At 38.2% G+C, this 144,179-nt stretch overlaps 8 protein-coding genes and 1 pseudogene across 12 annotated transcripts; 3 read left to right on the top strand and 6 right to left on the bottom strand.

Annotated features, from left to right (window-relative positions):
• The first annotated feature begins 33,345 nt into the window (after positions 1–33,345).
• LOC122029764 lies at positions 33,346–41,051 on the top strand (annotated as a pseudogene).
• A 28,529-nt stretch (positions 41,052–69,580) lies between these two features.
• Positions 69,581–72,564, top strand: LOC122029508 (wall-associated receptor kinase 2-like). Its single transcript, XM_042588516.1, has 3 exons — positions 69,581–70,538; positions 70,659–70,817; positions 71,337–72,564. The coding sequence occupies exons 1-3, from the start codon at positions 69,623–69,625 to the stop codon at positions 72,476–72,478; spliced, it is 2,217 nt and encodes a 738-aa protein (XP_042444450.1). The 5' UTR covers positions 69,581–69,622; the 3' UTR covers positions 72,479–72,564.
• Positions 72,565–72,856: 292 nt separating this feature from the next.
• Positions 72,857–86,219, bottom strand: LOC122029507 (phototropin-2-like). 2 transcript variants are annotated; one of them, XM_042588514.1, is made up of 24 exons: positions 85,962–86,219; positions 84,457–85,109; positions 84,041–84,223; positions 83,607–83,698; positions 83,263–83,524; positions 82,877–83,087; positions 82,195–82,265; positions 81,505–81,611; positions 81,295–81,344; positions 81,109–81,213; positions 80,334–80,393; positions 79,452–79,541; positions 78,469–78,545; positions 77,779–77,863; positions 77,287–77,367; positions 76,997–77,100; positions 76,775–76,824; positions 75,946–76,052; positions 75,397–75,519; positions 74,505–74,556; positions 74,090–74,202; positions 73,722–73,862; positions 73,522–73,639; positions 72,857–73,122 (listed from the first exon to the last, which is right to left on the bottom strand). In XM_042588514.1, the coding sequence occupies exons 2-23, from the start codon at positions 85,005–85,007 to the stop codon at positions 73,523–73,525; spliced, it is 2,832 nt and encodes a 943-aa protein (XP_042444448.1). In that variant the 5' UTR covers positions 85,008–85,109; positions 85,962–86,219; the 3' UTR covers positions 72,857–73,122; position 73,522. The 2 variants fall into 2 exon arrangements, with proteins under 2 accessions (XP_042444448.1, XP_042444449.1); XM_042588515.1 differs by lacking the exon at positions 85,962–86,219 and adding an exon at positions 85,716–85,914.
• Positions 86,220–89,342: 3,123 nt separating this feature from the next.
• Positions 89,343–90,298, top strand: LOC122029649 (probable calcium-binding protein CML31). The gene has a single exon (XM_042588726.1). The coding sequence runs from the start codon at positions 89,636–89,638 to the stop codon at positions 90,197–90,199; it is 564 nt and encodes a 187-aa protein (XP_042444660.1). The 5' UTR covers positions 89,343–89,635; the 3' UTR covers positions 90,200–90,298.
• Positions 90,299–95,047: 4,749 nt separating this feature from the next.
• Positions 95,048–96,756, bottom strand: LOC122029964. The gene is made up of 3 exons (XM_042589109.1): positions 95,924–96,756; positions 95,630–95,839; positions 95,048–95,564 (listed from the first exon to the last, which is right to left on the bottom strand). Exons 1-3 carry the CDS (start codon positions 95,993–95,995, stop codon positions 95,340–95,342), a joined length of 507 nt encoding a protein of 168 aa, XP_042445043.1. The 5' UTR covers positions 95,996–96,756; the 3' UTR covers positions 95,048–95,339.
• Positions 96,757–102,833: 6,077 nt separating this feature from the next.
• On the bottom strand, positions 102,834–103,969 carry LOC122029453. The gene is made up of 4 exons (XM_042588441.1): positions 103,713–103,969; positions 103,413–103,628; positions 103,175–103,345; positions 102,834–103,070 (listed from the first exon to the last, which is right to left on the bottom strand). Exons 1-4 carry the CDS (start codon positions 103,782–103,784, stop codon positions 102,948–102,950), a joined length of 582 nt encoding a protein of 193 aa, XP_042444375.1. The 5' UTR covers positions 103,785–103,969; the 3' UTR covers positions 102,834–102,947.
• Positions 103,970–104,111: 142 nt separating this feature from the next.
• Positions 104,112–107,453, bottom strand: LOC122029454 (uncharacterized protein At4g22758-like). Its single transcript, XM_042588442.1, has 3 exons — positions 106,847–107,453; positions 106,576–106,774; positions 104,112–104,607 (listed from the first exon to the last, which is right to left on the bottom strand). The coding sequence occupies exons 1-3, from the start codon at positions 107,270–107,272 to the stop codon at positions 104,378–104,380; spliced, it is 855 nt and encodes a 284-aa protein (XP_042444376.1). The 5' UTR covers positions 107,273–107,453; the 3' UTR covers positions 104,112–104,377.
• Positions 107,454–112,503: 5,050 nt separating this feature from the next.
• LOC122029456 (uncharacterized J domain-containing protein C4H3.01-like) lies at positions 112,504–118,833 on the bottom strand (the record flags this gene model as incomplete). The annotated part of the gene is made up of 5 exons (XM_042588443.1): positions 112,504–113,401; positions 114,065–114,183; positions 114,356–114,462; positions 115,392–115,451; positions 118,516–118,833. Coding segments are annotated over 5 exons (687 nt in total), but the record flags the coding sequence as incomplete, so codon positions are not given.
• A 1,007-nt stretch (positions 118,834–119,840) lies between these two features.
• LOC122028767 (probable glucomannan 4-beta-mannosyltransferase 4) lies at positions 119,841–129,051 on the bottom strand. Of its 4 annotated transcripts, none has more exons than XM_042587642.1 (10): positions 128,852–129,045; positions 128,454–128,764; positions 128,245–128,343; positions 124,745–124,997; positions 122,600–122,710; positions 121,961–122,097; positions 121,242–121,355; positions 120,967–121,166; positions 120,563–120,757; positions 119,841–120,477 (listed from the first exon to the last, which is right to left on the bottom strand). In XM_042587642.1, exons 1-10 carry the CDS (start codon positions 128,940–128,942, stop codon positions 120,315–120,317), a joined length of 1,674 nt encoding a protein of 557 aa, XP_042443576.1. In that variant the 5' UTR covers positions 128,943–129,045; the 3' UTR covers positions 119,841–120,314. The 4 variants fall into 4 exon arrangements, with proteins under 4 accessions (XP_042443576.1, XP_042443577.1, XP_042443579.1 ...); XM_042587644.1 differs by lacking the exon at positions 119,841–120,477 and having other exon boundaries at positions 120,616–120,757; positions 120,967–121,039; positions 121,119–121,166; positions 128,852–129,051; XM_042587643.1 differs by lacking the exon at positions 128,852–129,045 and having other exon boundaries at positions 124,745–125,010; positions 128,454–128,596.
• Between the last annotated feature and the right edge of the window lie 15,128 nt (positions 129,052–144,179).

The raw sequence follows: 144,179 nt of genomic DNA, 5'->3' as shown, positions 1-144,179 counted from the left end.
AGAATCCCTGGCTAGACCCTCTGACGCTCAAGTCAGTCTCCTCTCAAGAAGTTGGAAGAAGAACAGTCAAGGAAATACTCTCGTGAAAGTAGGGTTAAGATGTAGATGTTTGCGTACCTTGCTAGTGGAGAGAATTCCTCTTTTTTATAACACCTCACATAACATCTGCGATCGTGAGGTAGTCCCCGGTCCGTTAGAGTTTGTTAGAAGATGGAAAAATATAACCTGGGCATCATGCAAATAATTCTTTGAGGAGTCTTTCATCTACCCCAAATGTACCTCTTTTATCGTTTGTAACATAAACCTTTTTTGATGTCATCATAGGAAAAAACCGTTATAAATAATTCATCAATGGGAAATAGAATAGCCTTCGAAGGAGGTTCCAAAGGAATATTCTCCGACAATTTTGCCAGGCTGTTAGAATGTTGTCGGCTGCTTGTCCGTTAGATATATCTCGATCAGTCATCAAGCCATTCACTTTATCAAAATGTATTCTGCATGCAGAACATATTTAGGACGGTCCTTAAGACGACCGCCTACTTAGAATATCTTTTGCTGCATGTATCTCAACCGATCCACCAGGCCATCCATATTACTTGCCCTTGTGTCCATCTATTCTGTCACACTGCAAAGATCTGTTCAAAAACTAATATAATGTCCAGTGTATGCCAAAGATGTTGGAGTGTATACTAAAAGTCTATCTTTTGTAAACATTTATTTTTGAAATAAAAGAATCACATTGGTCAATATCTGTAATTATTTGTTAAATATAATTGTTCAATTAATTTATAAAGTAGATAACATGGAGTGTGGTGTCACACTTAGGAGATCATGTTGTCGGTTCTCTATAAATTATAAACAGTTGCTCACGACTAAGATAGAAAGGAACAAACTATCAGAATAGTCATAATGTAAGTAAGTATTAGTTTATCTTGACTAATAAATTACACTGATACACTTTAAGTGTATTGAGTAGGACCATTTAGGTAAGTTCTTTTTGTGCTGACCTAGTAAAAGAACTAGACCTTAGTTATTATGGAAGTGTGTGCTCTTAATCCTAATATAATAACAAGCATATATATTTAATATTTATTTCTTTGACTTATCAAAGGGTGAGGTTTAGCTCGATAAATCAATATGCCCAATAAGTTGAGAAATGATATTACTTATAGTGTGTGTTGTTGATTATAGAAGGAATCTGTGTCCTAGTTATCTAGGTTGAGAATGTCCCCAAGAGGAGCTCATAAGGATTGTCATGTTAAACCCTGCAGGTGGACTTAGTCTGACATGACAATAAAGTTGAGTGGTACTACTCTTGGAGCTAGATATTAATTAAGTGAGTTGTCAGTAACTTACTTAATTAGTGGACATTCGTAATCTTAAACACAAGGAGACTAACACACTCATAAAAAGAAGGAGCCCATAATGTAATTTGGGATTGGTGCGGTAGTGCGATAATAACTCTCTAGTGGAATGAGTTATTATTGATGAACTTGAGTTGTGTGTTCGGGGCGAACACGGGATACTCAAGCTCATCGGAAGGCCAAAACCAATTTCTCCTCTAGGTCCCTGTCGTAGCATCATTATAGCCTCAAGTCCATCCAAATGTAAGGCTCTTCTTGGTGTCCAAGAAGTGAGCCGGTCCAATGCTTGGTGACCAAGCAAGGGCCAGCCACATCCTCTTTATAGGGGTCGACCCTATTGCTTGGTGACCAAGCTAGTAGGGGTCGGCCACAATATTCAAACAAGGAGAGTTGTTTTTGAATTTTTAAAATCTTCTCTTTGTAGAAAACTATAAGTTTTAAAAGAGATATTTTAGTTTTAAAAACTTTCCTTATTTGAATTTGGTCACATGTTTTAATAGAGAGTTTAAAAAGTTTTAAAACTTTCCTTTTTTAACCATCCTCATGGTTTAGGAAAAAAGGGAGAAAAGTTTTAAAATTAAAAATTTTCTATCATCATGTTAAAAAAAGAAATTTTGTAAGAGAAGTTTTAAATTTTAAAACATGGTTTTAATTTTTAGAACTTTCCTTTTTTAACTCCTACTTTAGGAAAGAGAGCTTGTAAAATTTTATAAGAGTTTTCTTGTAAAATTTTATAAAAATATATTTCCTTTTTCCCCTTGATGAGGTGGCCGACCACCTTGCTTGGTGCCCAAGCAAGTGGCCGACCATAATTAAAAATATAAAATCATCACAAAAATTAATTTTGGTGATTGATTCAATCAAGAGGAAAGAAAAAGGAAAAATTAAAAGGGAAAAGGAAAAACTCTTGGATGATTTTATTTTTTGTAAAAAGTTTTTCCTTATTTGCCTTGGGCAAGTAATATAAAAGAAGGGGTGAGGGGGCTTCATGAGACACAACTCTTATTCTTTGGCTTGGAGACTCTCTTGGTGGCCGACCCCTCTCTCCCTCTCTTCTCCCTTTGCTCTCTTTTCTATTGTGGTGGCGGTGGCCGAATATTACAAGGAGGAGAAGCTCTTTTGGGTGGTGTTCATCTTGGAGAATCGTCGCCCACACGACGTCCAAGGCGAGGCGAGGAATACGACAGAAGATCTCGAGGTTATTAGCTTACAAAGAGAAGGTATAACTAGTAATTTTCTTCCGCATCGTACTAGTTATTTTCTTAGTAAGAATTCTAAATACAAGAGGCAATTAGATCTAGTTTTTCGAATAAGTTTTTCGAGTTTGTGTTTATTCTTTTTCGAATTTGTGATTCGATTGTTCTTTTTGGTTAACCTAGAGTTATTTAAGGAAATTAAATATTAGCTTTCCTTAAAAGACTTTGACTAGGCGGTGGTGGTTGCTCCCATATCCAAGAAGGCCATGTGCCTCGCCATGCAGTCCTGGAAGCCAATTTTGGAAATTAATATTTAATGGAATTAATAACATAGGTGGATTTGAACCAATAGTGTTTGTTGGAACCCCAAGGTTGTTTTGGTGTGATCAACAAGTTAAGTTAGGTCCTGCGTTGTTTCTAACCTTGTGTCTAAGTGTGCAGGAGCTTAGGAGCACAGGTACTCGAGCGGAAGACGCAGTTAGCGAGAAGGACCGCACGCGGTGTGTCCGAGGGACGAGGTGCTGCGGAAGAGTACACCGGCGGACGAGAAGGAGGTGCGCGCGGTAGTTCCAAGGTACGAAAGCCGGAGCGGAAGATTGCTCGGGGAGCAAGAGACGCAGCTAGCGCGAAGGTCGGCACGGGGTGCGACCGAGGGACGAAGTCTGCGGATGAGTACGCTAGTGGACGAGAAGGGACACGCGGCAATTCCGAGGGACGAGAAGCCGGAGGGAAGCATGCTCGAGAAGACCGGAAGATGGGTTCGGGTGAGCCCTATTCCGGATGTCAGAGATCACCCAAGCAAGCGGAGCCGGAGCAGAATGACCCGGACCAGAGGCGAGCTGAACCGGAGAAGAGAGCACGGACCAAAAGTCAATTGGGTTGACTTTTGGCTCCGGGGCGCCCGGAACTGTCCGGGGCGCCCGGAGCTGTCCGGGGCGCCCGGAGCTGTCCGGGGCGCCCGGAACCCTTCCGGGCGCCCGGAAGTGACTTTTTCACAGGATCGAGCTTTGACTCGATCCAACCGTTGGGGGATAAATTTTATCCCCCCCAGGGCGCCCGGAACCCTTCCAGGCGCCCCGACCAAGGCTATAAATATAGCCTTGGTCCAGAAGCTTTTCATCAATTAACAATCACGATCATTCTATTTCCAAACACTTGTATGCTTTAGTTGTAGTTAAGCTTCTGTTTTCTGTGCCTAAACGCTGTAAGAGGCTTCTCCGCCTGAAGGAGTTTTTGAGCTTAATCTTCCTTGGATTAACAACCACATCGGTTGTAACCAAGTAAACATATGGTGCCTCGTCTTTTCTTTTATGCTCTTATTTATCTGCTTAATTCATTTTACAAGTGTTAGCTTAATTGTTCGAGGAAGGGTTGTTTGTTTTTAATTGACAGGTTATTTACCAACCCTTCTAGCCGACCCAACGGTCCTACAAGTGGTATCAGAGCCGAGTACGCCTCAGAAGGACTAACCGCCGTCTGAAGCAACAAAATGATGGCCGGAGCTAGCGAATATCCACCAGCATTCAAGGGGGAGTTTTCTTCATGGAAGAAACAAATAGAGGTATATCTTAATTCTGATGTTGGTATTTCTTTCATATTAAAATCTGGCTATGAAGCACCAAAGACAACGAATGGAGAAGAACTCGATCTACGCCTCTGGAACAAGAAGCAATGTGACGAGTTTGTGGCAAACGGGCGAGATGAATTCCATTTTCTAACCGTAATACGAAAAGAAGATCTCGACAGAGTCGGAGAGTACAAAAATGCAAAAGAACTTTGGGAAAAGTTCTTGAAGATCTACGAAGAACCAGCCAATGTCGAGGATGAATCCAACACCGATTCAACGCCAGAACAGTCCGAGAATGAGGAAACTGTCGAGATAGTCGATCTCCATCCCGAGGACACAGAAAGCTCATCCCAAGTGAGCATCAATGAAGGGGGAGAGATATTGGAAGAAAGCAACTCAACAGGGGGAGAATCAACGGCCGACGAGGTAAGTAAGGTATGGTCTCTACCTTCTGAACAACCGGTTAATTCAATAGAAAAATTGCCTGAAGATTTTTGCGATTTAAAAATTGAATTACCGAAAAAGTTTTTTGAATTAGAAAATCAATTGTCAAATTTGTCTTGCAAATTAGATATATTATCAAAAGAAATTTGCAAATTTAAAAATATTTTGACAAAAGAATTATGCAAATTTAAAGAATTTTTCGAATTACAAATTTCTCTCTCGAAAGAATTTTGCGATTTAGAAATTGAGTCACCAAAAAGGTGTTTCAGATTAAGAAATCTGTTAATAGATTCCTGTAAATTAGAATTTTTGTTGTTAAAAAATTCTTGCAAATTACAAAATATTCTTTCGAACGAATTTTGCACATTGCCGAAAGAATTTTTTATATTGTCGAAAAATTTTATTAAGTTAGAATCTATGTTATTTGAATATTTTTGTGAAGTTGAAATTCAAAAAATAATAGAAATTAACATGATACAAATTATTGCATGTTTAATATTTGTGGCTTTAAATTTGAAAAAGTGTAATTTGAGAAGTTATGAAAAATTGAAATGGAAATTTAAAACTTGCTGATATAAGTATCAATATAAAATAAATAAATAAATGCATAGAATTTTTTTTTTAATGCTATCAATTTTTTTAAAATTTTCTTGCATAAATTTTTGGGCTTAGAAAGATTTATTTCTGGTGAAAACTTAGAAATTTTTCGAAAGTCATTCTGACTTAGAAATTTTTTTTTTCTCTTTAACTTGGAAATATTTTTTCTCCGAAAAACATTGAAATAGATTTCTATAATTTTTCTAAGTGTCAAACCCTTAGATTATTTTTCTTGAAACCCCATTTTTATTGTTATCAAAGGGGGAGAAGGGAAAGTATAAGTCTAGGGGGAGGTAGAAAATTGAATATTAAAATTTGAAATTTTTTTGAAATTCAATCTTTTTCTATCATGTTGCATGTTATTGCAATAAATTGTTTTTATTCTATGTCTATTTGTAACCCTAGCTTAACTTGGGTTGATCACACCAAAAAGGGGGAGATTGTTGGAACCCCAAGGTTGTTTTGGTGTGATCAACAAGTTAAATTAGGTCCTGCGTTGTTTCTAACCTTGTGTCTAAGTGTGCAGGAGCTTAGGAGCACAGGTACTCGAGCGGAAGACGCAGCTAGCGAGAAGGATGGCAGGGGAAGGGAGCCGACGCCGGCGGATGAGAAGGAAGTGCGCGTGGTAGTTCCAAGGCAAGCGGAAGATTGCTCGGGAGCAAGAGACGCGAGAAGGTCGGCATGGGGTGCGACCGAGGGACAAAGTCTGCGGATGAGTACGCTGGTGGACGAGAAGGGACACGCGGCAATTACGAGAAGCCGGGAGGAAGCATGCTCGAGAAGACCGGAAGATGGGTTGGGTGAGCCTATTTCGGATGTCGAGATCACCCAAGCAAGCGGGCCGGAGCGGAAGACCCGGACGAGGCGAGCTGAACGGAGAAGAGAGCACGGACCAAAAGTCAACTGGGTTGACTTTTGGCTCGGGCGCCGGAACTGTCCGGGGCGCGCTATCCGGCGCCGGAGCTGTCCGGCGCCCGGAACCCTTCCGAGCGCCCGGAAGTGACTTTTTCACAGGATCGAGCTTTGACTCGATCCAACCGTTGGGGGATAAATTTTATCCCCCCCCCAGGGCGCCCGGAACCCTTCCAAGCGCCCCGACCAAGGCTATAAATATAGCCTTGGTCCAGAAGCTTTTCATCAATTAACAATCACGATCATTCTATTTCCAAACACTTGTATGCTTTAGTTGTAGTTAAGCTTCTATTTTCTGTGCCTAAACGCTATAAGAGGCTTCTCCGCCTGAAGGAGTTTTTGAGCTTAATCTTCCTTGGATTAACAACCACATCGGTTATAACCAAGTAAACATCTGGTGCATCGTCTTTTCTTTTACGCTCTTATTTATCTGCTTAATTCATTTTACAAGTGTTAGCTTAATCGTTCGAGGAAGGGTTGTTTGTTTTTAATTGACAGGTTATTTACCAACCCTTCTAGCCGGCCCAACGGTCCTACAGTGTTAAGTTCCGCTTGCGATTCAAATCTAAACCATTAAGAATAGATAAGTTAAATTTGGAAGCAATGATGTTAAGTTCCGTCTGCGATTCCTAATTTAACTTCTAAAGAATACAATAGGTTATTTAAGGAAGGGTTCGACACTTGTACAAAATTTTTGTACAGTGGAACCGGTACGTTTTCCTAGGATTAACCAACAAAAGATTCATTTAGAAAATCATGTGATAGATCATATTTAACATTAAGTAATTTATGTTCGGTCAACCTTTGTCCAGCCGACTGATTATGTAGGATCTCCTGATGATAAGGGTCCTTAATTCCGAATGGTATTCGTCTAGGTAGGCATGTACAGAGAGTCTCTTGTTCGACCGACCCTTGCCCGACCAGTCTTCTACTAAGAGCTTTATGAAGCCAAGTGCTTTTGGGCCTGGGCGGACTTTGTCCGGGCGGGCACATACAGAGAGTCTCATGCTCGACCGGCCCTTGCCCAGCCAGTCTTCTATTGAGAGCTTTATGAAGCCAAGTGCTTATGGGCATGGTCGGACTTTGTCCGAGCAGGCACATACAGAGAGTTTCATGTTTAACTGGCCCTTGCCCGACCAATCTTCTACTGAGAGCTTTATGAAGCCAAGTGCTTTTGGGTTCAGCCAAACTTTATCCGAGCGGGCACATACAAAGAGTCTTATGTTCGATTGGCCCTTGCTCAAACAGTCTTCTACTGAGACCTTTATGAAGCCAAGTACTTTTGGGCCCGATCGGACTTTGTCCGGGTGGGCACATACAGAGAGTCTCATGTTCGACTGGCCCTTGCCCGGCCAATCTTCTACTGAGAGCCTTATGAAGCCAAGTGCTTTTGGGTATGACTGAACTTTGTTCTAGCCAAACTCCTTTGAACCTGTTCAGCCATTTATCACTCAAGCGTATTATTTCTTTAGTTATTACTGTAATAATCTCATAGTCCTTGCCTCCGACCAGGATTATAACTGATTAACCTTACATGAATGTCCTACCTTAGGGTCGTGTGTACAGGACCTGAGATCCTTGCATTTGGACGGTTAACAAATCTAAGTGTGGAATGTTCCTTTATTCTAACTTTGACTAACACGTCATCTTCTAGGTCTATTTGATATAACTCGTATCATTTACCATTGGTTGTTCGATCAGTTGATACTAAATAAAAAGATCCTTTTCATCCAATTGGTGCATTATCATATCTTGCCAATTGCACTCACCTAGATATTACATTTTCTGTTAACATTTTAGTAAGATCTAACTTTTCTCCAATTTAAAGATATTAGAATATGTAAAATACATATTTTTGCTACCTTCGTGATACAACAAGCATGTGATTATTTTATTCAAAAAAATCATATTTATTTTTAGTATGCTATGAAGATACAGGTTATCTTTTAGATCCACATAAAACTAGTTCTCAAACAGGTTATGTGTTTACAAGGAAACCCTGCTATATCATGGAAGCCAACAAAATAAGCTTTAACAACGACATCATCAAATCACTCTGAAATCATTACAATGTAGGATCCAAGTTGAGAATGTATATGGTTGAGCCATGACGATGCATATTCAAGAATCATGTAGACTAACAATAATTAGAGGATATTGTTGGTTAATCCTAAGAAAATCGTACCGGTTCCACTGTACAAAATTTTTTTGTACAAGTGTCGAACCTTTCCTTAAATAACCTATTGTGTTCTTTAAAAGTTAAATTAGGAATCGCAGACGGAACTTAACATCATTGATTCCAAATTTAACTTATCTGTTCTTAATGGTTTAGATTTGAATCGCAAGCGGAACTTAACACTATTGATTCAAATCTACCTAAGTTATTAATTCCATAAATATTAATTTCTAATATTGGCTTCCAGGACTGCATGGCGAGGCACATGGCCTTCTTGGATATGGGAGCAACCACCATCGCCTAGGCAAAGCCTTTTAAGGAAAGCTAATATTTATTTCTTTAAATAACGCTAGGTTAACCAAAAAGAACAATCAAATCACAAATTCGAAAAAGAAGAAAACACAAACTTGAAAAAACTATTTCGAAAACTCTAGAATCATATGCCTCTTGTGTTTGGTATTTCCATAAATAACTATACAAAGAAAACTAGTATGATGCGGAAAATAATTACTAGTTATACCTTTCTTTGTAAGCAAAAATAACCTCTTGATCTTCTACCGTATTCCTCTTCTAACCTCGGACATTGTGTGGGCAACGATCTTCCGAGATGAGAACCAACAAGCACCTTCTTCTTCCTTCTAGGTTTCGGCCACCACAATTCTCCAAGAGAAGTAGAGGTCCGGCCACCACCACCAAGCTCCAAGGGATGCAAGAAACAAAACCTCCTTTCTCTCCTTCTTCTTCCTAGCTAGAACCAGCCACCATCAAGAGCTCCAAGAGGGGTTGCCGCCGGCCACAAGAAGAAGAGAAGAGGGAGAAGTTAGGGCCGGCCACCAAGGAGGAAAAGATAGGAGAAGAATAATAGAGTCATTCACCATGAAGGCACCTCTACCCCTTCTTTTATAATCCTTGGTCTTGGCAAATAAGGAAATTTAAATAAAAAACTTCCTTAATTCTTTTGCCATGAAAAGGAAAATTTATTTAATTAAAAATAATGTTCTCTTCTCAATATACATGGCCGGCCACTTATTTCCCCAAAACAAGGAGAGTTTTAATTAAAATAAAAATTAAAACTTCCTAATTTGTCTCTGGAAATTTATAAAAAATTTCTCCAATAATTTTTTCCTTCATGGTGGTTTGTAAAAAGAAAATTTTATAAATTAAAATCTTTCTTTTAAACATGTGGATAAAAAGAAAGTTATATCTAAAAATTAAAATCTCTTTTAATCTACAAATAAGGAAAGATATCAAATTTTTTCTTAATCTTTTGTAGAAACTTATAAAAGAGAATATTTAATTTTTAAACTCTCTTTTAAATCATGAACATGGTTAAAAAGGAAAGTTTTCTCAAAATTAAAATCTACCTTTCAATCTACAAATAAGGAAAGATTTCAAATCTTTTCTTAATCTTTTGTAGAAAGCTATAAAAGGAAAGATTTAAATTTTAAACTCTCTTTTAAAACCATGATATCCACATAAGAAATAATTTTAACAAAAAACCCTTTTTAATATGATGTGGTCGGCCACCTAAGCTTGGGCTCCAAACTATTGGCCGGCCACCTTAAGGCTCAACCTTTAGGCTTGGCCGGCCCTAAGCTTGAGCTTCAAGCTTGGCTTGGTCGTCCCCTATTGGTTGGGTAAGAAGGTGGGTATGTGGTTGATATAAATCTCTATATACAAGAGGCTACGATAGGACCGAGAGGAGGAATTGGTTTTGGTCTCCTGATGAAATTAAGCATCCCGTGTTCACCCCGAACACATAACTTAATTTCATCAATAATAATTCATTCCACTAAAGAACTATTATTGAACTACCGCACAAATCCCAAATTACATTTTGGGCTCCTTCTTATTATGAGTGTGTTAGTCTCCCTGTGTTTAAAATAATGCATGCCCACTAATTAAATGAGTTACTGACAACTCACTTATTTAATATCTTAGTCCAAGAGTAGTACCACTTAACCTTATCGTCATGTCGGACTAAGTCCACCTACAGGGTTTAACATGGCAAACCTTATGAGCTCCTCTTGGGGTCATTCTCAACCTAGATTACTAGGACACAGATCCCTTCTATAATCAACAACACACACTATAAGTGATATCATTTCCCAACTTATCGGGCTTATTGATTTATCGAACTAAATCTCACCCATTGATAAATTAAAGAAATAAATATCAAATATATGTGCTTGTTATTATATTAGAATTAAGAGCACACACTTCCATAATAACTAAGGTCTAGTTCTTTTATCAAGTCAGTATAAAAAGAACTTACCTAAAATAGTCCTACTCAATACACTTAGAGTGTACTAGTGTAATTTATTAGTCAAGATAAACTAATACCTAATTACACTACGACTATTCCAATGGTTTGTTCCTTTCCATCTTAGTCATGAGTAACTGTTTATAATTTATAAAGAACTGATAACACGATCTCCTGTGTGTGACACCACACACCGTGTTATCTACAATATAAATTATTTGAACGACTACATTTATAATAAATGTAGATATTTGACCAATGTGATTCTTATTTCTAGATAAATGTTTATACCAAAAGCTAGGATTTTAGTATACACTCTAACAATCTCCCACTTATACTAAAAGACTAAGCTGCCATATCTGCTGCCATACATCTGATTCCCAACCCTTCAACATGCCCATCAAAAGCTCTTACCTTAAGGGCCTTAGTGAAAAGATCTATAGGTCATCATCTGATGCAATCTAGGCGGCAACAACTTCTCCTCGTTTATATGATTTCTCATATTAGGTGGTACTTGTGCTCTATTGTGTTTACTTGCCTTATAGACTTATGGTTTCTTTGAGTTTGCTACTGCACCAAATTATTTTGGGCAAACCAGAAATCATATCTGATCCGGCAGTAAGGACGGGGGACCCCTTTTGAGGGGAGTCAATGACACGTAGAGGTCAAAAGTCAAAAGGGTCAGCATGAGGTTCGGCCGACCGGAGAAGGGTTGGGTCGACCGGCCGAACGGGTCCGGGCGGAATCAAAGACGACTCGATGGGGAGTCGAGTTTCCGACGCTCATGGTGAACAGGGTCGCCGGGCCGGCGGGCAGCCCGCTCGGTCGAGGCGTAAATCAATAATACTGTGAAGGAACACTCTCAATCGAGCACGCGACCGGGAGTCTTCTCGGTCGGACGGATACCTATGCCGGTCGGAAGTGATGTGCCTGCCGAGCGGATGGACGCTCGGCTCGGGGAAAAAAGGAGACAAGGGGACATTGGGGAACATCATCTGACAGCAGGCATATTCGACGACCAAGCCATACGCAGAATCGTACGACGGAATGTTCTGCTGTCCCATCAGAGAGGTGCTCAGACTGTAGCAGTATGGTGTCAGACATGCTCCTCTGGCAAGCCCATACTAAGGTATGGTACATGACACGTGTACGCCTCGGTAGGTGTGCACAAGTCTCCCCACAGCTCTATATAAGAGCCCTCAGACTTCGCCAGAGGTACGCGATCTCTCGTCTTTGAAGCCACTTCATCATTTTCCTCTTGCCTGACTTGAGCGTCGGAGGGTCGTCGCCGGGAACCCCTTCCCGGCCCGACTTCCTTGCAGGTTCGCCGGAGATCCATACGGCCGGTCAGAGATCCACATCATCATCTGGAAGAGCGCCACGTGCCCAGCGTCCATCGATTCAGCGTTCGGACAGGATCAAATTGGCGCTGTCTGTGGGAACGCACCTGCATCCGAGCGGAAGAGATGGACGAAGCTGGACAACAGCACACCGTGATGCTCTCCCAGGAGGAGTTCGACGCTCTGATCGAGGCAAGAGCAGCTAAGCTCGTGGAGCAACAGAAACAGAAGGCGCAAGCTGAGCGGCTGGAGCAACAGGCGACGTCAGCATCAGCAGGCCGAGCGGTAGCAGAGTTCCGACCGGAGAATATCTCAACATGGGGCCAAGATAAAGATCCGGTCGGCATTCAAGGGGAAGCACGACTTCTTTGCAGGTGAGAGGTGCGCCGATGTAAGTCATTTTATGTATGTCTCGGTCACCTGTGTCCTTGTAATGCAGGAAGCAAAGTGATAAAACGCATTTGGTATTATTCGCCGCTCGGCAGGACGTATATCATCCGTGTTGAAATTAGCCTTGAAGACCGTCGAGCTCCGACATTAAATATCGAGAGTCGGACCGGCGACTATAAACCCTCTGGGCGGAAGACCGTCGAGCTCCGACGTTAAATATCGAGAGTCGAACCGGCGACTATAAACCCTCCGGCCGGAAGACCGTCGAGCTCCGACGTTAAATATCGAGAGTTGTACCGGCGACTATAAACCCTCCGACCGGAAGACCGTCGAGCTCCGACGTTAAATATCGAGAGTCGTACCGGTGACTATAACCCTCCGGCCGGAAGACAGTTGAGCTCCGATGTTAAATATCGAGAGTCGGACCGGCGACTATAAACCCTCCGGTCGGAAGACTATCGAGCTCCGACGTTAAATATCGAGAGTCGTACCGGCGACTATAAACCCTCCGGCCGGAAGACCGTCGAGCTCTGACGTTAAATATCAAGAGTCGGACCGGCGACTATAAACCCTCCGGCCGGAAGACCGTCGAGCTCCGACGTTAAATATCGAGAGTCGGACTGGCGACTATAAACCCTCCAGCCGGAAGACCGTCGAGCTCCGACGTTAAATATCGAGAGTCGTATCGGCGACTATAAACCCTCCGGCCGGAAGACTGTCAAGCTCCGACGTTAAATATCGAGAGTCGTACCGGCGACTATAAACCCTCCGGCCGGAAGACCGTCGAGCTCCGATGTTAAATATCGAGAGTCGGACCGGCGACTATAAACCCTCTGGTCGGAAGACCGTCGAGCTTCGACGTTAAATATCGAGAGTCAGACCGGCAACTATAAACCCCCCGGCCGGAATGAAAGACGCTTGACTATAAGCGGCAAGGGAAAGTAGTGACAAGTCGTATGCCACCTACGCCCGCTCGGGAGGCCTAGTTGGCCGAGTTGTGTGTCATAGGCCCCGACCAATCACTCACAAGCATGCAAAGTAAAAACAAAGTTGTACAAAGATAAATTTTTCATTGAAATTTGAAAAATCAAGGCTGACTAGCCGAATTACAAAAAAAAAGAAAGTTTTGGCCGAACGACCGAATTACAAAATGCCTTCATTCCAGGAAATCATAAAGGTCCTTTGGGATGGTGTTGAGGAGCGTCGCATAGTCTTGGGCCAGGATGCTGGCGGAGTCAGGGAGCTGAGCCTTGGACTTCAGGTAGTCCGTTGTGGCGGTGATGGCCAGCTCAAAGGCATTATACATCCGCTCGCATACTTTTTCTGAAAATTCGGTCGAGCGGATGTGCTTCAGCCTCAGGGCTGCAACTCGGTCGGGTTCCGCCTCTTGATATTCCTTGAAGACAATTTGGGAAGCTTCGAGAGACTCCTGCAATGTCTTCAATTCATCTTTATGTTTAATCACCTCGGCCGAGCGGCTTGCCTTCTCGCCGTCCAGCTGCTCCATCAGCTCTTTGACTCGTTGCTCCAGGCCCCGGGTCTCGACGTTCTTCTTCTCCAGATCGGCGATAGCCGTTTTCTTCCGATCGGTGGCCAGGCTTATTTTGCGGTCCAGTGATTTGACCTGTCGTTCAAGTTCGGCCAGAGTATGGGCTTGGTCGACCGTCTTCTTTTGCTTAGCCGCCAACAGAGCTTGGGTCTTCTTGAGCTCTTTCTGCAGCTCGGCGTATGAAGGACCCTGAGAGGGCGCGCCGCCCGAATTCCTTAACCTCTTTAGCTCCTCGTCCACCATGGCTAGACGATTGGAGACAGCGATCTCCTCCACCCATCTCTGACATAAGCAAGATTGTTAATAGCCGATCAGAAAGAATGCGGAAAGGACTTGAGAAAACACACTTACCCCAGTGGCCTGCTGCATATGGCTATTGGCCAGATTGCTGAGTGGAATCATCACGACACGTGCCCGAGCGTCGGCCCACATCTCCGCTGGTGGCCCCTTCATGGTGATCATGTGCTCAGGCGCGGTTAGACGATCGGACTCAGGCATCAACTCTTTGGTGGGGAGATGCAAGGAGACCCTGATGGTACAGTGCCGACCGGGAGTCGTCTGAGCGGAAGCTAGGGAAGGATCGGAGGCCGGTGCAGAAAACTGGGACAAAATGGCCGAGCGTTGGACTTGGCGGGAAGAGGGCGGAAGAGCGCTGACAGGTATGGCCTTGAGGGGATCCGCGGACGCGTCCAGTCGGGATGGGGTCCGATCGGACGAGATCGCCTCAACCGCTGGGGCTTTGCCGCGAGAATCAACGATGGTCCGCTCGGACGGCTGGACCGTGGAAGTAGCTGATCGAAGTGGTGTCTCCGCTCGGCGCCTCTTTTGTCGAAGAGGGCGCTCTTCCTCCTGAGCGGAGCCTTCCTCCCGGACGGAAGGCCCTCGGCTGGAAGTTATGCCAACCGTCGGCTCCGGGAAAGAAGCCTGAGCGGCCGACTCCCCCGCATTCGTTTCGCTCTCTCCTTCATTAGAGCCGACCGGGGTGATGCCCAGTTGCTCCATCTCCTTGGCAGCTGTGGCCTCGAGCGCCGCCGCTTTCCTCTTTAAAATTCCGGCCATCACGAACTCCATGACAATGTCCGCTGCAAAGGAAAAAAGGAGAAAATCAGTTAGCAATCAAGGCGAATGCATAAGTAAAATTCTTACCGAAGCTGCTCGGGAGGGGAGTCCGGATCGGACTCAGGCCAAATATGTACATCACCCCTTCGGGTAAGAACTTGTTGATGTCGAACTTCAGACCGGCTAGCATGTTGGCAGCGTGAAGATAGTTCGGTCAGGTTTTGAACCTCTTTAGCTCAGGGGAGATTGGCGGTCCGACCTGCCACTGGGTACGGAAAAAGGCCCGTTCGAGAAGACGAAGATAGAAGTAGTACTCTTTCCAATGTTTATTGGAAGAGGGCAGTTTATTAAAGAAGACTAAACCGGCCCGAGCCTGGAACATGTAAGTACCCAGCTCGGACTGTTTAGGATAATAAAAATAGTAGAAGACCTCCGGTCGGAGGGGAATGTTGTGGATTTTGAACAAGACAACAACGTCGCATAGAAGGCGGAAAGTGTTAGGGACTAAGCTTCCGAGCGGAAGGCCGAAAAAATTACAAACTTCTACGATAAAGGGATTGATTGGAAACCGCAGACCGGCTATGAACTGGTCGCGGAAAACACAGAAAGCTCCGCGCGGCTGTTTGTGTGGCCGAGCGGAGGGTGAGGGTAAGATAAGTTCAAAATCAGAGGGGATGTCAAAATTGTCCATCAGAATATCGGCGTCGCGCCGATCGAAGCGAGACTCCATGGTGGTATACCACGGGCCGAGGGCTGGATCTTGAGGCTGAGAAGAACTAGCCATTGTCTGAACGGGCGAAACCACAAAAGGCGAGGAGAGGCAAATGATAGAAAGAAGAAGACGACAAACAACACAGCAACCAGAGAGCGAGGACTCGGCAAAAAACACGAGGATGACAGAGAAGGGGTAAGGACCTTACAAAGAAGCAGATGAAGATCGAAGGAAGAGTGTGAGAGGTCGCCGGAAGAAGCAGCAACAAGATCACCGGAGCAGGAACGACAAGGAAAGCTTCTGGGCACGCAAAAGCACAAATGCGGCAAGGAGGGGGAGAAGGCGAAGGCTTTATAGGGTTGAGCCCGAGCGGCCTCCACCGTCGGATGCAGGTCACGGGAACCAAAGCACGCATCGGGCCGTCCATTTCAAACCGCCTCGGTCTCGTCGCCCGTGACACCGCCGCCGTACGATGACGACAGCAGCGCCACGTGACATTCGGCCACTGGAGTGCATTTAATGAGCGCCTTCACGAGGCACAGAGCGCATGCCCAGCCTTAATGTCGAAGATTGGCGCAAATTTTGAAGAGATCCGAGGAATGTTGGCATTGACTAACGCCATAGCTACCCCTGTGGGGGTCGAGCGGAGGATAGTTTCACGGAGATGCCGCTCGGCGTAACTGGCGGTCGAGTCAGTCGGACTAATCGCCTCCTTCGACTAGACTTGAAGGGGAGGCAAGTGATCCGGCAGTAAGGATGGGGGACCCCCTTTGAGGGGAGTCAATGACACGTAGAGGTCAAAAGTCAAAAGGGTCAGCATGAGGTCTGGCCGACCGGAGAAGGGTTGGGTCGACCGGCCGAACGGGTCCGGGCGAAATCAAAGACGACTCGACGGGGAGTCGAGTTTCCGACGCTCATGGTGAACAGGGTTGCCGGGCCGAGCGGGCAGCCCGCTCGGCCGAGGCGTAAATCGATAATACTGTGAAGGAACACTCTCAGTCGAGCACGCGACCGGGAGTCTTCTTGGTCGGACGGATACCTATGCCGATCGAAAGTGATGTGCCAGCCGAGCGGCTGAACGCTCGTCTCGAGGAAAAAAGGAGACAAGGACAAGGGGACATTGGGGAACATCATCTTCTGACAGTAGGCATATTCGACGACCAGGCCATACGCAGAATCGTACGACGAAAGGTTCTGCTGTCCCATCAGAGAGGTGCTCAGACTGTGACAGTATGGTGTCAGGCATGCTCCTCTGGCAAGCTCATACTAAGGTATGGTACAGGACACGTGTACGCCTCGGTAAGTGTGCACAAGCCTCCCCACAACTCTATATAAGAGCCCACAAACTTCACCGGAAGTACGTGATCTCTCATCTTTGGAGCCACTTCATCATTTTCCTCTTGCCTGACTTGAGCGTTGGAGGGTCGTCGTCGGGAACCCCTTCCCGGCTCGACTTCCTTGCAGGTTCGCCGGAGATCCATACGGCCGGTCAGAGATCCACATCATCACCTGGAAGAGCGCCACGTGCCCAGCGTCCATCGACTCAGCGTTCGGACAGGATCAATATCTAAGTCTATCTTGAAGTATCTGAGCCATACATCTTCTATGGCTACCTCAGAGGCTGCTATATACTCAGCTTCTATGGTGGAGTCCGAAAAAGCACCTATTCTTATCACTCTTCCATAGTTATGACTTTATCTCCTAAAGTAAACACAAAACCCCGAGGTTGACTTACTATTGTCCTTTTCTGATTGGATGTTAAAATCCATGTAACCCACAAGGACCAAATTATCTGCCTTGTAAGCTAGCATATAATCTCTAGTGCCTCTAAGGTACTTCAATATATGCTTTACCGCAGACAAATGTCCTTGTCCAGAGTTACTTTGATATCTGCTAACCATGCCCACGGCAAAACAGATATCCAGTCTCGTACACAGCATTGCATACATTAGACTTCCTACTGTCGAAGCATAAGGAACTGCCTTCATGTCCTTTATTTTCTTTGATGTCTTATGAGACATCTCTTTAGATAAAGCTACTCCATGCCTAAAAGGTAAGAAACCTTTCTTGGAGTTCTGCATGCTAAAACGAGCTAAGATTATTTCAATATATGAAGCTTGGGATAAGTAAAATATATTCTTTTCTTGCGATCCCTTTGATCCCAAGAATATATGCATTCTCCTAAGTCCTTCATATCAGATTGTTTGGACAACCATACCCTTACTTCTGACAACACTTTGATATTGTTTCCAACTGCCAAAAATGTTATCTACGTATAGTACAAGAAATACCACTACATTTCCATCACATTTTTTGTATACACAAAACTCATTCGGTTATAAAATAAATCCATAGGTATGGATTACTTTATTAAACCGAATGTACTAAGACCTTGAAGTTTTACTTCAGTCTATAGACTGTTTGAGCTTACACACAAGATGCTCTTTGCTCTTTACAATGAACCCTTCTGGTTGCTTTATATGGATGTTTTCTTCAAGACTTCCATTAAGGAAAGCTGTCTTAACATCCACTTGCTAAATCTCATAGATAAAAGAATCTGGGTAGACTTAAGCATGACTACCGGTAAAAAAGTTTCCTTTTTCAACAAGGTTTGCTTTGAAAGTTTCTACCTTCCTGTCTATCCCACTTTTCCTATTGTAGACTTATTTTTACCCAATGGCTTTTACACCATTTGGTGATTTTATAAGCTCTCAGACTCTATTAGAATACATATATTCTAATTTTGTATTTATTGCTTTTTGCAAAGATGTTGTCTCTTTATCTTGGAGTGCTTCGTCATATGTCCGGGGATCAGGTTCATGCCCACCAGGGATCGAGTCCAAAGACTCTCCCAAAACATGAATATTTTAGGTTGCCTAACAACTCTCCCACTACGACGAGGCACTTTCTACAATTGTGTATCATTTGTGATACGTGTTGCAGTTTCTTGTGATATTTCATCTTGTACAGTTGGTACTAGGTTAGACGTGTCCTTTAATTTTCTTAAGAACAATTTTTACTCATGGGCTTGTGGTTTATAGTATAATCCTTTTCTGAAATCGAGCATTGGTGCCAACAATGACCTTCCGATTTTAAAACCTACAAACCTCTTTTTATTTTTCTAGGATAACTCACAAACAAGTGAACTCATGTCCAATTTTTCAATGTCTCTCACGTGCTAGACCACCCAAATCTGAATATGCTTCAGACTAGGCTTATGCCCATTCTGCAATTCTGTGGGAGTAGAGAGTTCTGACTTAGAAAGTACTATGTTCACTTCTGTTTTCAGTGTATATCCTTAAAACGAATTTGGTAATTTTCTAAATAACTCATCATCGATCTAATTATTCCATAAGAGCCTTATACCTTCTTTCTACTACACCATTCTGTTGGGATGTACCAAGTGCAGTTAGTTTGGATTGAATCCCTACTTCTGATAAGTGACTCCTAAATTCTCCCAAGAGGTATTTGCTACTACGATCTCACCGTAGTGTCTCGATATTTTTACTTTGACATTTCTCCGCATCAGCCTCATACTCTTTGAACTAATCAAAGCACTTAGACTTGCGGTGTATCAAGTAAATCTATCTGTGTCTCGAATAGTTGTCTATAAAATAGATGAAATATTTGAAACTACCTCTTGTCTGGATAGTCATAGGACCACACAAATTAGAATGAACCAATTCCATTATATCTTTGGCTCCATATCCCTTAGACTTAAAAGCTTCTCAGTTATTTTTCCTTCCAAGTAAGACTCTCAGGTTGGAAAGATTTCCACTACCAATGAACCCAAAAGTTCATCAGCTACCAATGAATTCTACTTAAGTTAAAATAACCTAGCCTTTGATGCCAAAGATATAATTGGTTCATTTCTGAAGGTTGCTTTCTCTTAAAAGTTAGAAGATGTGTTATTAATTTCCATTTATTGCATCGTGGGAGTTATTGGATTTATAAATTATTAACCAACGTACCAGAACAGATATCTTTCCTATTTTCTTGATAACAAGTTTGTTATCAAAATAGATAGAATATCTATTCTTCTATAGTTTAGAAACCGAAATCAAATTCTTTCTAAACTTGGTACGTAAAGATAATTTCTTAAAATCCATATTTTATCCCTATCAGAGGATAAGCATCTCCCACTGTAACAGCTACACTTTTGCAGTAGTGCCCATGTAGACAGTGACTTCCCCTTCATATAGTTATCGAGTTTCCTGGAACCTCAGCAATGAATTGCAGACATGATTAGTGACTCCCGTATCTACACACCAGGTACCGGTAGATAACATCACTAATCATGTATTAACTAATGAATGAAATACACCTATTTTATTCTTAGCTCTAAGAGGACAGTCTACCTTAAATGTCCAAGTCCTATTTCCAATCATTACAATTGGGACTACTAAGTCTATTCTATAGTATAATAACTAGGGGATTGACAAACATTTTAAATCCTAAGAATCACAAAAATATTTGGTCAAGACCAATACCTTAAAATCCCCATAAATTTTGTATGTCATGATAGTGTGGACGTATACAAAAACAAAAAGGAAATTTTATTCATTAATTTTATTATCTCATCATCCTAACTTTATGACCAATAAAATTAATAGTTGGTCTATCAAATATTTTGGTCAATAACTTTGAATTTGAAATAATATTGATTCCTCAAAACAATATCATTTAAATTCACCAATACCTCAAACACCGTGAATTTTGTATGTCACGATAGTGTGGACATATACAAATTCAAACATTTGTAAGAGGAGGGTTTTACCCATTAATTATCTTGTCAATAAGTCTTTATGACAAATAAAATTACCTCAAACACCGTAAATTTTGTATGCCACGATAGTGTGGATGTATACAAAACCAAACATTTGTAAGAGGAGTTTTTCCCATTAATTTTATTTTCTTGTCATCCTGACAAATAAAATTACCTCATACACCGTGAATTTTATATGCCACGATAGTGTGGACGTATGCAAAACCAAACATTTGTAAGAGGGGGTTTTAATTTTATTATCTTGTCAACTTATCTTTTTGATAAATTAATAGTTGGTTTTCCTTTGGTCACACAAATAATAGCAGTGACTCCGATGGGGAGGATACTATTAGACGTGCCTAAGTGTATACCATTACTTGACACTAAGTCCATTAATAAGATTATGCCCCTTCCGATGGGAAAGATCACACGCTCTTAATTAATTTCCTATAGTCATCCTAAATGGAAGTTTGATCTAGTGATCTACAAACAAACTCATCCGATATGGAGGAAGGCACTCAGAGCCAACGCGCAAGTTTGTTTGCATCACTTACAAACCAGTAATGGAGACCGTGGAATTTATTAAAATAAATCCCTCTCCCACTTAGTTATTTAAAGTGAGGAATTTTAAGTTATCCTAGCATACATCACATGCATACACACACATCACAGTAAATAAAGCAATAAATATGGAAATTATTTTCCAACTATTATGACATTTTCCTGTTACTGTCCTCCATGTGCTCCAACCCTAGCTGCTGCCATCTTTAGCCACCGCCATCGGATTGAGTTGTCGCATCCATCTTGCTTCTTATTCCGTTGCGCCTCTGGTGCTCTAAAAGTACAACGCCTCACAAGAATCCGATCCGCGACAAAAATAGAATTTTACATATATCGATTCTATATTCCATAAGGGAATGTACATGTATTCTAGATCTAAAATAAAATTTTAAAATCCTAAGGCTAATACAGCTCCTGCTGTATTAGTTACATACAATCATGCACACACAAAAAAATAATGCCCTTGACATGTTCAAGGGTCCAATTACACACAACATCTATAAGCCATAATAGTTGGAGCCTGCAACCACAAAGTTAGCACATCCTACTATTATCCTGCCTAAATTATGTATGATATGTGCATAACCTAATTTGAAAATCAAACACACAGAGGCAAACCCTAGCTCTAATACCAATTGTTGGTTAGTCCTAAGAAATTCGTACCGGTTCCACTGTACAAAAATTTTTTTTACAAGTGTCGAACCTTTCCTTAAATAACCTATTGTGTTCTTTAAAAGTTAAATTAGGAATCATAGACAGAACTTAACATCATTGATTCCAAATTTAACTTATCTATTCTTAATGATTTAGATTTGAATCGCAAGCGGAACTTAACACTATTGATTCAAATCTACCTAAGTTATTAATTCCATAAATATTAATTTTCAAAATTGGCTTCCAGGATTGCATGGCGAGGCACATGGCCTTCTTGGATATGAGAACAACCACCACCGCCTAGGCAAAGCCTTTTAAGGAAAGCTAATATTTATTTCCTTAAATAACTCTAGGTTAACCAAAAAGAACAATCGAATCACAAATTCGAAAAAGAAGAAAACACAAACTCGAAAAAACTATTTCGAAAACTCTAGAATCATATGCCTCTTGTGTTTGGTATTTCCATAAATAACTATACAAAGAAAACTAGTATGATGCGGAAAATAATTACTAGTTATACCTTTCTTTGTAAGCAAAAATAACCTCTTGATCTTCTACCGTATTCCTCTTCTAACCTCGGACATTGTGTGGGCAACGATCTTCCGAGATGAGAACCAACAAGCACCTTCTTCTTCCTTCTAGGTTTCGGCCACCACAATTCTCCAAGAGAAGTAGAGGTCCGGCCACCACCACCAAGCTCCAAGGGATGCAAGAAACAAAACCTCCTTTCTCTCCTTCTTCTTCCTAGCTAGAACCAGCCACCATCAAGAGCTCCAAGAGGGGTTGCCGCCGGCCACAAGAAGAAGAGAAGAGGGAGAAGTTAGGGCCGGCCACCAAGGAGGAAAAGATAGGAGAAGAATAATAGAGTCATTCACCATGAAGGCACCTCTACCCCTTCTTTTATAATCCTTGGTCTTGGCAAATAAGGAAATTTAAATAAAAAACTTCCTTAATTCTTTTGCCATGAAAAGGAAAATTTATTTAATTAAAAATAATGTTCTCTTCTCAATATACATGGCCGGCCACTTATTTCCCCAAAACAAGGAGAGTTTTAATTAAAATAAAAATTAAAACTTCCTAATTTGTCTCTGGAAATTTATAAAAAATTTCTCCAATAATTTTTTCCTTCATGGTGGTTTGTAAAAAGGAAATTTTATAAATTAAAATCTTTCTTTTAAACATGTGGATAAAAAGAAAGTTATATCTAAAAATTAAAATCTCTTTTAATCTACAAATAAGGAAAGATATCAAATCTTTTCTTAATCTTTTGTAGAAACTTATAAAAGAGAATATTTAATTTTTAAATTCTCTTTTAAATCATGAACATGGTTAAAAAGGAAAGTTTTCTCAAAATTAAAATCTACCTTTCAATCTACAAATAAGGAAAGATTTCAAATCTTTTCTTAATCTTTTGTAGAAAGCTATAAAGGGAAAGATTTAAATTTTAAACTCTCTTTTAAAACCATGATATCTACATAAGAAATAATTTTAACAAAAATCCCTTTTTAATATGATGTGGTCGGCCACCTAAGCTTGGACTCCAAGCTATTGGCCGAACACCTTAAGGCTCAACCTTTAGGCTTGGCCGACCCTAAGCTTGAGCTTCAAGCTTGGCTTGGTCGTCCCCTATTGGTTGGGTAAGAAGGTGGGTATGTGGTTGATATAAATCTCTATATACAAGAGGCTACGATAGGACCGAGAGGAGGAATTGGTTTTGGTCTCCTGATGAAATTAAGCATCCCGTGTTCACCCCGAACACATAACTTAATTTCATCAATAATAATTCATTCCACTAAAGAACTATTATTGAACTACCGCACAAATCCCAAATTACATTTTGGGCTCCTTCTTATTATGAGTGTGTTAGTCTCCCTGTGTTTAAAATAATGCATGCCCACTAATTAAATGAGTTACTGACAACTCACTTATTTAATATCTTAGTCCAAGAGTAGTACCACTTAACCTTATCGTCATGTCGGACTAAGTCCACCTACAGGGTTTAACATGGCAAACCTTATGAGCTCCTCTTGGGGTCATTCTCAACCTAGATTACTAGGACACAGATCCCTTCTATAATCAACAACACACACTATAAGTGATATCATTTCCCAACTTATCGGGCTTATTGATTTATCGAACTAAATCTCACCCATTGATAAATTAAAGAAATAAATATCAAATATATGTGCTTGTTATTATATTAGAATTAAGAGCACACACTTCCATAATAACTAAGGTCTAGTTCTTTTATCAAGTCAGTATAAAAAGAACTTATCTAAAATAGCCCTACTCAATACACTTAGAGTGTACTAGTGTAATTTATTAGTCAAGATAAACTAATACCTAATTACACTACGACTATTCCAATGGTTTGTTCCTTTTCATCTTAGTCATGAGCAACTGTTTATAATTTATAAAGAACTGATAACATGATCTTCTGTGTGTGACACCACACACCATGTTATCTACAATATAAATTAATTGATCAACTACATTTATCATAAATGTAGATATTTGACCAATGTGATTCTTATTTCTAGATAAATGTTTATACCAAAAGCTAGACTTTTAGTATACACTCTAACAATCTCCCACTTATACTAAAAGACTAAGCTGTCATATCTGCTGTCATACATCTGATTCCCAACCCTTCAACATGCCCATCAAAAGCTCTTACCTTAAGGGCCTTAGTGAAAAGATCTATAGGTCATCATCTGATGCAATCTAGGCGGCAACAACTTCTCCTCGTTTATATGATTTCTCATATTAGGTGGTACTTGTGCTCTATTGTGTTTACTTGCCTTATAGACTTATGGTTTCTTTGAGTTTGCTACTGCACCAAATTATTTTGGGCAAACCAGAAATCATATCTGATCCGGCAGTAAGGACGGGGGACCCCTTTTGAGGGGAGTCAATGACACGTAGAGGTCAAAAGTCAAAAGGGTCAGCATGAGGTTCGGCCGACCGGAGAAGGGTTGGGTCGACCGGCCGAACGGGTCCGGGCGGAATCAAAGACGACTCGATGGGGAGTCGAGTTTCCGACGCTCATGGTGAACAGGGTCGCCGGGCCGAGCGGGCAGCCCGCTCGGTCGAGGCGTAAATCAATAATACTGTGAAGGAACACTCTCAGTCGAGCACGCGACCGGGAGTCTTCTCGGTCAGACGGATACCTATGCCGGTCGGAAGTGATGTGCCAGCCGAGCGGTTGAACGCTCGGCTCGGGGAAAAAAGGAGACAAGGACAAGGGGACATTGGGGAACATCATCTTCTGACAGTAGGCATATTCGACGACCAGGCCATACGTAGAATCGTACGACGGAAGGTTCTGCTGTCCCATCAGAGAGGTGCTCAGACTGTGGCAGTATGGTGTCAGGCATGCTCCTCTGGCAAGCCCATACTAAGGTATGGTACAGGACACGTGTACGCCTCGGTAGGTGTGCACAAGCCTCCCCATAGCTCTATATAAGAGCCCACAAACTTCACCGGAGGTACGCGATCTCTCATCTTTGGAGCCATTTCATCATTTTCCTCTTGCCTGACTTGAGCGTCGGAGGGTCGTCGCCGGGAACCCCTTCCCGGCCTGACTTCCTTGCAGGTTCGCCGGAGATCCATACGGCCGGTCAGAGATCCACATCATCACCTGGAAGAGCGCCACGTGCCCAACGTCCATCGACTCAACGTTCGGACAGGATCAAATTGGCGTCGTCTGTGGGAACGCACCTGCATCCAAGCGGAAGAGATGGACGAAACTGGACGACCTCACACCGTGATGCTCTCCCAGGAGGAGCTCGACGCTCTAATCGAGGCAAGAGCAGCTAAGCTCGTGGAGAAACAGAAACAGAAGGCGCAAGCCGAGCGACTGGAGCAACAGGCGACGTCAGCATCAGCAGGCCGAGCGGTAGCAGAGTTCCGACCGGAGAATATCTCAACATGGGGCCAAGATAAAGATCCGGTCGGCATTCAAGGGGAAGCACGACTTCTTTGCAGGTGAGAGGTGCGCCGATGTAAGTCATTTTATGTATGTCTCGGTCACCTGTGTCCTTGTAATGCAGGAAGCAAAGTGATAAAACGCATTTGGTATTATTCGCCGAACGCCGCTCGGCAGGACGTATATCATCCGTGTTGAAATTAGCCTTGAAGACCGTCGAGCTCCGACATTAAATATCGAGAGTCGGACCGGCGACTATAAACCCTCTGGGCGGAAGACTGTCGAGCTCCGACGTTAAATATCGAGAGTCGAACCGGCGACTATAAACCCTCCGGCTGGAAGACCGTCGAGCTCCGACGTTAAATATCGAGAGTTGTACCGGCGACTATAAACCCTCCGACCGGAAGACCGTCGAGCTCCGACGTTAAATATCGAGAGTCGTACCGGTGACTATAACCCTCCGGCCGGAAGACAGTTGAGCTCCGACGTTAAATATCGAGAGTCGGACCGGCGACTATAAACCCTCCGGTCGGAAGACTATCGAGCTCCGACGTTAAATATCGAGAGTCGCGCCGGCGACTATAAACCCTCCGGCCGGAAGACCGTCGAGCTTTGACGTTAAATATCGAGAGTCGGACCGGCGACTATAAACCCTCCGGCCGGAAGACCGTCGAGCTCCGACGTTAAATATCGAGAGTCGGACTGGCGACTATAAACCCTCCAGCCGGAAGACCGTCGAGCTCCGACGTTAAATATCGAGAGTCGTATCGGCGACTATAAACCCTCCGGCCGGAAGACTGTCAAGCTCCGACGTTAAATATCGAGAGTCGTACCGGCCACAGAGAGTTTTAATTAAAACAAAAATTAAAACTTCCTAATTTGTCTCCGAAAATGTATAAAAAAATTCTCCAATAATTTTTCCCTTCATGGTGGTTTGTAAAAAGGAAATTTTATAAATTAAAATCTTTCTTTTAAACATGTGGATAAAAAGAAAGTTATCTCTAAAAATTAAAATCTCTTTTAATCTACAAATAAGGAAAGATATCAAAATCTTTTCTTAATCTTTTGTAGAAACTTATAAAAGAGAATATTTAATTTTTAAACTCTCTTTCAAATCATGAACATGGTTAAAAAGGAAAGTTTTCTCAAAATTAAAATCTACCTTTCAATCTACAAATAAGGAAAGATTTTAAATCTTTTCTTAATCTTTTGTAGAAAGCTATAAAGGGAAAGATTTAAATTTTAAACTCTCTTTTAAAACCATGATATCCACATAAGAAATAATTTTAACAAAAATCCCTTTTTAATATGATGTGGCCGGCCACCTAAGCTTGGACTCCAAGCTATTGGCCGACCACCTTAAGGCTCAACCTTTAGGCTTGGCCGACCCTATGCTTGAGCTTCAAGCTTGGCTTGGCTGACCCCTATTGGTTGGGTAAAAAGGTGGGTATGTGGTTGGTATAAATCTCTATATACAAGAGGCTACGATAGGGACCGAGAGGAGGAATTGGTTTTGGTCTCCCGATGAAATTAAGCATCCCGTGTTCGCTCCGAACACATAACTTAATTTCATCAATAATAATTCATTCCACTAAAGAACTATTATTGAACTACTGTACCAATCCCAAATTACATTTTGGGCTCCTTCTTATTATGAGTGTGTTAGTCTCCCTGTGTTTAAGATAATGAATGTCCACTAATTAAATGAATTACTGACAACTCACTTAATTAATATCTTAGTCCAAGAGTAGTACCACTCAACCTTATCGTCATGTCGGACTAAGTCCACCTACAGGGTTTAACATGACAATCCTTATGAGCTCCTCTTGGGGTCATTCTCAACCTAGATTACTAGAACACAGATCCCTTCTATAATCAACAACACACACTATAAGTGATATCATTTCCCAACTTATCGGACTTATTGATTTATCGAACTAAATCTCACCCATTGATAAATTAAAGAAATAAATATCAAATATATGTGCTTGTTATTATATTAAGATTAAGAGCACACACTTCCATAATAACTAAAGTCTAGTTCTTTTATCAAGTCAGTATAAAAAAAACTTACCTAAAATGGTCGTACTCAATACACTTAGAGTGTACTAGTGTAATTTATTAGTCAAGATAAACTAATACCTAATTACACTACGACTATTCCAATGGTTTGTTCCTTTTCATATTAGTCGTGAGCAACTGTTTATAATTTATAAAGAACTGATAACATGATCTTCTGTGTGTGACACCACACACCATGTTATCTACAATATAAATTAATTGATCAACTACATTTATCATAAATGTATATATTTGACCAATGTGATTCTTATTTCTAGATAAATGTTTATACCAAAAGTTAGGCTTTTAGTATACACTCTAACAGATATATTCAAGGGGATAGAACAAAGCATATTTCACCAAAATTCTTCTACACACATAAACTTCAGAAGAAAGGTGATATTGATCATGTCTAGAAAATTAATTCTTGCGATAATGTAGCTGATTTATTCACAAAAGTATTGTTGACGTCGCCATTTAAGAAATTGGTGCACAAGATAGGGATGCACAAATTAAAATATCTTCAGTGATTGAAATCAAGAAGAGTGCCTACTGTTGTACTCTTTTTCCTTCATTCAAGTTTTTTTTTCTTACTGGATTTTTCTGACAAGACTTTAATGAGGTAGTGTGATTTTCCATTAATCATCTAAAGAGAAGTGTTATAATAGATGATTGATTTGATTTGATTGTTGATTGATGAATCATTATATTCTTCCATTTTTATACAATTCCACCTATCTTATAAATAAGGGTATTTGATAGAAATAAAAGTAAGATAATTTTCTTTTCAATTCTCTATTCTTCTATTATTAATTGAATTATAACAAAAACATTATTCTATTTTGAAATACTTGAACATCACTCCATAAACTCCAAGGAGCTCATTTATAATATTTTGTTTGATTATGTTAGATAACAGAAGTGAATACAATATCTCAATGGTTAGTGAAGAACCTAAGCATTATCTCTACGCTCTCACATAAAACTACATTTGTCCAAATTGTGCTTTAAAAGTATCAGTTTGCAATTATTAAGAAAATCGAGAAGACAAAGAAAATTTAAAAGATATATTATTAGTTTTGTTGGAACTTATTCCACAGTCTATTGAAGATTGTTACCAAAGTTACAAGATAAATTTATTGAATTTCAAACACAAAATCAAAATTCAGTCTTATTTGTTGAGATAATTTGAGCATATAATCTCAAACGGTCGGCCTAATCTGATTAGATCGAACTCCAAGGTTGTTCGAGCTCAAGTGAGTCTTCGTTGGATGATTGTCGAATGCTTCTCAAGCCCGATTGGGATGCTAAGTGATGAGTCCAAGTCAGAAAGTCAAGTGATGCCTGAGCACCGAGTAGGTCCGAGTGGCTCAATCACCTGACCACTCCCGAGTAGATGTAGAGTCCAAGTCGGGATATCACCTGGTGACTGAGACCGAGTGAGACGAGCATTGAGTGCCCGAGTTGCCTAGTTGACAAGTAGGCTGACTATCGAGTATTGCCCAAGCCCAAGTGTGTCATTGTATTGAGTTGGGAAAGCGATGGTCAATTGGGAAAGCGATGCTGAGTCGGGAAAGGAAGCGTTGAGGCATGCATTTAGCACAATTCCCTTAAAACAGATTTGTCTCTTTGTTTGTGCTTTGAGGTCATGTTGGATGTCTATTTCCCAAGTACAACGGGATAACCACGTATATAATCAAGAACTGATTGTTCATGGTGAACCGAGTGTGTATCTGAACGTTATCATGAAGATTTTGCCTAGCGAAAATGCACGATGGAAAGGAAGTAGAAGAGGGAAACGAAGTGGATGGATCCTGCGTCTCTTTTTCTTATCCCTCTGCACCTCTTCCTGCTCAAGATTACCATCTCCTTATATAGGAGCTATGATTTTAGGCAACGTTAAATGGTTGATTCTTATGCACGAGTCACCTTTGATTCAATGCAATTCGAGTCCTAAATTTTTACCCCATGTGTAGGCGTTGTTGGTATCATCCTCAGGTCAAGGTTAACCAAGTTGATGAAGGTCCCACCAGTTGACTAAACTTTAATTGACTCGAGCTTGAGTTTTGATGTTTGATTAATATATGAGAGGAAAGTCCAAGTAGATCAAAGGTTAACCGGATACTTGTTGATTGAAAGTCCAACGAGAAGTTGGTAAGAGGAAAGTACAAGTGGGTCAAAGGTTGATCAGACACTTGGTGATTGAAAGTCTAACAGAAAGTTGATAAGAGAAAAGTCTAAGTGGGTCAAAGGTTGACCGGACACTTGGTAATCGAAAGTCCAACGAAAAGTTGTCAAGAGGAAAGTACAAGTGGGTCAAAAGTTGACCCGACACTTGGTGATCAGAAGTTCAACGGGAAGTTAGCAAGAGAAAAATTTAAGTGGGTCAAAAGTTGATCGGACACTTAGTGAGGAAGCTCTAACAGGTCAAAATTGATCGGATATTAGGTAATAGAAAGTTCTGGTAGGTTGAGGTCAACTAGATATATACTAGGCAGTGAGGAAGTCCTGATAAGTCGAGGTTGATCGGATATTGGGCAATGGGAAGTTTCAGTATGTCACGGATGACTGGATGTTGGGAAGAGGAAGTCATGGTAAGTTGAGGTCAACCAGATACCAGGCAAGATGCGAATTCAGCCTTTTTAAGGTTGAATTTAGGGTTACCAATTAATTGGTGAAAGGTGACAATCGATTGGTACACCCTAAATTCAGATTTAGGGTTTAGGGTTAGGTAATCGATTGGCCTAAGACAATTGATTATGACCTTATTTCGTGGGCACATAATGACCTAGAATCGATTGGTGCAATTGATTGGTTGCTGCAATCGATTAACAATGTTTTCTTAGTAAAAATAAGAATAGGAAATCGATTGAGGGAATCGATTGTCATCTAACAATCAATTGGTGTGGCTCACCAATCGATTGAACGGGTAAAAAAACTTCATTGGGTAATGTTAATCAATTAGTAGACGTATTTTAGCCCAAAAGTAACACTAAAAAAGGAGGTTTCGTGGAGATTTGAAGCTAGCAATTCTTGGGGATTTTGAAGCAAAATGTTGTTGCATTTTCGGACCAATTAAAGACATTTTCAAGTAACAAGAGATCAAGCAGCGCAAAGTTTTGATTGTAATGTCATTTTCAATTTCATTTGTCTTTGCATTCTTGTTGTTCTTGTATAATCAAATTTGTAAGAGGTTTCTCCGTCTCCAGAAAATTTCTAAGAAGGAGGGAGTTCATAATGAAAGTGATCGCTAGGAGTGGACTTTTATATTAGTTATCTTAAGGAGGCGAAGACAAAGTAAAACTAAGGTGTAATGCATGTGATGTCCAAGTTAACCCAATATTTTCATTGTGCATTCAACGACGAGTTGTAAAAATGAGAAACGATCAAAGCTTGCGCGTATCCCAACAATAGCACGTGAGAGAAAGCCTCTCATCATGCCTATGCTCAGATCCAATACAAATCAACAATCAAACCACTTACTCCTCGTACGCATGGGAACCCTTTCCATCCACCTTTTTTTTTCAATTCAAATTTCCAACAAGTTTACATGACTTAATTCATATTTAATGAATCTCTTGTATTAACTAAGTGTATGTAGAATTAGTTGATATATTATTAGCATATCTATTTAGTCAACTGATGCAAAAGGGTAAGACCAAAACCATAGCGTAGTACAGGTTTAGAAAAACTCAAATGTTCATGGGATCCTTCGAAAATTTGTTAGGTTGATTAGAAAATAACAACAAAAAAAAACATGGAGAACTCAAACCATGTGACTGCGAACAATCAGACTGAACAAAAATGAACAGGAAGAACACCACAAATCATCGTTGACTGAACCAAGTCAAGAAGCGAACTATATTGAGTTTTACTATCATGCATTTCAAAACCCTGTTACAGTTGATATTTCAATCGGCCTTATAAATTACATTTATTATACATATATAGAGCCCAGAAAAATTCGCTTTCGAAGTAGTTATAGTATATACGTTACAGTTGACCCGTCATTGATTGACTAGATCAAGTCTAAAATGTTTTTATATATTCATCCATATTTATTAACTAAAAGTTATATATATATATATATATATATATATATATGACCAAATTAAATTAATTTATTTTTACTTACAAAATATCTTCGGTCTCAAGAATATATAGCGGGTTCCTCTTCTTTCTTTTGGAAAAAAAAAATGTTTTTAAAATTATGATAATTAGAAGCATCCTTTTAATTTTTTCCCTATAATTTCATTCTTAATTTTAAAATTGGAGAAATGACTAAACTCAAGTCATGCAAAGTATATACCTTGTTGTTGCCTTTGTCAATAATTCAAGTGAAGAATGATCGACGTTGAATTGTCTAAAATGCTGTCATTGTCACTCACTTGGTACAATAGATGGAAGTTTCAAAAATTATATCTTGTTGATAATTCTTAACCTTTAGTTACAATTTGTTTTTCTTTCAAATGAATAATTGACAAATATTTTTATTAAATTTCACAATATCAAGATTTACATTAGATTACAATATAATTTTAAGTTCGTTTTAAGTTAACGGACTCTAATATTAGAAAAATTAATTTAATTTTTTATATTATATATTAAATTGATAAAAAGAGATATTGATCTTAGCCAAAAGGTTAAGAAAGGTATATTTTCTAACGTCGTCAATCCAAAGTATTTATAGAGTCGTCTCCTCTCATGGTATTGATACTCCTAAGATGTGAGAGACTAAAGAGAACCAAGATAGTGAATATATTTTTTTTTAATAAAAAAAATATTAATATAATTTTATTTTAAGTTTCATCAAAATTAATTAGTAAATGATACAAGTTCTTAATAAAATAGTAAGATAATCTCTAACCTATAAATTTCAAGTTTCTATTTTGTAAATATAACCAATAAATTTTCACGTTGAAAATATAGATATGAAAAAAGCAAAATGCATTAGATAGAAAAACATTTAAAGAGTGAAGTAAAGGTTTTAACAAAATATCAGAAAATTAAGCAAGAGAATTGCAAAGAAGCAAAGCACAAACTCAATATCAAGGATATTAGATAATGAAGAATAGATAAAAGATGAGAGGTAAAGAGTTCCAATGCGCACGCAGAGATGTACTTGAGCTTCTTTAACCATAAAGATGGACGATCTTGAATCTTTGTAGGTTAGCTTGTAAATTTTTTGACCGATTTAGGAACTGGATCAACACGACTATAGTCCATCCATACAAAAGCCAAACCGAAGGGGGCAAGACCTAAACCATAATATACAGGTTTAGAAAAAAAAACTCAAATTTCCATGGGCTCCTTAGAAAATTTGTCATGTTAATTACAGTTGATGGTATAATAGAGAAAACAACACCAATGGTAGAGATTGATTCTCCTCAGGGACCAAATATATCATTCTTAAAAATAATAAATGCTTAGAAAATAACAAAAGAAAAAAATGGAGAATTCAAACCATTTGGATAGCGAACCATCAGACTGAATAAATGTGAACAGGAAAAATACCACAAAACATGTTATACCAAGTCAAGAGGCAAAACAAATCGATTGGAAATAGTTGAATTATATTATCGTGCATTTCATTACCCTGTTACAGTTGATATTTCAATCGGTCGTATAAATATAAATATAAATATAAATTATATTTATATTAAATAAATAGAGGCAAGAAAATTCACCTTCGAAGCAAGTAGATACCGTCACATTTGACCCGTAATTATAAATGTTTTTATATATTCATCCATATTTATCAACCAAACAAACTCACTCGATTGTGGAGATCGAGGAGCTGCATGCTAATCCAGTTAGTTAATCGACAAAAGAAGATGGCATCCTGGCCTGCGCACTTGTTTCTGCTCCTCCTCTGCCTTGTACTGCTAGCAGCGACGGCAACCTCCCAAACAGCACCGCCACCGACGTCGGTGGGCTCCGCCGACGGGTGGGCTCGACCACCAGGGTGCCAGTCCAAGTGCGGCGACGTGATCATCCCCTACCCCTTCGGCATCGACCCCGGCTGCTTCCGTAAAGGCTTCGAGATCAACTGCACCGACGACACGCCCTACCTCGGTGTTAAAGTTAATGTGTTGACCATCAATATAAGGAAGTTGGATCATCACTCTTCCATCATGCATGCAATTGAATCAAAGAGTCATCTTGATAAGCTAAATGGTTACTTAGCATTTAAGTTTACTTACCCTCTAAGTTTAGCATTTAAGCTTACTTACCCTCTAGGTTTAGCATCTAAGTTTACTTACCCTCTAAGTTTCTTTCAAGTCTATATAATAGCTTTGTAATCAAAAGTTTAGTATATAGAAAACAAAATATCTCTTTCTCCTCAAGAGTTCTACCAAAATTCTTCAATAGTTGGTATCAGAGCCTCCAGGTTCTACCAATCCAAATCCATGGCTAGCTCGAGCTTAACAAACATCAATCATCTCATCCCAGAGTTTAATGGCGAAGACTATGATTTCTGGTACGTAAAGATGAAGACCATCTTTCGATCTCTTAACCAATGGGAGATTGTGGAGAATGGAGTGCAAGAGCCCGAGGAAACCACTGCTCTCAATGAAGTCGGTCTGAAGAAATTAGAGAAGTCTCGACAAGCCGACGCAAGTGCTCTCTCAATCCTTCAAAGAGCAGTCACTAAGGCTATATTTCCCAGAATCATGCGTGCCGACACTGCTAAAGAAGCATGGGAGATCTTGCAGAGCGAATTTCAAGGAGATGTGAAAGTGAGAGCGATTAAGCTCCAATCACTACTCAAGGAATTCGAAAATGCCAAGATGCAGGAGAAAGAAACGCTCATGGAATTCTCAACCAGAATCTTTGATTTGGTCAACATAATGAAATCTCATGGTGAAGATATTACAGATCAGAGACTGGTACGAAAGATTCTCATCTGTCTTCCTGAGAAATATGATCCCATTGTTGCCGTCATTGAAGAAACAAAGGACCTAACAACACTCACAGTTCAAGAAGTGATGGCGTCCCTAAAATCGTTCGAGCAAAGATTGTCCAGACATTCTGAAAAGCCAATAGAGGGTGCATTCCAATCAAAGCTCAAAATTGGTAACAACGAACGAGAGGGCCAATCACGAGGTGGATGGAAATTAAGAGGACGAGGTGGACGTAACTCAAAAGGAAGAGGAAAAGATAACTCATCGAATTGCAGCAACTGCAATAAGCCAAATCACTCCGAGAAGGACTGTTGGTTCAAAGGCCAATCGAGATGCAAAATATGCAATCGATTTGGTCACCTCGCCAAAGATTGCCGAAGTAGGAACTCTTATCAGGCAAATCAGGTTGGAGAAAATCAAACAGCTGAGGAGACACATGGAACATTCTATGTATGTCACACAGCCACCAACAAGGAGCAAGGAAAATGGTTGTTAGACAGCGGATGTAGCAACCATATGACGCCGATCTCAGAAATTTTCTCTGTGATCGACAATAGCATCAATGCTCCTGTTCAGTTTGGAAATGGAGAGCAAACAAAGTCAAAAGGACTTGGGAGAATCGCCATCGAGACGAAGGAAGGCCCGAGCTGCATCAACAATGTCTTGTGTGTGCCGAGCTTGAGTCAAAATTTACTCAGCCTTGGACAATTGGTGGAAAATGGGTACAAGCTCTGCTTCGATAACAATGAATGTGTTATATTTGACAGGAGAGATAAGTCAAAGGTGTTCACAAAGATCAAAATGGTCAATCGAAGCTTCGCTCTCAACATCAATTATGCCGATCTAAAAGCTCATCGAGCTTCTACCTCAGACTACCTGACATCAACCTTATGGCATCGACGACTTGGTCATCTTAATTTTCAAAGCCTCAAAGAATTATCTGGCAAGAGTATGGTGCAAGGACTTCCTCACATAGAAGGAAAGCAACATATATGCGAAGGATGCGCGTTTGGAAAGCAACATCGACTTCCTTTCCCAAAAGGAGTATCATGGAGAGCTAAAGAAAAGTTGGAACTTATCCACACCGACGTCTGCGGACCGATGGACACCCTTTCTCATGCTCAGAATAGGTATTTCATTCTTTTCATCGATGATCACACTCGCATGACTTGGGTCTATTTCATGAGACAAAAGTCCGAAGTATTTATGATATTCAAAAAGTTCAAGAGTCTCGTCGAAAAACAGAGTGGATGCTTCATCAAAACCCTACGAAGTGATAGGGGCAAGGAATACACTTCCAAGGAGTTCCACAAGTTTTGTGAAGATGAAGGAGTAGAAAGACAACTAACGGTTAGGTACACCCCTCAACAAAATGGTGTTACCGAGAGGAAAAATCAGACGATCGTTGAAATGGCAAAATCAATGATACACGAGAAAGGTTTACCCAAAACCTTCTGGGCTGAAGCAGTTTACACTGCCGTTTACCTATCCAATCGATGTCCAACCACGACCATACCAAACAAGACTCCGTTTGAAGCATGGAGTGGTAGAAAACCATCAGTGAACCATCTCAAGGTATTCGGAAGCATATGCTACTCTCAAATTCCAAAAGTGAAACGAAGTAAACTTGACGAATCTAGCGAAAGATGTATTTTTGTTGGCTATAGCACCATGAGCAAAGGCTATAGACTATTTAGCCTAAAAGAAAGTCAAGTTATCATCAGCCGAGATGTTCAAGTTGATGAAAATGCTTCATGGAATTGGGAAGAAAACAAAGTCGAGACGAAAGACGTTCTAATCATCACTGACAAAGAAGACCACGATGAGCCTATTTCATCAGTGACAAGCCCATCAGATCCAAACTCAGCTCAACTCAATGAAGAAAGCCACAACTCAGCTGATTCGACTTCATCAAACTCCTCATCCCCGAGCTCAACTCCAAAAAGGTATAGATCGATAGACGATATATATGCTACGTGCAATTATTGTTCAGTTGAGCCCGAAAATTTTGACGAAGCAATCAAAGAAGAATCGTGGAAAAAAGCAATGGAGGAGGAAGTCCGTGTGATTGAAAAAAATCAGACATGGGAGCTTGTTGATAAACCGACAGATAAAGAAGTCATAGGTGTTAAATGGATCTACAAAGTCAAGCACAACCCAGACGGATCTATTCAAAAACACAAAGCAAGACTAGTTGCCAAAGGTTATTCTCAACAGCCTGGAATTGACTACGGGGAGACGTTTGCCCCAGTAGCTCGGCTTGACACAATCCGAGCTATAATTGCATTCGCCGCAAGCAAAGGGTGGAAACTTTATCAGCTTGATGTCAAGTCAGCGTTTCTCAATGGTGAATTGAAGGAAGAAGTGTATGTAGATCAACCTCAGGGTTTCATCCTAAAAGGAAAAGAAGGAAAAGTCTACAAACTTAAGAAAGCGCTATATGGACTTAAACAATCTCCTCGCGCTTGGTACAGTGAGATCGACAATTATTTCAACCAAACAAAATTCGAGAAGAGCAAGAGTGAACCAACTTTGTATGTCAAGCAGCAAGGTAATGATGTTCTTATAGTCACTCTTTATGTTGATGATCTAATTTTCACTGGAAGCAACAAGAAGATGATCGAAGAGTTCAAAAATGACATGACTCAAAAGTATGAAATGAGCGATATGGGTCTACTTCGACATTTCTTGGGCATGGAGATCTACCAAGAAGAAGAGATAGTATTTATCTGCCAAAAGATATATGCAGAAAAGATTCTGAAGAAATTCAACATGCTGGGATGCAATCCTGTCTCTACACCACTCATTATGGGGGAGAAATTGAAAAAGGAAGATGGAGGAAAAGCAGCGGATGTCACTCATTACCGTAGCCTCATTGGTAATTTGTTATACCTCACAGCAACTAGACCTGATCTCATGTATGCTGCAAGTCTACTCTCAAGATTTATGCAGAGTCCGAGCCATTTTCATCTCGGTGCAGCAAAGCGCGTCTTACGATATGTTCAAGGGACAACCGACCTCGGTCTAAGCTTTCAAAAGAATCACGCACTTAACCTTGTCGGTTATTGTGACAGTGATCTTGGTGGATCCTTAGACGACATGAAAAGCACCTCGGGGTACTGTTTCTCTTTTGGTTCAGCAACATTCTCATGGTTGTCCAAGAAACAACAAAGTGTTGCACAATCGTCTGCGGAAGCCGAGTACATCTCAGCATCAGTAGCCATTTCACAAGCAATTTGGCTTCGAAGAATCTTAGGTGATCTCGGTCATCATCAGATTGAAGGAACCGTGCTATACTGCGACAACAAATCTGCAATCGCTATGGCTAAGAATCCAGTTCACCACAGCCGAACTCGACATATAGCACTCAAGCATCATTTCATTCGACAGGCAATTGAAGATAAAGAAATTCAACTTGAGTTCTGTCGATCTGAGGAGCAATTGTCTGACATCTTCACAAAAGCACTTCCGAGAGAAAGATTTGAACAGCTCCGAGCCAAACTTGGAATCCGACAACACATTAAGGGGGAATGTTAAAGTTAATGTGTTGACCATCAATATAAGGAAGTTGGATCATCACTCTTCCATCATGCATGCAATTGAATCAAAGAGTCACCTTGATAAGCTAAATGGTTACTTAGCATTTAAGTTTACTTACCCTCTAAGTTTAGCATTTAAGTTTACTTACCCTCTAAGTTTAGCATCTAAGTTTACTTACCCTCTAAGTTTCTTTCAAGTCTATATAATGACTTTGTAATCAAAAGTTTAGTATATAAAAAATAAAATATCTCTTTCTCCTCAAGAGTTCTACCAAAATTCTTCAATACTCGGCCTCAACCTCACTAGCAACATCGAAGTGTTGGATATCCAGCTCCTCCAGGGCACCGTCGTCGTCAACCACGAAATCGCCCGAGATTGCTACTACCTGAACGGAAGCCAGTCAGAAAGTAACGTGCCCTCGATAAATATTATCTCTCTCCCAAACTACAAGATTTCCCATAACTGGAACAGATTCGTGGCCATCGGCTGTAACACCCTCGGTTATATTTGGAGTCACAGGGAGAGCACTTTCTGGACCGGATGCTTGTCCTTGTGCACTAACGCCAGCATCGTACCCAATGACACATGCTCCGGCATCGGCTGCTGCACCGCGCCCATTCCCATGGATCTCCGCAACTTTTCGCTGTTCGTGACGAACGTCGATACATCTGACAATCGCTCCTTCTACAGCTTCGCCCCCTGCAGCTACGCCTTCCTGGCCGACGAGCGCAAGCTCAACTTTAACCTGTCTAGCTTCACCGAATACAGAACCAGGGAGCAGGCGCCACTGACGCTGGATTGGGCCATCATGGGCCAGACCTGTGAGGAAGCAAACGTCACTCACGACTTCGCGTGTGTCTCCCCCAACAGCAATTGCTCGAACTCTCCTAATGGCCCGGGCTACCTCTGTAGTTGTTCGCCAGGTTTCCAGGGCAACCCGTACCTCAATGATTCAAATGGATGCTCAGGTAAGTAAACTTAAGCTTACAAAATTCTCAAATTCTAACTTTTGTTTTGTTAATCAGCTTGATTGCATGCTTTAGTATTTTTCTCAATATCTGATCTCTTTGCAAAATCTGATCAGACATCAACGAGTGCTCAGCTGTTCCTTCCCAATGTGTCAAACGGTGTCATAATAGAGAGGGGAGCTATTCTTGCTCATGCCCATGGCACATGTATGGAGATGGCCAAAGAGATGGAAGCGGATGCAAGTCCATACTGAGAATACTGTATCTCAGTTTAGGTAATCGTTTGATGCTATACATCCACTCCGTAGTTTCTCCATTTCTAATCCTTTTATCAGACTTCTCGAGCTCTTGCTCCTGAAACAGAATTGGTTCGGTTAAAACATTCCCTTTCGTAAATGACAACCAAAAACATGGTAGTAGCAGCGATAATCTTGTCATTTCTCAACGCTTCCACTCATTCTCTGCGACATCATTAACAACATCGCAATAGCGAGATAACCAGAACAAGACGTGGGCACGAACAAAATCGGTGTGCCACTTCCTCGCACGGAGAAATCGTGTGGAGGGCCAGATTTAATCCTGAACATGCAGGATCCAGCATGCGTGTATGCCTTCAAATTTTTTTGATGCAGGGCTTTATACGCCAGTTATTAACTAACTATTTAAATCCTCAACAAGTGCAATCACAAGTTATTAAAATCATTTTTTGTTTGTCGTTTATACGAGAAAACGTCATTGATATTTGTTTTTGAGCATTGATATATGCAGGTGTTGGATTGAGTCTCTTTTTCCTTATTGTGATTGGGTCGTGGCTGTACTGGATTTACAAGAAGAGAAAGCTCGGAGAGCTGAAGCAGCACTTCTTTGAGAAGAACGGCGGTTCGTTGCGACAGGACATCAGACTCTTCTCCTCGGAGGAGCTTGAAGCCGCATCTGACAACTACAACCAGAGCCGAATCCTCGGCGAGGGCGGCACCGGAACAGTCTATCGCGGCGTTCTTCCTAATCAAAACGCGATCGCAATCAAAAAGGCCAAGATAAGTAACGACGAAGCCGAAGTCCAACAGTTCATAAATGAAGTCGAGGTTCTCTCCCGTATCAATCACCGGAATGTGGTGAAGCTCTTGGGGTGCTGCCTCGAGTCTCAAGTCCCCATGCTCGTTTACGAGTTCGTACCCAATGGTACGCTCGCCCACCACGTCCACGGTGAAGGCAAGAGAGGCTCTCTGTCCTTGGAAGCTCGTCTAAGGATCTCTTCGGAAGTAGCTGGATCCTTGTCCTACCTCCACTCTGCGGCTTCCACTCCCGTCATCCACAGAGATGTCAAGACCGCCAACATACTTCTCAGACTACAATTTAACTGCAAAAGTGTCCGATTTCGGAGCTTCCAGAATGGTTCCTCTGGATCAGAACGGATTGGTGTCGTTGGTTCGTGGCACCTTTGGTTACCTGGACCCGGAATATTTCCAAACAGGGGAGTTCACTGATAAAAGCGACGTCTATAGTTTCGGCGTTGTTTTGGTTGAGCTCTTGACAGGGAAGAAGCCTGTGGTTAAGATGCAAGCTGCCAAGAATTTAACCACACTTTTCATTGACTGCGTGAATTCTGATCGACTTGTTGAAATATTGGAGAAACGCGTGCTCGATGAAGGAACTCCTGAGTTGCTTGAAGCAGCTGCGGAGCTCGCAATGAGGTGTTTGATCTTGAACAGCAACGACCGACCGTTGATGAGAGAAGTGGCCACGGAGTTGGAGGCATTGACAAGGTGTAGTAGGACACATCCTTGGGGCAATGTCAATGTGGAAGAGGGAGACAGCTTGCTGGCTAAGGTTGGAAGCACTTCTCCGTCGGTTCTCCGTGATTATGTTAATTCTTCCATGGAACCCGTAGCGCCCCTCGAGATTGTCAGATGACGGAGAGAATGCTGCCGGCTCGTCTATCACATCCACACTTGATGTTAGTAATTGTAGGTTACTAAATTTGAATTTTGTTGTTCTTGAGTGTCAGTGACTTGCAGGTGGTGTTAGAAAATTTTAATAATGTAAGATTACATGTATTTATTTAATTATACATTATAATAGTTTATTTATTGCTAATCAAATAAATCTGAACAAACTATTAAACATTTTAAATTTATTTATTAATAATTCTGTACAAGTATGAGTATGATTTCAAACACAAAATTCAAAACAAAAATCAAGTATTAATAACTACCTGAAATTAAACATTAATTAATTTATGATATAAGAAGTAATGTACCATCTCCCATTTGACATGTCAAATACTAATTTTATAAAAATATTTTGATGCAGATTTCACTTATTTAAAAAGGCACGGATAAGATAATAATTATTCTACGGACTAACAAAAAAAACATGGAGAAAATAAAAAAAACAAAAGGAAACATGTCGTTATCTAAGTTTATATATATATACTAGTGATCACGCGATTATATAATATATTGACCCTTTATAATAAAATTATATTAATTAAAGTATTTTAACATTAAAATACTAAAGTAGACTTATTAGTAGAGTTATTAGGATAAAATATCTGACTTTTGAAAATCTAAATTATTTGGATCTTTGAAAATCCAAATATTACGGCTTCCCTATGGAAAAAATTAATTTAAAAAAAACTAAGAAAAGTATATTTTTTTAACATTTTATAGAAGCTTTTTGATCATAGTGTTGTCAATTCTAAGATGTGGGACTAAAGAAAATTATATTTTTTTATATAAAACAACCAGAGAAAATTAATGATGAGAAAATTTCATAATAATATGTCGCAGCTGAGTCTCGAAATCTAGATCACTGATTGTTTTACTTGTGGAATTACTAATAAACCTTGGAATTATTTTTAGTGTGAATAGAAAAAAGGATATTAACGTAAATTCATTTTAGGCTTCACCAAAATTAGTTAGTAAAGGGGGATATATATATATATTATTAATAGAGGATTAATCCTCTAATTATATGCCTATAAACCCTCTATGCTCTAATACCTAAAGAAAAAAGAAATGACTCAATTCATAGCCTATAAAAAAAATGTAAGAAATTCTTAAATAAAAGGAAAACTCAAAATTTTAAAATATAAATAGATAAAAAATTAATAAAAATATCTAAAATACTAAAATACATACTTTAAATATTAAAAAAATAAAAATTATAAAAAAATACTAAAAATATAGTTTAGAATAGTTTCATATAGTAGTCTTGGAAGAAGATCATCAGATACCAAATTAATAGTTATTTGTTGTGGGCAAATGCGTGCTTCTTTATATGTGATAAGAGTGTATGCAATCTTATTTTTATAGAGATTTTTTCTTTAAATGGAGTGTATAACTATGGGATACTGAGCTTCTGGACTGTCTATCATGAGCTCTTCCCGATTTATCCTGACGACAGGTGGAAAACTTTTGTAGGGTAGAACCGGTCGTCCAAATTCGATGTTATCTACTTCAATAGTTTTTTATATATAAGAGTAAATTCATTGCCTCCCACAAATATAGCTAAGTTAATAGTGGATGAAAGTTTATCATTTGAGGTTGAGCCTTGGAGCTAGCAGGATGTAAATTCCTACACTCCGTATAACTCATCCTCAATTAACTTATCTTTCCAATCACCAAAATTTATATCTTCCGTGCTAATCTTAGAATGGACTGGCGGAAGCTCTCGGTGGTCGCTTCGCCTTTTTTTTGCTACTGTAAGAGTAAGTCCATCCTCCATGAGAGCTGAGAAATATTCATAGAAAGCTCTCCTTTCAAAATCCATATTTTTGTCATTTTGCCATGCATCACGTATCAACATCATGACTGCTTCTGGCATGCTCCTAACAGAAGGAACCAAGAGCTCAAGAGCACCATCCAATCCCCCACAATCTGATGAGCTTTCGTCAACAATGAGTAGCAATTTTTTCGTCTCATCCTTTGATAAGTCCAACTCCTTGCACTTGAAGAGACCCTCTCGCGCTCTCATCCAATTAAGTACAGCTCGAATCATAATTAGGGAGAACCTCCTTTGTATATACATCTGTTGCTCAAATTCAGCATTTGATTTTAGACTTGGAGTAACAAAAACTTGCTCAATGGTTGACTCTGCAGTAAGGACATCCGGATCCGCAGATGCAAGTAGAATCTTGAAATGCTCTAGACCTCTAAATGAACTTTTGTTGTGACAATTTTCTAGAATAATCTATATGACTCTTAAGACCTGCAAAACAGAATGTTTGGAAAAGGGTTCTTCCTCCAAAATATTGTCAGACAAGAGGTCTACTCCACGAAGAAAGATAGATGTCTTGAAGTAGGTATCAAAATGCATAAAAAGTGGCCCCTAATGGTGGAAAGGGTCGGGTGGCTTGTTTGAGCCCGCATCATAATTGGAATTCTTACTTCATTGGTAATTGAAGAAGCTAAATATTGAGTAATAGTCTCATCTGAATGTTGAATAAATTGGGGTGCTAGATCGACATAAGGCGAGACGAAGGGGAATAGGGCTTCGTCGATAAAAGAACCAGGTTGGTGATTGTCGTTGGACAAAGTGGATTTTTGGTCTTTGATCAGCTCTTCGCCTAAGTCTATCTCCCCTTTGTCATAAACTAGATCATTAGTTGTTTCGATCTCGTCTCCAATTTGAGATCAAGATTCCTCTTCAATTATAATATTTTCTGCAACTTGCAGCAGGTCAATTTCATCAATTTCTTCTGGGTCAAATCCTTCCAAATAATTAAAGTCTCAGGATCATCATTATAAAACTTTTCGTCAACTTTTTCTTCCATATATCTTTGAATCCGTCAAGATCATCTTGCGCATCAAAGCTATCATTTTTATGGCAAAATCTAATCACTTCTTGAATGAAGTTTGAATGTAACCAAAAGGAAGAAATTGACTTTCATCATCTTCCTCCTCTTTTTCCTATCTGTGATCTTAGCCTTGCCTTATCGGTCTGTGAGCATTGCAAGTACTCCCACCATGATAATATTAGACCTTTGAGTTTGAAAGCAACTAATTTCATCTTCATCCGATCCGAAACTTATTTATAATTAAAGAACTGCTCCATTTTATTAATCTAATCAACAAAATTCTCTATTTTGTGACGTACCAGAAAATTCAAGTAGATCAACCCGTTATCTGAGGTCTCCATATCGATTTTCTCAATCATGTACCTCACAATCTTCAAAACTTGGTGTCATTTATCTCCCTTTATGTCAGTGGGGCCGATATTAGGAGGGTCGTTAAGGTAGCGGATCTATCTTTTTTTTTAAGACTTTGTACTGTTAGACATTAGGTTAAATATACGACTTACATCTATAAATCTTCAATCTTCAACCATTTTTCACGGTACTTAATTTTCTCAATCAGAACATGTTTGTTGTTGCGGCTACAACCATGCCCACGGTGATCTTCCATTAGATTTGATGCTCGACTTTCTCAAATAAAATCTATCAATTCTGATACCAATTGACATCGAACAAAATATCGATTATCTTGTATGCTAACAAGAAGAGAGAATGAAGGAGAATGCAAGAAGAGAAAATCACAAAAAAAAAAAAAAGAAAAAAGAAAAACCTATCGTTTAATAAGCTTTGTATAAAAAAAATAAACTTTATTAATAATAAATCATCAATCCTCAAATAATTAATTATATGCTTATAAAGACTTGATGCTCTAATATGAAATAATAATAATAAAAAAATTAATATATGAACTAATTCTTATACCGCAAAGAATGAAAAGAAATTTTAAAATAAAAAAATTATTAACATGCTTATAATTTTAAAATATCTAAAGGACTTAAAATATAAAACTATAAAAAAAAATAAGATTACTAAAAATATCTTAAATATCAAAAATAAATATCAAAAAATAATAATAAAAATCTATGATCATCTGCATGTTCGATTTCATTGGCACCAGTTTTTGATCTCAAACAATTTGCAGGGTCTCTGTTCAGTAATCCATGTATGAACTGCACAACTTTATTTTTTTTCAATATCCATTTAGTTATAAGCAGTAGATACGAGAGCAAAGGATAAGCTTCGTTCTTTAATCTCACATCTCAAATTGATTGGATACTTACATATGAAGAAATTTCCACTAAATTTTTAATAAATTAAATTAAATTAAATTGAACTCTTTCTTATATTTTAATATGATATTAGAGTAAGTCTTCCCATATGGAGTGAAAGGGAAAGAAGAAAATAAACACCATCCCTAGCTTCGTCTCATTCCTCAATCTCACATCTCCAATTGAATGAGCTCAAAATATACATAAATACTAAGACATTTTCGCTTAAAGCCTTGGCATTTTATGTTAGGTTCAATTAAAATCTCATATTAAAAAAATTTGATAAAGATTATGAGTTTAAAAAGATATAGAATATTTTCATTGGAAGATCTTTTCATAGGACGTATTGGAGAATGTACCCACACCTCAAGAAGCCTGTATGTTGTCCACCAGGGCTCTATATAAAAGGGGTTCTATCACTAACGAAATTACACATTATTCATTGTTTGCGCTAGTTCTATTATTACTCCACTTCTTCTATAGTTCCAGTAACTGACTTGAGCATCGGAGGGTCAACGCGAGACCCCTTCCTTGACTCGGCACTGACGTTATTTGTTTTGCAGAGCGGAGCGAGGTCTATAGCCGGTCAGCAAAGCCGCCAATTCCCCAGCATTTCACCTTCCTACTTTCAGACAGGATCATTTTGGCGTCGTTTGTGGGAACATAGCATGCATCCGAACGAGAAGATGGGGGATGCTGGACGATTCACCACGGTGACGCTGATGCAAGAGGAGCTTGACATGCTGATACAAACCCAAGTTGCAAAAATAGTGAAGCAGCAACAACAACATGCGCTAGCCAAGCGCCAAGCTCAGGAGCCCGTAGCATCAGCCGCATGTCAGCCGGCTGAACAGCGAGATCGAGCGCACCAAATATCCACTCAAGGAAAGAACAAGAAGCCGACTGGCACATACGGGGAGGCGCCCAATGTGTTGATCCCCTTGCATCGGGAGTTGTTCAGGACTCCATCGGAGGAACGCGGCCAAGCAGACAAACACCGGGGATCTTCATCGGACAATGCACCCGTTCGGGATGCAAGGAAAGGAAAGGCGCCAAGGGACAATGATTCGCCTGAGTGGATCAATCAACAATTTTCGTAAGAGATTCTGAACGATCCCTTGCCCCGGCACTACACTCCGCTGGCGATCGAAGAATACAACGAAACTACCGACCCGAATGACCATCTGGCTAAATTTGACAACACAGCCACACTTCACCAGTATACCGATGGGGTGAAGTGTCGAGTCTTCCTCACCACCCTCTTTGGATCAGCGTAACGTTAGTTCAAGAGACTGCCGATAGGCTCCATCCACAACTTCAAGGACTTCCGAGCGGCATTCCTACACCATTTCACTAGCAACCGTCGCCACCGGAAGACGAGAGTTAACTTGTTCTCACTGAAGCAAGAGCCCAGGGAAGCATTGAGGACCTACATTCAGCACTTCAATCAGGTGGCAATGGGCGTCCCAGCGATCTCCTTAGATGTATTGGTGAACGCCTTCACCCAGGGGCTCACCGAAGGGGAGTTCTTCCAATCGTTCATTCGGAAGCCGTCGAGTGACTTTGACCACTTGCAAAGGAAGGCCATAGAGTACATAAACGTCGAAGAAGCTCAAGCGGCCAGAAGATGGGAGGTGTCGGCCGAACCCACAGCACTGCCTAAACGGCGTCCGTCGAGTAGCCATCAGCCTTCCAAGGGGCCTCATCGGGGGGAGCGCAACCACACAATGAGCCCAAGACGTATGTGTTGGTGCAGGTAATTGCACTAACAGTCTAGTTTTGATGTATGACAAATGTTGGGTCCGTTGGGCCGGCTAGAAGGGAAGTTGAAAAGCCTTGCACAAAATAAAACAGAAAATACCCTTCTCAGACTTAAATGAACACTTGCATAAATAAAATTAGAATAAACAAAAAATAGAGGCTCAAGGAATTTACTTGGTTACAACCGAAGAGGTTGTTAATCCAAGGAAGTGAAGCACACTAAATACTCCTTCGGGCGGAGAAGCCTCTTACAGCAGTGAAAGCACAGAAGATGAAGCTAAACTAACAAAGGGACGCGGACAAGTATTGTAAATGAAATTGCTTGTTGATTGTTGTTGTTGAGCTTCTGGACCAAGGCTGCATTTATAGCCTTAGTCGGGGCGTCTGGAAGGGTTTCAGGCGCCTGAAAGGGGATAAAACTTTATCCCTTTCGTAATGGATCACGGTCAAATGCGATCTGGATAATATCGCATTCCGAGAACCCGGAAGGGTTCCGGGCGTCCGGACCCTTAAAGTCAACAATATTGACTTTTCTCGGTCCAGACCCTCTGCTCCGGTGCTGCTCTCCTCGATCCGGGTCTTCCGCTCTAGCTCTGCTTACTTGAGTGATTTCGACCATCCGGAATAGGGTTCTCCCGAACCCAACTTCCGGCCTTCTTGAGCAACCTTCCGCTCCGGCTTCTCGTACCTCGGAATCGTCGCATGCTTCCTTCTTGTCTGCCAGTGTACTCTTCCGCAACTTCGTCCCTTGGACGCACTAAACCCGTCGGCTCTATCCTGTGCCGACCTTCTCGCTAGCTGTGTCTTTTGCTCCCTGAGTAATCTTCCGCTCCAGCTTCTCATCCCTCGGAAACATCGCACGCTCCCTTCTCGTCCGCCGGTGTACTCTTCCACAACACCTCGTCCCGCATACGCACCGAGCCCGTCAGCTCTCTCCTGTGCCGTCCTTCTCGCTAGCCGCGTCTTCCGCTTGACTTCCTGTGCTCTTAAGCTCCTGCACACTTAGACACAGGGATCAAAAACTAACATAACCTAACTTAACTTGTTTGATCACATCAAAACAACCTTGGGATTCCAACAATCTCCCCCTTTTTTACGTGAGTAACCCAAGTTAAGGTAGGGTAAACAAATAAAGTTAAAGCAAAAATAAATTTTGCAATAAAGCACAAAAAATAGGAAATTTAATTTTTTAAACTGCCTCCCCCTAGACTTAATCTTTTTCTTCTCTCCCTTTAATCACGTAAAAAAATGGGGTACAATAAAAATCTAAGGGTAACTTTTATAAAACTATGAATTTCCAAAAAAAAAAGTTAAATAAAAAAGATTTCTAAGTAAACTTTGATTTTGGAAATATTGAAAATAATTTTGATAGTGCTAACAATGCAATTATTTTAGAAACATTTTATAAGTAAAAAAAATGAAATTTTTCCTAAGTTAAAGAAAATTTCAAGAATTAATTTTTTAAAAAAATTTTGATAAAAAATTTCTAAGTAAATTGTATTTTAAAAAAAAATAACTTAAAAGAAACTTTAAGTAAAAATGAATTTAAAACAATTTCTAAGTTAAAAAATTTTCTAAAGAAAGATTTTCTAAGAAGTTAAACAGATTTGCCAAAAAAAAATTAGAATTTTTCAAAATAATTGAATAACTATTCAAAGTATTATCTAATTTTAATTTCAATTTAATGCTTTATCAGTTAGTCAATTAAGCATTTTATTTCAATATTTAGCTCCCAGGCTATGACGAGGCACTAGGTTTTCTTGGTTATTGGAGCAACACTCACTTTCTAGATAAATTCTCATAAAGAAATTAAACGTTTAATGTACTTTCTGAAAGCTCTATGTCTAATTAAATTTTTAATTAAAACAGGACTTTGGAATCGAGTAAAGGTTCATTCCAACTGGGTTAATTAGGAATTTCTTAGGGACATATTTCTTTGAAATATTTCTAATTTATCCCTTATTATTGGATCGTGAATTCGATAGAGGGAGGGGGTGAAACATTTTTCATTTTGTTCAGATTTCAATTTTTTCGTTATATTCCAAACTGGTATTCCAAATTAATTCAATTAAATAAAATTAAAATTAATTAAATTAAATTAATTCAATTAAATAAAATTAAATTAAAATTAACACAATTAAATAAAAGTAAATTAACTTCAATTACTTTAAAACATTATTTTAAAAATTCTTTTAAAAATTTTAAAAAATTATTTAAAAAAAAAACTTTTAAAAAAATTAAAAATAATTTTAAAATTCTTTTAAAAAAACTTTAAAAGTTATTTCAAAAATTCCTTTAAAAAAAATATATTTCAAAACTTTAAAAATTCTTTTTAAAACTTTAAAAAATTATTTTAAAAATTCTTTTAAAAACTTTTAAAATCATTTAAAAAGTATTCTTTTAAAATTACTTGAATAATCATGTAAATAATAATAATAATAATAATAATTATTATTATTATTATTATTATTATTTTACTATTATTCTGACCTAAACAAAATTAGAATTAAAACATATACTAACCCTTAATTTCTACCTATTGTAGGAAACCAAGTGGATTTTGGACAGTGGTTGCTTCAAACATATGACTGGAAATCACACCAAATTCACTCAACTTACCTACAAAAGTTTAAGAACAGTTGTCTTTGGAAACAATGGCAAACTTAAGGTAATTAGTATAGGTAATATTGAACTTAAAATTGACTTCATTATTACAAATGTTTTACTTGTTGAAAATTTCAAGTATAATATCTTAAGTATCAGTCAATTGTGTGACACTAGGTATAAGGTTAGGTTCTTATTTTCAGAATGCTTAATCAAACACCTAGATAATCCTATGATAAGTCTAAAAGGGTTTAAAAAAGATAACATCTATACTATTAACTTAATCACTTCTTCAATTAAGTGTTATTTAACACAAAAAGAAGAAACTTGGTTATGACATTGAAGAATGTCACACACTAATTTCATAAATATAAGTAAATTAAATGGATTAGTTAGAGGTTTACCAAAATTATCTAACTTAGACTTAACAATATGTAATGCATGTCAACAAGGTAAACAAACAAAGTCTACTCACAAACTAACTAATCAAACTCAATACTAGAACTTCTACACTTAGACTTATTTGACTCTCACGGGGTCAAATCAATAAATGCAGTTTATATTACCTAGTAATAATAGACAACTATTCTAGGTTCTCTTGGATAAAATTCTTAAAAAATAAGGATAAAACTTTTGAAATTTTTACAAACTTTTGCCAACAAGTGGTATCAGAGCAAGTACCGCTCTGATTTGATGCAACCACCAACCGCCTTTCGTTTTTTTTCCCTCCAAAAATATTTTTGAAAAATTCATTTTTATTTTTTCACCGTTGGTTAATATTAATAAAATATTACATTTACCAAAATTTGAAATAATATTTTTTTATTAATATTTTATTAATATTTCAATTAATATTTTTTTAATTAGTGAAATATTATATTGTTTCTCAAACATTACTAATCCAAGACCAAGTCTTGGGATTTTTTTGTTTATTTCCTTACGTGCAAGACCAATGTCTCTTCTAGAAGGACGAAGCATCCACGAACCACCTCCATATGAGATGTACGAGAGACATGAATTCAATATGTGGAGGATGCAAATGGAAACCTTTATTCTTATGAACGACCTCGATGGTGGCATGACACTGAGAAGACCAACACAAAACTCAGAAGCAAACCAAAAGATAATAAAATTAGTTTCAGATTTATTACCTAACGAAGTTACTTGTAGGATATGGAAGGTCAAGGATGTCCACGAGTTTTGGACCTACCTGACCAAGCTTCACGAGGAGCCGTTGGAGTTAGACAATCAGGTCAAAATCGAATCCAGACTTGAGTCAGATCCAACGAAAAAGCCTAATAAATTAGGGGATGCGCTTAAGGTTAGTATAACTTACCAAAATACCCCTATGAGTAGTAGGTTAAATAATTGGCATGATGATTCAGATAAGTATGAAATTATCCCAAGTATGGTGCATGATAATCTATATCTATATGATTTAAATTTAATATCACAAAATAATCTAAATTCTGATCAAGTCAATCAAGACTCTTATCAGAAAATTTAAAATTAAGTCAAACATTTAGATATAAGTAAGTCAAACATTAAAATAAATTCGAATTTAAAAATTAAAAATGAGAACATGGATAAAACTAATAAATACCTTAATAAAGTATTTAATAATCAAGATAAAATTAGTCTAGAAAATGCTATCCAAAACCAAGATAATTTAATTAACAAAAAATTAAATTTTAAAGATAATACTTATCTAATAAATTACACTAATCATATCAACTTAAAAGGCGAAGAAAATACAAGATAAAATCAAAACTAAATTTAACAAATATATTAAACAAAGATAATCTAGAAAATTCAAAATTAACAATTAATAAAAGGTTAAAAGATAAACCTTTAAATAAATATAATTCAAACAATTTAATTAATTCAAACTTATAAATTAATAAAAACTTAAACTTTAAAAATAAGCTATTAAAGAAAGAAAATTCAATTAACTTAATAAAATTTAAAATGAATGAAAATTTAAACTTTAAATACATTCTTTCAAAGAAGGACAATTTAACTCATCTAATTAATTCAAAATTAAAAACTTAAATTTAAATTACAAATTAAATAAAAATATAAAAAGAACAGACATAAACCAAGAACTAAAAATAAAAAATAAAGACCAATAATTCAGGAGAGGCTCCAGAATAGCTGACACCTCCAAAACTAATCTACCCGATAGGGTAATTAGGACTAGTTAAAAAGGGACAACAATTTAACTTGACCTATGGTACTGGTGAAGTTTTGGATGATAGTACATTAGGGAAACTATGTCTATGCATGTCTAGGAAGATATGGCTTCGACCTGGTGCATTTGGCTTAGTGGAACTAACTGAAGCTACCATTTACGAATCTTAACCAGTTAGATTAAGATTTTGTATTAAGTTCAGTGGATAGGACTATTTGGAAAACCTCAAAGGCATGGTTACTCTAATGATGTCCAAATGACTCACCATAGTCCAGAAATTTATCCGAAAAATGTCTATTTGTTGAGTCCAAAGCTAAACCTGAATTTAACACAAAGTTAAACTAATCTCTAAAATTGAACCTAATTCATTTCACAAAATTATAGGATTCTCTAATTAAAAATATAAATCGGGTGAGATGACTAACGACTTAAATAAAATTAATTAAATTAAATTAAATTAAACTAAATTAAATTAAAATGTAAAAAATAAAAAAAACTTTAAAATTTATTTTAAAAACACTTTTAAAAAAAACTCTTTTAAAAATTTAAAAAATTAAAAAAATTCTTTTAAAAACTTTAAAATTATTTTAAAAACTCTTTTAAAAATTCTTTTAAAAACTTTAAAATTTCATTTTAAAATAAAATAAAATTTATTTTAAAATGGTTTTTAAAAAAAAGGTTAAAAATTATTTTAAAAATTCTTTTTAAAACTTTAAAAATTATTTTAAATTTTTTTAAAAAAACTTTAAAATTTATTTTAAAAAACTTTAAAAATTCTTTTAAAAACTTTAAAAATCCTTTTAAAAACATTAAAAATTATTTTAAAAATCTTTTAAAAACTTTAAAAAAAAATTAAAAAAATTAGTTTAAAAAATTCTTTTAAAAAAAACTTTAATTTTTTTTTTAAAATTGATTTTAAAAATTCTATTAAAAAAAATTTTAAAATTCTTTCAAAAACCTTTAAAATCATTTTTTTTAAAAAAATCATTTTAAATTATTTTTAAAACTTTAAAAATCTTTTTTAAAAATATTTTAAAAATTATTTTAAAATTACTTTAAAAATATTTAAAAATTATTTTAAAATCATTTAAAAAATTAACAAAAAAAGTTAGTTTAACTTAAAAATTATTTTTAAATTATGTTAAAAAGTATTTTAACTTAAAAATTATTTTAAACTTAAAAATTATTTTATCAAAACTAAAAACTAATTTAAAATTTATTTTCAACTAACTTAATCAAAACTAAAAATAAAATTAAAAATAAAATTTAAAATCAACTTAACTGAAAATTAAATTAATACTAATTAAATTAAATTTAAAATTTACTTAACTAAATTAAACTAATTAAATTATGTTAAACTAAAAACTTAAATTAAGTTTAAAAAAATTAAACTTTAAACTTAAAATTTAAACTTAAAATAAAACTTAAATTTAAAATTAGAATTAAACTTTAAAATTAAATTTTAATTAATTTAAACTTAAACTAAACCCAAACTTAAAGTAAAATTAAAATTAATTCTTAGTCTATGTTACTTAAATGTAATTTAACAACTTGAAATTAATAACTTAATTAATTTACTTAATTCCTAATCTTATTTTTAAAAAATAACAGATTATTTAATCTACTAATTTATTCAACTTCAAATTAATAATGACTATAAACTTAATTTATCCTACTTCAATTAGATTTTAAAACAAAAATTTAAATAAATATTATAACTAAGATTGTCATTAAATTAACTTCATCAATTAATACAAAATTTAAGCTATTTTAATCAAATAAGTATTAAATTATTGAATTAGTGACAAATTATTTGAATACACCTAAATCTAAAATTAATTATCTTTTAGACTAGTTGTTTAATAAATGAACAATATACCAAGTATATACAGATAATTATGTAGGAAAATATTGCTAAATCCCCTAGAACACTTAGGTACCCAAACCCTAGTGTTGACTTCAAGGAGAGTGTTGACTTCACAGGGAGTGTTGACGTCAGGGGAGGTATTCTTGAGAATTATGTAAAACTATTTGAAAAATCTATAAATATGAAAATATTTTGAATAACATTCTCACACTTTATTTGAAAAATATTTTGGGAAAAAAATTTATTTGAAAACTATTTTACAAATTTATTTTATATAAAAAAGTACTTTATGCTTTTCAAAAAAAACTGTTACATATTTTGAAAAATTATTTTATTACTTAGTAAACATTTTAAAAACTTAAGTTGACAAGGTCTTGTTAAAAGGTGTCGATGCACAATGATTTTTTTTTAAAAAAAATGTTTTAAAAATTCACCTTCAATTTGGACCACCCCCCCCCCCCCCCCCCCCCCCCGACACATAGGAAGTTTTCCTTGTGGTTAACAAGAAGTCCTAAGAATGTGTCAGGTTAAGGGGGAGCCCTAATTAAAAGACTAAAAGTAATCTTTAAAAAATTACTATTGAAAATCTTTGAAACTAAGTTTGAAAAATTATTTTCATAATCTTTTACAAAATTACTCTTTGCTTTACAAATTTTTGTGAAAACACTTTGAAAAATATTTTGAAAATACACTATCAAAACGTAACTTAAACTCTCAAAAGTCACTTTTGTCACTTAAAAAAACTCACTTTCAAAAAGTTTTTCGCACATTGTTGGTGCAAAACCTAATAGAAACTAACTCTTGCGTTCATATTTTTTTGATGTGTGCCAAAGGGGGACAGTGATATCTTAAGTTAGAAAAATCTTAAGTTAAGTTAAAAACACATTCCTAACTTACTCTCAAACTTTTTTGAGTTTCTCAAATCTTGAGAATTAACCCTTAAAAGACTCAAGCCTAACTTAAGAAAATTGTCAAACATCAAAAAGGGGGGATTGTTGGTGCAATTGACCTCTAGGATTTTGATGTTTGATAATATGACCAAGTGTTGACCCAAACAGGACTTAATGTTTGGGAGAGAGAAGTCTAGTCAGGACTAGATGTCTAGCAAAGGTAAGTCCTAAGCAAAGGTTAGGCAAAGTGGAAGTCCCGATGAGTGAAGCCAGGCCCTAGTGAGTGAAGCTAGGTGGTGGAAGTCCCGGTGAGTGAAGTCGGGCCCTAGTGAGTGAAGCTAGGTGGAGGAAGTCCTGGTGATTGAAGTCAGGCAATGGAAATCCTAGTGAGTGAAGCTAGGCAACACTAGGAGGTAACCCTAGGTTATACTTGAATTCTGTTAATATTGTGCTAACTCAGTATTGCAGGGAAGCTTGGCTAGGTTAACGGGCTGACCAGGTAGCTAACACGAAGTCCATACGGGTCAAATGGCTGACCGGATGTCTAGCAAGTAAGTGAAGGTAAGTCACTGGAGGGGAGTGACTGTGAGGACGCGTTCCCGGGAAAGGAACATTAAGCGTTGATCCAACTTAGATTCATTTTGGATATCTAAGTCGAGATCGTGACTAGATTCCGATCTCGAGAAGACGGAATCTAATTACTATTCTTTTTTGATCATAAACTGTGCTAGCATTCTGTTTTGCAGGATATTTTGCATTTATGCTTCGAACTAACATTTTCTTGTAGGGAAATGAAGCGCCCGGAAGAGATCCGGGCGCCCGAAATGCAAACTTTATCCCCAACGCGCGTCAACACGTGGAGCTTCATGATTGGCTAGGCTACATCACATTTAGGGCACCCTGAAGGTATTCGGGTGCCCCAAATCTCCTATATAAGGAGGGTGAAGGCTGGAGCAAGAAGAACAACGAACGATCTGCTCTCCCATGCTCTTGCGACGTCTCTCTGACAAAGTGCTGATATTTTCCTTTTCTTATTGTCGGTATTAATTTTCTATTAGCATTCTTGTACTTTGATTGTTATTATATCTACTTGTATTTTCAAATTATTATTTTCAAATCTCAATTTGTCATTTTCTATTTTGAATTTATCAAAATCTTTTAATTAAGAGACTATTGTTAGAGTACCTTTTAATTCTTTATTTTCTTTTAATAACTTTTTATTTTCTATCTCTAATTTGTAAGACTCTTTCGACAATATTTTTATAAATTTAAGCAATTGGTTAAGAGGTAGAGACCGTACTTGACTTATCTTATCGATTTTTGATCCTCCCCTTGTAGAGTTGCTTTCCTCCGACGCTACTCCCCCTTCATCGATGCTCTCGATACTCATGGAGGAAGAGTTGATTTCGTCTTTTGGTAGGTACTTGACTATGAGAGATGTTCCAACAATTTCCTCATTTTTAGCTTACGATGACGACTTGGTGTCAATCGAGGAGTTGGAATCGGCTTCAATTGGTTCTTCATATAGCTTCAAGAACTTTTCCCACAGTTCTTTTGCACTTTGGTAGGTGCTGATTCTGTCGAGATCCTCCACCGGTAGTACGCTTATTAGATGATATTCAGCCTTACCGTTTGACATAAAATTATCGCGCGACTTTTTGGTCCAGAGGTGTTCTTCAATTTCTTTTCCGTTTGTGTCCTTTGGAGCTTCATAACCATATTTCATTATTAATAAAATATTAAAATCTGTTTTAAGAAATACTTCCATTAGTCGGTTCCAAAACGCGAACTCCCCCTCGAACGTTAGTGGGTAGATGTTAGCTCCGGCCATCTCGTTGCTTCAGTCGATGGTTAGTCCTTCTGAGGCGTCCTAGCTCTGATACCACTTGTTGGGTCCGTTGGACCGATTAGAAGGGGGGTTGAAAAGCCCTGCACAAAATAAAATAGAAAATACCCTTCTCGGACTTAAATGAATACTTGCATAAATAAAATTAGAATAAACAAAAAACAGAGGCTCAAGGGATTTACTTGGTTACAACCGGGAAGGTTGTTAATCCAAGGAAGTGAAGCGCACTAAATACTCCTTCAGGCGGAGAAGCCTTTTACAGCGGTGAAAGCACAGAAAGGTGAAGCTAAACTAACAAAGGGAAACACACAAGTGTTGTAAATGAAATTGCTTATTGATTGTTGTCGGGGCGTCTGGAAGAGTTCCAGGCGCCTGGAAGGGGATAAAACTTTATCCCCTTCGCAACGGATCACGGTTAAACGCGATCTGAATAATATCACATTCCGAGCGCCCTGACTGATTTCGGGCGCCCGGACCCACCCTTATGTTAGGATCTCTTCGTACGGCTAGAGAGGGGGGTGTGAATAGCCGACCCCAATCTTTCGCGTTTCTTCCTACGATTAGGTTAGTGCAGCGGAAATACAACGTAGAAAGAAAACAGGAGAAGAAAGACAAACCATATAACGAGGTTCGGAGATGAACTCCTACTCCTCGGCGTGTCCGTAAGGTGGACGAAGCCTACCAATCCGTCGGTGGATGAGTCCCCGGAAATCCGGCTAATAGATACTCCTTGTGGGTGGAGAAACCTCACCACAATCTTTGCAACAGCAATAAGAGTACAAATAGGAACAAGAAAACAAGAACAGAAATGTAAACAACACTTGCTTGCTTTCTTGAAGTCAGCAGGAACCCTGGTGAAGCAGCAGCTTCTCGGATCCAAGCCTAGCTAGAAAAACCAGCAACAGGAAGAAGCTCATGCGAAGCTTTAGCACCCAACGAGCTCAACAAAGCTCAGCAGGAAGAAGAAGCAGAAGCTTCAGGCAGGAGAGAACTTCCAGAAGGAAGAAGAAGTAGCAGTAGAAAACTTATTCACCGAAGTCCTGTAGCCCTCTTTTATACCTGCGAAGAAGAAGAGCAGAGAACTAGCCGTTGCGTCGCAACGGCTAGATTCCTGATCGGTCCATGGACCGATCAGGGAACCTCCTGATCGGTCCACAGACCGATCAGGCTTCGGTCCCTCGTCTGATCGGCGTCTCCTGATGTGGACCGATCAGCTCCTGATCGGTCCATAGATCGATCAGAGACGCATCGGCAGACCGATCGTGATACATAAGACAGTGGATCGGTCGGCAGACCGATCCACGGCTTCTTCTCGCGAGGTTGCGTTGCCTCGATCGGTCTCCGCACCGATCGATTACGATGAGCTACTTATTCGATTCGATCGGTCACTGACCGATCGGCAAACGCAGATCACCGGATCGGTCACCGCCGATCCAAACTTCTCGACCCTAAACCTAAGGCTTCCACACCAACATCCGGTCAACCTCGACCTGTTGGTACATCATCCTAGCATCTGGTCACTCCCTTGACCTGCTAGCACTCCCCGCTAAGTGTCCGGTCAATCCCTCTGACCCACTTAGACTTTTCCACACCAGATGTCCGATCATCTCTGATCCATCTGGATTTTCCTCTTCGTGCCAAGTATCCGATCACTCCCTTGATCTACTTGGACTTTCCAACACCAGAAGTCCGATCATCCCTGATCCATCTGGATTTTCCCTTGCCTGGTTTCACTCACCAGGACTCTCCAACTGCCTAACATCCCAGTTAGGACTTTCCCACTGCCTGGCTTCACTTACCAGGACTTTCCACACTGCCTAACATCCCAGTTAGGACTTTCCCACTGCCTGGCTTCACTCACCAGGGCTTTCCAACTGCCTAACATCCCAGTTAGGACTTTCCCATTGCCTGGCTTCACTCACCAGGACTTTCCAACTGCCTAACATCCCAGTTAGGACTTTCCCTCGTGCCAAGCTCCCTGCTTGGACTTTTCTAGTGCCAAGTCTCCATACTTGGACTTTTCCCGTGCCAAGCTCCCTGCTTGGACTTTTCCAGTGCCAAGTCTCCATACTTGGACTTTTCCAGTGTCAAGCTCCCTGCTTGGACTTTTCAGGTCAACCAGGTCAATCTTGACCTACGGTTGCACCAACAATCTCCCAAGTTCGTATTCTTGTCAACACATCAGAATACAACTTTTCTACTCTCGTCAAACATTGTCAAACATCAAAATACAACTCGAGTCAGGTCACCCTTGACCAACTCGAGTCAAGTCAACCAAGTCAACCTTGACCTAAGGTTGCACCAACACCTTAAAGTCAACAATGTTGACTTTTATCGGTCCGGACCCTCTGCTCCGGTGTTGCTCGCCTCGGTTCGAGTCTTCCGCTCCAGCTCTGCTTACTTGGGTAATTTTCGCCCATCTGGTATAGCGCTCACCCGAACCCAACTTCCGGCGTTCTCAAGTAACTTTCCGCTCTGACTTCTCATACCTCAGAATCGTCACATGCTTCGTTCTCATTTGCCAACGTACTCTTCCGCAACTTCATCCCTCGGATGCACCGAGCCCGTTAGCTCTCTCCCATGCCGACCTTCTCACTAGCTGTGTCTTTTGCTCCTCGAGCAATCTTCCGCTCCAGCTTTTTGTCCCTCGAAAATATCGCACGCTCCCTTCTCGCCCACCGGTGTACTCTTCCGCAACACCTCGTCCCTCAAATGCACTGAGCCCGTCGGCTCTCTCCCGTGTCATCCTTCTTACTAGCTGCGTCTTCCGCTCGACTTCCTGTGCTCCTAAGCTCCTACACACTAAGACACAGGGATAAAAAACTAACAAGACCTAATTTAACTTATTTGATCACATCAAAACAACCTTGGGGTTCCAACAACAAATAGGTTAAAGTTAGATGAGTTGTTTGTCTAAACACTTCTACCAAGTGTGTAGGAGTTGATTGGTCTGAAGGACCTGACACCAAGCTGAAATCCAGCTAGATTCGCGGAGCCCGATACCTGGTGGGAAATCCAACTAGGTCCGTGGGGCCCAATAGCTGGTGCGAAGTCCAGATAGGTCCGCGGGGCTCGATATCTGGCGGGAAGTCGGTTAGGTCCGCGAGACTTGACAACTGATAGAAATCCAATTGGATCTGCGGAATTGACAACTGCAAGAAGATCTAGTGGGTCAGAGGCAAGTTGAGTGACTGCAAGTGGTAAGTAAAGGTAAGCAATTGGAGAAGAGATTCAGTGAGGACGTGTTCCCCGTTGAGGGAACTGTAGACGTCGATCCAACTTAGATCCATTTGGAAAATCTAAGTTGAGATCTTAACTAGATTCTGGTCTCGGGGAGATAGGATCTAATTACTCTACTTATATTTTATTATGTTGTTCTAACTCTATTTTGCTGGGATAAATCTATTTTTAGGTTGCCAAAGACTAACCTTTTCCGTAGGGGAAAGTTGCTGAAGAAAAGAGGTCCAGGTGCTCGGAAGTAGTCCGGGCGCCCGGAGTTGGTTCAGGCGCTCGGTCCAAGCTCGCCCGGGCGGGTCGCAGGCGCCCATGTGGTCCGGGTGCCCGGAGTCGGTCCAGGCACCTAGACCCGAAACTTCATCCATAAGTTGACGTGGAGTGTGTCGATTGACCGAGCCACGTGGTCTAGGTGCCCGAAGGGATTCCAGTCACCCGAAATAGACATATTTAAAGGCCTTCGACCCATAGCTTCAGTACAACAACTACTACAAGTTTTCTTCTTGCTCGATGCTCTGAAAAGGCTCCTGCAATACTGTTATGTTCCACCGACAACTGGTGACCAAGACTTTTCAATTCTATTGTTGTTGTCGGTAACTTTTTCCAGTTCTTGTACTTAACTCCTATAATCTTTTGTGAATTGTTAGCGAATTGCCCAATGAAAGCACGTGACGAGTGTGGGTCTTAGAGTAGGAGTCATCAAAGACTTCGAACCAAGTAAAACTTGGTTTGTTAGAATTGGTTCATTTTTTTTCTTCCACTGCGTACTTCGATTAATCGGCTATTGATTTTTGCAATTGTTATTCACCCCCTCCCTCTAGTGTTCTTTCTGATCTTATAAGTGGTATCAGAGCCGGTACCGCTCTAATTTAATGCAACCACCAATCAAGCAAAGGGGTGGTCCTTTTTGAAAAGAAAAATTATATATCATTTTTTATTAAAAATTCACAATCATTTTTTCACCATTAGTTAGAATTTGTGAAATGACTCTTTTGACAAAATTTGTCATAATAATTTTTATTATTATTTTTTATTATTTTATTATTTTTTTTGACATTAGTGAAATGTCTTTATTTTCTTTTTATCTCCCACACTACTTACCCCAAGACAAAGTCTTGACATAAAATACCGGAAATGGGCGAATAACCATAAGGGAATTTTCCGGAATTTTTAGAAATTTTTCCGAAATTTTTTGGAGACCGTATGGCTTCGGTTACGGGGATAAAAACTGGGCCTCGGGAAAGCATGTTTAAGGTACCCCATTTAAGTAAGGAAAAGTTGTGTTTCTTTTCCTTTTTATTTTCTTTTTCCTTTTTTCTTTTTTTTTTCTTTTTTTTTCCCCTCGCCGAACCACTCGCGTGCCCTAACCTCCTCGACGCCGTCTCCTCCTTCACAACCGGCGCTGCACGCGACCTTCTTCTCCTCCGCGTACAAAACCCCTCCTCTGCCTCCCGATCTTTTCCCTTCCCGTCGCCGACCCCGAGCCTGATCTCCCCTCTTCTCTTCCTCTTCATCGTTGACTTCCCCAACCCACGTCGGCCACCGCTTTGTCTCTTTGCCCTAGCGTTGATCGTCGTCGACTCTGGTTCTTCTCCAGCACGTCGTCTTCGAGTCGTGTCACCCGATCGTCGAGCAACGACACCGAGCTTCTTCCTTTTCTCCTCTCCCGAGCACCGGCAGCCGGTCAAACTCCTCTGCCCTAGATTTGTCCCTCTCTGCCGCACCTCTGCACAGCACCGCCGCCGCACGGAACAGCACTGGCCGCCTCCCCGCTGTGCCCTAGTTTCCAGATGCCGAGTTCTTCCTCTCACTGATCGGGAATAGAGATAGGTCATGATCTCTAAGATTTCCAAACCCTAATTGCCTACTGGTTGGATGTGGAAGTAACTCACGGATATGTTGATTGATTACTAGGTTTGGTATCAACAGGATTAAGCTGTTGTTGGAGAGAAGGAATCTGATCATTATTCATACACTTAGGTGAGCATGTTCAGTGATTTTATTTGGATTCCTATTGAGGATGATCTGTTTTGTACAGATTCTGTATAGGTTATTAGATTTCATCTGGGTTGATCCAATTGGAAATCTTTATCGGGACTAAGATTTTAAATATAAAGGAAGGATAAGATTATTAAATAGGTTTGGAGATTTTTATTTAGCTATATAGCTAAATACATTATATGTTTGATATCATAGGACTGTGATTCAAGACGGGCGTCTCGACATTGGATTGGTTCGATTCGATCTATATTGGAGGCTGGTACCTTGACTTATCTTTTAGATTTGTCATTTGATGTGCATAGTAATTTCTTAACAAATAGTAATGATTATGTTTTATATCTGCATCGGTATGTCATTATCCATTACCTGTGCATGCTTTGATTGTTTCCTGTTTTGCATTTATGTTTATACCCTTCAGATTACTTATGATCATAAAGGTAATGACATACCATTCCATAGGATATACCAGACTTATTTGATATCATATCTAACCTGTGTACCTAGATTCTTCTGATTGGATCCATGTATATTTTTGGTAAATATTTTATGGAGGTAGGTATGGTCAGGATCTTCATGCTTAGTGTCATGCATCATCTGCATGATTGCATGTCGTGCGATTGGTAGCCCCATTATTGTTGATCTCATCGCCAGTTTCATGGATCTGCACACACAACCACTCATGGGTTAATGGTATATCAGGCAGGATGTGTGGCAGTTTACTCTGTTAGTGCTCCACTGGTCCACTCATGGGTAGCGTGATGTAGCGTGGTAGCACGTCAGGGATCCCTCTTCTGGATTGTCTCAGAGAGATGAGAGCATTGAGCTCTCCCACTTATGATCTGGGGTAGGAGAATAGGTGTACTCTGACAGCATCCCGTCCACTCGATCACTCATTAGGAGCAGTGACGGCAGAGTGCACAGTTGTCACAGCCCTACCCACTCGGTCTCACCATCGTGTGTGAGACGACTAACTGACAGTAGGGGTGACTAGGACATGTCATTGGCATCATATGCATATTTGCATTATTTGTTTGTGTTTGTTGCACTTATATGTTGCATATTGGATGGATGCATATGTTTGACATGCATACAGGATTATGATACTCTGGGTCTGATGCCCTCCCTTGCTATACCTATACCCAGGTTCTGGTTAGTACAGTTTTCTCCTGTTTATTTCAGTTGCATTTATCATTCTTATATCAGGAGACTGTACACATGATTAGTGCTAGTTGTTATTTTCATACTATGCATGTCAATATTACCCGCTGAGGAGTTGACTCACCACGTGGATATTTACTATTTTCAGGTTGAGGCTGTCCGGAGGAGTTCCAGTCGCTAGTCCCCTATAGATCGCGAGGATGTGTTTTATCTTTTGGTTTTCCTATTATACTTTTTAGACTTGTTCTAGTTTTGACACTTGGATATTGTGTTATCTATATTGTCGATGAGTTTTATTTGGATGTGTTTTTGCTACATGCCTGCCTAAATGGCAGAAGAGGTGAGTTCGTTGTGATTTATGTTTTATGGGTGTAGTGGATTAGGATATTGGTTTTGAGTTTTAAGGGTATAGTTGAGTAGGATTTTTGACTTGATTTTCCTTATCATTGCATTTGTTTAATTTTACTATTAAACTGCGTGGTGATTGCTTATTTTATATATGTATGTTCCGGCCGTGTTGGCCGAGGTATCTGGATGATGTAGTAAGTTTCAGATTGTCACTCGTACAGGGGAGATGCTGCCAAAATTTCTTCAGGCAGGGACTCCTCCAGAGCGTGACACTTGCAAATTGCTTCTCGTCTATATTTTTTTTTAGTATACCAATGTCTCATCAAGAAGGATGGAACATCCACGAACCACCACCATATGAGATGTATAAGACACACGAATTCAATCTGCGGAGGATGCAGATGGAAAATTTCATTCTTATGAACGACTTCGATGGCCGGCATGGCACTAAGGTGATCAACCCAAAACACAGAAGCAAACCAAAAGGTAATAAAATTAATTTCAAACTTATTACCTAACAAAAGTACAAGAAGGATAGGAAAGGTCAAAGATGCCACGAGTTTTGGACCCACCTGACCAAGCTTCATGTGGAGCCAATGAAGGTAGAGGAGCAAATCAAAAGTGAATCCAGACTCGAGTCAAATCCAATTGAGAAGCCTACTAAATTAGGGGATGTGCTTAAGGTCAGTATAATTTATCAAATTACTCCTATCAGTAGTAGTTTAAATAATCTGCATGATAATTTAGATAAATATAAAATTATCCCAAATATGATTTATAATAATCTAGATTTACATGATTCAAATTCAGAACTACAAAATAATATGGATTCTGATCAAGTCAATCAAGACTTTGATCAAATCAATATCAACTTTGACTTGGTCAAACAGAATATTGACCAAATCAATTCAAATAAATTAATTAACTTAGAAAATTTAAAATTAAATAACAATTTAGAAATAATTAATTCAAACATTATCCAAAACTAAGATAATTTAATTAACAAAAAAATTAAATCTTAAAGATAAGAATATAGATTTAACTAATAATATAAACTTAAAAAACAAAGAAAATATAAGGAAAAAATCAAAATCAAATTTAACAAATTCAAAATTAAATATTAAAGATAATATCCTAAACAAAGATAATCTAGCAAATTCAAAATTCAAAATTCAAAATGCAAAATTAATAAAAATTTAAGCATTAAAAATAATCTCTTAAAGAGAGATAATTCAAGTAACTTAATAAAATTAAAATTGAAAAAAAAATTAAATATTAAGTACACTTATTTTTAAAAAAGGATAATTTAACTAATTTAATTAATTCAAAATTAAAAACATAAATTCAACCTTAACTATAATTAATTAAATCTTAATTAAAACTTAATTAAGTTAAACTTAAAGAAAGGGTTCCTAAAGCTTGTTTAACCAAGCAAGAGGAACCAAACCAAATCCACATAAAACTAAAAGTTCAATAATTCAGGGGAGGCTCCAAATTGACTAGCACCTCCAAAATAATAGTTTATCCGGTTGGGTAATTAGGATTAGTCAACAATGGACAAAAGTTTAACTTGATCAATGGTACTGGTAAATTTTTGTATGATAGTAGGCTAAGAAAACTCTGTCTATGCATGTCTAGGAAGATATAACTTCGACCTGGTGCATTTAGCTTAGTGAAACTAACTGAAGCTATCCCTTACGAATCCTAACTAGTTAGATCAAAGTTTTGTACTAAGTTAAGTGGATAGAACTATTTAGAAACCCTCAAAGGCATGGTTACTCTAATGATATCCAACTGACTCACCATAGCCTAGAAGTTTATTCAAAGAATGTCTAACTTATTGAACTCAAAGGTAAACTTGAATCTAACATAAAATTAAACTCAACCATGAAATTAAACTTAATCCATCTCACAAAACTATAAAATTCTCTGATTGAAAACATAGATCGGATGAGATGATTAAAGAATTAAAATTAAATTAAATTAAAAATAAATTACATTAAAATTAAATTAAATTAAAATTAAATCAAATTAAATAAGGATTAAATTAATTTAATTAAACACCAAAATCAATTAAACATATTTTAATTAATGTATCATATATAAATTACTTTTAAAGGATTATTTTATTTTAAGTAATTTATATAAAAATTATTTTAAAAATCATCTTAAAAATTCTTTTAAAAATTATTTTCTTTTAAAAATTATTTTTAAAAACTTTTAAAATTATTTTAAAAATATTTTTAAAATATTTTAAAATTTCTTTTTAAAATCATTTTAAATATTTTAAAAATTCTTTAAAAACTCTTTTAAAATTCTGTTAAAAATTCTTTTAAAAAACATTTTAAAAAATATTTTAAAAATTATTTAAAATTTTTTTTATTTTAAATCATTTTAAAAAAATTACACTTAACTAACACTTAAAAATTTCTATAAAAAATTTACTAAAATATAAATTACATCTAACTTAAAATAAAATATAAAACACTAAATTAAACCTATATTTTTCTTAAATAAATTAATCTTAAATTGTACAAGGGCATATTGTACAAGTGGAGGCAAAGAAGCATCAGGCCACCGAGGTCCCTGATGCAGTTTGACAATCTTGGAGAGCCATTTGGGCTGCCTAGCATTGGCAAGATAATTTAGCGATTGCTCGAAGTAATCATAATTCAAAGTTTGCTGGGCTGAGCATTGAATCCATAAAGCATACTGTTGGATCCTGTTCGATTGTGAAGCATGTCTCTAACTTGATAAGTTTAAAATTAAGTTATATAAATATTTCTTACATATGTTTTGTTATTAATTTAATGTATTTGCATTTGTTGTATAAAAACTGCTAAATTACATAGATCATCCACTTGTTGGGAGATATTTAACAAAACTCATAAGAAGAAAGATAAGTTATTTGTCTATCAGCGTTCCCCAGCAATTAACGTAAGAATATTATATTTCATGAATATATTTGTAGAATTTATGTGGAGATTAATAAAATCATTATTTTGATACAAGAAACAATGTCTACTAGAGTTGCTGAGAAGTCTCAGCCTAGGGCAGATGGGGGAGGTATCATAGCCTCTTTCCACCGATGCGGCTAATGACATTTATTATGATGTCGTCGGTGGAAGAAATAAAACATCCCTCTATGAGCTTGACTCTCAGGCCAAAGTTATTTATGAGCGGATGAGGCTCTAGCGATCATGGGTCGTCCTAGTTCCTCCTCCTCATCTAGTGAGATACGAGAATTATAGGAGGAAAATGAGGACTTGTGGACTCGACTATCGTCATTGGAGGAGATGATGGCCGAGAGGGATGCAGAGATACAGGAGATATGGTAGTGACAACCTCATATTGAGAAGATAGTTCGTTATATACAAGCATTTGCAGCGGCATTTTCTCCGAATTCACAGATGTATTACACACATCAGTTGGAATCCCAAGAAACCTAGGATCACCACCATCATTTTAAGATGTGTTATCATTTATCTTAACTTTTAAGTTCAATAAAAAATAATGCTTTTTTATAAATACACATCCCTTATTGTATTATATATTTCTATGATCATTTTCCAATTTTACATATTTTTATCCCAAGGATGCAGATATGCATTTTTAAAGAATGACCACTAACTAAACTACTTATCAATTTAAGATGAGTAGTTATATCTCTTTTGTAATTTAAGATCGCATTTTCTATTCACAACTAATCTCAATGAAATTTCATGCAGGACCCAGAGATGATTTTGTTTATGATTTGGATTACTGTCTTGTTCTTTATTTTGATTAGGATGACAAACTTTATCTTGTATTAAATTTGGACCTGTATTTAGATTTACTATTATGTATTTATTGTTGACTTTAGTTCATATGAATTGTTGTGATGTTTGTGATGTGTTGTGATTTTGTTATGTTGTAATTGTTGATGTATAGTGAGTTTGTTTGAGTTTTGTTATTATGTATTATAAGTTTATTGTGAAAACCATCGCTTGTGATGGTTGGAGTGAATTAAATTTATATGTAAACAAGGAAAATAGAAAAAAAAAAAATGAAAAGGTCATGCGACACTCTTTAGCGACGGAAATTTAATTCTTTTATCACAATTAGTGGTGGAAATTTAATTTTTTGTCACTATATTTAAAATATTCATCGCCATCAGCGACGAATTGTTAAAATATTCATCATAGTTAGCGACGAAATATTAAATTTCCGTCGCAATTAGCGATGAATTTTGCTACTAATCCGTCGCTAATGGCTAAACATCAATACTCTTTTCAATACTACAGGATTAAACAATTAGCAATGAATATTTATATATCCGTTGTTACTTTTAACGGTGAAAATTAAAATATCTATCGCTAATACCTCAATGGAAATTTGACTAGGTTCGGCTAGTAGTGACGGATATTTAATTTTTATTGCTAAAAGTAGCGACGGAGATTAAATATTTGTCGCTAATATCTTAATGAAAATTTGACTCAGTTTGGTTAGTAGCGATGGATATTTCAGTTTCCATCGCTAAAAGTAGCGACGGAGATTAAATATCTGTCGCTATAGTATCAATGACCAATATTTATGTGACAGTACGTATTCCGTCCCTATGTAAACAGGGAAAATAGAAAAAATGAAAAGGTTATGCGCCACTCTAGCATAGTTTTGTGATAGAAATTTAATTTTATATGACAATTAGTGACGGAAATTTAATTTTCCATCGCAATTAGCGATAGATATTTCAAATATTCATTGCCATCAGCGACGAATTATTAAATTATTCGTCACAATTAGTGACGAAAAATTAAATTTCTATCACAATTAGCGACGGATTTTGCAATAATTCGTCGCTAATGACTGAATGTCGATAATCTCTTCGATACTACAGGATTAAACAATTAGCGATGGATATTAATATATCCGTCGCTACTTTTAGCGACAGAAATTAAAATATCTATTGCTAATACCTCAATGAAAATTTGACTCGGTTCGGCTAGTAGCGATGAATATTTTAATTTCTGTTGTTAAAAATAGCGACGGAGATTAAATATCCGTCGGTAATATCTCAATGGAAATGTGACCCGATTTGACTAGTAACGACGGATATTTTAATTTCCATCGTTAAAAATAATAACGAAGATTAAATATCCATCGTTACAGTATCAACAATTAATATTTATATGATAGTACATATTCTGTCACTTTTCTATCACAATATGCCTCTAGCGATTAGGGCTGTAAACGAGCCAAGCCGAGCCGAGCCGAACTTTGGGATGTTCAAGCTTGTTTGATAAGATAACCGAGCCGAGCTTAAAATGAACCAAGCTTTTGAAATGAGTGTTCAAGCTTGGCTTGGTTTATTTTTTATGAGTTTGAGCTTGTTTGAAGCTTGGCTTGAGCTTGGTTCATTTAGATGTTATCAAGCTCTCAATTCAAGCTTGGTTCGAGCTTGGTCCGAGCTTGGTTCGTTTAAATATTATCAAGTTTGTTTGATTGTTTGAAACTTTTAATTGTTTGATTGGTTATTAAGATTGATAATTTAAATTTATTTATTTATTTATTTTATTATTTATTTAGGATATTGAAAAGAGTTTTATTTATAAATATGGTTCGTGAATATTGTTCACGAACGTTGTTCACGAACATTGTTCACGAACGTTGTTCACGAACGTTAACGAGCTGAACACATATGTGTTCAAGCTTGTTTGTTTACCTTAACAAGCTGTTCAAGCTTGTTTGTTTAATTAATTTTATGTATATTGAACGAATATAAACAAGCTCTTATCAAACCGAACACCAAACTTGTTCACGAACGTTTGGTTCATTTACAATCCTACTAGCGATAGAATAGCGACCGAATGCCCGTCGCATGTTGGTACATTTTTTTATTGTGTACCTTGAAAGTGGACATGAAGAAAGCGAAGTGCATTAATTAAAGGGATTTGAAAAGAAGCAAAGCAGAAACTTAACAAGATGTTATAGAGAGGATGATCGACGATGAAGAACAGCGATCAGAGTTAATTAAGAAGTTTCAATCAACACCTACAGATCATGTAGAGATCTACATATTTAGAGCTTCCTTAACCATAAGAGGTTAATTAATGATCTTGAATTTCTCTAACTTAGCTTGAAAATTTTGACCGATTTAGGGACTGAATCCATATAACTACTTAGTCAATTGATACAGCGGCGGAACCCACGGGTAAGTAAAGACCAAAACCATAGTACAGAGGTTTAGAAAAAGTCAAACGCACATGGAAAATTTGTGATGTTGATTAGAGTTGATAAACAATAGACAAGTGGATCATTTATTGTTTTAGAAAAAAAAAAAAACAAAAGACAAGTGGATAATTATACAACCAACCATCGTTGACCGTGTAAAAGTTAGGAAGATAAAATTACATCTAGCCGTCCACAATCTGTCGTATAAATTCGCCTAATATTGAACAGTCACATTAACGATTCATAAATACGATCTCAGGGATATAATTAAATAATTGAAAGTATATGATAGAGACGTCAATCTCAGAACCTCTCAACTGTGCTACGCCTCGAGAACTAAGTAGATACCGTGTCAGTTGCCTGTTGACGAACAATTTGATTGATTTGATCAACTCTAAATGTCGTTATATATTCATCAATATATTTAACGACAAAACAAACTCGCTCAATTGTGGATCTCGAGGAGCTGCTAATCCAGTTAATCGACAAAGGAAGATGGCATCCTGGCCGGCGCACTTATTTCTGCTCCTCCTCTGCCTTGTACTGCTAGCAGGAGCGGCAACCCCCCAAACAGCACCGCCGCCGTCGGTCGACTCCGCCGACAGGTGGGCGCGACCAGGGTGCCGGTCCAAGTGCGGCAACGTGAGCATCCCCTACCCCTTCGGCATCGACCCCGGCTGCTTCCGTAAAGGCTTCGGGATCAACTGCACCAACGGCACGGCCTACCTCGGCCGCGGCCCCGGCCACAACATCGAGGTGGTGGACATCCTCCAGGGCACGCCCTACCTCCAGGGCACCCTCGTCGTCAACCAATATATCGCCTATGATTGCTACGACCAGAACGGAGAGCGATCAAATCATTACGAGCACTGGATGAATATTAGCCGTCTCCCAAACTACAAGTTCTCCCGTGTCCGGAACAAATTCGTGGCCGTTGGCTGTGACGCCCTGGGCTACATTTGGAGTGACTGGGTGAACACTTTCTGGACAGGATGCTTGTCCTACTGCACCAACGCCAGCTTCGTGCCCAATGGTACATGCTCCGGCATCGGCTGCTGCACCGCGCCCATTCCCATGGATCTCCGCTACTTCTCGCTGTTCGTCACTAGCTTTCACAATCATTCCAACAGCAGGTTCGCCCCCTGCAGCTACGCCTTCCTGGCCGACGAGGGAAAACTCGACTTTACCCTATCTAGCTTCACCGAAGACAGAACCAGGGAGAAGGCGCCAGTGACGCTGGATTGGGCCATCATGAACCAGACCTGTGAGGAAGCAAACCGCACTGACGACTTCGCGTGCGTCTCCCCCAACAGCTACTGCTTGAACTCTACTAATGGTCCGGGCTACCTCTGTAATTGTTCGCAAGGTTTCCAGGGCAACCCGTACCTCGATGGTTCAAATGGATGCTCAGGTAAGTAAACTTAAGCCTATAAAATCCCCAAATTGTAACTTTTGTTTGGTTAATCAGCTTGATTATATTGCCTGCTTTAGTATTTTCTCAATATCTGATATCTTTGCAAAATCTGATCAGACATCGACGAGTGCTCAGCTGATACTTCGCCATGTGCCAAACGGTGCCATAATAGAGAGGGGAGCTATTCTTGCTCTTGCCCATGGTACATGTATGGCGATGGCCGAATAGATGGAAGCGGATGCACATCCATACTGAGAATACTGTATGTCAGTTTAGGTAATCACGTAATGCAATACATCCACTACGTAGTTTCTCCATTTCTACTCCTTTTTTCAGACTTCTCGAGTTCTTGCTCCTGAAACAGAATTGATTCCATTAAAACATTCCCTTTCGTAAATGACAACCAAAAACATGGTAGTAGCAGCATCTGTCGTCAAACAAGTAATTAACAGCGATAATCTTGTCATTTCTCAATGCTTCCACTCATTTAATGTGACATCATTAACAACATCTCTATAGCGAGGTAACCCGAACAAAATCGGTGTGCCACTTCCTCCACGGAGAAATCGTGTGGAGGGCCTGTAAGTCTCGCATGATTGGGCCAGATTTAATCCTGATCATGATGTGAGCGAGCGGGATTTAATCCTGATCAGGGCCTTGTACGCCAGTTTTTGTTCAGATAACTAACTAATAAAATCCTCAACGTGTGCAATAATCACAAGTTATTAAAATCATTTTTTGTATGTGGTTTATATGAGAAACGTAATTGATATTTGTTTTTGAGCATTGATGCAGGTGTTGGATTGAGCCTCTTTTTCCTTATTGCGATTGGGTCATGGCTGTACTGGATTCACAAGAAGAGAAAGCTCGGAGAGCTGAAGCAGCACTTCTTCGAGAAGAACGGCGGTTCGTTGCGACCGGACATCAGACTCTTCTCCTCACAGGAGCTTGAAGCCGCATCTGATAACTACAACCAGAGCCGAATCCTCGGCGAGGGTGGCGCCGGAACAGTCTATCGCGGCGTACTTCCTAATCAAAACGTGATCGCAATCAAAAAGGCCAAGATAAGCAACGACGAAGCCGAAGTCCAACAGTTCATAAATGAAGTCGAGGTTCTCTCCAGTATCAATCACCGGAATGTGGTGAAGCTCCTGGGGTGCTGCCTCGAGTCTCAAGTCCCCATGCTCGTTTACGAGTTCGTGCCTAATGGCACGCTCGCCCACCACGTCCACGATGAAGGCCACATAGGCTCTCTGTCATTGGAAGCTCGTCTAAGGATCTCTTCGGAAGTAGCTGGAGCCTTGTCCTACCTCCACTCTGCAGCTTCTACTCCCGTCATCCACAGAGATGTCAAGACTACCAACATACTTCTCGACCACAATTTAACTGCAAAAGTGTCCGATTTCGGAGCTTCCAGATTGGTTCCTCTAGATCAGAACGGATTGGTGTCGTTGGTTCGTGGCACCTTTGGCTACCTGGACCCGGAATATTTCCAAACAGGGGAGTTCACTGATAAAAGCGACGTCTATAGTTTCGGCGTTGTTTTGGTTGAGCTATTGACAGGGAAGAAGCCTGTGGCTAAGACGCAAGCTGTCAAGAATTTAGCCACACTTTTCATGGACTGCGTGAATTCTGGTCGACTTGTTGAAATATTGGAGGAACGCGTGGTCGATGAAGGAACTCCGGAGTTGCTTGAAGCAGCCGCGGAGCTCGCCATGAGATGCTTGAGCTTGAAAAGCAATGACCGACCATTGATGAGAGAAGTGGCTATGGAACTGGAGGCATTGACAAGGTGGAAGAAACATCCTTGGGGCAATGTTGATGTGGAAGAGGGAGACAGCTTGCTGGCTAAGGTTGGAAGCTCTTCTCCGTCGGTTCTCCATGATTCTGCGAATTCTTCCATGGAACCCATGGTGCCCTTCGAGATTGTCAGATAAACGAGAGTGTATCGCCTGCTCGTCTATTTGGTCAACACTCCATGTTGTTGGTTTATTATCTTTCGAATATTATTGCACTTGAACTATTGAAGTGAGTTGCAGACCAAATGATCAAAGAATTCATTGTAAAAATATCCAAACTAATTATATCACGAGTGATATGCTCACATATATTAGGTACATAAAGTGAGTTCAATCAAAACGGCATTTAAATTGATCATATAAATTTAATCAACTTGTATATTTGATGATAGCAGAAAATAATGTGTACAGATGATCCATTATTCTGAGAGCGAAAAACGTTATAAACTTCATCCTCTTATCTTACATGTGCCTCAATAACCAACACGTTTCTTCTTGTTTCTGTTTCGGAGGTAGTTTATGAAATCTCATGCATTCAACAATTTAGGAATCAATCTCTCCTGAAGCATTAATTAATTACATTAACTGCAAATATTACTCTACAGAGATTACCATTGCACAGCCATGGCTTACTTATTCTATACATGATGGTTTGCCTTTTTTCCTCAAAATTATCCATGTCCGAAACCCATCTCTTCCAGGAGTAGCGCCATGCAATCATTTGAGAGATATGAGAGCTTTGAGTAGGCTTGAATCTCGTCAGCTAGAGTTGTGTTTGTTGCCTGTTACGATTATTCAGATGCAAAATTAGTGAACTCTCTGATGTTTTGCATGTGGATCGACAATATAATCACACATGAGCTAGAGCAAAGTAGAAAATATAGCTGGAATCTGATCATGACACAGATGAAGACTACAGGATGAAGTGGCTTTATTTCCTTGTTCTCCAGGCCACACAATGCAGTATGTAGCTCATGTTTTCTGTACGAGTATGCGTTTTGAAAATCAAGTATGATTTCAAACACAAAATTCAAAACAAAGAAAACATCTTAACCAGTGGAAGCACTTATGATACAAGGAGTGTATCATCTTCCATTTGACATGTCAAATGCTGATTTTTGCTAATTTCATTTGCCTATTCTACTCAATTCAAGTATTCAACTTAGTTTTATGGCACTCACTTCACAGATTCTGTAGAGAATCAGTAGGCATTTGTTCATCAGCCCATTGTGCATCCTTCACCTTGGAATCAGGTTCCCTTCCAGTCACCTGAAGTGGAACTTCTAACTCAGGCGGTGTCTGCGAGAATGCATACAGATCGATTAGATACTTTACTATAGTATCTCTCTAAACTCTGAAGTACTGTAAGATTACTTCCTACCATGCAACGAATAAGAGGCCAATTGATTTCACGGAAGAAGGAATGTTGCTTGATTTCATTGGCACCAGTTTTTGATCCCAAACGATTAACAGGATCTCTGTTCAGTAATCCATGTATTAGCTGCCTTGCTGCAAGGCTAACCTGCAGAAAACAAAAAATAGGATTCAAAAAGGATTGCCTTTTCGTGTTTTATACGATGAAACTCATTCAATTTTCTGACCCAGATGCTTAGATACTGTAGAAGCTTAGATACTGATAGATTCCTCATTCCTTGAAACACTATGTCATAGCAGTTCAATTTATGGACAAAATTCATGAACAATTTTTTCCCCCCAAAAAGGCAGATAGATTGTGGAGAATATTCTTACCGGTATGCTACTAGGAAATGTAAGGTCCTTGCGTAAAATATTTGCAAAAGTCTTCTGTCTATTTTTCCCTCTGAAAGGTGTACGACCATACATCATCTCATACAACAAGATTCCTACAATGTCAAAAAACAGAGAAAAAGATTCATGCACATTTAACATTTCTTGTAAAACGATAAGAGTGAATGAGATTGTTCACTCCACATTCAGTACATAATAGTAGTACTTAATAACAACAATTAGAACAGCCAAGTTTATAGACAAAATGTATAAGCTGATAAAGGGCAGCTGCTACGTGCACTTTCTTCCTGGCAGACACTTGGAGGTTTTTTCTAGCTTTTTGTTAGATTTTCTTTTTTTTTTCTCCTTGATGTCTATTAAAAAGGTGAGAGTCAAGTGGAAAAGTTTCAGGGCTTACCGAGGGCCCACCAGTCAATAGCACTGCTATGCCCTGCTCCTGTGATGATCTCCTGCAAGAAAAAGATGATAGGAGATAAGCAAATTCACAAACTAAAATTTTCAATTAGTTTAAAACAGAAACAGCTACATTCCGAAATTATCATAATAATAATAATAATAATAAAGTACTTCCTTTAGGGATTTGTTGGTAAAGGTGTAAAAAATCCATCTTAAATAGGAGAAACTTGTAAAAGAAAATATTTCCTTCAAAGCCACCGAAGCTTTCCCGCTAAATCATTGGTCGATGGTGAGTGTACCTAAGTAGTTGTTTCTGTGTTGTGTACTACTTCATTGCTTATAAGTGTAGGGGCATAACCCACACGCCTACCACGCTCAAACTATATAAAGATAAAGGCTAGATATAATCTAACGAAATAGAGCTCCGAGATAGGTTGTTACGACTGGATTAGTAGCGTTTTTGATAATTGTCGTGGAGTCAGGGGCCTAGATTGATATTTTTGCATATTTTGTATTTCTTTTAGTATTAGCCAAGTTGTTTATACAGAAGCTATCTCGATTGTCAATGTAGTTAAACATATATAGTTATTTGGGTATTTGGTTATTATTGTTATTAGTATTCAGCTTCTCATTATTTCTTAATGTCATGCTACATGGACTTACATCCAGCATGGATATGTTGATGGAATTGTGGACAATTAGAAGGGTCTGTCCCATCCATGAGAAGGGAACCCACTTGGGCCATGACAAAAACCTTTACCAATTTACTAAGCTTGCATCTTAAACGACAACAAAAGAAAGTTTGATTTTTTGATTTACTTTAAAACAAATGAAACCATTAAAGCAACTAGAGGTAACATAATATATGGTAAAAACTTAAAATAGAAGCATACTGGAGCTATATACTCTTCTGTTCCAACAAATGAATTGGATTGAGTATTTGGTTCTGCTACAAATGTTGGTGGAGCAAAATCTCTAGATTTTCTTCTCTTTGAAGGTAATGGTTGTTTTATCACCTGTAAGATCGAATATAAAATAATTGCCTTGGGAAGAAAGAAGAGGTATCCAAAATAATTTTGACATTATTAAAAATAGAGGTCATCAGAAAAACATAATTAACAAATATTTTCTAAAATATTATAAGGATGAAAGTGTTATATAATAAAAGATAGGCGTGATGTCTAGCCTATTATAAACATCCGCACAAGTCTTACTTTCCCTTTGTATCATTCCTGTATAATTTGCTAGCATGTTCAATCCTAAACTTCAGAACCATGGTGAACTTAAGTCTAAGAATCTCATTTGGCAAATTTTTGTTACAGAGGATGTCTTAGATTTGTTAACAAAAGAAGTGTAGATGAGATAAAACAAGCCAAGTTTTATAATGACATAATGAGTTCAAAGAAAAAGAAAATGAAATCAGAATGAAATTGCCAACATACTTGTGGTTTGCAATTTGTCAAGAAGGATAAATCAAAATCTGTCAACACCACATGCCCATCCTTCTGAAGTAAGATGTTTTCAGGCTTCAGATCACGGTAAATGATACCTATGTGAAATGATGAACATGTTGCACATGTTAGTTACAAATTGATACTAAGAAAAGGAAAAAAAAACACTCCATGCTAGACATCATTTTTTGAATCCAGTTACTAAAAAATTTGACATGACATTAAATAACAGTTTGGTTATGAGTATTGCCTTGTGTCTCAGTTTGGTAATGTCTCAGTTTTTATCTTAGGAATTATAGGAAGCCACAAACTAAGATAGAAACGAGTTCCAATACCCAATTCCAACCAAAATGTGAAGTTCAACTCCGTAATGGGAAGACCGACCAAGTGGTTTTGAGCTTGAGGTTTGAGAATGAAACAAATCATGGTTGTAACATCAATTTTTTCTATTAACATTAAATGTGTTTCAAATCCCATCACGAAATTCAAGACTGAATAATATACCAGTTAAGAGTATAAGGGTAAAATGAGTAAATTTTCCCATTGTGAGAAATTAAGACCATTAGATACAGAAATGATACCCCATTTACAAACAAGTATTACTGCAACATTAAGGTTTGTTTTTTGCATACTCTCCAGGTGGAATTCTAGAGTAACATGGACAATTGAAAATTTCTTGTAAAGGTTATGCCACAGTTGGGAATTCAATGAAAAGCCATACTAACTGTTCTATCTACATAGTATACTTTCATGAAACCAAATTCAAGCTTTCAAATTTAGACACTGATAGATGCAATACGCCATTAGTTGACCAGTTTACCTTGGCAGTGGAGATATTCAAGGCCAACTACAACTTCAGCAGCATAGAACCTGCAAATATCTGAATATGATTATGAGGGAATAGCATTAATACACTATATTTTTCATAGATAGGCAATAGAGAGAGTATTTTCTCTAACAACAAAATAAATAAAAGAAATATATATTTTCATAGATAAGTATTAGAAATACGGTTAAGTAAATATCCCTAACTATATTTTACCTTGCAGCTTCTTCTTTGAAAATCTTCATAGGTTGCTTATCAAGCAACGCAAATAGTTCTCCTCCAGGACAAAAGTCTGTAATTAGGCAGACGTGTGTTGTGGTCTAGGGAGAAAAGGAGAGAGAAGTGATTACATTTAATTAGAGCAACATCATAAGATAGCAAAGAAACAATTGATCGTACATAAAGAAATGAACAGAAAAGAATCACTTCTTTATCCCTTGTCTGATGAATAATTTAAAGTTCTCTAATAAAATGAATGAAAAGGCAGAGATTTTAAGTGAACTGACCTGAAAAGAAGTGTATAGCGTTGGAAGAAAAGGATGGTCCAACAATGAATAAATCTCCCTCTCTATGCATGCCCGGTGAACCTGTAAATCCAAAAGGAATTGAGCATATAGTACAACTCATTGAATTCAGCAATATATCAGTACTTCCAAATTAAACATTGACATGGAAAATAGCATCACTCAGTACAACAAGACCTGACTCCAAATCTGACTTCAGAGGATACAGGTCTTTGTGATGACTAGAAATTGTTTTTGGTTGCTGTACAAGAATTATAAAGATAACCTACCTACTGATCTCATAAAGTATAGCAATACATCTTAAACTTTTATATGTTTTTTTAACAGTAGTCAATACAGTGTCAGCTAAGACTGCAATCTTGTTTTTTAAGAAAATCAAAAGCATTAGTGAAACAGTCATATAGAAGAAGAAGTATTTGATAAACATAGAATAGAGAAAACCCTTTTTTTCTAGGAAAAGACAATAGAGAAAACCTTGTTACGGTTCAACATTATGGACTTGTCCATTGCCTTCATGGCAAATAATTCACCAGTACCTTGCAGTTCCACCAAATGTACACTAAAACAAAACCAATAAACATTTTAGACTAGGTTACTGATAATTTGGAAGCATTTAACAAAATTTTCACCCAAAAAGATAGTGTATTGTGTTGATGTCATACGTCAAATAAAAGAATTCTGACCCAACTGCCAAAACGTTTAAACCCAAGTTAATAGTAACTATCTCAACTAGGCTTATGTACAGTCATTAATTGGGTATTAGATAAAGTAGAACAAAAAAAATTTCAACCCGAACTAGTTGGGTACTTCTATAAAGGATATAAGAGGCTAATGATACAATAAGTATTAAATAGGTTAATCACTTATACTCTTGTAAGCTCTTAGAATTTAACAAACTGAGTTATTATATTTACAAGTTTTTGTGCTTTGATAATTGAAAAGGTATTAATAAATAAAAGGTTGCAATTTTTTTTTAATATCCCAAATGAAATTGGGTCAATCAGGTTTTTCTTAAAACCCAAGCTTTTATATTTCTCCAAGAAAGAATTTTGTGGTTGGATTATCATAAAACATAAAATGAAATGATAGAAATGTGATATTCCATATCATCAACAATAAAACGTTAAATTAGAAAAAGAAGCACCCTTCATTTGTTAACAATACCTCCCAGTATCTCCACATCCTAATGGTTTAATAGGCTTGAAATGTTTCAAACCAATTGTTTCACCTTTTCCAATGACCTGCAAATCCGACAAGAATTTGAATCACTCATAGGTTAGTTGAATTTCAAGATCAGAGATATTTTTTGTTCCAAAGGCAACAACCGGCTCATAGTTACATGTAGTGCCTCAAGCACGTTGTAGTATTATATAGGTAAATCAGGAGACAGCCAGAATATGATAACCAGAGAAGAATAAATAATGCAGGCTTTATCTATTTGGCAAGTTTTAAAAATTCAGACATTATTTTTATCGGAGGTGGGCAATGGGGTTACAAAAGGCTCAATCATAAGGATGGTGGATGCATAAAATATTGTCCTTGGACAATTAAAAAATTTAACCAAAATTTTCCCCACTCCACATTTTGAATGGAACAAATCATTTACAGTTTTCTTATAGCCGTTTTGTATGAGAAAATGTATCTTCTCATTTTGTATACCTTTATGTTTGGGTAATCAAAATGTCTTCATTTTTTACAGTTTTCCTTTTCCAATACCTATTTTGTGTGAGAAAATGTAACTTCTCAAATTATATAGCCTTATGTTTGAGTAATCAAAATGTCTTCATTTTTTAGGAAAAAGAACTTGGATGATATGTATATCTTGTATCATGTGGTAAATGTAAGCTTATTCCTATTGACATTTTTTTTAATGAGTTCTTCACAACTATATAAATTATAATTCGTGAATAGAATATACTTGATGCGTGCTCTATAATTACATAAGCTTTTGAAAACCTTGATCCATGCAATATGAAAGAGCTTCAGTTGACAAATTGCACGATGTGAACTTTATCAGATCATGTTTTTGAGGAACTATTAAAATTTACAGGAAAAAGCTATCATACCATAATTCTCAAAAATAAATGACAAATGTGGTAGCTACAAATAGTCAATTGTACAAAAACACTATTAAGTCTTAGAAATACCTTTTCAATAGCTAACCATGAAGAATTTTCCTTTTTGTGAGGCTTTGGAAAGACAGGTTTTGAATGGATTTCCCATAAATCCTCTGGTCTCTGAAAATAATCAGTAATTGTTATTCAATTATAAGTAATGACTAAGAGAAATATGTACATATATTTGTATCTGAAAGTATTGGCTGTCTAAGAAGGTCTATATAAAAAACATATATGCGCAATGTCAAAACAGGATAACAATCAAATTGGAAGCACCACAAAGCAACTGCAGGCATCATCAATTGAGGGAGGGTTTATTCCTCAAAAAAGTTAGCTCTCATATCCTTTGTTGTCACTATTGGTTTCATAAAACTTTTGATCCTGAAGGTGCAAACTTCGTCTTGTCTTTATGTACTTGACATCTTGTGAGATTCTTACTGTGTAATTCAATAGAACAAAGACGTTAAAGCTCAAACTGTGATTTTCACATAAAAAAGATCAAACTTCGCTTGACAGGGCAACTCATCCCTCTAAACTTAAATTTTCACAGTGCTAATATATGATTCAACACTGGCACATATAAATTGTCATTTGGTTTCATGGTATTTTGAAGGTAAAAGATGCATCTAAATTCAATGGTCTATTTTTTTGGATATTTAATCCAATTTTTCTTTTATATACAGATACAAGATAAGAACATGTGAGTATATATAAACAAATTGAATTGTATTTGGAAAATATCGTCATGATGTAGAGAAAATAAAACAAATGCCCCTACATATTTGAATGTGTAACCTCCAAGGAACACTTACAATTGACAGTGTTTGTATAGAGGAAAAGATAAAATCTCTCCACTAGCTAAGTTATTTAATGGAAATTGTTAACTTAGAGCTTAACAAAAATGTACCTTACCAAGTTGGGATCAGGAAGTTCTCGAACAGCTTCATCAACATTCTCAGCTGTAGCCTTCACCTGGTAGAGAAGTCACAAGGCGAAAACATAACATACCATTCCATTCATCTATTGGAAGATAATCATTCACATGCTGTAAAATTGTCTCTTTAATCACCATTAAAATCTCAGTATCTCCATAAATATTTGCAGTAAATTCTAAGAATTTTGTTATTTAAAAGAAGTTTGTAGGATGAATTTCTCTCACTGGTGCTGTAAAAAAAATAAATAAACAACAATCAGGCTGGAAAGAGAGTTTCCTGTCATTATATAATAGATAATATATTAATATTTAAAGGCTACAATTACATACCTGAAAAGTATCTGGTGCTATAAAAATTGATAGACAGATAACAGAAATAATTATATCTGATGCAATTGGTTATTAATTCTTTTAGTTAAGATTTTAGACACAGTGATCAAATCTTCAAATTATTCTGTCCGCCGTGGAATCCTATCCAAAGATTGTAGCTTGGTTAATCATTTATCTTAAAAGATCGAGTCATAAGGAAATAAATCAATATATATTCAGATCACCTAAGTTTTTTGAACAAGTGACTATTGATCAAGTAATTATTCGGTTAGCTGCGTAATTTTGTCAAAATGTAGTGATCGTACACTCTAAAAAAACAGGTAATGGTTCCTTGACTGAATTATTTGAAATAATGCTTATGTAAACAATTACAAACTCATGAACAAGTCAAGCTGGCCAAGTGGTTGTAGATTAGAAGTTTACCACTTTAGCACTTTTTATCTCGGTCCTCTCTGACAAACGGTTTCTAAGGGGTTCAACATGATCACTTCCATCTAGTTGCACACCAATAAAGTATTGAAGCTCTCCCTACAAATTATGATCCATCAGTTATCTCATTTTATCAAACTTCATTTGTAGGAACACCATCCAAATAAACATGTTTATTACCTTTTGATCACGCATCGGTTGCAAGTGGAACAAGTTCCAAAATTTTTTTCCTAGATTAAGAAGTTCAACATATGTCATATTATTTGCAGAACATATTTGATTAAGTAATTACTGATCAATAAAGAATTGTAAGATGCAGTTTTAGTGCATCAATTATGATCAAATCATATAGAAATCAGAGCGCAACACGATGCCTCACTACAAACTCACCACTCTTTGTGTAATTAATTAATTGGACTGTCACTTCCCTTTGGTCTCTTATGGCATCTCTTATCTTTGCAACAGTTCCTTGGTCTGTTTCAGGTCCTTGAAGAAACCTGTACTACAATTGAATATTATTACAGGATCAAGCAAACAGAAGTTTGGAAAAGGTACTAGAAAACTTCCTAAAAAGTCGGTTTAGAAAATATAAGAATGCCGGCATGACAAATAGTGTAGTAAGAAAATACAAGCTAAAGATTGTTGCAAAGATAAATAGTCAAGACAAGTTGGAACAATTAGAATTTAAGGTGAAGGAGAGGAAAAGATAAGTCTCTCAACATGATTAATAATTAAAAGTGGATTCATGTATGGATATTACTAGTATAGTCTTACATGTGTATTAAGGTGTGTCTACTTAAGAGGATGCCAAAGTAGAGAAAAAGGAGCAGGAGAAGGAATTATATTTCCTTGTCTACTCGAGTAGAAGAAGAAAAAACAAGGAGAGGAACGAAGCAATTTGAAGTTTTTTCCCCGAGATAACAAGTTATCTTGTTAGAAACAAAAATGGTTAACAAAATAAATGGGGTACTTAAAAGGCCCAAATAAAATTGTTATCCAAAATTTATGCAATATCTTATGTTAAACTATAGACTACTTTGAGAGAAAAGAGTCAAATAAATATAAGGAATATGCCATTACCGACAATTTTTTCCTAAAATTTCTTCTCGTGAATACTCCGTCAATTCAAGAAAGCTATCCGATGCAAATATCTGCAATACATGCACATCAAATAAAACTTGGAAGTATAAGTCAAAAAAATTGTCTATAAAATTGTTAGATTTAGTTAAGCACAAGAAAGTTATCATCATAAAAGAAGTTCCCAAATCATGTACTAAACCAAATGAAGAAACAAATGATCTATCATAAATCCACTTGAAAGGACTAAGATAGCGCATCCTCTAATCTAAGCTTGGTCACGTGACAAAATCACATCATGTAATCTTAACTTAGTCACATGACAAAACTCAATTTTCATATAAGGAACCTACCACAATTATAATCATTTGTACTAGACGCCATATTAAGTTATCATTCACACAATTACTCAATAACATAAATCAATTAGATATTTCAGTTTAATACCCAAAGATCTCAATTGCTGGATAAATTCAATTAATTGTGCATAAAAGGTATACATTATGCAAAAACACTGATATCTGTAGAGAGATGTACATTAATGCACATTGTTTGTTCAGGAACTATGCATTATCATTCTATTTTTGCAGATATGGTAACTGAATACTTGACTATGTTGTCTTCATATCTAAACTAATTCCTAATGCAATGGTGCAAATTAATCCCTTTTGCTAATATATCTTACAATTGGATTATCTGGGAGTCTCGGATCCGTTATCACAAAATTCTTTTCTATGCGCTCCAAAGTTGTGGCTAAATCAATTCCTTGTCGCATGTCTTTCTCTCTTTCCACACGGTCCCAACTTTCTGTGCGTTGGACTTCTTTGGTCATCAGAATCTCAGGCTCAATAACAGGTTCGTACCTTTCAATTGAACTTTGTTTTCTTGCCCTAAATCTGCAAATAACTGGAATGTTTCAGTAGTAGTGCACAAGGCAGCTTGAGTATCGATGCAAGTAACACATGCTAGTGCTGTATGATTGGGGTGATAAATAATTAAGGAACTGGAATGGTTAATAACCAATCGAGTATACCCTAAAACACACTTAAAGCTGGTGAGCTTCTCACTTACCCAATTAATGAAGAACGACCAGATTTTCTTGTGCTCATCATGGGTAAGTCTAGTTTAGCATCCAATGGAGGGGCCAATCCACTTGGTGCCTTGAGATTCTTATTCTCTCGCGAGTCTTGATACGGAGAGTCAACATGGATTTGCTTGCCCTCATCAAGCTTAGAGAAAGTATCGTGATCTTCAGATTGTGAGTGATTGTGAGGATGCTTCAGAGTTTGGACAACCTCCTCTATAGAAGATATGGCCTCCGCCTGTTGTCGTGCTGACATGAAGAAAAACAAAATATATCCTGAAAGGTAAGTAAAATATTTCGACTAAGAAAATGGTTTGATAAACTTACTAACCATCATAACGAATTAAGGACATTGGCAAGGCATTTGGACGCAATGTCTTGTCATTTAGACCTTCGGTGTATTTGCTGACCTCAACCTGCATTCTGAAATTAGAGGTGTCTAAGGTTAAATTTTAACAAGGGAAATTTAGATAGATATGAAAGTTACTAGCTAACAACAAGGAAGCATGGACATGGATTCTAGCCATCTAAAGAACAGAGTAACACCATACTTCATCACATTGTAATGCTAATATATTTACATCAAACTTTAGCATAAAATTAAAGTTGGGTTTACTTGGATAAATAACTAGGTAGGGAAGGGGAGGAGGGAAAACAATATATAAATGACTCTTAGCTGATGCCATGGTCTACTGTTTAAACTTGATTTGAAAATCGGATACTAGGAAGACAAAAGACTGGATCAGTCAAAAGGAAAAGTCTCACCCTATGTACTTGATGATATTTCCATCCTCATTCCTTATAGGTGTTACAGTAAGAAGGTTCCAAAACTTCGTGCCATCCTTCTTGTAGTTTAATAGCCTTCCACAATAAGTTTTCCCTGTCCTCATAGCTTCTTTTATCTTTTCAATTTCCAATCTATCAGTTTCTGGACCTTGAAGGAAACGACTGCAACAAGTTAAGAAGAAAATAATGTTACAAGTTTGATGAGAAGGTTACAAATACAAAGAGAAGATCATAATCAACAATTGCCTAAGAATAATAATATCTTTTATTATTACTCCATTGGTCCATTTAGTATATTACAGATTGGCTAGATTACTAGAATTCTCAAGCAGAGTGAATCTTCACTTCATGGTAAAATTTTAAAATAATAACAAGTATCAAGAGAAAGAGCTCACCAGTTTTTGCCAATAATTTCCTTAGCTGAGTATCCGGTCATGGTGAAAAACCCAGTACTAGCATACACTATAGGACAATCAGGCTTGGTTGCATCTGAAACAACAAATGTCTGCTGCAGAGAAGAGAGTGCATCTTTTAGTTCTTGAGAAACTCTAGGAACTGAACCCCTCGGATAACTTGAGTCATCGGAAGGCCTTGCAGAGCCTGAAAATCTGTCCATAGATAATTTGTTTCCCTCTCCTGATGCTCTTATTAAACTCTCACTTATTTTGTTCCTGTCTGAGCTAACTGCAATTCCCCACTCTCCAAGCCTTTGGTTCAGCAATTGAATGCTTCCGTCTTTACTGGTCTCCTCTAGTATTTCAGAGGATACGGGATGCATTTTAGAGCCCCCAGTTGGAAATGCCATCCACTTTTCTGACAGTTCTGTGTCAGTAATCTTCTCTGGGGTAACCATACTATGGCTAGCTAGTAACTGGTTAGCTTCTGCATCAGATATCGCTATGTCTTCTTGACTTTCCTGTTCTGGTTTCCCTGAGGTTGGTATCATTGTCTTGAAGTAGTGAAAATATATAAATTGTTGCGCAAGGCTGGTTGACTTCAAGAAATGAGTTTTTTACTTCAGGCCTCAGGATTCATATGAGATTTTGATCTGAAAATAGAAGCCAAAAAGGTACATTGAAAAGAAAGCGTGCCATGAACTACAATCATCTACAAACACAATGTAGAATGACATTTACCTAAAATGGATAAACTCCTGAGAAATACATGAAATGTAAGAACACTGCGAATGATAATAACCGTACTTTGCATGAAACAGGTTCTTAATTAGCAAACCTTAAGGAAGATAAAGTAGAAACTCTTACAAAACCTAGGCTTCTAAAACATGTCGGCCAAGAAGGCATAGCCCCTCACTGGAAGTATCTCCGAGGCACATCCAAGAACTCATAAGCTTTAGGTTTGAAGGCCGAAAAGCTAAAAAGAATGAAGTTTAATTTAAATATCACCTTGCCGAGCACCAGAGAGTTCAAGAAAGATGTTGAGTCCGTGTGGCTATAGAAGGACAACTAGAAAAATACAGAATTTAAAGCTCTCTTTGAATTCCCTTTCTTGGAAGAGAAAAGTTAGATATCTTTGCCAAAGAAATAGTTCTTATCCAAAAAAACAAGCCAGCTAGCGACGATGTTCCCTTTCGTTAATTTAAGCTCTTTAACTTTGGGCTCAAAACATTCTTGGAACCCAAGGAGAAGAAGGCAACCTTGTAAAACCAGCAGGAAGGGGAAACAGAAGAGGCCGGCCGGCCGGCCGGACTTCGACGAAGAAAGAGAAGAAGAAGAAAAAGATGCGTTTTGTCCAACAGCTCTATTGTTGCTCTACTTTCGCGCTTGTGACGAAGGGAGAGGGAGAACGAGTGAAAGATAAAAAAGGAAGCAGGAGCCGAGCAAGAAAAAAAGACGGAGACAGAGACAGAGACAGGAAGTAAATAAGAGCAAAATTCCTTCACCATTGCGGCATCAGCAGCAGCAGCAGCAGCAGTCGCTGCTTCTGCTCACTTGATTCATCTCGCGCGGACGGTTCGCGGTGGTCCATTTGGATCATTTTTAGCCTAATCTTTTTTCTGGCGTCGAGGAATTCCTCCCTTTAAAAGCACGCGTGATCCTTGGATTTCTGAGGCTGCAACTTCTCCAAGTCCTCTTTCTTCGACTGCGAGGGGAATCGACAAGCCAAGTTTTGGGATACGTAACTGTAAAAACGGCAGCACAGTTACTATTTTGTTGCGGAGAATCTACGCAGCTTTTGTACAATCCTGCACTGACAAACAGACGGCGATCGGTTTGCCCCCCACCGGAAAGGACAACCGTCCGATGCCTTTCTGGCTGTTCCTCGTTATTACTTTTTTTTTATTTTGTTTTTTAAAAAAATATATAAATATAAATATTTAAATTTAGTACCAGTCTCGTGCCAGCCACTGGTTTTCTATCCTTTCTGATGTCTAGTTTAATTAATTGCCAGCCTCCCCTAATCTATCTCGCTTTTGTTCATGTGGCCCTCCCGAATCCATCTTCAACGACTGCAGCTTTCTGATAAGAGATCACAACCATACGTTGAAGAACACGTCAAAACTCGGAGATTGTCGATAGATCTTCCGAGTGCTACGTGTTCGTCGAATATTTTATTTCATGAAATTAGTCTGGGAGCAACGATGGAAACAGAGCTGGCATACACACGTTTGGTAAAAAGATGGATTCCCTTTGTTTCACATGTCCCAAGGTGCAGCACTAGATGCCGTGCGTCGTCATCATTCATACACAGCGAGATGAGGTGATCTCGAAAGAAGAAGAAGAGAACAAACAATCTTTTGGAAGCGGGATAAAAAAAAAAAATGTTCTTGGAGGCGTCCCATGAAGTTCGCGGTAGAAGTAAAGTGAAGAAGACAGCTGCTGATGGAGAAATGCCATGCTTCTTCCTTTAATTTCCTTCTTTTTTTTTTGCTGATTTCAAATGGCTTAAATTATGTATGTATGATTTGGTTGCTCAATTAGTTGATGACGACGTACGGTGCATGCTCGAGTGTGTGGGTTGCGAGAAGGAAGCGGTGGCCAAGCGGCAATGGCGAGAGCCACAGCCACGGGATGGGAATCCTCTGGCCCGCAGGGGCACCTGCTTCGCTAAGGAAAGCGAAGGGACGTTCTTTGTTGGCCACAGACGCGATGATGCGGTTGTGAATTAATGGAGCTGTATTGAATTGGGTGGGCTTACTTTTTTATACGGGAAGTGTGGGTGCCGTGTGGAGGATGCCATATAATTGCCAGTGATCTAAAGCAAAATTTGTTTTGACGGTATCAAAATTTGACATGAGAAACTTATTTTATCAGACAAATTATAGTTGCCTGCCGTGAAGAATGTGACATAGAATGCGATGGAAGATAATTGTGGGTATCACTGATGATAATTGTACTTGTTTATTAAGAAAATTGTAAGAAATTAATGCCAACTGCGACAATAGATTCACCACATGGAGGCCATGTGTTTCCAATGAATCGACATTAGAGGATCCCTGATAGATATGTTATTATATATAAGGTAAGGGTTTAATTTGTCAATCTATCGGAAAGGATTCCTTAAAAAACATCCTTGAAAATTCTATTTGTATTATAACATGTAAAACAAATAATATCTAGATTTTTGAAATGACCATCTTTGACACAATAATCATGGAAGGAAATATATTATCTCTGTTTTGTTGGAAGTTTTTTTTATTTATTAGAAAATAAGTTTGAAATTTTAAATAAATAAACAAAATATTTAAAATTACATTTACTTTAATTTATTAGAGATGAATAATATAATAAATATTTATTTTATAAAAACTATAAATTAAAAAAAAATGACTTGTTCTTATAGCTCATAGTGATATTTTCTACTCTTCTTATCTTCGGTCGCCCTATCTTAGGATTTTCATTGTGCGTTTTTGCATTTTCTTTATTTATGTATTTTTAATTAGAAGATTGAAAATAATAATTACATGACAAGTGAATTAAATTCGAGTAAGCATCCATATTAACTATTCTATTTAAAAATTATATATTAAATTTTAGATAAAGTAGCTAAAAATCCTATCTATTCCTTAAATTTAGATTTGATAAATAGTAATTCTTTAAATTTAGGGAATGAAACTTTTACCCTAAAAATAAAATAATATTTCTTTTCAATCTCTCTCTCCTTTCATTTATTCTTTTCAATCACTCTTTTTTCACTTATTTCATAAATATAATAATAAAAATAGAAGAAAGAGAAAAAATGATAAAAAATTAAAAATAATGTAAATTTTAAAGTAATTGATATAGTATGTAGTGAAAAGTAATTATTTAAATTTAATAAAATGAGTTATTTACTCTAAATTTTAGATATAGAGATGAAGAAATTGATATGGATGTTCTAATATTATATAACATAAATTATACATGAAATGTAATGTATAACACCTTGTTTATTTATATTTTATTTGAAATATTTTACTTTATAAATTGATCCAAAATGTAAGGTTGGTAAGAGATTTGTAAAATTTAAAAAGTTAAATAAAAAAAATTTAAACTAGGTGAAGTTTGATATTTGCAATTTAAACACAAAACTCAAATTTACTCTTATCTGGAAATGGATCATTCCGTGTTCTAACTATTGAAAATATTTTAATCAATTTTTATACTATTGATGTGACGTATTGAGTCTATAAAAAAAACTTATCTGGAACTCTAGGATAGGAGATGCCCTAAGTCATTTATAATATGTACAGAATTTAAGTTTAATTATTACTTAAGATCTTTGTATTCAGATCTAGCAGTTGAAAAAGAGGTTCCTAGAAAATACACCCGCCAACCATTAGCAGTTCCCAGTCGGCGGAAAAACCCCAAAATTAAGGAACACACTAAACTACAAGCCAACGCAATTAACATATCAAGTCTCTGATCTCAATTGCGACGGCGACATTAACATCTCAGGAAAAATACCATCTCATCTCATCTCAACTTCCTCGAAGTTTCTCTTTACGCGTCCTCTGCGCGTGCCATCCAAGTCATAGAAAAACACCTGCAATCGACGACTTCATATGTCTGTAAGTAGAAACTTACGGAAACAAACAAATAATCAAGAATGGATAGCGCCAGATTGATTGATTGATTGAGGGTTGCGTTCAAGCAAATCAATGCCAATTAATTATATTGCGCGTCGTTTTTTACTAATCGAATAGGGATAGCGCTGGAGATGAACAATTCAAGTCGCTTGCAAAAACCAGAGGCAACTACCTCATGAAGTTCATCGAATATAAATCGAGTTTCGTGTTGAGAAAAAGAAAAAAAAAAGTGCATTGGAAGAAGACCTTACGCAATGTGGAACCGTACTTTTCCGTGCAACTTATAGAAACTAAGGATCAACTCCGAAATTGCCTGGAAAGTTCGCTTAATGAATATTCCTAATGGAGTGCTTGTTCTTTTAATGTATTCCGCCGCCCTTCTGCGTCGTATATAACCAACGCGGAACCTCGAACTTCGATCGGGCGCTTGGCAATTTCGCCAACGAGCGGTTTCGCCTTTGGATGGAAGCGGCCTCTTCCCGTCTCAAGATCGATCACAACCATCATCATTTATCGAACTCGGCGTTTGATCGTCTCGTTGATTCGTCATGGACGGCACGATACCGAAGAAGAAGGAGCGCGCGAGTGCATTGTCGAAGCTGATCACTCTGTTCTGCGGCGCGAAATCGCCGCCCAAGAAACAGGGGAAAACAGAGGCCGAGCAGTCGCTTCCGGCGGTGAGCGTCTCCAAGTCGTCGTCGTCGTCGTTGCACCATGTTTTCTGCTACTTCGACGAGAACGGCGACGGGAAGATCTCGGCGACGGAGCTGCAGAGCTGCATGCGGTCGATAGGGGAGGAGCTGTCGCACGAGGATGCGGTGTCGGTGGTGGAGTCGAGCGACAGCGACGGCGACGGCTTGCTGGGGTTCGACGACTTTGTGAGGCTGGTGGAAGGGGACGAGAGCGAGGAGAAGGAGAAGAATCTGAGGGAGGCGTTCAAGGTGTACCAGGAGGCCGGCGACGGGTGCATCACGCCGAGGAGCCTGCGCCGGGCGCTTGGGAAGCTCGGGGAGACGAAGAGCGTGGAGGAGTGCACGGTTATGATCCGGCAGTACGATATCAACGGCGATGGCGTCATCACGTTCGATGAGTTCCGGATAATGATGTTCTAGGCACCTTCATTTTCCCCTGTCTTGTTCATGTCGATTTGTCTGAGGATCGTGTTCGAGTTCGTCTTTATATTCCTTTTGTTAATTTGATTTTCTTAGTTAGTATCGTAGTACTAATAAATACATAGATGTAGATTTATTAAATTAGGTAAAAATTAAGAGGGCATCATTTATTTTTTTGAGTCCCTTCGAAAATAACATAATACCCTCTCGTACGCTGTTCACTTTTAAAATAACTCATTAAAAATTAGGTTTAAAATTTAGACAAGAAATGACACAGCATTTGGATATATATATATATATATGAACAATTAGGTGGGGTGTCCTATGATTAAAGAAAAAAAATCAAATGGGACAGCTTTGATGATTTAGAAATAAAGGGTTGCCTTTTAATTTTTTTTCCTTATTAAATGGACATAGTAGGGTGGTAAAAAGGTGATAATATTCATCCTAGATTCTTTTATAATTCATCTTCAAAATATATGAAGGGAAGTAAATCATAAAGAACTATCAGCTCAAACAGTGACTAGTGAGTACATGATAAAAGAAATGAACCTAGTTACTAGCCAAGAGTTAACCTTCAGATAGGGGTACAAATGAATTAAACCGTTTGTGAGCTATTCGAATATCAATTCGATAAAAGCTCGTTTGAGCTCGTTTAATGAGGCTCGTTAAAATAAATAAATCAAATTCAAGTTTCACAATATTCGACTCGTTAGCTCGTATTCGTTAGTAAGTTTATAAATCATTTTTTAAATGAAAAAAATAATAGTTTTGATGTTGAATTTATAGATTTTACACTTACTTATAATAATATAGACAAATATATTAAATTTATTTATTAAAATAAAATTATAAATTTTAATAACAATATTATAATTTTCTATAAATATATAATTTAGTTTTTAATAAATATTTAAATTTAAATTTAATATTTAGTAAGCTCGTTTAGGCTCGATAAAAGCTCGAGAACCATGAATATATTCGTTAAATAAAACTCGAGCTCGGCTCGATTATAAACGAGTCAAATTCAAATATTCAAGAGTTCGATTCGATTCGGCTCGATTACACCCCTACCTTCAGATTTTACGATGACAACATCCCATATACTTACCAATTGCCAGTCCCGAGCAACTCAATTGACACACTGTGAAAATGCAAATTATGGAGGGCTTGTCGAGATTTTTGATTTAAAATCCATCTTATATTAAAAAAAGGAAAAAAATCACTAAATATTATCTAATAAAATCTAATTGAAAACACGTAATAGAACTAAATACTTGCACCAATAGACTGACAGAGTACTTCTTTAAAATTTGAGTATGACAACTCACAGAAGATTGTTAGAAAGATAATACGCTTGATTTGACGAAGCGAATTAGTGCATAAGTTTAGTTAGTTCAATTGGATTTTGGAGATTAAGGTGTACATGCTCAATGGAAGATAGTCTAGAGAAGCAAGGATTGAAGGGCAAGTAGCCCAAATTGAAAGGATTATTTTTGAGTGCCTTGATCGGGATAATTGAACTTTTGAGCGATGAGGATAGGTATCCCAGATCGAGAGGATTGAATTTAATTTGGGAGCAAATATCATAGATTGAGAGGATTGAATTTGAGAGAACTTGAGGATAGGTAACTCGATTGAGAAGAAATAGATAATCCTAACTGATAAGATTTGAGAGTAGGTGAGAAGAAATATATGATGAACATCACAAGTTGAGTTAACCAAGGTTGGGTTAAGGACTCAAGGATGTTTATTGAGTTTGAAGGAAGATCTGAATAATGCAAGAATCTTAATTATTTGAAATTGTGTAACTATTTTGTAATTGCCTTGGTATACACCAGTCATATTTGCCGACTAGTTAGTTTAAGTCTTGGATTTCAGGTCATCTTATGACAATTTTTAAGTTGAATAATATTCAAATAATTTTAATTGACTACAAGTAGAGTAACCAATTGTGATGTGAATGAAAAAACAAAAAAGTGGAAAGGAAGGAAAAGATTTTATTGCGAATGAGATTTAATTTTACATTTGAAGTTTCAATGTAACTTTGTTGGTTTATATTATATCATAAGTACTTATAGTTAGACTCTATTACATGTGAGTTTGTAAGAAGGTGTAAATTTAGGATCCGAATTAATATTGAATCATGTTGACTCGTGTATAAACATGACTTGCACATGTCGAATGTCGAACCAGTCAGTGAAAATTTTTCATTTTTTATTATTGATTAAGTGTGGTAACAAAAGTGACGATTCTGTAATCTCCCAGACAGTAATATTCGACTATTGATGGTTGGTGACTATCATTTAACCTAGGTGTTGAATAGTCATTACTTGATCATTCAACCTAATAGGAGGTGAGCACTTCTATATAAGGAGGTGAAATTTTAAGCAAAGACAAAAAGTGAAAGTTATAGTAACGAAGAGAATTTCTAGCCACTTGCACTTCCCCTCACTCTCAACCTCTTTGTCGTGTTTCTCTTGCTTGGTAGAATACTCATCATAATATTCGGATATCTCTCAGTTAGCCGCGATCATCATTGCTTGGTGGGGATTACAATTTACCGTTGTATCAGGAGAAATAGACAACCCACAACAACTTTGAAGTACAGCTAGAGATGGGGCAAATATATTTTAAGGAAATTATGTCATACACATGCCTCAACATCTTCCTTTCAGACTCGGCAGGAGCATTCAGCCAAAATTGACACCCAGAGTACTTGGCTAATTCAACTCAAGCTCGGTGACTCGACGACTCGGATTCTCAACTATTCAACTTCGCTCGGGAGCACTCAACCGACTCAGACTCAACAACTAGGCTTCCACTCAGTGGACTCAAACTCTGCTTCCACTTGGGAGCACTTTGCTTACTCGATACACAACTGACTCAGCGACTCGGGCATTCGACACTCAACTGAATCCAACTCGACTTGATACTTAGCTGACTATGCGACTTGAGCATTTGACACTCGACTAAATCCGACTCGAGCACTTGGCACTCGGCTGACTTGAACTCGGACACTTGGCTGACTCAGACTTGAGCACTCGGCACTCGGTTAGTCGGATTCAACTACTCGGATTAGGCATACAAGACAACTCAATCATCTCAAGTAGTTCTCCCTACTCTACTTAGCCGCTTGAGATTATTAGCTCAGATCATCTTAACAAATAAGATTGATTTTGATTCTATAATTTCAAATTCAGATTATCCCACGTAATCTCGAGCAATAAGATTGTCCAACACCAATTGCATATCATTTTTTTAGTTGGCACTAGATATACAACTTATGCCGACTAATCCAGGGTTACTAGTCAGGCCTGATAGAAGTTTTCGACTGGCTACTAGAGTAAATTAGAAAGTGCTTACAACAGACGACTCATTAAACCAACATTTTTAAGTCAACCGCTCATTAAAGAAAATTTATCCTTAAATTGTATAAAGTTAATAGTTGGTAGCAAAAGGTCATATGCTGACCTTTGACACCTCACACGATCGATCCCACATTCATTTATAGAGAGATAAAACACAGGTAACTTTTTTTGCCATCTAAACAGTGATCATTAGATCATTACATGGAGGAGAGTACAAATCTAACCAGCATTTTAGTGTCAAGAATTGACCACTAAATTTCTTGATAGCATAATCTCATGTAATGATCATTTGCCCATCCCATGGGACCATAAAGTTAATACTTGACACGATATGGAAGAGTTTGAACAGTAAGATATTAGTTTATTTGAACTTAATCGATTGAATGTGCTCCTTCAATCAGTTGTGCATGAAGAAAAGTATTTATTTTCGGGGGCGCTGGGGACGAGCGAATCGTCTTTTGTCACATGAAGAAAGGTATTTAGTTGACTGAAACAGCTAGGAATATAATTAGTCTATTTGAGATTAATTGGTTGGCTTAACTTACGTCATTCGATTTGACATTGTTTAATCAAATTGAATGATATAGATTATCGAACTAATTTGCATACTATTGGAATATTCAATTTTCATATGATTATATGGTTAATCAACTAATCAAAGGTTCAACCGATCAAAGGTGTCCAAATTAGCCTTTTGAGTTGAACATTTAAGTCATAAGTACACAAGTTTTCGAAGAGCTTTTGGGTACTAAAGATTAACTATTACTCTACAATTTTGTGATACTCATGGTGATTAAGTTCTTAAAGCAACCTTATAAGAGTTTAGACAAAGATTCAAAGACTTTAACTATTTTTGTTTTCTCATGTTTTCACTTTATCATTTAGGGAGAGGCAAGCATTATTATTCTCAAGAGAAATTCCTAGTTAAAGTCAAGCTTGTTGAAATCCCATTAATTAGTTAACGTCGAGTTTACTTTGAAGATTTCATCCATTATCATACAAATTATATGGTAAATCAAAGAGAAAGAGAGATTTTTAAACCACATTAAACTCTTTATGAATGTATGTTTATCTAGTATTTATTTTAATTGCATGTTTTGAGTTTATGATGCTCAAAGAATCAATTCAAATTTTTTGCTTAACGTAATATATATAATATCTACAATTTAATTTGTAACCTTTGAGTCCCAACAATGTGTATAAATATTTTTTTTTAATGATCAAATCAATAGGGCCGAATAATACATTCTTCACTCCAACTCTTGGGAAATTGTTCGTTCATTAAATTATGTTGTGCATGAACATATTACAAACTACAATTTAGATATGCACGAACAAATTAATATTTACTTAGACACATTTCTAATAAATTCATATTAACGCACTAAAACGTATATCCTCGATCCAATACGTGTAATTCCATGAGAACTTTAACTTAATTCCTGTCGATCTAAATATCCATGGAATAGACAAAGAAAAAACAAATGAGGAAAATCAAATTTTATTCTGCCTCAAAAGAATATTTAGTTTGAAACGGAAATAAAAGGAAATATTTATTTGTTCATGCGATCGATGCCAAGTCTGACCGTCGAACCTTTCAGCATCCAACCGTGAGCCATCTCCGATAGAGCCGCGCACGCTCCGCCCGTCTCCTCTCGGTCTGGCAAGCGGCGCCCACCGCCTTCTCCGCCGCGCCCACCGCTTTTTCCAGCTCCTTCACCTTCGACACCAGGCACACGGCATCAAGCGATCGACAATGCGTTGCGAGTTTAATTACCTCGATCGATCACCTCGCGCATCAAGTTAGGAGGCCGCGCGCTCACCTTTATGACGATGGGCTTCTGACTCGGGAGCTCACGGGCGCCGCTCTTGAACGAAACCACCGACCTCCACGACCGGGCGCCGCCGCTCTCCTTGTTCTTCTCTGCGCGCACTACAGTCTCCGCAGGGGAGGCGCCGCCACCGCCGATGTCCTTGTCCAGCTCCGAACTCAGCTACGGAAGGCAAGAAACATGAGCCGACAACGACGAATTAACGCCGTCGTCTAATTATTAATTACCTGACGGATTCGCGTCTCGAGCATGTGGAGACGGTCCAAAAGAGCGTCCTTGATTTCCAAGTCGTGCATGGCGGACAGGGAAGTGTATCGGCAGTGTTGGCCGCCGCCGCCGCCGCCGCCGCGGCGCTTCTTCGCCAAGAGCTTCACGTCGGCGGTGAAGTAGCATTCCGGCGCAGGGAGGAGTCTCTGCTTCTCCTCTATCTGCCTCAACTGCATCAATTCTCACATTATGCAAGTAGCATTCCATTTATCATTCATAAATCATGATGTAAAAAAGAAGGTATGTAAACGTACCCGAAGATCAAATTGGTCGAGCCGGCTGACGAGGGATTCCACCGGAGCAGATGATCGACTTTGGTCGTCCATAATCTGATCTCACTAGTTAATTCTTCTGAGCTTTGGAAGTCTGGTGATTAGTTTATATAGACGGGGTTTTAGCAGTTTAATTCAGGGCCATTAAATCCGGCCGGATTTCATCCTCTAATTATGGCCACTAATTGGTTCTTCTTTTTCTCTTCTAGATCCGGATTTAATCCTCTAATTATGACCACTAATTGCTTCTTCATTTTCTCTCGCAGATCCGGATAGCAAGACTATCGAGGGGCTACTTTGTAGAGTTTGAATGATTAAATAGAATTTTCAGCTGGAGCACTAAAATGAAGGAAAATAGCTAGGCACGCACAGCAGAAGATAATTAAGTTGTAAACCTGTTAGCAAATGTAATGTCAAATGGATACAAACAGCACTGTATAAGGCCACCTTAACTATCAATTGGAGATTACAGATCACATATGTTTGACGAAGAAAATCTCTTGCCAAAACCCGTTGGGTAATCCTACTGAACAACCATTATCAAATATGCAAATGGTTGTTAGTAAACTATATATATTTTTATCTATCTATATATCTAGATACGCAATCAGCAATGTGTATGATATTAACTCGAACAGATATTTGTCAATCGAATATACATGCAATGCAAGCCACCATCCTCCATATTTTTCTCGTTCGCCTGCCAATCTTCTGTAATCCTTTAGTCACAAATGCAAGAAAAAAGTCAGATGGAATACTTTGTGGTGTCAGATCACTGCTTGCGCTTTCAAAGTGGAAGGTGTCGAAGTGTCTATTTGTTTGAAGATAAAAACTCCTGCCACCAACTTCTCCAATCTTGTCACTTTTGTTTATGCCTGTTAAAATTGTGTTTTTTTTCCCAATCAGAAGGTTTTCATTCTTGAGAATTTTCAAAATCACAGACTAAGACTAACAAACTCAAAACTTTTACCAAACATGAAGACGATAATCCAAAAGTTTTCTAAATCACATAGCTCTGTGAACCAATAAAAACCAACCAATGCGGTTGTTTAACTTGTTTATCAAAGATGAGATGAGGATGACCAAACTATATAGCTCTAAATTAGCTGATTGACTTAGTCATTTGCATCTCAAAAGTCCTTGCTAGTGTTATTTTTTCTTCTTTTTTTTTTCTTATTGGTCAAGCATGCTAGTTAGCAGGGCCGTCTCAAGGTTCCACGAGGTCCTAGGCAAAAAAAAAATTAATCTTTAATAATGTTTTTAAAAAAATTAAAATTTTCTTTATTCTTTTTTATTCAGACTTGGGACCGATAATGACGGATTTATTTTTAAAAATAAACTAGATTTAAAAATTCATATCGTGTAATTTTAATTTGATGATATTTCAAAGTTTGACTATTATCGACACAAATATATAAAAAAATTCTGATGCAATTGCTAATAATTTAGATTTGGTTCATAGTCCATTCCTTCCATAATTTTAAAAAAGAGTAAAAAAAATATTACCGAGTAAAATAGGAGAAAGATGTCTTCTTAGAGAACCAAAGATGAAAGAGAAAAAAATACATACAACATTAATAAGAGAATGAGTAGATGTTTAACTAATTATAAAATGAGACGAAAGAAATGAAATTAGATGTAATGTCTTATATAGTTATATTATAATTGTAGTATTAGAGAATATAATAATTATAATTAATATGTAATTAAATATAGTTGTCATTGGAATTAATTGAAGAGCACAGTAGAAATTGAAATAAAATAAAATCAAGTAAAATTATTGCATTGGAATCAATGTAAAATCTGAAGCAATAAAGAGCGGAAATCGAAGCAAGTCAAATTAAAACAAAATATGCCACTAGAACGGAAATCGAAGCAAGTCAAATTAAAACAAAATATGTATGCATGCGTGCATAATGCAACTTGGGACTGTACAGTATATCTTTTAAATGTAAATATTAAATATATTTATTTATTTTTAATTAATAATGGACTTTAATTTTTTTGGGGGCCCTAGGCATATGCCTTAATGGCCTATACCTTGAGCCGGGCGTGCTAGTTAGAATTAGTTGTATTAGGGAAGGTGTCTCAACAAGTCGTGCAATTTGTTAGAGACGTTGATTCATGAATCAACACATGGAGCTAAATAGTCATGCTATTAATATGCACGAGGTATGAACTAGCATTTAATATATGAACAAGCATGGATGTACATTTCACATGATATCTAATTCTATTTTGGAGGGCATGTATAGACTGATAATTAATTAAATATGCCATTATTAGACATTATAGGCTGGATGACAATTATATTGTTTAAAATCAATGAAATATGCAATGATATTTCTTTGAAACACTCCTAGTGACGTATTGAAAGTTGAAACAATTGTATTCCAGAAAGGGATAGGAAGAAAGCTATAAAGCTATATAAAAATTATGCACTCCATTTATCTCATCCTAAAAGGAAACATTATTTATTTGTTAAAGGTTCTTACTGAGAAAGATCATGCACCTTATTTGATGTTATTACTGATCGTTGTCTTTCTTTACGAGATGAAAACAATAAGCAAACCAACAAAATTAAAATAACAGAGAATTCTAAGTTCAAGTTACTAATTTCAATTCTCATACTGTTAAGTACTACTGTGAAACTTAAGTGCATTTCTAAATCTCAATTAGTAACTCTGTAGACTTAGAATAAGTTCAGAATTTATATTAATAGAAGGTAATGTGAAGAAACCTTGAAGACTATGGCCACTATATTTTTATCTTCATTACTACACAATAAAAAAGGTGCATGAAGACATATTTTATATCACTAGAAATGTATGGAAAAGGCCAACAAGTAAAATGGCACAGAAAGAAAAATTAGATGAAGGGGATTGTCTAGTTCATTCAACTAACACCTAGTATCCAGATATGGAAGTGGAGCAAGACTAGAAACAATATGATGTAAAATGTATGCCAAAATAGAGGAAAAGCAAGTTCCATGAGAAATATCAACTATCTTTATGAATTACCCTGTCAATTTGATCACCTCCATTTTTTATTACAGTGCATTTTGAAACCTTAGTTTGATCCCAACCAGGTCATTAAACATGGAATCTTTAAATAAGTTTTTTTTTCATAGAATTAAGTTTTATCTTTTGAGTTGATGAAGAGCTCAATCTATGCTTTCTATAAACATGCTCTTGCTTGGTGGTGGATGAACTAGATAAGATTTGCTCAAGCAAAAATGAATAGATTGAATTGAGTATATATGTATATATTACCAACACTTGTTGGATTGGTACATATGACTTCCTATGATGTTAGGTTTGATTAACATTATATATATATCCTAACATATAGCAAACAACTTAATGACATCGAAACTGAGTATTCTAGTTATTAGGAATACTTGGAACGACCTTTCTCCAAGTGATTTTTTTTTTTAAGTCATTATTAAAATTTGTTAGTCAAAGAAGAATATCGATTTGTTATTCTGCTCTGGACAGGGTTTGGCAATCTATCGAATAACCTAGGTTATGCACGTCATTACGCCCATAGTACATTTACCACATTGCATCATCGATCGATGCTTAGAGAAATTAAGTTTTTACAGCAACAAATTACATGTATTTCTACAATTATACGGTAAATCAAAGAGAGAGAGACATTTTTAAACCACGTTAAATTCTCTATGAATGTATGTTTATCTAGTATTTATTTTAATTGCATGTTTTGAGTTTATGATGCTCAAAGAATCAATTCAAATTTTGCGCTTAATGTAATATATATAATATCTACAATTTAATTTGTAATCTTTGAGTCCCAATAATATTGATGTGGTGATAAGGAGAGGCTCACCCTGTGGAGATAGTAGTTACGATAGGAGTCAAAGTCAAGACGGTCAATGTTTGAGTATCATATGGTCAAATGAACGATAAGTGTATTGGTCGGTCGGGCGATGATCAGGTCCCCGACCGGGAGGAGAAGGTGTCTGATCCGACCCTACCTTTGACTCGGGGGATGCGGAGAATAGCCGACTCTTAAGGAGGTGTTGGACGCCAGGAGGATACGGTATCCTGGCTGAGCAGCTATTCCGCTCAGCCCGACAACAAGATTCGGTAGTCGCAGCAGAGTTACGACCGAGCGGACGTAGTACGGACACAGCGAAACTCTGGCGGCCGAGTGGCTATTCCACTCGGCCTAGCAGCAAACCCCCTGTTTTATCCATCAACATCCTTTTGGGAGTTAGTATCGCTGGCACCAGGCATGGTCAACCAGAAGATTGTACGACTGAAACTTTCACTCACATCAAAGATATATTTGACTTGTTAAGGTATTGTGTCAGGGACACTTTATTGACAAGTCTTTTCAGGGAAAAACTTTGGGAAGCATGCCCGCCTTGGGGAGCGGGCACACATGCTACAGGAGCTCTATATAAAGGGGGGCCCAAGCATTGGGGGAGGTACGCGATACACTGTTTGCGCTATAATCTTCATTCTTGTTGCTCCGTCTTCTACTTCATCGCCGGTGACTGACTTGAGCGTCAGAGAGCCAACGCCGGTGACTGCTTCCCTGGCTCGACACTGACATCATCTGTCTTGCAGGGCGGAGCAGAGTCCACGAGCGGTCAGCGGGACATCACATCCCCAGTTTTCCATCTCATCGACTTTCAGACAGGATCATATTGGCGTCGTCTGTAGGAACCTAACCTGCATCCAAATCCAGAAGATGGAGGACGCTGGACGACTCACTACCGTGATGCTCACCTAGGAGGAGCTCGACATGCTCGTACAAGCTCGATCGGCAAAAATGGTCGAGCAACAACAACAAGAGGTGTTAGCCAATCGATAAGCACCACAGCCTGCAACGTCGATAGCCGGGAGACAAGCGAAGCAAGTCTCCGTATGGGGGCGGAATAGGAGGTCGACCGACACACGGGGGGAAGTGTCGCCCACGGTGATCCCCTTCCATTGTACCTTATTTCAAACCCCCTCCGAAAATAACCCAAGAGAATCAAGAGCAGGGATCATCTTCGGATGACGCACCCGTTCGGAACGCACAAAAAGGCTAAGCGCCCAAGAGCCACGCTTCACCCAAACGGATCAATCGACAGTTCTCCGAGGAGATCTTACAAGACCCTCTACCTAGACACTATACCCAGCTGGCGATCGGGGAATACAACGGATCGACCGTTCCAAATGATCATCTGGATAGGTTCGAAAATGAAGTCACGCTATACCAATATACAGATGGGGTAAAGTGCTGAGTCTTTCTTACTACCTTCTTCGGATTGGTACAACGCTAGTTCAGACGATTGCCGGACGGATCCATACACAGCTTCAAGGACTTCCGAGCTGCATTCCTGCACTATTTTACCAGCAGCCGACGCTATCAGAAGACGAGCGTCAGGCTCTTCTCCCTGAAGCAATGATCGAGAGAAGCACTCCGAGCCTACATCAAACGTTTCAATTAAGTGGTCATGGACATCCCCTTCGTCTCATCCGAAACGATGATGAACGCCTTCACTCAAGGGCTGGTTGAAGGAGATTTTTTCCGATCGCTCATTAGGAAGATGCCCAGAGATTTCGATCGCCTGCTCAAGAAAGCTAATAAATACATAAATATGGAAGAAGTCCAAACGACGAGAAGAAAAGAGGCGCCGACCGAACCCTTGATGGCGACCGAGCGCTAACTAATGAACAACCACCAGCCGCCCAAAGGGCCAAAGGTAGAAGGAGCACGACAACACCATAAGGAGGGGCCCACCCTACAAGGGATAGTAGCCACGATGGGAGTCAAAGTCAAGGCGGTCAACGTTCGGGTATCATATAGCCGAACGAACGATAAGTGTATCGGTTGGTCGGGTAATCAGGTCCCCAACCGGGAGAAGAAGGTGCCCGATCCAACCCTACCTTTGACTCAAGGGGAATGCGCCGAATAGCCGACGCTTAAGGAGGTGTTGGACGCCAGGAGGATACGATATTCTGGCCGAGCAGCTATTCTGCTCGGCCCGACAATAGGATTCGGTAGTCGTAGCGGTGTTATAGTCGAGCGGACGTAGTACGAACACAGCGAAACTCTAGTCGAGGGTGTTATTTCGCTCGGCCTAGCAGTAGACCCCCTGTGTTATCCATCAATATCCTTTTGGGAGTTAGTGTCACTGACATCAGGTATAGTCAACCAGAAGATCATACGACAGAAGATTCTACTGTCACATCAAAAATATGCTCGGCTTGTTAAGGTATTGTGTCAGAGACACTTTACCGACAAGTATTTTCAGGGGAAACTTTGGGAAGCGTGCTCGCCTTGGGGAGCGGGCACGCGCGCTACAGGAACTGTATATAAAGGGGTCCAAACATCAACAGAGGTACGCGATATACTGTTTGAGCTATAGGCTTCGTTCTTGTTGTTCTGGCTTCTACTTCATCGCCGGTGACTGACTTGAGCGTCGGAAGGCCAACGCTAGGGACCTCTTCCCTGGTTCGGCATTGACGTCATCTATCTTACAGTATGGAACAGAGTCCATGAGCAGTCAACGAGACATCCACATCTTCAACTTTCTATCTCATCGATTTTCGGATATGATCAAATGTATTTTCGGATATCATCAAATGTGTATAAATATTTTTTTTAAATGATCAAATCAATAGGACCAAATAATACATTCTTCACTCCAACTCTTGGGAAATTGTTCCTTCATTAAATTATGTTGTGCATGAACATATTACAAACTACAAGTGAGATATGCACGAAAAAATTAATATTTACTTAGACACATTTCTAATAAATTCATATTAACGCACTAAAACGTATATCCTCGATCCAATACGTGTAATTTCATGAGAACTTTAACTTAATTCCTGTCGATCTAAATATCCATGGAATAGACAAAGAAAAAACAAAAGAGGAAAATCAAAATTTATTCTGCCTCAAAAGAATATTTAGTTCGAAACGGAAATAAAAGGAAATATTTATTTGTTCATGCGATCGATGCCAAGTCTGACCGTCGAACCTGTCAGCATCCAACCGTGAGCCATCTCCGATAGAGCCGCGCACGCTCCGCCCGTCTCCTCTCGGTCTGGCAAGCGGCGCCCACCGCCTTCTCCGCCGCGCCCACCGCTTTTTCCAGCTCCTTCACCTTCGACACCAGGCACACGGCATCAAGCGATCGACAATGCGTTGCGAGTTTAATTACCCTCGATCGATCACCTCGAGCATCAAGTTAGGAGGCCGCGCGCTCACCTTTATGATGATGGGCTTCTGACTCGGGAGCTCACGGGCGCCGCTCTTGAACGAAACCACCGACCTCCACGACCGGGCGCCGCCGCTCTCCTTGTTCTTCTCTGCGCGCACTACAGTCTCCGCAGGGGAGGCGCCGCCACCGCCGATGTCCTTGTCCAGCTCCGAACTCAGCTACGGAAGGCAAGAAACATGAGCCGACAACGACGATTTAACGCCGTCGTCTAATTATATTAATTACCTGACGGATTCGCGTCTCGAGCATGTGGAGACGGTCCAAAAGAGCGTCCTTTATTTCCAAGTCGTGCATGGCGGACAGGGAAGTGTATCGGCAGTGTTGGCCGCCGCCGCCGCCGCCGCCGCCGCCGCGGCGCTTCTTCGCCAAGAGCTTCACGTCGGCGGTGAAGTAGCATTCCGGTGCAGGAAGGAGTCTCTGCTTCTCCTCTATCTGCCTCAACTGCATCAATTCTCACATTATGCAAGTAGCATTCCATTTATCATTCATAAATCACGATGTAAAAAAGAAGGAATGTAAACGTACCCGAAGATCAAATTGGTCGAGCCGGCTGACGAGGGATTCCACCGGAGCAGATGATCGACTTTGGTCGTCCATAATCTGATCTCACTAGTTAATTCTTCTGAGCTTTGGAAGTCTGGTGATTAGTTTATATAGATGGGGTTTTAGCAGTTTAATTCAGGGCCATTAAATCCGGTCGGATTTCATCCTCTAATTATGGCCACTAATTGGTTCTTCTTTTTCTCTTCTAGATCCGGATTTAATCCTCTAATTATGACCACTAATTGCTTCTTCATTTTCTCTCGCAGATCCGGATAGCAAGACTATCGAGGGGCTACTTTGTAGAGTTTGAATGATTAAATAGAATTTTCAGCTGGAGCACTAAAATGAAGGAAAATAGCTAGGCACACGCACAGCAGAAGATAATTAAGTTGTAAACCTGTTAGCAAATGTAATGTCAAATGGATACAAACAGCAGTGTACAAGGCCACCTTAACTATGAATTGGAGATTACAGATCACATATGTTTGACGAAGAAAATCTCTTGCCAAAACACGTTGGGTAATCCTACTGAACAACCATTATCAAATATGCAAATGGTTGTTAGTAAACTATATAGATTTTTATCTATCTATATATCTAGATACGCAATCAGCAATGTGTGTGATATTAACTCGAACAGATATTTGTCAATCGAATATGCATGCAATACAAGCCACCATCCTCCATATTTTTCTCGTTCGCCTGCCAATCTTCTGTAATCCTTTAGTCACAAATGCAAGAAAAAAGTCAGATGGAATACTCTGTGGTGTCAGATCACTGCTTGCGCTTTCAAAGTGGAAGGTGTCGAAGTGTCTGTTTGTGTGAAGATAAAAACTCCTGCCACCAACTTCTCCAATCTTGTCACTTTTGCTTATGCCTGTTAAAATTGTGTGTGTTTTTTTCCCAATCAGAAGGTTTTCATTCTTGAGAATTTTCAAAATCACAGTCTAAGACTAACAAACTCAAAACTTTTGCCAAACATGAAGACGATAAATCCAAAAGTTTTCTAAATCACATAGCTCTGTGAACCAATAAAAACCAACCAATGCGGTTGTTTAACTTGTTTATCAAAGATGAGATGAGGATGACCAAACTATATAGCTCTAAATTAGCTGATTGAATTAGTCATTTGCATCTCAAAAGTCCTTGCTAGTGTTATTTTTTCCAGTTTGTTTTTCTTTTTGGTCAAGCATGCTAGTTAGAATTAGTTGTACTAGGGAAGGTGCCTCAACAAGTCGTGCAATTTGTTAGAGACGTTGATTCATGAATCAACACATGGAGCTCCGTTTTTTGTTTTTCTTATGGGGCTAAAAAGTCATGCTATTAATATGCATTAGGTATGAACTAGCATTTAATATATGAACAAGCATGGATGTACATTTCACATGATATCTAATTCTATTTTGGAGGGCATGTATAGACTGATAATTAATTAAATATGACATTATTAGACATTATTGGCTGGATGACAATTATATTGTTTAAAATCAATGAAATATGCAATGATATTTCTTTGAAACACTCCTAGTGACGTATTGAAAGTTGAAACATGCATTCCAGAAAGAGATAGGAAGAAAGCTATAAAGCTATATAAAAAATATGCACTCCATTTATCTCATCCTAAAAGGAAACATTATTTATTTGTTAAAGGTTCTTACTGAGAAAGATCATGCACCTTATTTGATGTTATTACTGATCGTTGTCTTTCTTTACGAGATGAAAACAATAAGCAAACCAACGAAATTAAAATAACAGAGAATTCTAAGTTCAAGTTACTAATTTCAATTCTCATACTGTTAAGTACTACTGTGAAACTTCAGTGCATTTCTAAATCTCAATTAGTAACTCTGTAGACTTGGAATAAGTTCAGAATTTATATTAATAGAAGGTAATGTGAAGAAACCTTGAAGACTATGGCCACTATATTTTTATCTTCGTTACTACACAATAAAAAAAGTGCATGAAGACATATTTTATATTACTAGAAATGTATGGAAAAGGCCAACAAGTAAAATGGCACAGAAAGAAAAATTAGATGAAGGGGATTGTCTAGTTCATTCAACTAGCACCTAGTATCCAGATATGGAAGTGGAGCAAGACCAGAAACAATATGATGTAAAATGTATGCCAAAATAGAGGAAAAGCAAGTTCCATGAGCAATATCAGCTATCTTTATGAATTGCCCTGTCAATTTGATCACCTCCATTTTTTTTATTACAGTGCATTTTGAAACCTTAGTTTGATCCCAACCAGGTCATTAAACATGGAATCTTTAAATAAGTTTTTTTTCATAGAATTAAGTTTTATCTTTTGAGTTGATGAAGAGCTCAATCTATGCTTTCTATAAACATGCTCTCGCTTGGTGGTGGATGAACTAGATAAGATTTGCTCAAGCAAAATGAATAGATTGAATTGAGTATATATGTATATATTACCAACACTTGTTGGATTGGTACATATGACTTCCTATGATGTTAGGTTTGATTAACATTATATATATATCCTAACATATAGCAAACAACTTAATGACATCGAAACTGAGTATTCTAGTTATTAGGAATACTTGGAACGACCTTTCTCCAAGTGAATTTTTTTTAAGTCATTATTAAAATTTGTTAGTCAAAGAAGAATATCGATTTGTTATTCTGCTCTGGACAGGGTTTGGCAATCTATCGAATAACCTAGGTTATGCACACCATTATGCCCGTAGTACATTTACCACATTCCATCATCGATGCTAAGAGAAATTGTATTTAACATGACTCCAAGAGCTTAATTACCATGAAAAGAATTCGAATTCGGTAAATTTCTGCAGAGGGGTAGAGGGCAAGTCATAGATGCATACTCTGGAGATTGAAATGGGAGTAGTAGAGCTGGAAAGAACCAGCAGATCGCCGGTCAAGCAAGGGAATCCTTCCCTCCCTGCTGTACCTATCCACCACCAACGCGATCGCCTCCTCCACGCTGGCTCCCATCTTCACAATCGCCCTGATCGGCCCGGGGCTCCCCTCCACCGCCACGCTCACCACCATCTTTGCCCCTTCCTGAAAATCCACCACCATAAGAACCAGCAGGTACAGTAGTTTTTGATTGAACTAACCACCAAAGTTGTCTACATCAAACGAAACCGAATCTCGAGGAAGCGAGGAGGAATCATGGAAGTCGTGGAGGTTTAAGGCCGATCGGCGCTTGATTCCGCAATCGAAGCTGGAAACGAGGAAGGATCGGACGGTCCGAAGCAGGGGCTCCGAGGAGGTACGGGGTAGGACCCGCATAGCCCTCGGTAGGGGGAAGCGACGGCGGGAGGAGAGAGCGGAGCGACGACCGCGGAGGCGACTGCCGCTGACCCCGGCGGTAGTCGGGCTTTTGGGGCAGCGTTTGGACATTTTCCGCTCAGTCATCGTGGAAGCGAAGTCAGGCGTCCCCGGCTTGGGGTTACGACTCCAGCTTCTTCTATCTATGCGTGTTGCTTGCGTCAGCGGCTGTGCCTGTGCGCGCCGTTGGAGTCGCCATTCGCGCTGGCCATCCCACCTACTTAACATCGATTGGTCCCGATGGTGAACCCTGTCCGACAGGAATGGTCGATCCAAATACTCCAACGACTGCCGAGTGCCGACGGAATTGAAGTGGGGCGGCAGGCAACCCACGGATTCAACCGTCTCCGACGCACTATTTGTCGATTTGACTGGCCGGTGGATGTGGTAGGACCCACATTTGGTCAGGGTAGGAGAATCTCAATCGTATCAATATAAAATGCCACCAAACCTTATTTAGAAAGATTTGGATTTGTACAATTTAAATTGATTAAGAAACGGGCAATCTATTTATCGTAACTATAATTCAGAACACTAAATAAATAATATCATCTGACCATCTGACAAAAACACGGGACAAGGTAGCTTCGATATCAGCAACATTAAGCTTCCACAAGGAATCAATCATCACGTTTTTTATGATCCTACATATACTCTTCTGGTCTGGTTGGGAGGGGGGTGAAGGAAGGAGAAGGAGAAGGTCTGGTTGGGAGGGGGGGGGGTGAAGGAAGGAGAAGGAGAAGGAAGGAGAAGGAAAATTTTGAATTTCGATTGGGAAGGAGTGAGGAAAGGGAAAGAAAAATAAGGAAGGATAAATTTTAACCTTTGTTATCCACATAAAAAGAGATTTTCTTACACCCCGAATTGGGGTGTAAGAAGGAGAAGGGAAAACAAAAGATTTTTTATTTCAATTTTATCCTTATTCTTAATAGTTTAAGAAATGTTCCAATTTCTAATTTTGCTATGTCGTCGGAGTTCAATTTCCAATTTCTAATTACACAACTCGCTTGCTGCCAGATTATTAGAGGGGGGGATCCAACACGTTTTCTAACTGAATTGAAGGGAAAAATCATTTTTGTCCTCAAAATTTAAGAGGATATCTACTATTTTTTAATTTCGTTATCCGCGTTATCTTTCAAATTTTTTTATTTAAGATTTCTAAAATCACTATTTTCATTATTTCTCATTTAATTATTTGATTATCGATAATTCATTGTTTTATTATGAATAATATAAAAAAATTAATTTTTATTAAATAATATCTAATTTAAATGATAATATAAAAAAATTAATTTTTATTAAAAATATCTAATTTATATTTATAAAATAAATATTAATATTATAAAAATTTTCTAATTTAAAAAGTAAATATATTTTTGTAACTTTATCTATTTAACCTTTATCTATTTAACCTTTATTTCTCTTCCTTTCCTCCCAAACAAAGTAACACATTTTATGTTAATGAACATTTCCTCCCGTCCAAACAAGGAGAAGTTAAATACTTTACTTCCCCTCACTTTTCCCTTCCTTCCCCTCCCTTATTCTTCCGTTAATGAACCTTGCTTCACTCCATCTAAATAGAGGGTTCAAGTTCTTCCTCTGTATAATTGCCTTCTGCACTAAGACGCCTTTTAAGCTCTCCCTGTAGCTGCATTAGTGCAATAGCACCTAGAAACAATCTATGCAAACTTAAAGGCATTGAAGACCAAAAACACCATCCAGAGATATGGTATTGATATTCATAAAATTAAGCCAAAGATATTCATGAACAGACCTGAGATGCAACAAATCATTGGATATGATCTTTGGACGTTTAGATAATTCTCAAAATTATGGCTTGAATTTAACTATCTAGAAACATGTAGAGTAAAAGTATTTATCTTTCATAACATTAATTGGCTTGATATAGCTGATAAGTATTGGATTGGAATTTAGGGTGTTTAGATCATTCTGAACATTAGAACCACATTTCTTTGTTTGATTTAATTTTTTTTAATAAAAATTCCCATCACAAAATCTTCATATATATTTCAGTTTATTTTTCTTATAAAGTAACCATGTTGCATTCTTCTATGTAATGAACATCTTCAGCCTTCAAGTGAAGAATTGATAGCAATTTAACTCCATAAATATTATTGGCATATCTGAGCAACGCTCAAGTTGTAATTGTTCTAACTAATTTTGCATCAAATAATTTTCTGAGTAGCGACTTGCCTTGCAACACTAGCTCTTAGAACAAGATGCTGATCTTTTCAAGTAAATAATTTGCGGCACTAATCTCATGTTTGAATTACAACAATTGATTTAAAGCTTAAGTTTAGAAAACACTGTTGAACCTGTGGTTATTTTGATGTGATCAATCAAGTTAGGTTAGATCTTGTTTTGGTTCGATCCCTGTGTCTAAATGTGCAGGAGCTTAGGAGCACAGGAAGTCGAACGGAAGACGCAGCTAGCGAGAAGGATGACACGGAAAGAGAGCCGACGGACTCGGTACATCCGAGGGACGAAGTACCGCGGAAGAGTACACCGGTGGACGAGAAGAACGTATGCGACGTTCGAGAGACGAGAAGCTGGAGCAGAAGCCTGCTCGAGCAGAAGGTCGGAAATTGGATTTGGGTGAGCCCTATTTCGGTAGGCCGCAATCACTCAAGCGATCGGAGCAGCTCAAGACCATATGGAGGCTGGAGAATCTGCTGAAGGCGCCTTCTAAAGGAATAGAAGGCGCCTCCGCTTCCTTCAAGCGGAGGGTGCCTTCCAAAGCAAGGGAGGTGCCTTCCATGCCTATGGAAGGTACCCTCGACCTGGCCAAAGTAGTCGTTAGCAGTGAATAAACCTTTATCTGTTGCTGCCTCGCTGGAGGCGCCCTCCATTCCCCTTGGAGGTGCTCTCAAGTTACAGATAGGATTTCTAGGAGCTATAAAAAGATCCTTGGAGTTAGGAAATAGAAGATCAACTCTTGTATTAACTTCCTAGCAATTGCTTGAGCTTTCATTGTGTATAAAAAACTTCTCCGCCTTCAAAGAAGGAGATTCTTAGTAAGCTTTGCAACTGCCTTAGATTAACAAGCACCTAGATTGTAACCAAGTAAATTCTGAGTCTCTTCCTTATTTTTTGTCACTTTTATTTTATTATTATTGTTGCATTTTAAATAGAGTTGAAAGAACGAGAAGGGTATTTTAGTATTTCAGGCGATTCAACCCTCTCTTACCGGCCCCGCTGCGCCAACAAATGGTATCAGAGTCCAACTGCCTCAAAAAGACTAACCGTCAACTGAAGCATCAAGATCAAGATGATGGTCGGTGCAAGCATTCACCCCCCAAAATTCGACAGAGACTTCGCATAATGGAAACGCCGAATGGAGGTATTCTTCAAAACAGATTTCAAAATTCTGTTAATAATGAAATACGATTTTGTAGCACCTACGGATTAGCACAGAGCCAAGAAAGAAGAATATCAGTGGACGAAGAAGGAGCAAGCGAACTTCGTGGCGAACGGTAAAGCAGAGTTCCATCTGCTCAGTGTCCTTCCACCCCAGGAGGTCAATCGAATCGACAACTACAACTCCGTCAAAGATCTCTGGGAGAAGTTTCTAGAACTTCACGAACACACCTCGGAAGCAAAGTTAGCAAGGTGAGACATTCTCTGAACCCAACTAACAAACCTGAGGATGAATAATGGAGAAAATGTAGCACAACTCCAAGCACGAATCAAGAAACTGATTACTCAGTTAAACAATCTTGGAGAATCGATAACAAACTGAGATTCAATCCGATATGCACTCAACGCTTTCCCGAGAACTTCAGAATGGACGTCCTTAGTAGATGCATACTACATTTCTAAGGATCTTGAGGTAAGTACGCTAGAGAATTTGTTTTTCACTTTTGAACTTCACGAATCTCGAATTGCAGATCCTAAAGAAATAAAAAAGACAAATCTCAATGTTGCCCTAAAAGCAAAGACGGAAGATCAAGACTCCGAAGCATCCATCGATGAAGTCGAAGCGGCTCTTATGGTAAGAAAGTTCAATAAATTTATTAAATCTAATACATTTAAATCGCAGACAAGAAAGCATCTTCGAAATAGAAGGACCGCCCGATGCTATAATTGCAACGAAGAAGGGCACAACAAAGATGACTGCCCGAAACTAAAGAACAAAGACAAGGAAAAGAATAAGAAGTCAGTTCGACCCAAACATAATCTCAAAGTCACGTGGGATGAGTCGTCATCCTCCGAATCTGAAATCGAAGCATACGCCGGACTAGCCCTAACGGCAATCCATCAAGAAGAAGATGAGACCAGATCATAGATGAGCATAGATGAAGGGGGAGGATCATCAGAAGAAAGCAACGATGAAGGGGAAACATCATAACTTAAGGTAAGTGAGGTACATGCTCTATCCCCCAAGCAGTCCTTTCAGTTTATTAAAATTCTCACCAAAGATTTGGCAAAATTATAAAAAGAGAACGATGATTTAAAAGGATAATTAAACAATTTAAAGTTTGAAAATGATACCTTAAAAATGCAAATCGATAGTTTAAAAAAAGGTGCATGCTCAAAATTAAATAACTTTAAAAAATTAAAACTTAAAATTCATGGCTGGTTAAACTGGTACATTAGACATCACCAAGGCCAAATTAGAAAATTTTCAAAAAATTATATACCCCCTAAATTTTTGATTAACCCAGTAGGAAAGAACCTGTATTGGATTCCAAAATCTTATTTAGATTAAACATTTGTTTTTGGCTTTTAGAAAAATTAAATGTTTAAATTCTTTAAAAGACTTTATCTAGAAGTAGTTGATGATCCAATAACCAAAAAGACATAGTACCTCACCACAGCCTGGAAACCAATTACTGAATTAAATATTTAATTGACAAACTGATAAGCTTGTCAAATTAGATAAATAATGCTTTTAATATTTGTCAATTATTTAAAAATTTCATGACTTAGAAATTGGTTAACTAGCAAGATTTTTTTTTTTTTACTAAGGTGCCTCCAAAGATTTAATTTCAAAAAAATTTTCATAGTATTTTTTTTATGTGATCAAAGGGGGAGGAACGATACAAGTTTAGGGGGAGTGAGAATTTTTTTTTTCAATTTTAAAATTTCTAACTCAAATGGCATTATACTTGTTTTTGCAATTTCTTATATTGCAATTTAATATTTAAAATATTTTGCAATTTTTTTTTATCTGTTTGTTTTACCCTAACTTAAACTTGGGTTGATGCACATAAAAAAGGGTGAGATTGTTGAACCCCATAGTTATTTTGATGTGATCAATCAAATTAGGTTAGGTCCTGTTTTGGTTTGATCCTGTGTCTAAATGTGTAGAAGTTTAGGAGCACAGGAAGTCGAGCGGAAGACGCAACTACCGAAAAGAATGGCACGGGAAGAGAGCCGACGGGCTCGGTGCATCCGAGGGACGAAGTACTGCGAAAGAGTACACCAGTGAACGAGAAGAACGTATGCGACGTTCGAGGGACGAGAAGCCGGAGCGGAAGCCTCCTCGAGGAGAAGACCAAAAATTGAGTTCGGGTGAGCCCTATTTCGGTAGGTCGTAATCACCCAAGCGATTGGAGCATCTCAAGACCATATGGAGACTGGAGAATCTGCTGAAGGCGCCTTCTAAAGGAATAGAAGGCGCCTCCGAGGCGCCCTATGCGCCTCCGCTTCCTTCAAGCGGAGGGCACCTTCCATGGGCATGGAAGGCACCCTCCATAAGCAAGGGAGGCGCCTCCCATGCCTATGGAAGACACCCTCGACCTGGCCAATGTAGCTGTTGACAACAGATAAACCTTTATCCATCGTTGTCTCGCTGGAGGCGCCCTCCATTCCCCTTGAAGGCGCTCTCAAGTTACAGATAGGATTTCTAGAAGGTATAAAAAGACTCCTGGAGCTAGGAAATAGAAGATCAACTCTTGTATTAACTTCCTAACAATTGTTTGAGCTTTCATTGTGTATAAAAGGTTTCTCCGCCTTCAAAGAAGAAGATTCTTATAAGCTTTGCAACTGCCTTGGATTAACGACCATCTAGGTTGGAACCAAGGAAATCCTGAGTCTTTTCCTTATTTTTGGTCACTTTTATTTTATTATTATTGTTACATTTTAAATAGAGTTGAAAGAACGAAAAGGGTATTTTAGTATTTTAGGCGATTCAACTCTCTTGCCGGCCTCGCTGCGCGAACAAACACGACCTTCAGATTCTTGATACTTAACAAGTCAGAAGAAACTACCAGAAAAAGAAGTGACCTCAGTTTCAGCATGACTAATGAATTCATCTATGTTTCCTTGAACATACTGGTGGAATCAGTTTTTCAGTGCGTCTGCAAGTTTCTCCTCTCTTTCTTTTTGAATGGCCTGAGGAAAAAATTCATCAACTTGCATGTTATTTTGATTACGAGGAAAGAATTTACTAGTAGACAAGTTTGAGATCATAAAATTACACAAATGAAAGCCTTTTATCATCCAAGTAAAATAATTTACTAGAATTTTTAAGGCATAAGCAATTGCCTTCTTTTTCATGACTTGGTTAATTTGCATGAGTGGAAAAACTCATCATTAACTCAAGGTAAATCACGAGGAGCTACTAACCATTAGTACAGTGGGCAAGGCATGCTCAGACAGTAAGAGAGAGAGAGAGAGTTTATGCATCAACGGATGCTTCTAAAGCTAAACAAAATGGACTGTGATGCAAGCTTTTTTCAAGTGCTTTATTTCTTGCACTAAAAAAAAGTAGAATAGGAACATTGAATTAATCTGACTAAAATAAATCATATATGTTCATCCTGAACCATCTTTTTATTTTGTTAGAATGCTGCGCCTGAAATGACTAAATGACTCTTTTAAACCAACAAAGAAATAAAAGGTCAATCACTCTCGAGCGTTCTTAGATTCCTCAAAAGAAAATTAATCCTATTCCATTGCGGTTGGAAATGAAGCATGCAACCATATGTTAGAAATAGGTAATCACATATAGATACCCTCAATGTTTCTTGCAACTTTTTGGCATCGATTGTTCACCTTCAACGAAAATATCAAGTGAAGTCATTGATGCCATGGCAAGCTGACCAATGTACCCCTCAAATAGCTCACTCCCGAAAAGCATTGCAAAGATTGCTGCAGGATCAATAATTGCATCCCTGTAAGTATGCAAGTATGCAAAGATCAGCCCATTCAATATACTTGGCCATTGGTTTTGAAATAAATTACAAATACAAACTTTTCATTTGATTAAACCATTTTTCTACATAAAAGTAACATATATTTAATTGTGGTAGTTTAAAAATTATTATTATTATAAAGGTAGCTTACGTGGAAATGCCTGATTTTCCATATGCATCATAAGCTTGGCGTTGTGTTGGATCACTTAATACTTGGTATGCCTCCCCCAAAGCCTGATTATTAGGAGTTGCCAAAGCCTTAGAAAATAAGGAACAAGCTCAAACCTTGGATATCATATGCTATTCAGGCAAATAAACTGAAATACAAATTGAATTTGCAGAGAAGTCTTCAGTGATAGTGAATCTTCCAACCTTAATCAATTCATACACTCTTTAAATGCAACTACTTAATTTTCTTTGCCAGGAAGGACTCCATGCCAGTGCTGCTCAATACATGATTGATTGAGTTTTGGTAAAATTGTTTTTAGTCATCCTCAACATCTATAATCATGATGTCAGTTTAAAGGTTGGAGAACAGTAAGGAGCCTAAGAAGTGGTCCATTGCAATGTTTGCTTGAGAAGCTTTTCATGGATTCAATGTCCAAAGGGGTGAGCAGACAACACAAGGATTTCACTAATCATCAAGCAAAAAATATGCAATTATATGTGTTGAAGCCAGGGTGTTGCAGGCCTACAGTCTTAAATGGTCACATGGAAAGGTGTGATGGCATAAGTTGCTCTTTTATTGTGGTGGAGTGCCCCCTCTAAGTGGCTACTCAGTTTGATAGAATGAGCTCCACATACTCTCAACATATCAGAGTCAATAATATACATCAGATTTGCAAACGCCCTGCTGAGGACAAGGTGCTCCACGCCCATAATCTCATGGGGGCAAATGTAATAGCACAAATTGTGCATATATTGAGCTGAATTCCTCTCCTATTAAGTTCCTAATCATTTTTGGAAGGAAGAAGCTCCTCTCCTCCTTTAGCAGTATGAAAGACGAGCTATGCCAATCAATAATAGGATATATTGAAATGTAAGCCAAAGTTACTTACAGAAGATTGAAAAAGAAAAGATATCAAATGTCACTACCAAACCAAAACTAATAAAATCTAACTGGTAAATATTTATTGGCTAAAGAAATTTCAACAATACTCAGTTCTGGGTTAAAACATAGCACTTACCTGAAAATTTTGAGCTGCAAGAGGATCATTTTGGTTTTTATCAGGATGCCCCTGCCTTGCCTACAAATAGCATAGTGACATTAAGCTTAAGAATATTACATGAAGAATGCTAAGAAATATTCTCAGTTACAAACTACAACAATTCGGAAAGAAAATACTCCAGTAGAGAAGTTATAGTTTTAAGGTTTTTAGCACTTCGCTTTAAGTTGTTCAAATAATTTGATATTTGTCGTACATGGTAACTTTCCAAACTTCAAATAAGCACTTATTGCAAGAAGGTAGGAACTTATTATTAGTGTGTGCACTTATGTGCCAAGACACTCCTTATGTATTTTGTGGATAATTATTTAATAAAGGCAAAAATTTATCATTAATTATTTACTTTTCTATACGTATATGATTAATAATAAAGTCCCACAGATTAATCGATATATTAATCTGAAAATAATCCTTGATTGGATAGATATCTAGAGGGGACATGGATATCTAAATCAATGCTGAGTATGACTAGGTCGAGATAGATCGGAGGGATGGATATCCAAGTTGTACTTGGGGGGTGCCTTGCGTGTAGAGGTACACTGGACACGACCCGCTCAAGAGGAGATCATATATTAAGCATCATTGGTTATTCCTCTTATGAACGAGTGTAACTGATCTTTTGACTTGAGACCTTCATTTATTCTATGCGTGGAGTTATGTGCTTTGACGCCGTTAAAAGCAGTCTTTAATCGGATTATGATTAATACGGTAGTTGGGTGTATGACAAAGCGTAGAGAGAATAGTGTTGAGTCAATAGAGGATTCATCGCTCTCTTGGATTAGGAGTTAATATCCTGGCCGCTTGATAGAGATATTAGTGACTCAAAATGCATGGCCATGGGAGGAATGATTTATCATTCAAGAGGAGTCTATTATATCTTGGAAATCAAGTAAAACAATTAATTTGGTAATGATGCATGATATATCGAATTAATTGGGATGTAGGCTTAGATGAAGAGATTGAATTACACAGTAATTGATTCATAGTGGTTTATAGTTTATGACCGATATTAATTTTATCGCGTTGGGTGGCTAAAAACTGTTGCTAGACGGTTACCCTAGTCTGTGTATGGATTTACACTGCCTTCGTGTATAAAACCTAGAGGGTTGCACGCATAGCACGTAGACATGAACAATGGTATCAGAAGTTAGTCGAGATCAAGATCAAATATGGATTTATTTGATACAAAGAAGAAAGAATTCGAATAACCATAATCATGATGATTAATGGAGGATTCGAAGAGTCATCATAATGATAATTAATGAAGAATTTGAAGAGTTATCATAATGAAGGTTATAAATGAAGAATTTATGGAGCCTATAACTCTTCATCTTCCTAATTAATGAAGATCATAAATGATGAATTTATTGAGAACTTAACTCTTCGTATTCCTTGGAGGCTATAAGTAGTCATCCTCGGAAAGATGCGAAAAGAGAATTGATTCTCTTCGAGTTTCTCTCGTCAACTTCTTCGTTCGGAAGAGATCGTAGTGCTTTCAAGGCTTTGTCGATCCAAGAGGCTAGCACCTAACGGATCGTGTCAAGTTCGTGATCTAATGCGCGTGGATACCGCTAGAGGAGTCACACGTGGGGCTCTTATATGTCTTATCTGTCTGTGATATTATTCACACCTATCGAGGACTCGAGGTATGTTTTATATTATTTTATGTAAAACTATATGTACCACGAAAGATCCATGATTCAATATATATCTTCCGCTGCGCTCCGAATCCAACACTTATCTCATGAATTGTCATCAACAATAAAATTCCAAACTAAAATTTTGAGTTTTCATCTCATTTTTCAATGTTATTAGCTATTCTGAACCTTTTAAGAAACCATGATATTCCATAGCATAGAAGCACACGATATGTCAAACAAGAGGAAGAAAAAAAAACCGTTAATAGCACAAAAGGAAGCCCATCATCTAGTATAATCTTTTAAGAGCGTCCACACCAGCTTCCTTATCCAAAATGCATAATTTAGGATAAAAAAAGTTACTTTATTAAATTTAGATATCCACTTTTCATTATACCATATATCAGCTTTCCTATTTTTTTCTCTCTTCTCAATAATATTTAGTGAATGAAATTTATTCCCTAAATTTAGAGAAGTATTATTCATAAATGTTAAATTTAGGGAATGGATAGGATGCAAAGGTTTTTTAGCTATATTATCCAAAATTTAGGGTAAACTCTTTGGATAGAGTAACTGATGTGGATGCTATTATTATTATTATTATTATTATTAAAGACGGAGTATTGTTGGTGCAATTGATCCATAGAGAGCTTGACTGGGGAAGGTTGTTGATGCAGTCATACTTGAGTGGGTTAATTTTAATGTGGTTTCATGTTAAACAAAATTGATAAAATATTCTTACTTATGTCACATGTTGAGATATTTGCAGATACAGGGTATCATTTGGCTAGTTTGATGGGTAGAAGTCTCAGCGAGTAAAGGAGAAAAGATGCTTGGCATGAAATCCCCGGAAAGTAAACTCCAGGAGGGTAGGAGTCCCAACAAGTCTTGGAGAGTATGCTCCTAGCAGGTGGAAGTCCAGATAAATCAAGGGAGGACCAAATGTTTGCATTGTGTTATTAAGGTATTGCATTTGCAAGAGCATTCCAAACGAATTTGTATTTACAAATTGCAATTTATTCATCCCCTTCTAGATGCATGACAATCTCAACAGGAACATTTTGGTATTTAACTCAAATAAGCTAATGTTGCAACATGTATTTAACTCAAAGCGTGCAAAGACGCTTCACTAGAGTTCACTCCACCCGAAATATGGAACAAAGAGAAGAGAAGACAGAGAAGTACAGAACAGAACAGGGCTGGTCTACTGGAAGCTCGAAAATTTTTGCGATCCGTTGACAACTCACAATCAGAGAATTCAAAATAATTCACGAATAAATTCTGGTTGCCACAAAAACGATTCCACCCCCCCCCCCCCCCGAAGAAAGAAGGGACAAGGGAACCGGAGTAGCAGATACTTAAAAGGAGGCCGCTGCAGAAAAAGGGAGTTCGAGGGACTGTGAAACTGAATAATCCAGAAAGGCAAATAAAAAGGAAGAGAAACTAACCTTCACGTAGTAGACCTTCTTGATCTCAGCTTCGGTGGCTGAGGGGCTGACACCAAGCACGTCAGCGGTGGGCGAATCTACTCCGGCGATCGGATTCGATCTGCAGCAGAAAATATATATCTTCCTTCCGGTTGTCGAGAGACCAAAATCTAATTCTTTCACTTCCCAAATCCTCTCTCTCTCTCCGCGTCGTCGGTGCCAGCAGCAAGACGTCTGGGGAGTCTTTTCCTCGGTGAAAACTGAAACAAGTTGCAAAAGGCGGGTCCCGCCGCCCAGCGGCCCCCTCACCCCTGCCCCACGAGTATGAGAGGGAGTAAATCACGGTGAATACGGGCCCGGCGATGACATGGCGGTCGAAGGTGTTTAGCACGGACAGATATTGAAGTTAAAGCAAGAGATGCCGAAGGGAGAAAGAAGCAGACAGAGAGATATGTCTGAATGGGCGGTTACTAATCTCTCAAATAATAATGACTAGCACATATAAAAAGAGATATTTATTTTAATTTTATTGAAATTTGAATTTCAAATTTCATAATGATACAATATATCTTATGTGTTAATATCATCTCGAAATAACTCCACCTCGTACTGCTAGTCAAAGTGGACACGAAGCCTTTTATAGTCTGTTCTCACCTTCCAAGATTTGAATTCTCCACCCTAGCAAATATTATATCATAAACAAAAAGGGCATTCTATATTTCTATTACACTATTTTCGTCTTTTTCATGTTCGATTTGGCTGCTGATTTAATTTTATGAACTACCAGAAGATCTGCGATTTTTTTTTTTTTTGATGAATTTTCAATTTTTTTACTCGGTGGTTTAGTGATTTGGTAGGAGGTGAGGCGCCTGAGAGGTCAGAGGAGCATGCGCCCAGGCGCCCGCCCATTTAAAGATAAGTCCTTCGTAATCGCTATCGAACACAGCAAAGAACCTTATCGCTGTGTCGCAATAGTCAAACAATCGACTCAGACACGAGAATGCTAGGCGTTGAATCGCTTACGTGCATAGCCTTGCTCATTTCTCGTTATGGCGCATTGATTGCCCAATTGATGTTGGCTACAGATTAAATAGTAGGATTAGAATTATTAATAAACTTGGTATTAAATTAGGAGGCTAACCTTTCATGTCACGGGAACAAAGACTTCGTCGTCAAACTGCGGCTCGCGTAGCGGCCCAACCCAACCAAAAGTTCTGGATCAAACAATGTCCACCGGAAAATTTAAATACTCAGTCAAATGGGTACCGCTTAATTCAATAAAAATAATTAACTAAAAGCATTTTGCTTTACAGAAAATTGAAATGCCTTAATTATACAACTTAAAGTAAGATTCACACTGAAAATGAATAAATTTAGTGTAATGTTTGAAGTGTACAAAAGAAGGCATTACAACATAAGGTGTGTTCATAAAAACAATCAAGGACGCAATGTCAAATTCTATCGAAACACACTGTTAAAGAAGCTTGGAGACACCAATGTTCTTCCGAAGCAATCAGTTAAACAATTTCAAGCAAACGGTTGAAGTTATTGTATCTAAACCATTTCTGCTGCTTAATCCCAACACAGAAACTTATGACCCTCCGGGACCAGAGCAATTCAAACTTTTTAAAATAATAGAAACAATGAGAGCTCCAAAAACTCACTCTCGTACAAAGTCATTATGTCAGTGGAAGGCACTCCCCTGAGCTTCATCCATTAACAATGTTAAACAGATTAGGATCGCTTTATATAAATGTTTTGCGGTCAGCAGCATTAGTTCCTTAGTTTCATCAAGAAATATAAATCTGCAATTGGAGAAGCTACGGGTTTGTGATAAAGGTTCCGACATAGCCACAGCCAACAACCAAGAATGCAACCGCCTGAACATAGATATAACCATAGTAGTAGTTTTGACCATAGGCAAGATTGTAGCAGGCACAAAGAAAGAGAAAGGCAGCAAATCCGAGTTCTGGCAAGTTTAATCTGGGTGAAAAGTGAACAAATAGGCTGTGTAAATTATAGTGTCAAGGAAAGTAAATGAATTACAGACATCATATTGATTAATTACCTGTCGCTTAGAGTGGTTGATGCCTTTTCTAGTAATGGGATTCTAGTTTTATCCTTGAGGGTCTCTCCCAGCTTATCCGTGACTATCCATTCGTCAAAAGTACCAGCTTCCAATAGACCAATTATAGTTGCTTTCATCCGGTGCATGGCCATGACATTCTCAAACAGGATCCAAAATGGAATAAGATGGAGGGAACTGCCACAAGTAAAACTAGGCAATTTGATCTCCTAATACATGTGCAAGGAAGATAAACAGACGGATTGGAATTTAAGTAATATGTTCAAGAGAATGATTCATCTTTCACATTTGAATTAATGACTGAGTTATAAGAATCAAAGCAAGAATGGCATGAAAGATTATTGATAGGAAACAAAGGGCTGTGATTAAATCAAAATGAGACCAACCTTGGATTTCTTATGGCATTCAAAATGGTAATTGTAGTAGGTATATACACTACTCCCCATGCTGGAATGGTGGCTTCCGGAACCAAAACAGATGTTGGGATCACAACGCAATAAAGAAAAAATGTAACTAAGTGGGTTACAATCTTCCTTACAAAGAAAAAACTGTATGTTAGATGGAATTTCTTCCATAATGATACTTCCTGCATGGCATGAAACAAACAGATATGAGCAAAAGGAAGAAGTTACTGAAAGTCCTATATCAACACAAGAAATACCTTGGCCTTTAATATCTCAATTGCCATTTTCCGGAACAAGTATGCAGCTCCACAACTCCAGCGATGCTGCTGGTACCGGTATGCCTTGAAAGTACTGGGCAATTCACTTTTAACCTATACAGATTGTACCGCCAATAAGTAAAGCTTTAGCATAATAGTCAGGATTGTATAAGATGGAAGGATTCTTGAGAGTATTCATAACAAATTGTTGCAAGGGGTCAAACCAGTCAATCGGATTGTTGAAACCGTAAGTAGAAATTCTCACAACAAATTGTTTAAAGGGTCAAAAAAGTAAATTGGAATGCCAATCTTTAGGAATTCCTCAATCATCATTCAAAATAGTTTCCACAGGTATCAAATAGATGACTTCGTGAAGCATTATGAACCAGTGCAAAGTACATTAAATCAGGCATCAATTACTCCGTTGTAAAACAAAAAACAAGCTATATCCCAGATAGCTTATTTGGTTGCCTACCTGGATCTCATCCTGCCAATTAGATCTATGCAAGGGCACATCATTGCTGATAGAACTCAAGTCACTTAATTGTCAATTATAGTAAGTGGAGTACTTCTGAGTCGCCTTTTTTCCAAGTTTAATGAATTCAAATTGTAAAAAAATTAAAAAAAAAATATCAGTCATCATATATGTGTGTGATCAGGAATTTTACCTCAATTGTATGCTGAGCACAAGCAAATTTTAAATGACTTAAAACATCTACCTTTACATCACCCACATATAACAGTTTCCAGCCTCTGAGGGTTGCTCTTACAGCCAAGTCCATATCCTCAACAGTGGTTCTATCCTTCCAACCTCCTGCTTCATTAATTGCTGATGTACGCCACACACCAGCAGTCCCTGTAAGCATTTAGTGAAAATGAAAGCAGTTACTCAAAAAATTGATAATGAATCAAGGTAAGTTAATGGGGCTTTTCTTCTAGAAAGGCAACAGCAACCCTTACAAGTCTAGTGCTATCTATTAAAATCAATCTCTCCCCACAATAGTTAATAAATTGCAGATCAAACTCCAAGTTTTTGAATGGGCAGTTGAAAGATAGTTTGGAAATGATTAACTTGCCATATTTCAAATCCATATATCCCCAATATTTCTTCCAAGTCAAAGAAATATTGTCAAAAATATTTCCATATATCCCCATGTATCTGGCCTCAACGACCAATATAAACTTGTCAAAAATATGATAAACATGATGTTATTGTAACACTAGATTATCACTCGACTAATGACATGGCCTTAAGAAGACTTCAATTGTAGGACAGTATGCATATAGCCATTATCAACAGTACGGCCATGCTGCATTCTGCTGTATATGCAGTGGGTAATTAACTGAGTGTGATTTACCATTGAAGCCAAAAAACGCGAAGGTGGATGAACCTGCTTCTTGCTCCACTTTAAAGTGGTAATCCAATGTAAGCTTTTGTATCCTTGTCATAAGGCAATCGCTGAAGTTCACTGCAAAATCGTCCATGAAATGCCATGTCAGCAACTTCCTGTCATTAAGGAAGAGGATAAATCAGAACAAAAGACTCTTATTTTCTAACAGCAATATCAAAAATATAAGATCCAAACACATAATATCAATAATAAGCATCTTACTCTCTTTCATTATTTTTTCAGGTCCTTTTAGGCAGCTCTTGTATGTGAAACAAATATACATTAAGTTCTAAGTCCTATCTACTCTCTGACTTCAGGACTAAACAAGGATGACAATTGCCTTCTATGCTAAAATGAACAAATTGCTTCCTGCCAAATACAAATCAGTGCAGAAAGAATGCAGAGTAGTCAGTCATACAGCACCATTCCTGAGTAGCAACAGACATTAAACAAACTAATTGCAGTCCAACAGCTAGGAAAACAAATTTGCAACTTTTAAGAGATTTCTACAAGCCCATGCAAGAGCATACGTTAGAAAGTAAAGCTAAGTTCACCAAAGGGGCCATACTTTTTGTCCAATTTGCATTTAGTAGACTCACAAACTAAGAAAACTTCTGGCATAGATATCATCTCTTGCAGAATTATAGACAACTCCATAGACATGTGACTGGTGGAACTAATGATGTTCTTTTATATTAGCTTAAACCAACTATAAGTAGATCTGTTAAAGCACCTGCAGATACTCCAAAGAAATACAGCAGGAAGATAGCTGGGACTTCGGAATCCAATTACTAACTATCATTGATTTTGATATGTAGCTGCATAAACTGATAGAGAGCTTCTGTGATTTGACAAAAAAGTTACTGCTAGATGTAACATGTTTCCTGGTTCCACAATCATTTTAGTGATGAATTATTCTGTAATATGATTTAGTGTTAATTGTCAATTACATGTGAATCGATAAGAATTGGAAATACCAGAATCAAGTCCCTTGGCTTGATAAGAATCAGTAAAATATTTTATATTTAATACAGATTCTGATCTCTTATTAACATTAGATAAGAAGCTAAATGGAAAACCTAGAAATGACTATTATAGACTATCATTCCGCTATAACTTACCCAGGATTTTTAAGGCATTAAGCTGGTTTGTTTTATATGCAAATGAAATTTTTTGCAGACTAACCCATAAACCACTACGATTGAAAACAAACTTAGCCAAAAATGAATCACATACTTACCAAATTGCCATCGTGCTTGAACAAGTGCAATACTTGGATTATGAACAAGAAAAGGAATGGTTTTCATGAGAAAATCAGGTTCTGGTTGGTATGAACAAGTGCAATACTTGGATTTGCAACTTTTAAGAGATTTCTACAAGCCCATGCAAGAGCATACGTTAGAAAGTAAAGCTAAGTTCACCAAAGGGGCCATACTTTTTGTCCAATTTGCATTTAGTAGACTCACAAACTAAGAAAACTTCTGGCATAGATATCATCTCTTGCAGAATTATAGACAACTCCATAGACATGTGACTGGTGGAACTAATGATGTTCTTTTATATTAGCTTAAACCAACTATAAGTAGATCTGTTAAAGCACCTGCAGATACTCCAAAGAAATACAGCAGGAAGATAGCTGGGACTTCGGAATCCAATTACTAACTATCATTGATTTTGATATGTAGCTGCATAAACTGATAGAGAGCTTCTGTGATTTGACAAAAAAGTTACTGCTAGATGTAACATGTTTCCTGGTTCCACAATCATTTTAGTGATGAATTATTCTGTAATATGATTTAGTGTTAATTGTCAATTACATGTGAATCGATAAGAATTGGAAATACCAGAATCAAGTCCCTTGGCTTGATAAGAATCAGTAAAATATTTTATATTCGATACAGATTAATATCTGATCTCTTATTAACATTAGATAAGAAGCTAAATGGAAAACCTAGAAATGACTCTTATAGACTATCATTCCGCTATAACTTACCCAGGATTTTTAAGGCATTAAGCTGGTTTATTTTATATGCAAATGAAATTTTTTGCAGACTAACCCATAAACCACTACGATTGAAAACAAACTTAGCCAAAAATGAATCACATACTTACCAAATTGCCATCGTGCTTGAACAAGTGCAATACTTGGATTATGAACAAGAAAAGGAATGGTTTTCATGAGAAAATCAGGTTCTGGTTGGAAATCAGAATCAAAAATGGCAACAAATTCACATTCTTTGGCATAGTCATGTTCCATTCCCAGTTTCAATGCACCAGCTTTGTACCCTTTCCTGTTATCCCTAACTTCATAGTATATATTAATGCCTTTGTTTGCCCAAAGCTTGCATTCAATTTCCACCATGCCCTGAAAAGAAAATCTATCTAAAATAAATGTAGTAGCTTTTGTCAAAACAAATAGCGGCATGGTAAGATATTAGTAGTTCGTTAGTTAATAATATCAAACCTTGATTAGGAAAATAGACTAGTGGTAGAGCTTTTGGCCACATCCAAGAAAGATAATAATTGAAAGATAAATATGTTAGGATATGATAAAAATACCGATGATGAGGGGTAGTTGTACCAACCTATGGTACATATAATTGAGATGTATTTACTCCCTTCATCTAGCTTTGGGGCCAACGGTGAGGAATGTTTGGGATGAGCGAGTCATCTTTTTCCATATGTACTTGTGATGTATCAATATATTGATTCTGTTATATTTCATATTGGTTTTTAGTTGTATTTGGAATTGATGGTTTTGCTAGGCGAATATTGTATTTAATGTATGTATACTTTTCTAGGACCGGTACACAAATTTTTCTAGTCTCCCTGTGGTCCTCTATACACAATTAGAGCAAAAGTGCCATAAAGCGTCTTGTTTGAAGTAAGTTGTATTCTAACACAAGGCCGGCTCAAAGCATAGGCCATCTAGGCTTATGCCTAGAGCCCCTATTATATTAGGGTCCACCAAATTATATATTTTCATCTATAATTTTAATGTTTTACTAGCCAAATTATATTTGGTCATTAATTTTTAATTTTTTTAGATTTAATCAATAATTTTATTTTTTTATAGATTAAAGTTAAATGTGATCGTTTTATTTTTTTTTACTCGTGTTAGTTTTGATTGATAATTTTAATTTTTTTAATATTAAAGTTAGATTTGGTTGATAATTTTTTTTTATTTTTTATTAAAATTTGACTTGTAATTTTTAATTTTTTACTGATAAAAATTTAATTTAATAATCAAAATTAAGTTTAGTTAATAAATTAAAAATACTTATTAGTTATACTTAATTAGTATTTTTTTTATAAAATTACTTTGAACGTGAAAAGCATATTTAATATTGTACTACTATTTCTTTTATTATCATTTTTATACCATTATTATTATTATGTGATTGCTCTTCAATGAGTTATTTTGCACACTTTTTTTTTAAGTAATTTGCCGTCGTTGTTTATTAGCTAAATATTTTTGACTAAATAAATTAATTGATAATTTATCGAAATTAAAATTGATTAAAAGACAACTTGGTTCACGAAGGTCCTGCAATATAGGATCCTAGGGAAGGGTTTTTTATTGTATGGAGTGTCTATATCTACTACTCGAATCTATTACATCTAAGTCACACAACAATAATTTTTACGTTGCATGAAAGACTTTCCTTCATTGAAGTTAAAATTAATTGATATTTTCTTTAAAAAATAGTAATTAAAATATATATTAATAGTATTACAATAATTTATTATTCATTGTCAAATTAGTTAACATAAAATATTTTTTAATTTTTAATTTTATTAATAAAGAAGTGAGGTTTGACACAAGATAAAGTTATTGCTATGTGATTTAATTGGTCATTCCTTCCCATTGCATAAATAATTATTAGAGCATCCACCTTAAGTTTTTTATTATTTTCTTCTCTTTCTTCTATTTTTTATTATTATATTTATGGAATGAGTGAAAGAAGAGAGATTAAAAAGAAATATTATTTTATTTTTGGGTAGAGGTTTCATTCCTAAATTTAGAAAATCACTATTAATCAAATCTAAATTTAAGGAATAGATAGGGTAACTGATGGAGCGGATTTTTAGTTATCCTATCTAAAATTTAAGATAAAATTTTTGGATAGGATAGCTAATGTAGATGCTCAATGTATATCGGTCCTTTTAAATTTTACTAATAAAATAAAATATCTCTAATAATATTTTTAATATTTTTTTAAAAAAAATATTAAGATCTGAATTTTTTTTCTCTGACCTAGAGCCTCAGGAATACTTGAGACGGTCCTGTTCTAACAATTAATAGGTGCCAAAACTTTACTATAACTGCTGTAAAAAATAGTTCTAGGTCCATTTATCCAACCTTTAAGAACAGAAAACATGTATATGATATGTGCTACATAAAAACAACAGTGCAAAATCAGTCTGTCCAGTTTATTTATAATAATTAATTCAATAAACAATATATGATGAAAAAATGCACACGAGTATTGGGTAATTAGCCTTGGAACGTGAGAAAGCATATGAGAAAATATCAAAAGGTGGCCACAGCTCCTCTAGGCAAAAATCGAAAGAGCATCCCATTTTTTGGAATCGTCACATGCGCGTCCCTCTTTCATTTTATTTTTTATCAAAAGAGCGATCCACCCCACCAGCCCCCTATAAAATGATAGGGTTACCCTTAACTACATTGTTCAACATTATTATCTCCTGTCACACACATTAAATCGTAGCTGCTACCAATGCAATTACGATTTTCATAGCTGCTACAATATGAATGTTGTTGAATAGAACAAGTTCGAGTTATAGCAACTACTATTTGCAGCTACTACAACGTGAATATTATTGAATAAGATAAATCTGAGTTGTAGCAGTTATATTTTGTAATTACTATAACATAAATATTAGATGAACAAATCAAATCAATTATAAAATTATATTTACTATAATATAAATATTATTGAACATGTCAAAATCCATCCTAACTGTTCAGGATTTAAATTTGAAATCGACCTACCAATAAATGGAAACCGAACTGCCAAAAAGTCAAAACGGACCAAATATTAACTTCAGGGTAGCTATGTAATTTTACATGATGTTTGGTAAGGTGGGGCACCCTTTGATAAAGAAAATTAAAAAAAAAGGTGCCCGTTCCAATGAAAAGGAGCGTCCTATTAATTATCGCTGGGAGCTCCTGAGGAAGTTGCAGTACTTTTCAGATGGATAGCTCGATGCCCATTTATTTCATTTAGACCAACACTATTGGTATTTATTGAAGAACTCCCCCAACTTGTGAGTGATAGGTAGGCTGCCACGCAACGTGGAAGATCGAACATCTGGACCTACCGGGACGATTGGAGGACGATTTTCATGAGAACATTCACTAGCATGTGCTAACGTAGCATTTCTACGAAAAAAATCAAAGAAACAATTTTATGATGAATGTGTCGCGTTGTGTCCCTAGTTAGCAGAATAGCAGTACCTACATACGCAAACAAAAATTCCAAATTCGAGTCTCCGAACCAGCTACACACTTTTTCATCGGTTGCTAACTTACTAAACTCAGATTTTATTGGCTTGTACTGATTAAATGCAACAGGAAGTAGTGATACCTTGATCGTAGGATCCGTGGAATCATCCAGAACTTGGATTACTATCCGATCGGACGGCCAGAAAAGAGCACAGGCGGCCCCAATGGAGAGCTTGTATACCTGTAAGTGCAACCAAGTCGGTTGCCAAATGCCATCCATTTTTGTCAGACAATAAAAGAATAAATCAAAATTGAGAGTACGCATATCAGTGATAAATGCCGTTTTAGTACCTTTCTCTCGTTGTACATCGGAATCTGAACGAGCACCATGGGAAAATCCAGATTCCCGGACTCCGGGTCGGCCCCGGCGTTGATCGGCTCCCAACGGTAGCGCGACTCCGGCCAGCGGCGTAGGACCTTGACCGCGAGGCTGACGACGGCCATGGAGACCACCTCGACCAGCAGCATCGCCGACATCGCCAAGCAAACGATGATCGCAACTCGCAGCACCGGCGCGACTGCCCGCGACCGCACCTCCCGCCAGGCGTCCCCGATCGAGCCCAATAGCGCATCGGGCCAACGCCAAGCGATTGCAACGCCGTCTGGGGAAGGAAGGAGTGCGCTATAGTCATCAGCTTGGAGAAGGATAGCTGGAGCGGAAGGAGATTGCTACTTGTAGCTCGACCTACCTGACAGTGGTAAGATGGTGGATAAGAGATGGGAGACGACGCCGACCGGGGAGGGAGGAGCGGCAGGGCCAACAGAGAAGGGATCCTCCATTGCTCTCTTTCTCTGCGCCTCCCTCAAGCCCTAGCTCAGGCTACGGAAGACGCAAAGCCACAAAGGTAAAGGAAGAAATGAAGAGCGTTTTCTTCCTATGGAGAGGAATAAAGAAGAGAGGGAAAAGGGCAAAAAAAAACAAAAAAGGGGATAAAATAAAGCAACGGTGGACGCTCCGTTGCATGTCCCTTACGCTGCGTGCATAGGAACATTGCGCAACGGATCTCACAAGACAGATCCGAAATGGAGAACCGAAACCGATTTGTTCGCGGATTAATCGACAGAGAAACCCCAATCAGGGAATCATCTAAATCCGAATCCGGTTTTTTTTTTTTTTAAAAAAAAAAAAATCTGTGTTACGATGCGAATCCGAACATAGCTTTTGAGATAAGATAATGCAACTCGCGGCGTTAGCATTTAACAACTTATACGGGCCAAGGAATAGTAGGGTAGTTAAAAGTCGAGAGGTGATGGTAGTTAAAGCTAAGTACTATACGTCTAAATAAGTTACTCTCATTCTCTTGATAGGATATTCGTCGGTTGGACACTAAGGGTTTAGTCTTCCCATGATATAGTTTTTATTTTTCTCTCAGTCGACTATACGTAATGTCGGTCAGACCTAAGGGTTCAATCCTCTCATGGCATGATTCTTAATTTTCTCCTGGCTGTTAATACGTTGTTCAGACCTAAGGGCTCAATCCCCCATAGCATGGTTCTCCGTTTTCTCCTGGTTAACTATAGGTCGTTCGAACCTAAGGGCTCAGTCACCCCATAGCATGGTTCCAGTTTTCTCCCCGCTAGCTATACGCCAGTCAGAGCTAAGGGCTCAGCCCCCTCATAGCATGATTCTCAATTTTCTCCTGATCGGTTATACACTGGTCGGGCCTTAGGGCTCAATCCTCATATTTCTCCTAAGCATAGCTTCCAACCTACGCCCAGACAACTCCACGCCAGGCGGACACTATTCTACTTTGCATATCTCATAGTTTACGCCCAGCTGACATAATGCCAGACGAACTATTGCTAGGAGACAACGTTATCAAAGAATCACAACCACCTTCTTCCACCCAATGGAAGTTCGTCGTATATCTTCTATCACCCGACATATCCTGACACTCAGTATTCTCTGATGTCTGATGATTACGGAGGTTACGAAAGGCGGTATAAAAAGAGAGATTATCTCTGATGACTAGGTATGCACGCACGCTCGCTCATACACATGCATTACTACCATTCTACTTTCATACTTTTTCGCTCGACTTCATTCTGACTTGAGCGTAGAAGGGTCTGTGTCAAGGACCTCTTCCATGGTTCTTACTCTAATGCTCTGGATGCTTGGTCTGTGGTGTTTGTAGGATCATGGGTATCATCGACGATGGCCCGCCCCCCCCCCCTCTTTCCTCCATCGGTCCTAGGCCCGAGTCTTCTCCTTGTCAACGTTCTCACCCTCGTCACTGGCACCTCCATCTGACTCAGCTTCCGAACAGGATCAAATTTGACGTTATCTGCGGGAACACATTCACTTGCTCTGGAACAGAAAGATGGATGACATTGGTAGAATCAACATCACCATGACACTCGAGGAATACGAGCTATTCAAGGAGGTTAAGATGCAAGCGACTTCAGAAAAACATACCATGGATTTTCATTAGTGTTGCGCACCTATGGCCTCATGAGACGGGACCTCCACCTTGGACAGAAGGTCCAACAGAAAGCAGCCATGTGACTTCCCCCGAGCATTGTATCGAGCCCCTGGAGAAGGCTACACCAAAATGGAGCGATGTCAGGCCTCCTTGGCTTGGAACTCGCCTTCAAGAAGAGGGGAAAGACCCTAGTCATTTAGGAGATATCTGAACAACCCAACATTCCTTTCTCTCAGGAAATGCTAGACGAGAAATTACCTAGGGTAAATTCCCTACCTATTGAAGATTACGAAAGTAGCAATGATCCAGATGATCACCTCCGAAAATTTCAGAATGCTGCTCTCTTGCACTAATATAGCGATGTCATAAAATGCTGAGTATTTTTTACCACTCTTTCGGGCTCGCCACTAAGATGGTTTGACATACTGCTAGTCGGGTCCATCACCTACTTTAAAAAATTCAAAAACATCTTCCTGTATCATTTTGCCAATAGCAGGAGATACTAAAAGACTAATCATAGTCTATTCACTCTCAAGCAAGGGACTACAAAGTCCTTGAAAGTGTACATCAAGCGTTTCAATTAGATGGCACTGGACATCCTGTATGCCACCTCTGAGATATTAATAAGCGTCTTCTTTCAAGACCTATTAGAGGAGGTTTTTTTCTTAGCCCTTATCTGAAAGCTCACAAAGGACTTCGATGATCTGTTGGGAAAAGTGGTCAAATACATTAATATGGAAGAAACTCAAACCGCTCAGAAGAAGGAAGTAAAAACCCCCGCTTCGACCAGTCGAGTGGAGAGGAGGCCACCACCACCTCCCATTCGGCCTAAGGATCCCTGGCCGAATCTCCCTCTAGTTCGAGAAGCAGGAGTGGCACAACGAGTTGAGGCTGTTCAGGCCCCTATCGACAAGTCTTTCCCGTGGGAAGCTCAGTATTGCATTTGCCACCGGTCTCACACTCACAACACGGGAAACTACTTCTAGTTCGCTCAGGATTCTTACCGAGTACCTGAACTAGGCCTGCCTCAGCTCGAAATCGTGCCTCAACTCCTGAGATAGCAAGCCAGTAGAGCCGTCAATTTGGGTTGGGCCCGTCAGGTTAGCCTGCCCCGCCAAAAAATTATATGGGTTGCGTTGGGAATTTATCAACCCATCAGCTGATAGACCTAAATGGGTCAACCCACGTGGGTCGCGAGTCCGACGAGCCAGCCCGTTGGGGGCTCGGGTTGGCCCGCGGGCTAACAAAAAAATTTCAATGAAAATTCTAAAATAAAAAATAACTTACAAATGAAATATTAAATTTCAATTCAACGGCTAAGATAGAAGATCACTAACTTTCATCTATTGTAAAATGGTAAAAGTAAAAAACCCTACCCTATTTTCCCATTTGCTTCGCCGAATCGTCATGACGTCGAGTCGTCTTCCTCGTGCTCTTGTAGGTTCGTCGCTCGCAGCCTCGCACCGTCGCACGGTCCTGCCTCAACACCTCCCCTTATTTTCCATCCGCATCGCCAAATCACCGCCTACCTTGCACTCTCGCAGGCTTACACGCAACATGCTTCTGCCTCAGTTGCCACTTGCCAGCACCTCCTTGTACCCGTGAAGCTGTTAGAAAAACTAAAAGAATAGCAATCTGCCATGCCACTTGCCTCGCGTGCGCCTACAGGCTGCCTCCGTGGCCTTGTGAAGAAGTCTACCGACAAACTAAAAGAAGGCAGTCCAACAGACGTCAAGCTCGAATCCACTAGTTTGACAGTCCCTAATCTCCCAACTTGAATCCCACAAGTTATGCGATCTCAAGATCCTATTTGAGGTGAGATTTGTTTTGCTTCCTTTCCTATTTTCCTTTTATTTCCCACTAGTCCTACTGCAGTCCACTCCCTGCTCCGATACTCCCTAATGGTTTAGCATTTATTCTACAATACCATTTCTCTCTTTTGAATTTTGATGCTCAACATAACTTTAAGAAGACGTGGATTTAGAAGAGACTAATTTTGATTTTTTTTTTTTTTGGTTGAGATCTAGTGGACTAATGCAAAAAATCAATTCATTTGTTATTAACATTTTGGGCATTTGATTGATTTTATCAGAAACTAAAATTTTTTAAGTATTTATTTTATTTCAGATTGATTTTGAAATGGACTCTATTTCTCAAAAGTAAACTATTATTTTAGATAATGAATTGGAAAGTGCTAAGCATGATAAGGGGTCAACTAAAATATCTAAAGAAACTTTTGATATTTGAGTATATTTTAAGAAAATCAAAGGAATTGATAGTATAGATAAAGCTGAATGTATTGGATGTAAAAAAACAGTATAAGTGTTTTGGGGGGGTAAACAATATGGAACTTCTATGTTGTGGCGTCATCTTAAAATTTGTGATAAATTAAAATTCCATGATATATGACAAATGGTTCTTGATCAAGATGGAAAGATGAGGTCTAAGAAAATAAACCAAAAGATTTCACGTGTTACTGGCTTGTGCAATCATCAGACATGATTTATCATTTTCATTTATTGAGTATTGATCCGGTAGTAAAAAGGAGCCCCCACCCCGAGTGAGGCCGATGACACGTGGGAGGTCAAAATCAACGGTCAACGCCGTGAGTATCCGGTCGAGCAGACGTGTGTGTGTTCGATTCTACATTACAGCTCGGTCTGAGGCCGAGCTTCCGACGCTCAGAAAACTCAAGCATGGCTCTTGTAGGAAGGAATGAGGGCCGAGCGCCCGCTTGGCCGAATGGGGAACGCAACCTCAGCCCGGCAGACATGGCTTCTTCGCTCAACGAGACGGAGGCAGGACAGTTGGATGATTGGCTGAGCGGCTACCCCGCTCGGCCCGACCATGATAATAGCTAGCAGTTGACTGGCCGAGCGGCTACCCCGCTCCACCCGATAGCAGACAAAAGGAGCAACTAGGAATATCTTCTTAGGGATTAGTGTCATCGGCAGGCTGTGTGGCGGGTGGCATGGTCAGGCAGAGAATCGTACGGTGAGCGTTTCCACTGTCACGTCAGGGATATGCTCGAGCTATTGAGGTATGGTGTTATGCACGCTTTTCTGACAGGTTCATTACAGGTATGCTTTGTGGAATGTGCACGCCTCGGGGAGCGTGCACGCACATCTGGGGAGCCCTATATAAGAACCCCTGGACTTCGACGGAGATATAGACACATCTCTATTGTATCTATAGTTGCTCTACATTCTGATCCTTGTTTTCTTGCCGCCGGGATCTGATTTGAGCGTGGAAGGTCATCGTCGGGAAACCCCTCCCCGGCTCGGCGCTGTGTTTGCAGGTCCACGTCAGCGGAAGATCCACGCTTTGAGGAGTCTTCATCCAGTCAGCGGTAGCGTCATCCCCAACATCCACCTCTTCGTCTCGGACAGGATCAAGTATGATAATATTAGAGTTTGGATGAAGTACATAAATCCTGTGTTGCTTGAATTTCTAGAAATATTCTTGTTTCTGATATTAATCGAATCTACTTGAAGAAGAAAGAGAAACTTCAGTATGTTTTGGCTACTATTCAGAATAGAGTGTGTTTAACTTTATATTTGTGGACGGTGTGCACTAGTGAGGATTATATTTGCTTAACTGCCCATTTTATTGATAATGACTAGAAATTGAATAGAAAAATATTTAGGTTTTCTCATATACCCCCCTCCACACTCAGGAGTTGAATTAGCTGCAAAATTATTTGAATATTTGAAGGAATGGGGGATTGAGAAAAAGGTTTTCTCTTTAACATTGGATAATGCATCTAGTAAGGATAACATGCAAGTTCATTTGAAAGAGCAACTCTCTTTGCATGATAGCTTATTGTGTGACGACGAATTTTTTCGTGTTTATTGTTCTACTCATATATTGAATCTCATTGTCCAAGAAGGTTTGAAAGTGGCTACTATAGCTTTAAATAAAATTAGAGAGTCGGTCAAGTATGTTAAAGGTTCAGAGACCAAGATGAAGAAATTTGGAGAATGTGTACAAGCAATTAGTAACATTAATACTAGTATTGACTTATGATTGGATGTGTCTACTCGTTGGAACTCAACGTATTTAATGTTGGACAGTATCATCAAATATAAAAAGCTTTTGCTTCTCTTCAATTCAATGACAAGAATTATAAATATTGTCCTTCAAGTGAAGAGTGGAAAAGAGGAGAGAAACTATGTGAGTTCCTTGAGCCATTTTATGACAATACTAATTTGATTTTAGGTTCTTCTTATCCCACATCAAATTTATATTTTATGCAAGTATGGAAGATTGAAGTTTTGTTAAAGAACAATTTATAGAATGAAGATGAGATGATAAGCTATATGTGTAAAAGAATGATGGAGAAGTTTGACAAGTATTGAACTCATATAGCATGGTGATTGCATTTAGAGCTATTCTTGATCCACGAATAAAGCTTTTGATGTTGGATTTTTTTATTTAAAGGTTGAAAGTAATTCTCTTAAATGCCAAGAGAAGATGGATCTTGTGAAGACAAAATTGTATAATCTTTTTTATCAGTATTCTAATCCTAACAAGACAAGTTCTTCACAACCACAATCTTCTTCTACTACATATACACTTTCGCAAAGTGTAGGAGGAGTTAAAGGAAAGAATAAAAGAATCTTTGATGTAAATACTCTAATATTTTTTTTCTTGTATTCTCTAATTAGTTCATATATTTTTTTGGTCACTACTATTCTAATTAATGTAGGAAATGATGGCATATGAGAGCCAAACAATTACAAGTGTTGAAAAATCTCAATTGGATCTCTATTTGGAGGAGCCAAAACTTAAATTTGTATATTATCAAGATTTGAATATTTTGAAGCATTGGAAGAATTAAAAGCATCGGTACCTAACCTTTGCACTAATGGCATGTGATGTTTTAGCTATTCCTATAACTACTGTTGCATCATAATCAACTTTTTCTATTGGTGCTTGTGTGCTTACCAAGTATAGAAGTTGTACCCTTAATGAAAAAGTGCAAGTTCTTATTTGTACTCACAATTGATTATATAGTTATGCTGATGGTAATTTATTTATTTTAGTTATGTTCTTGACTTAGTTGATATATTAGTTTATTGTTATTTTATTTTTAACTATCTTCATCTTTGTGTATTTTATATGCAGATAAAGATAATGAAGACAATGCAAGTATCAAAACAACATTATCTAAGCAAGAATCAAATACTCTAGAAGTAGATATAGATGAAGAGAAAGGAGATGGAGGAGGATCTAGAGAACTTGACGTGAATGATGTCATTGATGAAATTTAAAAAATATTGTATTATTGAACTTTCTATTTCAGTTTAGGACTTTAGGTTCATAGAGTTATTAAACTTTCTGTTTTGGTTTTATGAACTCTTTTATGTTCTTAATTCCTACGTGGTGTGTTTGGTTATTGTGATTTGTTGTGAAATTTCTTAATTATTGTGTGGTGCAGAATCTGGTCAATTGGAATCTTCATTGGAAACACGTGATTCTATTGTAGTGGACTGGTGGTGTAGAATATGTGGATTGGTGGTGTAGAATCTGGAGATTAGAGTCTTCATTGAAATATCTTATTTATTTTATTTTTTTACAAGTTTTGTAATGAACCAGAACAATTATTAGTAATCCTATCATTATTTTCTATCTTGTTCTGTTTGAATGTGTTTTTTATTTGTTTTATTTTTTTTATAGGCTCGTGGGTTGGTCCGCCAAACCCGCAACCCGCCTTGAGTTGGATTGGGTTGGAGATTTTGTAGTTCGTCGAGATGGTGGGTTAGCCCACCCCACCCCACCAGATGTTAGGTTTTTGGTGGGTTGGATTGCCCCACCACGAGTTGGCCCATTTGACAGCTCTACAGGCTAGTAACCCCAACATCTTTGCTCGATCGGCTAATCCGCCTCAAGGGAAAGAAGATCAGGGTGGCGTGTCAAGCGGCAGAGGAAAGGAAGTGAGGGAGATCAAGGAAGAGGAGAACCAGGGAAATGCTACAATTCAGGACATTATGTAGACAGGTCCTCTATTGGGCAGGAAAGTTGTGTAAGGTCGGGCAAAGATGTAACTAAGCTAATACCCCAAGGGGATTGGACATATAAAATCCTCAAGAAACTTGTGTCTACCGATCATTGTCACCAAAGTGTCAATGGTGAGAAGATGGATCACCCATAGAGGGCGAATTAATTCCAACCTTACCTCAATTGAGGAGCATTCTCTATCTGTATTAACTTGTATATAATGAGCATATTCCAAACTCTCGCCCTAGTCCAAGTTATAAGCGAGCAGGGCTTTTGCATCCCAACGACCATCCGATCGAATTCTAGATTCTCTCCAGTGCGAGTTATAAGCGAACATGACTCTTACATTAATATTCAACAGCCATTCGATCGAATTCCAAACTCATGCCCCAATATGAGTGATAAATGAGCCGGGCTCTCACATCCCAATGGTCATCCGATCGGACTTCAGGCTCTTACCCCGGTGTGAGTTATAAGCGAGCATGCCTCTCGCGTCTCAATGACCATTCAGTCAAATTACAGACTCTCACCCTAGTACGAGTTATAAGCAAGAAGGGCTCTCGCATCCAACGACCATCCAGTCAAATTCCAGACTCTTGCCCCAGTGTGAATTATAAGAGAGCGGTGTTGGTGCAATCGGCCTAAGTTTGATTGGTACGATCATGGTTTTGATGTGTGTGTCAAAGAGTTTAAGTTAGGCTTTCATATGTGTTTGATATGTGTGTTTGAGTCTTGCAGGACTTGGTGAAACACACATGAGGAGCTTTGTGCAACTAAGCTTGGGAAGCTCATCCTAGGGCTTGGATCCTTGAGTCGATGAAGGATGGTGTGGAAGGCATCCGAGGGACCGCCGGACGAGGAGCAACGGAGTGGAGCCGAGGGAAGTAGACTTCAAGGCAACGTGAAGGATGACACGGAGAGGAGCCGTGAGCTCGGGTGCATCTGAGGGACGAAGGCCGAGGAAGAGGAATTCAAGGGCAACTCCGGAGAGGATGAGTGTGAGTGTGTAACAAGGTGCAGTCCAGTCGGTTGCAACTTTAGCAGTCGACTGCACCACTCGACTGCATGTGTTAGCAGTCGACTGGCAGCGAACAGAAGCATTCTGTTCGCTCAGCAAACAACTACCAGTCGACTGCCAGTTTTAGCAGTCGACTGGTAAATGACCGTTGGTGCTGGAAAGTAACCGTTGGTTTCCTCTAACGGTAACACCAGTGGACTGATGGTTTTGCCAGTCGACTGGTGCCGAGATGAGTTGATATGATGATCAACTCTTTCCTCTTATTTAAGGGAAGATTTGGGGCTTGAAGGAGATTACTCATGCTTGTTGAATAACTCCTTGTCATTACCCAAAGCTTCCAAGTCTACTCTCTTCCTCCAAAACCTAAGTTCATCATTGTAAAGAGGAAGAGATCCTTTGTGAGAGGTTTGCTCCACCGAGAAGGAGAAATCTCTAGCTGGAGATTGCCGGGGATTGATCCACCGAAGGATCAAGGGCTCGTCCACCTCAAGGACACGCTGTGGAGTAGGAGCAAGTAATCTCCGAATCATGTTACATCAAGCTTGTTAGCGATTTGGTATTCTTTCTTTATTGTTTTCATTAGTTAGTTGTATTTCCGCGTATGCACTAATCTTTTGTAGAGAAGAAAAGAAGTTGGGGGTGACCTAGCTATTCAACCCCCCTTCTAGCCGGCCACCGATCCCTTACAAGTGGTATCAGAGTGAGGACGCCCTTCAATGGACTAATCACCGAGAAGAGCATTTCATCAAAATGGCCGGCTCAAATATTCATCCACCCAAATTCGAAGGGGACTTCTCATGGTGGAAGAAGAAAATGGAGGTATTTTTCAATACCGACTTTGACATTATGCTAATCATGAGAAGTGGTTTTGAAGAACCCAAGGATGAACGCAATGAGACAATCGACATAATAAGATGGACCAAAAGGCAAAAAGAAGAGCATCTAGCAAATTCCAAAGCAATGCATCACCTACTACATGTTCTTCCACAACAAGAAATAACAAGAATTGGAAACTATACAAGTGCCAAAGACTTGTGGGAAAAGCTAGTGGAGCTTCATGAAGGGACATCAGAAGCAAAATTAGCAAAAAGAGATCTCCTTCGAACTCAACTCAACAATATCAAGCTTGAGAAAGGAGAAAAGGTATCAATTTTACATTCTAGAATTAAGAAAATTATTAATGGGCTAACAAGTGTAGGTGAGACACTTTCAAATCGAGACATGATGATGAAAGCCCTAAATGCTTTCCCAAGAATCACAACTTGGAGCTACATTGTAGATTCATACTACATATCAAAGGATCTAGAGAAATCCTCTCTAGATGAACTCTTCTCAACAATGGAGCTTCACAAAACAAGAGTTGAAGGATTAGATGGAGAAGCTCATAGATCAAGAGGAGTAGCCCTTGTGGCAAACAAGGGAAAGGGAAAGAAGAGAAATCTTCATCACCACCATCTTCCGACTTCGATGAATCAAGTGTCTCAATGGATAATGATCAAGAGGCATATATGGTAAGGAAGATGAGAAAGACATTTAAATCTTTTTCTTCTAACAAATCTCGTGCTAGGAAAAGTTCTAGAAGCAAAAGTAGGACAAGGAAGATCATTTGCTATAATTGTCAAGGAGAAGGACACATAAGAGATGATTGTCCTCTCTTGAAGAAGAAGGAAGGGAAGAAGAAGGAGGAGAAGAAGACAAAATAAAAAGGGAAGAAGGCTCAAAACCTAAAAGCAACATGGGATGATCCATCATCATCATCGGAGGAAGAGGAGCACCATGTAGTCAATTTTTCTCTAATGGAAATTGATGATGTAGCCTCCACCTCATCCGAAAATGAAGAGGGAAAGAGCTCAAGTGAAAATGAAGAAGGGAGCTCAAGTGAAGGGGGAGATCAAACATCGGATTCGGACGTCTCGGTAAGTGAGGTATACAATCTTCCTCCTCATGTTTTAATTAAAATCATTAAAAGTACAAATGATGATTTGTTCAAGGCAAAAAGGAAAAATAAAACCTTGAAAAATGACATTTGCATGCTTAAAGAAAAATTAGAATCCATGTTTATTAGGGATGATGATATGCATGCTTCTTCTACAAGTTCATATGATTCATGTTTAGAAGAGGAAAATAGGAAATTAAGGGAAAAGGTAGAATACCTTACCAATGCCCTTAGAAAATTTGAAATTGGCTCTAAAACCCTAAACATGATCATTAGGAGCCAAAGGGCAAGCTTTAAGAAAAATGAGTTAGGATACAATGAACTCAACAATGAAAAGACCTACCATTGTCTACTTGCTATGGGGCAATCAAAAACCAAGACCATAGATAGAAAATGGATCCCCAAGGAATATTTGGTTAACCCAATTAGAAAGAATTTCTATTGGGTGCCAAAATCAATCCTCAAGGGTTAGAGGATTTTAGGTCAAGTCAACCATGGAAATCATAATTCAAATCCTTGATAAATGGTTGACTTGTGACCTTAAAGGGGGAAAATATTTGGTTAGCCTTGATAGAAATTCATGATCAAGAAGGCTAAGTAGAGGTTACCTTTATCTCACAATTATTTGCATTATTTTCTAACCTTAAATGTGACATGATAGGATGATACAAATAATTCACTTATGTTTATGACATCTTGATGAGTTATGAGATATATCAATTTTTAGTGATCATAGGCCAACTATGGGGAAAACAAATGTTTAATTAATGGACATCTTGCCCATAGATCATAGTTGGACATTTCAAATGTTTTGAAAAACAATTCTATGTTTTATTTACAGTGGAGAGTTATTTTTTCAAAACTAGGGTTTAATTTGATACAAACTTGAGTGTTTTTCAAGGTGGTTGAGTTTTTATCAAAACTTCAAAAATATGATGAATTTGCATGTAAGCATATTTTTCCTTGTTAAAAAATATTATAATAAATATGTGTTCAAAATTTCATGATTTTTTGAATTTTCTAGAATTTTTTATGCATTTCTGAAGTTGACTTCGGAAGGCTGAAATTCAGCTTAGTAATGTGCCAGTCGACTGCGACAGTTAGCAGTCGACTGGTACCTATTTTCTAGCACTGTCAAGAGCTGGTTTTGGGAAATTTTAAGTCCCCATTGATACCTAGGCATGTGTATATGTTTGGTACAATTTTTGATGGTGTCAAAGGGGGAGAAATGAGAAAGGTTTAAGTTAGAAACCTAATTGTGTGCAAAATTTGAAAATTAAGGTTGAAGAGCATATGTTAAGGGGGAGCTTGGGAATTATGCTTCATGTTTACATATTGCTTTTAATTTTCATATTGTTATTAATGTCTAACTTAAACATATTGCCACACATCAAAAAGGGGGAAATTGTTGGTGCAATCGACCTAAGTTTGATCGGTACGATCATGGTTTTGATGTGTGTGTCAAAGAGTTTAAGTTAGGCTTTTGTATGTGTTTGATATGTGTGTTTGAGTCTTACAGGACTTGGTGAAACACACATGAGGAGCTTGGTGCAACTAAGCTTGGGAAGCTCATCCTAGGACTTGGATCCTTGAGTCGGTGAAGGATGGTGTGGAAGGTATCCGAGGGACCGCCGGACGAGGAGCAACGGAGTGGAGCCGAGGGAAGTAGACTTCAAGGCAACGTGAAGGATGGCACTGAGAGGAGCCGCGGGTTCGGGTGCATCTGAGGGACGAAGGCCGAGGAAGAGGATTTCAAGGGCGACTCCGGAGAGGATGAGTGTGAGTGTGTAACAAGGTGCAGTCCAGTCGGTTGCAATTTTTAGCAGTCAACTGGCAGCGAACAGAAGCATTCTGTTCGCTCAGCAAACAACTACCAGTCGACTGCTAGTTTTAGCAGTCGACTGGTAAATGACCGTTGGTGCTAGAAAGTAGTCGTTGGCTACCTCTAACGGTAACACCAGTCGACTGATGGTTTTGCCAGTCGACTGGTGCCGAGATGAGTTGATATGATGATCAACTCTCTCCTCTTATTTAAGGGAAGCTTTGGAACTTGAAGTAGGTTACTCATGCTTGTTGAATAACTCTTTGTCATTACCCAAAGCTTCCAAGTCTACTCTCTTCCTCCAAAACCTAAGTTCATCATTGTAAAGAGGAAGAGATCCTTTGTGAGAGGTTTGCTCCATCGAGAAGGAGAAAGCTCTAGCCGGAGATTGCCGGGGATTAATCCACCGAAGAATCAAGGGCTCGTCCACCTCAAGGACACACCGTGGAGTAGGAGCAAGTAATCTCCGAACCACGTTACATCGAGCTTGTTAGCGATTTGGTATTCTTTCTTTATTGTTTTCATTAGTTAGTTGTATTTCCGCGTGTGCACTAATCTTTTGTAGAGAAGAAAAGAAGTTGGGGTGACCTAGCTATTCAACCCCCCTTCTAGCCGGCCACCGATCCCTTACAAGCAGGACTCTCATGTCCCAATGACCATCCAGTCAAATTTTAGACTCTCGTCTCAGTGCGAGTTATAAACGAGCAAAACTCTCGCATCCCAAAAACCATCCGATCGGATTCCAGACTTTCATCCCAATACTAGTTATAAGCGAGCAGGGCTCTTGCGTCCCAACAACCATCCGGTCAAATTCCAGACTCTCACCTCAGTGCGAGTTATAAGTGTGCATGCCCTAGCACCTCCTAGACTCTCACTCCAGTGATGAGTTATAAAATGCATGGCTCACTGGCCCCAATGACTTCCCGGTCGAGTTTAAGCTCTTCTTGGCTCTTATCCCAAACAACCACCCTTTCCAACTCTTGTCCTAAACAACCACTCTACCCCGCTCTTATCTCAACAGTCGCTCTGCTCGTCTCTTATCTTAATTGTCACTCTATCTTGCTCTTATCTCAACAGCCGCTCTACCCAGCTCCTATTTCAAATAGTCATTATGCAGCTCTTATCTCAATCGCTACTTTGTTCGGCTCTTATCTCAATCGTCACTCTGCCCGACTCTTATATTGAATCCCCATTATGCCCGGCTCTCATCTCAACAATCATTCTACATGACTCTTATGACGCTCTGTCCGACTTTTATCTCAACAGTTGCTCTGCCCGGCTTCTATCTCAAACAGCCGCTATACTCGACTTTTATCTCAATTACTGCTTTGTCTGACTCTTGTCTCAATCACCGCTCTGCTCAGCTCTTATTTCAATCATCGCTATATCCGGCTCTTATCTCAATCATTGCTCTATTTGGCTTTTATCTCAATCGTCGCTCTGTCCGGCTCTTATCTCAATCGCTGCTCTACCTTGCTTTTATCTCAAATCGTCGCTCCGCCCAGCTCTTATCTCAACAACCACTCTGCCGGGCTCCTATCTCAAACAGTCATTCTTTCCGACTCTTATTTCAATTGTCGCTCTGTCCAGCTCTTATCTCGACGACCACTCTGTCCGGCTCCTATCTCAATAGATGCTCTGCCCGACTCTTATTTCAATCGCCACTCTACTAGGCTCTTATTCCAATCGTCGCTCTATCCGGCTCTTATCTCAACACCTGATCTGCCCGACTCCTATCTAAAACAGCTGCCCTGCCTAGCTCCTCTCTTAATGCCCGCTTTGCCTGACTGCAAATGTTCGAACTTGAAAGATAATCAATTCACTATAAAAAAGAGAGAGACAAACAGAAAAGCAATCGACAAAAATACAAGGATCCATATTTTATTAATAAGCACATAGTACAAAGACAGTCAGGTCAATCACACTTAGAAAAAGTATCCTCTGGCCTCTCTCTCCTACAATTATTAGAGGATCTAAAATTTCTTGGGTAAGTCAACCATCAGTTGTCCCTCAAAGAGTGGTCGGATTGCTCCTCCAGCCCAGGTGAGAACGTGTGGCCAAGTTGTTCTCCACCTTGAACTGGGTTTGCTCTAATTCAGCATGCAAGAAGTCCAGCTCAACCGCTTGTGAATCCAGGTTCCATTACTGCTACGATATTATCAAATCCTTAGTCTTCGCCTCCCTAGTAGCATGGACAATACAGAAGCATGCTTCATTCTTAAGTCATGCAATTCCCAAGTCCTACTGGTAAGATTGGAGGAGGCTTAATTCTTCAAGGCTACCTTGGTGCGAACTCTAGATTTGGTGGCAAGACAGCGCTCCTCGATCCTGTTGGATCGAGCAATAAAGATCCTTGGCTTGTAATGCTTCTACTAAGGCTTTTTCATTCACAGTGAGTAGTTGAGTTTATTGTTTCACCTCTAGTCTTAGCTACTAGATCTCCTAAATCATGGTCTAAGGATGAGATTCTGGCTCTATTACTATAATGGGATTCACTAAAGGAAGATGAGAAAAAGGTATAATATAGGCAAAAGATATTCAAGAGCTAAACATTATGGGGCCTTTTAAAGGATCATGAGATACAAACCATACGATTACATCAGGAGATGAACCATTCTCACCCCTAGGACCATTGGATCAAGGAGTAGGTGAATCATCATCTATTTAGAATATCATGCATTAGCTATCTTGCCTAAGGGACAGAGGCATGGCGGCATTGGAAAAGAGGAATATTTTTGGCAACAACAGGAGGCAAAGAGGCATGCCATCCTGAGATTTTTTTTTCTTACCTTTATGATGCCTACGATCCCCCAAGCCT

Source organism: Zingiber officinale, chromosome 10B, assembly GCF_018446385.1.
Source record: "Zingiber officinale cultivar Zhangliang chromosome 10B, Zo_v1.1, whole genome shotgun sequence".
Lineage (NCBI taxonomy): Eukaryota > Viridiplantae > Streptophyta > Magnoliopsida > Zingiberales > Zingiberaceae > Zingiber > Zingiber officinale.
The sequence above is the reverse complement of the archived record's forward strand: the minus strand, read 5'-3'. Positions and strand labels throughout refer to the sequence as shown.

What these genes read in the sequence shown, in the direction of transcription:
- LOC122028767 (XM_042587642.1), bottom strand. Translation starts at nt 128,942, where the DNA reads ATGGAGGATCCCTTCTCTGTTGGCCCTGCCGCTCCTCCCTCCCCGGTC. An exon ending in CCACGGATCCTACGATCAAG is followed by an intron (nt 124,998 to 128,244) that starts GTATCACTACTT and finishes TTTTCTTTTCAG; the next exon opens with GGCATGGTGGAAATTGAATG. An exon ending in TATATGTGGGTGATGTAAAG is followed by an intron (nt 121,356 to 121,960) that starts GTAGATGTTTTA and finishes CAATCTGTATAG; the next exon opens with GTTAAAAGTGAATTGCCCAG.
- LOC122029453 (XM_042588441.1), bottom strand. Translation starts at nt 103,784, where the DNA reads ATGGACGACCAAAGTCGATCATCTGCTCCGGTGGAATCCCTCGTCAGC. An exon ending in TCGACCAATTTGATCTTCGG is followed by an intron (nt 103,629 to 103,712) that starts GTACGTTTACAT and finishes GAATTGATGCAG; the next exon opens with TTGAGGCAGATAGAGGAGAA. An exon ending in AGAAGCCCATCATCATAAAG is followed by an intron (nt 103,071 to 103,174) that starts GTGAGCGCGCGG and finishes CTGGTGTCGAAG; the next exon opens with GTGAAGGAGCTGGAAAAAGC.
- LOC122029508 (XM_042588516.1), top strand. Translation starts at nt 69,623, where the DNA reads ATGGCATCCTGGCCGGCGCACTTATTTCTGCTCCTCCTCTGCCTTGTA. An exon ending in TGGTTCAAATGGATGCTCAG is followed by an intron (nt 70,539 to 70,658) that starts GTAAGTAAACTT and finishes AAATCTGATCAG; the next exon opens with ACATCGACGAGTGCTCAGCT. An exon ending in AATACTGTATGTCAGTTTAG is followed by an intron (nt 70,818 to 71,336) that starts GTAATCACGTAA and finishes GCATTGATGCAG; the next exon opens with GTGTTGGATTGAGCCTCTTT.
- LOC122029649 (XM_042588726.1), top strand. Translation starts at nt 89,636, where the DNA reads ATGGACGGCACGATACCGAAGAAGAAGGAGCGCGCGAGTGCATTGTCG.
- LOC122029507 (XM_042588514.1), bottom strand. Translation starts at nt 85,007, where the DNA reads ATGATACCAACCTCAGGGAAACCAGAACAGGAAAGTCAAGAAGACATA. An exon ending in GAAATTATTGGCAAAAACTG is followed by an intron (nt 84,224 to 84,456) that starts GTGAGCTCTTTC and finishes AACTTGTTGCAG; the next exon opens with TCGTTTCCTTCAAGGTCCAG. An exon ending in TTCAAAGAAGAAGCTGCAAG is followed by an intron (nt 76,825 to 76,996) that starts GTAAAATATAGT and finishes AGATATTTGCAG; the next exon opens with GTTCTATGCTGCTGAAGTTG.
- LOC122029454 (XM_042588442.1), bottom strand. Translation starts at nt 107,272, where the DNA reads ATGTTAAGTAGGTGGGATGGCCAGCGCGAATGGCGACTCCAACGGCGC. An exon ending in GAGATTCGGTTTCGTTTGAT is followed by an intron (nt 106,775 to 106,846) that starts GTAGACAACTTT and finishes GTGGATTTTCAG; the next exon opens with GAAGGGGCAAAGATGGTGGT. An exon ending in CTCCCATTTCAATCTCCAGA is followed by an intron (nt 104,608 to 106,575) that starts GTATGCATCTAT and finishes CAATTTTAACAG; the next exon opens with GCATAAGCAAAAGTGACAAG.
- LOC122029964 (XM_042589109.1), bottom strand. Translation starts at nt 95,995, where the DNA reads ATGGACGACCAAAGTCGATCATCTGCTCCGGTGGAATCCCTCGTCAGC. An exon ending in TCGACCAATTTGATCTTCGG is followed by an intron (nt 95,840 to 95,923) that starts GTACGTTTACAT and finishes GAATTGATGCAG; the next exon opens with TTGAGGCAGATAGAGGAGAA. An exon ending in TCGAGACGCGAATCCGTCAG is followed by an intron (nt 95,565 to 95,629) that starts GTAATTAATAAT and finishes TGCCTTCCGTAG; the next exon opens with CTGAGTTCGGAGCTGGACAA.